Below are 144,179 nucleotides of genomic sequence, written 5' to 3'. Positions count from 1 at the left end.
TCACAAACACCACACCTATCACACCCACCACACCGATTGCACCAACCACACCTATCACACCCACCCCAACTATCACACCCACCACACCTATCACACCCGCCACACTTATCACACGCACTATCACACCCACCAAACCGATCACACCCACCACACCCATCGCACCTGCCACACCAATCACACCCACCACCTATCACACCCACCACACCTATCACACCCGCCACACCTATTACACCAACGACATATAACACCCACCACAACTATCACACCCGCCACACCTATCACACCCGCCACAACTATCACACCCTCCACACCTGTCACACCCGCCACACCTATTACACCCAACACACCTATCACAACCACCACACCTATCACACCCACCACACCTATGACACCCACCACCTATCGCACCCGCCACACCTATCACACCCACCACACCTATCACACCCACCACCTATCACACCCACCACACCTATCACACGCACCACCTATCACACCCACCACACGTTTCACACCCACCACATCTATCACACCCACCACACTTATCACACCCACCACCTATCACACCCACCACACCTATCACACACGCCACACCTATCACACCCACCACACCTATCACTCCCGCCACACCTATCACACCCACCACACCTATCAGACACACAACCTATCACACCCACCAAACCTGTCACACCCACCACACCTATCACACGCACCACCTATCACAACCACCACACCTATTAAAACCACCACCTATCACACCCACCACAACTATCACACACAAAACCTATCACGCCCACCACATATCACACCCAAAACACCTATCACACCCACGACACCTATCACACCCGCCACACCTATCACACCCACCACACCTATCACACCCACCGCACCTATCACACCCATCACCTATCACATCCGCCACACCTATCACACCCACCACACCTATCACACAAACCACCTATCACACCCACCACACCTATCACACGCACCACACCTATCACACCCACCACACCTATCACACCCACCACACCTATCACACCCACCACACCTATCACACCCGCCACACCTATCACACCCGCCACACCTATCACACGCACCATCTATCACACCCACCACACCTATCACACCCACCACACCTATCACACCCGACACAACTATCATACCCAATTCCTATAACACCCACCACAACTATCACACCCGCCACACCTATCACATCCGCCACAACTATCACACCCTCCACACCTGTCACGACCGCCACACCTATTACACCCAACACACCTATCACAACCACCACACCTATCACACCCACCACACCTATGACACCCACCACCTATCGCAGCCTGCAGACCTATCACACACACCACACCTATCACACCCACCACCTATCACAGCCACCACAACTATCATACCCACCACCTATCACACCCACCACAACTATCACAGCCACCACACCTATCACACTCACCACCTATCACACCCACCACGCCTATCACACCCACCACACCTATCACACCCACCACCTATCACACCCACCACCTATCACACCCACCACACCTATCACACCCACCAAATCTATCATAACGACCAGCTATCACATCCACCACAACTAACACACCCACCTCACCTATCACACCCGCCACACCTATAACACCCACCACCTATCACACCCGCCACACCTATCACACCCGCCACACCTATCACACCCACCACCTATCACACCCACCACACCTATCACACCAAAAAGCTATCACAACCTCCACACCTATCACAACCACCACACCTATCAAACCCACCACACCTATCACAGCCACCACACCTATCACAACCACCACACTTATCACACCCACCACCTATCACACCCACCACATCAATCACACCCACCACACCTATCACGCCCACCAAATATCACACCCACCACACCTATCACACCCACCACACCTATCACACCTGCTACACCTATCACACCCGCCACACCAATCACACCCACCACCTATCACACCCACCACACCTATCATGCGCACCACCTATCACACCCACCACACCTATCACACCCACCACACCTATCACACCCACCACCTATCAGACCCACGACACCTATCAGACCCACGACACCTATCACACCCACCACCTATCACACCCACCAAACCTATCACACCCACCACACCTATCACACACACCACCTATCACAACCACCACACCTATTACAAGCACCACCTATCCCACCCACCACAACTATCGCACCCAACAGCTATCATGCCCACCACATATCACACCCACCACTCCTATCACACCCGCCACACCTATCACACCCGCCACACCTATCACACCCGCCACACCTATCACACCCACCACACCTATCACACCCACCACACCTAACACACACACCAGCTATCACATCTGCCACACCTATCACACCCACCACACCTATCACACCCACCACACCTATCACACACACCACACCTATCACACACACCACCTATCACACCCACCACACCGATCGCACCCACCACACCTATCACACCCACCACAACTATCACACCCACCACACCTATCACACCCACCACACCTATCACACCCGCAACACCTATCACACGCACTATCACACCTACCAAACCGATCACACCCACCACACCCATCGCACCTGCCACACCAATCACACCCACCACCTATCACACCCACCACACCTATCACACCCGCCACACCTATTACACCCACGACATATAACACCCACCACAACTATCACACCCGCCACACCTATCACACCCGCCACAACTATCACACCCTCCACACCTGTCACACCCGCCACACCTATTACACCCAACACACCTATCACAACCGCCACACCTATCACACCCACCACACCTATGACACCCACCACCTATCGCACCCGCCAGACCTATCACACCCACCACACCTATCACACCCACCACCTATCACACCCACCACACCTATCACACGCACCACCTATCACACCCACCACACGTTTCACACCCACCACATCTATCACACCCACCACCTATCAGACCCACGACACCTATCACACCCACCACACTTATCACACCCACCACCTATCACACCCACCACACCTATAACACACGCCACACCTATCACACCCACCACACCTATCACTCCCGCCACACCTATCACACCCACCACACCTATCACACCCGCCACACCTATCAGACACACAACCTATCACACCCACCAAACCTGTCACACCCACCACACCTATCACACGCACCACCTATTACAACCACCACACCTATTACAACCACCACCTATCACACCCACCACAACTATCACACACAAAACCTATCACGCCCACCACATATCACACCCAGCACACCTATCACACCCACGACACCTATCACACACGCCACAACTATCACACCCACCACACCTATCACACCCACCGCACCTATCACACCCACCATACCTAACACACACACCAGCTATCACATCCGCCACACCTATCACACCCACCACACCTATCACACAAAAAACCTATCACACCCACCACACCTATCACACCCACCACACCTATCACACCCACCACACCTATCACACCCACCACCTATCACACCCACCACACCGATCACACCCACCACACCTATCACACCCACCACAACTATCACACCCACCACACCTATCACAACCGCCACACCTATCACACCCGCCACACCTATCACACGCACCATCTATCACACCCACCACACCTATCACACCCACCACACCTATCACACCCGACACAACTATCATACCCAAGACCTATAACACCCACCACAACTATCACACCCGCCACACCTATCACACCCGCCACAACTATCACACCCTCCACACCTGTCACAACCGCCACACCTATTACACCCAACACACCTATCACAACCACCACACCTATCACACCCACCACACCTATGACACCCACCACCTATCGCAGCCTCCAGACCTATCACACACACCACACCTATCACACCCACCACCTATCACACCCACCACAACTATCATACCCACCACCTATCACACCCACCACAACTATCACAGCCACCACACCCATCACACTCACCACCTAACACACCCACCACCTATCACACCCGCCACACCTATCACACCCACTACACCTATCATACCCACCACATCTATCACACCCGCCACACCTATCACACCCACCACACCTATCACACCCACCACATCTATCACACCCGCCACAACTATCATAACCACCACACCTATCACACCCGCCGCACCTATCACACCCACCAAACCTATCACACAAACCACCTATCACACACACCACACCAATCATACCCACCACCTATCACACCCACCACACCTATCACACCCGACACAACTATCACACCCAAGACCTATAACACCCACCACAACTATCACACCCGCCACACCTATCACATCCGCCACAACTATCACACCCTCCACACCTGTCACAACCGCCACACCTATTACACCCAACACACCTATCACAACCACCACACCTATCACACCCACCACACCTATGACACCCACCACCTATCGCAGCCGCCAGACCTATCACACACACCACACCTATCACAACCACAACCTATCACACCCACCACAATTATCATACCCACCACCTATCACACCCACCACAACTATCACAGCCACCACACCTATCACACTCACCACCTATCACACCCACCACCTATCACACCCGCCACACCTATCACACCCACCAAACCTATCATACCCACAACACCTATCACACCCACCACACCTATCACACCCACCACACCTATCACAACCACCACATCTATCACACCCGCCACAACTATCATACCCACCACACCTATCACACCCGCCACACCTATCACACCCGCCACACCTATCACACACACCACCTATCACACACACCACACCAATCACACCCACCACACCTATGACACCCAACACACCTATCACACCCACCACACCTATCACACCCGCCACACCTATCACACACACCACCTATCACACACACCACACCAATCACACCCACCACACCTATGACACCCAACACACCTATCACACCCACCACACCTATCACACCCACCACACCTATCACACCCACCACACCTATAACTCCCACCACCTATCACACCCACCACACCTATCACACCCACCACACCTATCATACCCACCACCTATCACACCCAACACCTATCACACCCACCACAACTATCACACCCACCAAACCTATCACACCCACCACACCTATCACACACACCACCTATCACACCCACCACGCCTATCACACCCACCACACCTATCACACCCACCACCTATCACACCCACCACCTATCACACCCACCACAATTATCATTCCCAAAACACCTATCACACCCACCACACCTATCACACCCGCCACACCTATCACACCCACCTCACCTATCACACCCACTAAATCTATCATAACGACCAGCTATCACACCCACCACAACTTACACACCCACCTCACCTATCACACCCGCCACACCTATAACACCCACCACCTATCACACCCGCCACACCTATCACACCCGCCACACCTATCACACCCACCACCGATCACACCCACCACACCTATCACACCCAACAACTATCACACCCACCACACCTATCACACCCACCACACCTATCATACCCACCACATATCACACCCACCACACCTATCACACCCACCTCACCTATCACACCCGCCACACCTTTCACACACACCACGTATCACACCCGCCACACCTATCACACCCGCCACATCTATCACACCCACCACCAATAACACCCGCCACACCTATCACACCCACCAAACCTATCACAACCACCACACCTGTCACACCCAACACACCTATCACACCCACCACCTAACACACCCTCCACACGTATCACACCCACCACACCTATCAGACCCACCACACCTATCAAACCCGCCACACCTATCACACCCACCACAACTATCACACACAAAACCTATCACGCCCACCACATATCACACCCAAAACACCTATCACACCCACGACACCTATCACACCCGCCACACCTATCACACCCACCACACCTATCACACCCACCGCACCTATCACACCCATCACCTATCACATCCGCCACACCTATCACACCCACCACACCTATCACACAAACCACCTATCACACCCACCACACCTATCACACGCACCACACCTATCACACCCACCACACCTATCACACCCACCACACCTATCACACCCACCACACCTATCACACCCGCCACACCTATCACACCCGCCACACCTATCACACGCACCATCTATCACACCCACCACACCTATCACACCCACCACACCTATCACACCCGACACAACTATCATACCCAATTCCTATAACACCCACCACAACTATCACACCCGCCACACCTATCACATCCGCCACAACTATCACACCCTCCACACCTGTCACGACCGCCACACCTATTACACCCAACACACCTATCACAACCACCACACCTATCACACCCACCACACCTATGACACCCACCACCTATCGCAGCCTGCAGACCTATCACACACACCACACCTATCACACCCACCACCTATCACAGCCACCACAACTATCATACCCACCACCTATCACACCCACCACAACTATCACAGCCACCACACCTATCACACTCACCACCTATCACACCCACCACGCCTATCACACCCACCACACCTATCACACCCACCACCTATCACACCCACCACCTATCACACCCACCACACCTATCACACCCACCAAATCTATCATAACGACCAGCTATCACATCCACCACAACTAACACACCCACCTCACCTATCACACCCGCCACACCTATAACACCCACCACCTATCACACCCGCCACACCTATCACACCCGCCACACCTATCACACCCACCACCTATCACACCCACCACACCTATCACACCAAAAAGCTATCACAACCTCCACACCTATCACAACCACCACACCTATCAAACCCACCACACCTATCACAGCCACCACACCTATCACAACCACCACACTTATCACACCCACCACCTATCACACCCACCACATCAATCACACCCACCACACCTATCACGCCCACCAAATATCACACCCACCACACCTATCACACCCACCACACCTATCACACCTGCTACACCTATCACACCCGCCACACCAATCACACCCACCACCTATCACACCCACCACACCTATCACACCCACCACACCTATCACACCCACCACACCTATCACACCCACCACACCTATCACACCCACCACCTATCAGACCCACGACACCTATCAGACCCACGACACCTATCACACCCACCACCTATCACACCCACCAAACCTATCACACCCACCACACCTATCACACACACCACCTATCACAACCACCACACCTATTACAAGCACCACCTATCCCACCCACCACAACTATCGCACCCAACAGCTATCATGCCCACCACATATCACACCCACCACTCCTATCACACCCGCCACACCTATCACACCCGCCACACCTATCACACCCACCACACCTATCACACCCACCACACCTAACACACACACCAGCTATCACATCTGCCACACCTATCACACCCACCACACCTATCACACCCACCACACCTATCACACACACCACACCTATCACACACACCACCTATCACACCCACCACACCGATCGCACCCACCACACCTATCACACCCACCACAACTATCACACCCACCACACCTATCACACCCACCACACCTATCACACCCGCAACACCTATCACACGCACTATCACACCTACCAAACCGATCACACCCACCACACCCATCGCACCTGCCACACCAATCACACCCACCACCTATCACACCCACCACACCTATCACACCCGCCACACCTATTACACCCACGACATATAACACCCACCACAACTATCACACCCGCCACACCTATCACACCCGCCACAACTATCACACCCTCCACACCTGTCACACCCGCCACACCTATTACACCCAACACACCTATCACAACCGCCACACCTATCACACCCACCACACCTATGACACCCACCACCTATCGCACCCGCCAGACCTATCACACCCACCACACCTATCACACCCACCACCTATCACACCCACCACACCTATCACACGCACCACCTATCACACCCACCACACGTTTCACACCCACCACATCTATCACACCCACCACCTATCAGACCCACGACACCTATCACACCCACCACACTTATCACACCCACCACCTATCACACCCACCACACCTATAACACACGCCACACCTATCACACCCACCACACCTATCACTCCCGCCACACCTATCACACCCACCACACCTATCACACCCGCCACACCTATCAGACACACAACCTATCACACCCACCAAACCTGTCACACCCACCACACCTATCACACGCACCACCTATTACAACCACCACACCTATTACAACCACCACCTATCACACCCACCACAACTATCACACACAAAACCTATCACGCCCACCACATATCACACCCAGCACACCTATCACACCCACGACACCTATCACACACGCCACAACTATCACACCCACCACACCTATCACACCCACCGCACCTATCACACCCACCATACCTAACACACACACCAGCTATCACATCCGCCACACCTATCACACCCACCACACCTATCACACAAAAAACCTATCACACCCACCACACCTATCACACCCACCACACCTATCACACCCACCACACCTATCACACCCACCACCTATCACACCCACCACACCGATCACACCCACCACACCTATCACACCCACCACACCTATCACACCCACCACAACTATCACACCCACCACACCTATCACAACCGCCACACCTATCACACCCGCCACACCTATCACACGCACCATCTATCACACCCACCACACCTATCACACCCACCACACCTATCACACCCGACACAACTATCATACCCAAGACCTATAACACCCACCACAACTATCACACCCGCCACACCTATCACACCCGCCACAAAAATCACACCCTCCACACCTGTCACAACCGCCACACCTATTACACCCAACACACCTATCACAACCACCACACCTATCACACCCACCACACCTATGACACCCACCACCTATCGCAGCCTCCAGACCTATCACACACACCACACCTATCACACCCACCACCTATCACACCCACCACAACTATCATACCCACCACCTATCACACCCACCACAACTATCACAGCCACCACACCCATCACACTCACCACCTAACACACCCACCACCTATCACACCCGCCACACCTATCACACCCACTACACCTATCATACCCACCACATCTATCACACCCGCCACACCTATCACACCCACCACACCTATCACACCCACCACATCTATCACACCCGCCACAACTATCATAACCACCACACCTATCACACCCGCCACACCTATCACACCCACCAAACCTATCACACAAACCACCTATCACACACACCACACCAATCATACCCACCACCTATCACACCCACCACACCTATCACACCCGACACAACTATCACACCCAAGACCTATAACACCCACCACAACTATCACACCCGCCACACCTATCACATCCGCCACAACTATCACACCCTCCACACCTGTCACAACCGCCACACCTATTACACCCAACACACCTATCACAACCACCACACCTATCACACCCACCACACCTATGACACCCACCACCTATCGCAGCCGCCAGACCTATCACACACACCACACCTATCACAACCACAACCTATCACACCCACCACAATTATCATACCCACCACCTATCACACCCACCACAACTATCACAGCCACCACACCTATCACACTCACCACCTATCACACCCACCACCTATCACACCCGCCACACCTATCACACCCACCAAACCTATCATACCCACAACACCTATCACACCCACCACACCTATCACACCCACCACACCTATCAAAACCACCACATCTATCACACCACACGCGCCACAACTATCATACCCACCACACCTATCACACCCGCCACACCTATCACACCCGCCACACCTATCACACACACCACCTATCACACACACCACACCAATCACACCCACCACACCTATGACACCCAACACACCTATCACACCCACCACACCTATCACACCCACCACACCTATCACACCCACCACACCTATAACTCCCACCACCTATCACACCCACCACACCTATCACACCCACCACACCTATCATACCCACCACCTATCACACCCAACACCTATCACACCCACCACAACTATCACACCCACCAAACCTATCACACCCACCACACCTATCACACACACCACCTATCACACCCACCACGCCTATCACACCCACCACACCTATCACACCCACCACCTATCACACCCACCACCTATCACACCCACCACAATTATCATTCCCAAAACACCTATCACACCCACCACACCTATCACACCCGCCACACCTATCACACCCACCTCACCTATCACACCCACTAAATCTATCATAACGACCAGCTATCACACCCACCACAACTTACACACCCACCTCACCTATCACACCCGCCACACCTATAACACCCACCACCTATCACACCCGCCACACCTATCACACCCGCCACACCTATCACACCCACCACCGATCACACCCACCACACCTATCACACCCAACAACTATCACACCCACCACACCTATCACACCCACCACACCTATCATACCCACCACATATCACACCCACCACACCTATCACACCCACCTCACCTATCACACCCGCCACACCTTTCACACACACCAAGTATCACACCCGCCACACCTATCACACCCGCCACATCTATCACACCCACCACCAATAACACCCGCCACACCTATCACACCCACCAAACCTATCACAACCACCACACCTGTCACACCCAACACACCTATCACACCCACCACCTAACACACCCTCCACACGTATCACACCCACCACACCTATCAGACCCACCACACCTATCAAACCCGCCACACCTATCACACCCATCATACCTATCACAGCCACCACACCTATCACATCCAGCACACCTATCAAACCCAGCACACCTATCACACCCGCCACACCTATCAAACCCACCACCTATCACACCCACCACACCTATCACACCCACCAACACCTATCACACCCGCCACACCTATCACACCCACCAACTATCACCCCCACCACACCTATCACACACAACACCTATCACACCCACCACCTGTCACAACCAACACTTATCACACCCACCAACTATCACTCCCACTACCTATCACACCCACCACACCTATCACACCCGCCAAACCTATCACACCCACCAGCTAGCACACCCACCACACCTATCACAACCACCACACTTATCTCACCCAACGCCTATCACACCCACCGCACCAATCACACCCACCACACCTATCACGCCCTCCAAATATCACACCCACCACACCTATCACCCCCACCACACCTATCACACCCGCCACACCTATCACACCCGCCACACCTATCACACGCACCATCTATCAGACCCACCACACCTATCACAACCACCACACCTTTCACACCCACCAAACGATCACATCCACCACACCTATCGCACCTGCCACACCAATCATACCCACCACCTATCACACCCACCACACCTATCATACCCGACACAACTATCACACCCAAGACCTATAACACCCACCACAACTATCACACCCGCCACACCTATCACATCCGCCACAACTATCACACCCTCCACACCTGTCACAACCGCCACACCTATTACACCCAACACACCTATCACAACCACCACACCTATCACACCCACCACACCTATGACACCCACCACCTATCGCGGCCGCCAGACCTATCACACACACCACACATATCACACCCACAACCTATCACACCCACCACAACTATCATACCCACCACCTATCACATCCACCACACCTATCACAGCCACCACACCTATCACACTCACCACCTACCACACCCACCACCTATCACACCCGCCACACCTATCACACCCACCACACCTATCATACCCACCACACCTATCACACCCACCACACCTATCACACCCACCACATCTATCACACCCACCACACCTATCACACCCACCACATCTATCTCACCCACCACAACTATCATACCCATCACACCTATCACACCCGCCACACCTATCACACCCACCACACCTATCACACACACCACCTATCACACACACCACACCAATCAGACCCACCACACCTATGACACCCAACACACCTATCACACCCACCACACCTATAACACCCACCACCTATCACACCCACCACACCTATCACACCCACCACACCTATCACACCTAACACCTATCACACCCACCAAACCTATCACACCCACCACACCTATCACACACACCACCTATCACACCCACCATGCCTATCACATCCACCACACCTATCACACCCACCACCTATCACACCCACCACACCTATCACACCCAACAGCTATCACACCCTCCACAACTATCACAACCACCACACCTATCAAACCCACCACACCTATCACACCCACCACACCTATCACACCCACCACATCTATCACACCCGCCACAACTATCATACCCACCAGACCTATCACACCCGCCACACCTATCACACCCACCACACCTATCACACACACCACCTTTCACACACACCACACCAATCACAACCACCACACCTATGACACCCAACACACCTATCACACCCACCACACCTATCACACCCACCACACCTATCACACCCACCACACCTATAACTCCCACCACCTATCACACCCACCACACCTATCACACCCACCACACCTATCACACCCACCACCTATCACACCCAACACCTATCACACCCACCACACCTATCACACCCACCAAACCTATCACACCCACCACACCTATCACACACACCACCTATCACACCCACCATGCCTATCACACACACCACACCTATCACACCCACCACCTATCACACCCACCACCTATCACACCCACCACAATTATCACACCCAAAACACCTATCACACCCACCACACCTATCAAACCCGCCACACCTATCACACCGACCACACCTATCACACCCACCAAATCTATCATAACGACCAGCTATCACACCCACCACAACTAACACACCCACCTAACCTATCACACCCACCACACCTATAACACCAACCACCTATCACACCCGCAACACATATCACACCCGCCATACCTATCACACCCACCACCTATCACACCCACCACACCTATCACACCCAACAGCTATCACACCCTCCACAACTATCACAACCACCACACCTATCAAACCCACCACACCTATCACACCCACCGCACCTATCACAACCACCACCTATAACACCCACCACATATCACACCCACCACACCTATCACACCCACCACACCTATCAAAATCGCCACACCTATCACACCCACCACACCTATCATACCCACCACATATCACACCCACCACACCTATCACACCCACCTCACCTATCACACACGCCACACCTATCACACCCACCACGTATCACACCCGCCACACCTATCACACCCGCCACACCTATCACACCCACAACCAATAACACCTGCCACACCTATCACACCCACCAAACCTATCATAACTACCACACCTAACACACCCTCCACACCTATCACACCCACCACACCTATCACACCCACCAAACCTATCAAACCCGCCACAACTATCACACCCACCATACCTATCACAGCCGCCACACCTATCAAACCCACCACCTATCACACCCACCACACCTATCACACCCACCAACACCTATCACACCCGCCACACCTATCACACCCACCAACTATCACACCCACCACACCTATCACACACAACACCTATCACACCCACCACACCTATCACACCCAACACCTATCACACCCACCACCTATCACACCCCACACAAATCACACCCACCAACTATCACACCCACCACCTATCACACCCACCACACCTATGAAACCCGCCACACCTATCACACCCACCAGCTAGCACACCCACCACACCTATCACACCCACCAAACCTATCACACCCACCACGCCTATCACACACACCACCTATCACACCCACCACGCCTTTCACACCCACCACACCTATCACACCCACCACCTATCACACCCACCACCTATCACACCCACCACAATTATCACACCCAAAACACCTATCACACCCACCACACCTATCAAACCCGCAACACCTATCACACCCACCACACCTATCACACCCACCAAATCTATCATAACGACCAGCTATCACACCCACCACAACTAACACACCCACCTCACCTATCACACCCACCACACATATAACACCCACCACCTATCACACCCGCCACACATATCACAACCGCCACACCTATCACACCCACCACCTATCACACCCACCACACCTATCACACCCAACAGCTATCACACCCTCCACACCTATCACAACCAGCACACATATCAAACCCACCACACCTATCACACCCACCACACCTATCACAACCACCACACCTATCACAACCACCACCTATCACACCCACCACATATCACACCCACCACACCTATCACACAAACCACACCTATCAAAATCGCCACACCTATCACACCCACCACAACTATCACACCCACCACACCTATCACACCCACCACACCTATCATACCCACCACATATCACACCCACCACACCTATCACACCCACCACACCTATCACACCCACCAACACATATCACACCCGCCACACCTATCGCACCCACCAACTATCACACCCACCACACCTATCACACACAACAGCTATCACACCCACCACACCTATCACACCCAACACCTATCACACCAACCACCTGTCACACCCAACACTTATCACACCCACCACACCTATCACACCCGCAACACCTATCACACCCACCAGCTAGCACACCCACCACACCTATCACAACCACCACACCTATCACAACCACCACACCTATCAAACCCACCACACCTATCACACCCACCACACCTATCACACCCACCACCTATCACACCCACCACATATCACACCCACCACACCTATCACACCCACCACACCTATCAAAATCGCCACACCTATCACACCCACCACACCTATCATACCCACCACATATCACACCCACCACACCTATCACACCCACCTCACCTATCACACACGTCACACCTATCACACCCACCACGTATCACACCCGCCACACCTATCACACCCGCCACACCTATCACACCCACAACCAATAACACCCGCCACACCTATCACACCCACCAAACCTATCATAACTACCACACCTAACACACCCTCCACACCTATCACACCCACCACACCTATCACACCCACCAAACCTATCAAACCCGCCACACCTATCACACCCACCATACCTATCACAGCCGCCACACCTATCAAACCCACCACCTATCACACCCACCACACCTATCACACCCGCCACACCTATCACACCCACCAACTATCACTCCCACCACACCTATCACCCCCACCAACACCTATCACACCCGCCACACCTATCACACCCACCAACTCTCACACCCTCCACACCTATCACACACAACACCTATCACACCCACCACACCTATCACACCCAACACCTATCACACCCACCACCTGTCACACCCCACACAAATCACACCCACCAACTATAACACCCACCACCTATCACACCCGCCACACATATCAAAACCGCCACACCTATCACACCCACCACCTATCACACCCACCACACCTATCACACACAACAGCTATCACACCCTCCACACCTATCACAACCACCACACCTATCAAACCCACCACACCTATCACACCCACCACACCTATCACAACCACCACCTATCACACCCACCACATATCACACCCACCACACCTATCACACACACCACACCTATCAAAATCGCCACACCTATCACACCCACCACAACTATCACACCCACCACACCTATCACACCCACCACACCTATCATACCCACCACATATCACACCCACCACACCTATCACACCCACCACACCTATCACACCCACCAACACCTATCACACCCACCACACCTATCAAACACAACACCTATCACACCCACCACACCTATCACACCCAACACCTATCACACCAAACACCTGTCACACCCAACACTTATCACACCCACCAACTATCACACCCACCACCTATCACACCCACCACACCTATCACACCCGCCACACCTATCACACCCACCAGCTAGCACACCCACCACACCTATCACAACCACCACACTTATCTCACCCACCACCTATCACACCCACCACACCAATCACACACACCACACCTATCACACCCACCAACTATCACACCCACCACACCTATCACACACAACACCTATCACACCCACCACACCTATCACACCCAACACCTATCACACCAACCACCTGTCACACCCAACACTTATCACACCCACCAACTATCACACCCACCAACTATCACACCCACCACACCTATCACACCCGCCACACCTATCACACCCGCCACACCTATCACACCCACCAGCTAGCACACCCACCACACCTATCACAACCACCACACTTATCTCACCCACCACCTATCACACCCACCACACCAATCACACCCACCACACCTATCACACCCACCACACCTATCACACACAACAGCTATCACACCCACCACACCTATCACACCCAACACCTATCACACCAACCACCTGTCACACCCAACACTTATCACACCCACCACACCTATCACACCCGCCACACCTATCACACCCACCAGCTAGCACACCCACCACACCTATCACAACCACCACACCTATCAAACCCACCACACCTATCACACCCACCACACCTATCACAACCACCACCTATCACACCCACCACATATCACACCCACCACACCTATCACACCCACCACACCTATCAAAATCGCCACACCTATCACACCCACCACACCTATCATACCCACCACATATCACACCCACCACACCTATCACACCCACCTCACCTATCACACACGTCACACCTATCACACCCACCACGTATCACACCCGCCACACCTATCACACCCGCCACACCTATCACACCCACAACCAATAACACCCGCCACACCTATCACACCCACCAAACCTATCATAACTACCACACCTAACACACCCTCCACACCTATCACACCCACCACACCTATCACACCCACCAAACCTATCAAACCCGCCACACCTATCACACCCACCATACCTATCACAGCCGCCACACCTATCAAACCCACCACCTATCACACCCACCACACCTATCACACCCGCCACACCTATCACACCCACCAACTATCACTCCCACCACACCTATCACCCCCACCAACACCTATCACACCCGCCACACCTATCACACCCACCAACTATCACACCCTCCACACCTATCACACACAACACCTATCACACCCACCACACCTATCACACCCAACACCTATCACACCTACCACCTGTCACACCCCACACAAATCACACCCACCAACTATAACACCCACCACCTATCACACCCGCCACACATATCAAAACCGCCACACCTATCACACCCACCACCTATCACACCCACCACACCTATCACACACAACAGCTATCACACCCTCCACACCTATCACAACCACCACACCTATCAAACCCACCACACCTATCACACCCACCACACCTATCACAACCACCACCTATCACACCCACCACATATCACACCCACCACACCTATCACACACACCACACCTATCAAAATCGCCACACCTATCACACCCACCACAACTATCACACCCACCACACCTATCACACCCACCACACCTATCATACCCACCACATATCACACCCACCACACCTATCACACCCACCACACCTATCACACCCACCAACACCTATCACACCCACCACACCTATCACACACAACACCTATCACACCCACCACACCTATCACACCCAACACCTATCACACCAAACACCTGTCACACCCAACACTTATCACACCCACCAACTATCACACCCACCACCTATCACACCCACCACACCTATCACACCCGCCACACCTATCACACCCACCAGCTAGCACACCCACCACACCTATCACAACCACCACACTTATCTCACCCACCACCTATCACACCCACCACACCAATCACACACACCACACCTATCACACCCACCAACTATCACACCCACCACACCTATCACACACAACACCTATCACACCCACCACACCTATCACACCCAACACCTATCACACCAAACACCTGTCACACCCAACACTTATCACACCCACCAACTATCACACCCACCACCTATCACACCCACCACACCTATCACACCCGCCACACCTATCACACCCACCAGCTAGCACACCCACCACACCTATCACAACCACCACACTTATCTCACCCACCACCTATCACACCCACCACACCAATCACACACACCACACCTATCACACCCACCAACTATCACACCCACCACACCTATCACACACAACACCTATCACACCCACCACACCTATCACACCCAACACCTATCACACCAACCACCTGTCACACCCAACACTTATCACACCCACCAACTATCACACCCACCACACCTATCACACCCGCCACACCTATCACACCCGCCACACCTATCACACCCACCAGCTAGCACACCCACCACACCTATCACAACCACCACACTTATCTCACCCACCACCTATCACACCCACCACACCAATCACACCCACCACACCTATCACACCCACCAACTATCACACCCACCACACCTATCACACACAACACCTATCACACCCACCACACCTATCACACCCAACACCTATCACACCCACCACCTGTCACACCCAACACTTATCACACCCACCAACTATCACACCCACCACCTATCACACCCACCACACCTATCACACCCGCCACACCTATCACACCCACCAGCTAGAACACCCACCACACCTATCACAACCACCACACTTATCTCACCCACCACCTATCACACCCAACACACCAATCACAACCACCACACCTATCACGCCCTCCAAATATCACACCCACCACACCTATCACACCCACCACACCTATCACACCTGCTACACCTATCACACCCACCACACCTATCAAACCAACCACCTATCAGACCCACCGCACCTATCACACCCACCACCTATCACACCCACCACACATATCACACGCATCACCTATCACACCCACCACACCTATCACACCTGCTACACCTATCACAACCGCCACACCTAGCACACCAACCACCTATCACACTCACCGCACCTATCACACCCACCACCTATCACACCCACCACCTATCACACCCACCACACCTATCACACCCACCACACCTATCACACCCACCACACCTATCATACCCACCACAGCTATCACACCCACCACACCTATCACACCCACCACACCTATCACACCCACCGCCTATCACACCCACCACACCTATCACACCCACCACACCTATCACACCCACCACACCTATCACACCCACCACACCTATCATACCCACCACATATCACACCCACCACACCTATCACACCCACCACACCTATCACACCCACCAACACCTATCACACCCGCCACACCTATCACACCCACCAACTATCACACCCACCACACCTATCACACACAACACCTATCACACCCACCACACCTATCACACCCAACACCTATCACACCAACCACCTGTCACACCCAACACTTATCACACCCACCAACTATCACACCCACCACCTATCACACCCACCACACCTATCACACCCGCCACACCTATCACACCCACCAGCTAGCACACCCACCACACCTATCACAACCACCACACCTATCAAACCCACCACACCTATCACACCCACCACACCTATCACAACCACCACCTATCACACCCACCACATATCACACCCACCACACCTATCACACCCACCACACCTATCAAAATCGCCACACCTATCACACCCACCACACCTATCATACCCACCACATATCACACCCACCACACCTATCACACCCACCTCACCTATCACACACGCCACACCTATCACACCCACCACGTATCACACCCGCCACACCTATCACACCCGCCACACCTATCACACCCACAACCAATAACACCCGCCACACCTATCACACCCACCAAACCTATCATAACTACCACACCTAACACACCCTCCGCACCTATCACACCCACCACACCTATCACACCCACCAAACCTATCAAACCCGCCACACCGATCACACCCACCATACCTATCACAGCCGCCACACCTATCAAACCCACCACCTATCACACCCACCACACCTATCACACCCACCAACACCTATCACACCCGCCACACCTATCACACCCACCAACTATCACACCCACCACACCTATCACACACAACACCTATCACACCCACCACACCTATCACACCCAACACCTATCACACCCACCACCTGTCACACCCCACACAAATCACACCCACCAACTATCACACCCACCACCTATCACACCCACCACACCTATGAAACCCGCCACACCTATCACACTCACCAGCTAGCACACCCACCACACCTATCACACCCACCAAACCTATCACACCCACCACGCCTATCACACACACCACCTATCACACCCACCACGCCTTTCACACCCACCACACCTATCACACCCACCACCTATCACACCCACCACCTATCACACCCACCACAATTATCACACCCAAAACACCTATCACACCCACCACACCTATCAAACCCGCAACACCTATCACACCCACCACACCTATCACACCCACCAAATCTATCATAACGACCAGCTATCACACCCACCACAACTAACACACCCACCTCACCTATCACACCCACCACACATATAACACCCACCACCTATCACACCCGCCACACATATCAAAACCGCCACACCTATCACACCCACCACCTATCACACCCACCACACCTATCACACCCAACAGCTATCACACCCTCCACACCTATCACAACCACCACACCTATCAAACCCACCACACCTATCACACCCACCACACCTATCACAACCACCACCTATCACACCCACCACATATCACACCCACCACACCTATCACACACACCACACCTATCAAAATCGCCACACCTATCACACCCACCACAACTATCACACCCACCACACCTATCATACCCACCACATATCACACCCACCACACCTATCACATCCACCACACCTATCACACCCACCAACACCTATCACACCCACCACACCTATCACACACAACACCTATCACACCCACCACACCTATCACACCCAACACCTATCACACCAAACACCTGTCACACCCAACACTTATCACACCCACCAACTATCACACCCACCACCTATCACACCCACCACACCTATCACACCTGCCACACCTATCACACCCACCAGCTAGCACACTCACCACACCTATCACAACCACCACACTTATCTCACCCACCACCTATCACACCCACCACACCAATCACACACACCACACCTATCACACCCACCAACTATCACACCCACCACACCTATCACACACAACACCTATCACACCCACCACACCTATCACACCCAACACCTATCACACCAACCACCTGTCACACCCAACACTTATCACACCCACCAACTATCACACCCACCACACCTATCACACCCGCCACACCTATCACACCCGCCACACCTATCACACCCACCAGCTAGCACACCCACCACACCTATCACAACCACCACACTTATCTCACCCACCACCTATCACACCCACCACACCAATCACACCCACCACACCTATCACACCCACCAAATATCACACCCACCACACCTATCACACACAACACCTATCACACCCACCACACCTATCACACCCACCACACCTATCACACACAACACCTATCACACCCACCACACCTATCACACCCAACACCTATCACACCCACCACCTGTCACACCCAACACTTATCACACCCACCAACTATCACACCCACCACCTATCACACCCACCACACCTATCACACCCACCACACCTATCACACCCACCACACCAATCACACCCACCACACCTATCACGCCCTCCAAATATTACACCCACCACACCTATCACACCCACCACACCTATCACACCTGCTACACCTATCACACCCACCACACCTATCAAACCAACCACCTATCAGACCCACCGCACCTATCACACCCACCACCTATCACACCCACCACACATATCACACGCCTCACCTATCACACCCACCACACCTATCACACCCACCAACACATATCACACCCGCCACACCTATCGCACCCACCAACTATCACACCCACCACACCTATCACACACAACAGCTATCACACCCACCACACCTATCACACCCAACACCTATCACACCAACCACCTGTCACACCCAACACTTATCACACCCACCACACCTATCACACCCGCAACACCTATCACACCCACCAGCTAGCACACCCACCACACCTATCACAACCACCACACCTATCACAACCACCACACCTATCAAACCCACCACACCTATCACACCCACCACACCTATCACAACCACCACCTATCACACCCACCACATATCACACCCACCACACCTATCACACCCACCACACCTATCAAAATCGCCACACCTATCACACCCACCACACCTATCATACCCACCACATATCACACCCACCACACCTATCACACCCACCTCACCTATCACACACTTCACACCTATCACACCCACCACGTATCACACCCGCCACACCTATCACACCCGCCACACCTATCACACCCACAACCAATAACACCCGCCACACCTATCACACCCACCAAACCTATCATAACTACCACACCTAACACACCCTCCACACCTATCACACCCACCACACCTATCACACCCACCAAACCTATCAAACCCGCCACACCTATCACACCCACCATACCTATCACAGCCGCCACACCTATCAAACCCACCACCTATCACACCCACCACACCTATCACACCCGCCACACCTATCACACCCACCAACTATCACTCCCACCACACCTATCACCCCCACCAACACCTATCACACCCGCCACACCTATCACACCCACCAACTCTCACACCCTCCACACCTATCACACACAACACCTATCACACCCACCACACCTATCACACCCAACACCTATCACACCCACCACCTGTCACACCCCACACAAATCACACCCACCAACTATAACACCCACCACCTATCACACCCGCCACACATATCAAAACCGCCACACCTATCACACCCACCACCTATCACACCCACCACACCTATCACACACAACAGCTATCACACCCTCCACACCTATCACAACCACCACACCTATCAAACCCACCACACCTATCACACCCACCACACCTATCACAACCACCACCTATCACACCCACCACATATCACACCCACCACACCTATCACACACACCACACCTATCAAAATCGCCACACCTATCACACCCACCACAACTATCACACCCACCACACCTATCACACCCACCACACCTATCATACCCACCACATATCACACCCACCACACCTATCACACCCACCACACCTATCACACCCACCAACACCTATCACACCCACCACACCTATCAAACACAACACCTATCACACCCACCACACCTATCACACCCAACACCTATCACACCAAACACCTGTCACACCCAACACTTATCACACCCACCAACTATCACACCCACCACCTATCACACCCACCACACCTATCACACCCGCCACACCTATCACACCCACCAGCTAGCACACCCACCACACCTATCACAACCACCACACTTATCTCACCCACCACCTATCACACCCACCACACCAATCACACACACCACACCTATCACACCCACCAACTATCACACCCACCACACCTATCACACACAACACCTATCACACCCACCACACCTATCACACCCAACACCTATCACACCAACCACCTGTCACACCCAACACTTATCACACCCACCAACTATCACACCCACCAACTATCACACCCACCACACCTATCACACCCGCCACACCTATCACACCCGCCACACCTATCACACCCACCAGCTAGCACACCCACCACACCTATCACAACCACCACACTTATCTCACCCACCACCTATCACACCCACCACACCAATCACACCCACCACACCTATCACACCCACCACACCTATCACACACAACAGCTATCACACCCACCACACCTATCACACCCAACACCTATCACACCAACCACCTGTCACACCCAACACTTATCACACCCACCACACCTATCACACCCGCCACACCTATCACACCCACCAGCTAGCACACCCACCACACCTATCACAACCACCACACCTATCAAACCCACCACACCTATCACACCCACCACACCTATCACAACCACCACCTATCACACCCACCACATATCACACCCACCACACCTATCACACCCACCACACCTATCAAAATCGCCACACCTATCACACCCACCACACCTATCATACCCACCACATATCACACCCACCACACCTATCACACCCACCTCACCTATCACACACGTCACACCTATCACACCCACCACGTATCACACCCGCCACACCTATCACACCCGCCACACCTATCACACCCACAACCAATAACACCCGCCACACCTATCACACCCACCAAACCTATCATAACTACCACACCTAACACACCCTCCACACCTATCACACCCACCACACCTATCACACCCACCAAACCTATCAAACCCGCCACACCTATCACACCCACCATACCTATCACAGCCGCCACACCTATCAAACCCACCACCTATCACACCCACCACACCTATCACACCCGCCACACCTATCACACCCACCAACTATCACTCCCACCACACCTATCACCCCCACCAACACCTATCACACCCGCCACACCTATCACACCCACCAACTATCACACCCTCCACACCTATCACACACAACACCTATCACACCCACCACACCTATCACACCCAACACCTATCACACCCACCACCTGTCACACCCCACACAAATCACACCCACCAACTATAACACCCACCACCTATCACACCCGCCACACATATCAAAACCGCCACACCTATCACACCCACCACCTATCACACCCACCACACCTATCACACACAACAGCTATCACACCCTCCACACCTATCACAACCACCACACCTATCAAACCCACCACACCTATCACACCCACCACACCTATCACAACCACCACCTATCACACCCACCACATATCACACCCACCACACCTATCACACACACCACACCTATCAAAATCGCCACACCTATCACACCCACCACAACTATCACACCCACCACACCTATCACACCCACCACACCTATCATACCCACCACATATCACACCCACCACACCTATCACACCCACCACACCTATCACACCCACCAACACCTATCACACCCACCACACCTATCACACACAACACCTATCACACCCACCACACCTATCACACCCAACACCTATCACACCAAACACCTGTCACACCCAACACTTATCACACCCACCAACTATCACACCCACCACCTATCACACCCACCACACCTATCACACCCGCCACACCTATCACACCCACCAGCTAGCACACCCACCACACCTATCACAACCACCACACTTATCTCACCCACCACCTATCACACCCACCACACCAATCACACACACCACACCTATCACACCCACCAACTATCACACCCACCACACCTATCACACACAACACCTATCACACCCACCACACCTATCACACCCAACACCTATCACACCAAACACCTGTCACACCCAACACTTATCACACCCACCAACTATCACACCCACCACCTATCACACCCACCACACCTATCACACCCGCCACACCTATCACACCCACCAGCTAGCACACCCACCACACCTATCACAACCACCACACTTATCTCACCCACCACCTATCACACCCACCACACCAATCACACACACCACACCTATCACACCCACCAACTATCACACCCACCACACCTATCACACACAACACCTATCACACCCACCACACCTATCACACCCAACACCTATCACACCAACCACCTGTCACACCCAACACTTATCACACCCACCAACTATCACACCCACCACACCTATCACACCCGCCACACCTATCACACCCGCCACACCTATCACACCCACCAGCTAGCACACCCACCACACCTATCACAACCACCACACTTATCTCACCCACCACCTATCACACCCACCACACCAATCACACCCACCACACCTATCACACCCACCAACTATCACACCCACCACACCTATCACACACAACACCAATCACACCCACCACACCTATCACACCCAACACCTATCACACCCACCACCTGTCACACCCAACACTTATCACACCCACCAACTATCACACCCACCACCTATCACACCCACCACACCTATCACACCCGCCACACCTATCACACCCACCAGCTAGAACACCCACCACACCTATCACAACCACCACACTTATCTCACCCACCACCTATCACACCCAACACACCAATCACAACCACCACACCTATCACACCTGCTACACCTATCACACCCACCACACCTATCAAACCAACCACCTATCAGACCCACCGCACCTATCACACCCACCACCTATCACACCCACCACACATATCACACGCATCACCTATCACACCCACCACACCTATCACACCTGCTACACCTATCACAACCGCCACACCTAGCACACCAACCACCTATCACACTCACCGCACCTATCACACCCACCACCTATCACACCCACCACCTATCACACCCACCACACCTATCACACCCACCACACCTATCACACCCACCACACCTATCAGACCCACCACAGCTATCACACCCACCACACCTATCACACCCACCACACCTATCACACCCACCGCCTATCACACCCACCACACCTATCACACCCACCACACCTATCACACCCACCACACCTATCACACCCACCACACCTATCATACCCACCACATATCACACCCACCACACCTATCACACCCACCACACCTATCACACCCACCAACACCTATCACACCCGCCACACCTATCACACCCACCAACTATCACACCCACCACACCTATCACACACAACACCTATCACACCCACCACACCTATCACACCCAACACCTATCACACCAACCACCTGTCACACCCAACACTTATCACACCCACCAACTATCACACCCACCACCTATCACACCCACCACACCTATCACACCCGCCACACCTATCACACCCACCAGCTAGCACACCCACCACACCTATCACAACCACCACACCTATCAAACCCACCACACCTATCACACCCACCACACCTATCACAACCACCACCTATCACACCCACCACATATCACACCCACCACACCTATCACACCCACCACACCTATCAAAATCGCCACACCTATCACACCCACCACACCTATCATACCCACCACATATCACACCCACCACACCTATCACACCCACCTCACCTATCACACACGCCACACCTATCACACCCACCACGTATCACACCCGCCACACCTATCACACCCGCCACACCTATCACACCCACAACCAATAACACCCGCCACACCTATCACACCCACCAAACCTATCATAACTACCACACCTAACACACCCTCCGCACCTATCACACCCACCACACCTATCACACCCACCAAACCTATCAAACCCGCCACACCGATCACACCCACCATACCTATCACAGCCGCCACACCTATCAAACCCACCACCTATCACACCCACCACACCTATCACACCCACCAACACCTATCACACCCGCCACACCTATCACACCCACCAACTATCACACCCACCACACCTATCACACACAACACCTATCACACCCACCACACCTATCACACCCAACACCTATCACACCCACCACCTGTCACACCCCACACAAATCACACCCACCAACTATCACACCCACCACCTATCACACCCACCACACCTATGAAACCCGCCACACCTATCACACTCACCAGCTAGCACACCCACCACACCTATCACACCCACCAAACCTATCACACCCACCACGCCTATCACACACACCACCTATCACACCCACCACGCCTTTCACACCCACCACACCTATCACACCCACCACCTATCACACCCACCACCTATCACACCCACCACAATTATCACACCCAAAACACCTATCACACCCACCACACCTATCAAACCCGCAACACCTATCACACCCACCACACCTATCACACCCACCAAATCTATCATAACGACCAGCTATCACACCCACCACAACTAACACACCCACCTCACCTATCACACCCACCACACCTATAACACCCACCACCTATCACACCCGCCACACATATCAAAACCGCCACACCTATCACACCCACCACCTATCACACCCACCACACCTATCACACCCAACAGCTATCACACCCTCCACACCTATCACAACCACCACACCTATCAAACCCACCACACCTATCACACCCACCACACCTATCACAACCACCACACCTATCACACCCACCACACCTATCAAAATCGCCACACCTATCACACCCACCACACCTATCATACCCACCACATATCACACCCACCACACCTATCACACCCACCTCACCTATCACACACGCCACACCTATCACACCCACCACGTATCACACCCGCCACACCTATCACACCCGCCACACCTATCACACCCACAACCAATAACACCCGCCACACCTATCACACCCACCAAACCTATCATAACTACCACACCTAACACACCCTCCGCACCTATCACACCCACCACACCTATCACACCCACCAAACCTATCAAACCCGCCACACCGATCACACCCACCATACCTATCACAGCCGCCACACCTATCAAACCCACCACCTATCACACCCACCACACCTATCACACCCACCAACACCTATCACACCCGCCACACCTATCACACCCACCAACTATCACACCCACCACACCTATCACACACAACACCTATCACACCCACCACACCTATCACACCCAACACCTATCACACCCACCACCTGTCACACCCCACACAAATCACACCCACCAACTATCACACCCACCACCTATCACACCCACCACACCTATGAAACCCGCCACACCTATCACACTCACCAGCTAGCACACCCACCACACCTATCACACCCACCAAACCTATCACACCCACCACGCCTATCACACACACCACCTATCACACCCACCACGCCTTTCACACCCACCACACCTATCACACCCACCACCTATCACACCCACCACCTATCACACCCACCACAATTATCACACCCAAAACACCTATCACACCCACCACACCTATCAAACCCGCAACACCTATCACACCCACCACACCTATCACACCCACCAAATCTATCATAACGACCAGCTATCACACCCACCACAACTAACACACCCACCTCACCTATCACACCCACCACACATATAACACCCACCACCTATCACACCCGCCACACATATCAAAACCGCCACACCTATCACACCCACCACCTATCACACCCACCACACCTATCACACCCAACAGCTATCACACCCTCCACACCTATCACAACCACCACACCTATCAAACCCACCACACCTATCACACCCACCACACCTATCACAACCACCACCTATCACACCCACCACATATCACACCCACCACACCTATCACACACACCACACCTATCAAAATCGCCACACCTATCACACCCACCACAACTATCACACCCACCACACCTATCATACCCACCACATATCACACCCACCACACCTATCACATCCACCACACCTATCACACCCACCAACACCTATCACACCCACCACACCTATCACACACAACACCTATCACACCCACCACACCTATCACACCCAACACCTATCACACCAAACACCTGTCACACCCAACACTTATCACACCCACCAACTATCACACCCACCACCTATCACACCCACCACACCTATCACACCTGCCACACCTATCACACCCACCAGCTAGCACACTCACCACACCTATCACAACCACCACACTTATCTCACCCACCACCTATCACACCCACCACACCAATCACACACACCACACCTATCACACCCACCAACTATCACACCCACCACACCTATCACACACAACACCTATCACACCCACCACACCTATCACACCCAACACCTATCACACCAACCACCTGTCACACCCAACACTTATCACACCCACCAACTATCACACCCACCACACCTATCACACCCGCCACACCTATCACACCCGCCACACCTATCACACCCACCAGCTAGCACACCCACCACACCTATCACAACCACCACACTTATCTCACCCACCACCTATCACACCCACCACACCAATCACACCCACCACACCTATCACACCCACCAAATATCACACCCACCACACCTATCACACACAACACCTATCACACCCACCACACCTATCACACCCACCACACCTATCACACACAACACCTATCACACCCACCACACCTATCACACCCAACACCTATCACACCCACCACCTGTCACACCCAACACTTATCACACCCACCAACTATCACACCCACCACCTATCACACCCACCACACCTATCACACCCGCCACACCTATCACACCCACCACACCAATCACACCCACCACACCTATCACGCCCTCCAAATATTACACCCACCACACCTATCACACCCACCACACCTATCACACCTGCTACACCTATCACACCCACCACACCTATCAAACCAACCACCTATCAGACCCACCGCACCTATCACACCCACCACCTATCACACCCACCACACATATCACACGCCTCACCTATCACACCCACCACACCTATCACACCTGCTACACCTATCACACCCGCCAGACCTAGCACACCAACCACCTATCACACCCACCGCACCTAACACACCCACCACCTATCACACCCACCACCTATCTCTCCCACCACACCTATCACACCCACCACACCTATCACACCCACCACACCTATCACACCCACCACACCTATCACACCCACCACACCTATCACACCCACCGCCTATCACACCCACCACACCTATCACACCCACCACACCTATCACATCCGCCACACCTATCACACCCACCACCTATCACACCCACCACACCTATCACACCCACCACACCTATCATACCCACCACATATCACACCCACCACACCTATCACACCCACCACACCTATCACACCCACCAACACCTATCACACCCGCCACACCTATCACACCCACCAACTATCACACCCACCACACCTATCACACACAACACCTATCACACCCACCACACCTATCACACCCAACACCTATCACACCAACCACCTGTCACACCCAACACTTATCACACCCACCAACTATCACTCCCACCACACCTATCACAACCACCACACCTATCAAACCCACCACACCTATCACACCCACCACACCTATCACAACCACCACCTATCACACCCAACACATATCACACCCACCACACCTATCACACCCACCACACCTATCAAAATCGCCACACCTATCACACCCACCACACCTATCATACCCACCACATATCACACCCACCACACCTATCACACCCACCTCACCTATCACACACGCCACACCTATCACACCCACCACGTATCACACCCACCACACCTATCACACCCGCCACACCTATCACACCCACAACCAATAACACCCACCACACCTATCACACCCACCAAACCTATCATAACTACCACACCTAACACACCCTCCACACCTATCACACCCACCACACCTATCACACCCACCAAACCTATCAAACCCGCCACACCTATCACACCCACCATACCTATCACAGCCGCCACACCTATCAAACCCACCACCTATCACACTCACCACACCTATCACACCCTCCAACACCTATCACACCCGCCACACCTATCACACCCACCAACTATCACACCCACCACACCTATCACACACAACACCTATCACACCCACCACACCTATCACACCCAACACCTATCACACCCACCACCTGTCACACCCCACACAAATCACACCCACACACTATCACACACACCACCTATCACACCCACCACACCTATGAAACCCGCCACACCTATCACACCCACCAGCTAGCACACCCACCACACCTATCACACCCACCACACCTATCACACCCACCAAACCTATCACACCCACCACGCCTATCACACACACCACCTATCACACCCACCACGCCTTTCACACCCACCACAACTATCACACCCAACCTATCACACCCACCACCTATCACACCCACCACAATTATCACACCCAAAACACCTATCACACCCACCACACCTATCAATCCCGCAACACCTATCACACCCACCACACCTATCACACCCACCAAATCTATCATAACGACCAGCTATCACACCCACCACAACTAACACACCCACCTCACCTATCACACCCACCACACATATAACACCCACCACCTATCACACCCGCCACACATATCAAAACCGCCACACCTATCACACCCACCACCTATCACACCCAACAGCTATCACACCCTCCACACCTATCACAACCACCACACCTATCAAACCCACCACACCTATCACACCCACCACACCTATCACAACCACCACCTATCACACCCACCACATATCACACCCACCACACCTATCACACACACCACACCTATCAAAACCGCCACACCTATCACACCCACCACCTATCACACCCAACAGCTATCACACCCTCCACACCTATCACAACCACCACACCTATCAAACCCACCACACCTATCACACCCACCACACCTATCACAACCACCACCTATCACACCCACCACATATCACACCCACCACACCTATCACACACACCACACCTATCAAAATCGCCACACCTATCACACCCACCACAACTATCACACCCACCAAACCTATCACACCCACCACACCTATCATACCCACCAAATATCACACCCACCACACCTATCACACCCACCACACCTATCACACCCACCAACACCTATCACACCCACCACACCTATCACACACAACACCTATCACACCCACCACACCTATCACACCCAACACCTATCACACCAAACAACTGTCACACCCAACACTTATCACACCCACCAACTATCACACCCACCACCTATCACACCCACCACACCTATCACACCCGCCACACCTATCACACCCACCAGCTAGCACACCCACCACACCTATCACAACCACCACACTTATCTCACCCACCACCTATCACAGCCACCACACCAATCACACCCACCACACCTATCACACCCACCAACTATCACACCCACCACACCTATCACACACAACACCTATCACACCCACCACACCTATCACACCCAACACCTATCACACCCACCACCTGTCACACCCAACAATTATCACACCCACCAACTATCACACCCACCACCTATCACACCCACCACACCTATCACACCCGCCACACCTATCACACCCACCAGCTAGCACACCCACCACACCAATCACACCCACCACACCTATCACACCCTCCAAATATCACACCCACCACACCTATCACACCCACCACACATATCACACGCATCACCTATCACACCCACAACACCTATCACACCTGCTACACCTATCACACCCGCCACACCTAGCACACCAACCACCTATCACACCCACCGCACCTATCACACCCACCACCTATCACACCCACCACCTATCACACCCACCACCTATCACACCCACCACCTATCACACCCACCACACCTATCACACCCACCACACCTATCACACCCACCACACCTATCAGACCCACCACACCTATCACACCCACCACACCTATCACACCCACCACACCTATCACACCCACCACCTATCACACCCACCACCTGTCACACCCACCACCTATCACACCCACCACACCTATCACACCCACCGCCTATCACACCCACCACACCTATCACACCCACCACACCTATCACACCCACCACACCTATCACACCCACCACACCTATCACACCCACCACACCTATCACACCCACCACACCTATCACACCCACCGCCTATCACACCCACCACACCTATCACACCCACCACACCTATCACATCCGCCACACCTATCACACCCACCACCTATCACACCCACCAAACCTATCACACCCACCACACCTATCACACCCACCACACCTATCACACCCACCACCTATCACACCCACCACACATATCACACGCATCACCTATCACACCCACCACCTATCACACCCACCACCTATCACACCCACCACACATATCACACGCATCACCTATCACACCCACCACACCTATCACACCCGCCACACCTATCACACCCACCACCTATCACACCCACCACCTATCACACCCACCACCTATCACACCCACCACACCTATCACACCCACCACCTATCACACCCACCGCACCTATCACACCCACCACCTATCACACCCACCACCTATCACACCCACCACACCTATCACACCCACCACACCTATCACACCCACCACACCTATCACACCCACCACACCTATCAGACCCACCACAGCTATCACACCCACCACACCTATCACACCTACCACACCTATCACACCCACCGCCTATCACACCCACCACACCTATCACACCCACCACACCTATCACATCCGCCACACCTATCACACCCACCACCTATCACACCCACCAAACCTATCACACCCACCACACCTATCACACACACCACCTATCACAACCACCACACCTATCACACCCAACACCTATCACGCCCACCACCTATCACACCCACCAAACCTATCACACCCACCACACCTATCACACACACCACCTATCACAACCACCACACCTATTACAACCACCACCTATCACACCCACCACAACTATCACACCCAACACCTATCACGCCCACCACATATCACACCCACCAGACCTATCACTCCCTCCACACCTATCACACCCACCACTTTTCACACACGCCACACCTATCACACACACCACACCTCTCACACCCACCACACCTCTCACACCCACCACACCTATCACACCCACCACAACGATCACACCCACCACAACGATCACACCCACCACCTATCACACCCACCACACCTATCACACCCACCACACCTATCACACCCACCACCTATCACACCCACCACACCTATCATACCCACCATCTATCACACGCAACACACCTATCACACCCACCACATATCACACCCACCACACCGATCACACCCACCACACCGATCACACCCACCACACCTATCACACCCACCACACCGATCACACCCACCACACCGATCACACCCGCCACACCTATCACACCCGCCACACCAATCACACCCAACACCTATCACACCCACCACACCTATCACACCCGCCACACCAATCACACCCACCACCTATCACACCCACCACACCTATCACACCCGCCACACCTATCACACCCACGACCTATAACACCGACCACAACTATCACACCTGCCACACCAATCACACCCACCACCTATCACACCCACCACACCTATCACACCGCCACACCTATCACACCCACCACACCTATCACACCCGCCACACCTATCACGCCAACCACACCTATCACACCCACGACCTATAACACCCACCACAACTATCACACCCGGCACACCTGTCACACCCGCCACATCTACTACACCCAACACACCTATCACACCCACCACCTATCACACCCGACAGACCTATCACACCCAGCACACCTATCACACTCACCACCTATCACACCCACCACACCTATCACACCCACCACCTATCACACCCACCACACCTATCACAGCCACCACCTATCACACCCACCACACCTATCACACCCCCCACCTATCACACCCACCACATCTATCACAGCCACCACACCTATCACTCCCACGACCTATCACACCCACCACCTATCACAACCGGCACAACTATCACACGCGCCACAACTATCACACCCACCACACCTATCATACCCACCACACCTATCAAACCCACCACACCTATCACCCCCACCACACCTATCAAACCCACCACACCTATCACACCCACCACACCTATCACACCCGCCACACCTATCACACCCACCAACTATCACACCCACCACACCTATCACACACAACACCTATCACACCAACCACCTGTCACACCCAACACTTATCACACCCACCAACTATCACACCCACCACACCTATCACACCCGCCACACCTATCACACCCGCCACACCTATCACACCCACCAGCTAGCACACCCACCACACCTATCACAACCACCACACTTATCTCACCCACCACCTATCACACCCACCACACCAATCACACCCACCACACCTATCACACGCACCAACTATCACACCCACCACACCTATCACACACAACACCTATCACACCCACCACACCTATCACACCCAACACCTATCACACCCACCACCTGTCACACCCAACACTTATCACACCCACCAACTATCACACCCACCACCTATCACACACACCACACCTATCACACCCGCCACACCTATCACACCCACCAGCTAGCACACCCACCACACCTATCACAACCACCACACTTATCTCACCCACCACCTATCACACCCACCACACCAATCACACCCACCACACCTATCACGCCCTCCAAATATCACACCCACCACACCTATCACACCCACCACACCTATCACACCTGCTACACCTATTACACCCACCACACCTATCAAACCAACCACCTATCAGACCCACCGCACCTATCACACCCACCACCTATCACACCCACCACACATATCACACGCATCACCTATCACACCCACCACACCTATCACACCTGCTACACCTATCACACCCGCCACACCTATCACACCCACCACCTATCACACCCACCACCTATCACACCCACCACACCTATCACACCCACCACCTATCACACCCACCGCACCTATCACACCCACCGCACCTATCACACCCACCACCTATCACACCCACCACCTATCACACCCACCACACCTATCACACCCACCACACCTATCACACCCACCACACCTATCAGACCCACCACAGCTATCACACCCACCACACCTATCACACCTACCACATCTATCACACCCACCGCCTATCACACCCACCACACCTATCACACCCACCACACCTATCACATCCGCCACACCTATCACACCCACCAAACCTATCACACCCACCACACCTATCACACACACCACCTATCACAACCACCACACCTATTACAACCACCACCTATCACACCCACCACAACTATCACACCCAACACCTATCACGCCCACCACCTATCACACCCACCAAACCTATCACACCCACCACACCTATCACACACACCACCTATCACAACCACCACACCTATTACAACCACCACCTATCACACCCACCACAACTATCACACCCAACACCTATCACGCCCACCACATATCACACCCACCAGACCTATCACTCCCTCCACACCTATCACACCCACCACACCTATCACACCCACCACTTTTCACACACGCCACACCTATCACACACACCACACCTCTCACACCCACCACACCTCTCACACCCACCACAACGATCACACCCACCACCTATCACACCCACCACACCTATCACACCCACCACACCTATCACACCCACCACCTATCACACCCACCACACCTATCATACACACCATCTATCACACGCAACACACCTATCACACCCACCACACCGATCACACCCACCACACCGATCACACCCACCACACCTATCACACCCACCACACCGATCACACCCACCACACCGATCACACCCGCCACACCAATCACACCCAACACCTATCACACCCACCACACCTATCACACCCGCCACACCAATCACACCCACCACCTATCACACCCACCACACCTATCACACCCGCCACACCTATCACACCCACGACCTATAACACCGACCACAACTATCACACCTGCCACACCAATCACACCCACCACCTATCACACCCACCACCTATCACACCCACCACACCTATCACACCGCCACACCTATCACACCCACCACACCTATCACACCCGCCACACCTATCATGCCAACCACACCTATCACACCCACGACCTATAACACCCACCGCAACTATCACACCCGGCACACCTGTCACACCCGCCACATCTACTACACCCAACACACCTATCACACCCACCACCTATCACACCCGACAGACCTATCACACCCAGCACACCTATCACACTCACCACCTATCACACCCACCACACCTATCACACCCACCACCTATCACACCCACCACACCTATCACAGCCACCACCTATCACACCCACCACACCTATCACACCCCCCACCTATCACACCCACCACATCTATCACAGCCACCACACCTATCACTCCCACGACCTATCACACCCACCACCTATCACAACCGGCACAACTATCACACGCGCCACAACTATCACACCCACCACACCTATCATACCCACCACACCTATCAAACCCACCACACCTATCACCCCCACCACACCTATCAAACCCACCACACCTATCACACCCACCACACCTATCACACCCACCACATCTATCACACCCACCACATCTATCACACCCACCACACCTATCACACCCACCACACCTATCACACCCACCACACCTATTGCACCTGCCACACCAATCACACCCGCCACACCTATCACACCCACGACCTATAACACCGACCACAACTATCACACCCGCCACACCTATCACACCCACGACCTATAACACCGACCACAACTATCACACCTGCCACACCAATCACACCCACCACCTATCACACCCACCACACCTATCACACCCGCCACACCTATCACACCCACCACAACTATCACACCCACCACACCTGTCACACCCGCCACACCTATTACACCCAACACACCTATCACAATCGCCACACCTATCACACCCTCCACACCTATCACACCCACCACCTATCGCACCCGCCAGACCTATCACACGCAACACACCTATCACACCCACCACCTATCACACCCACCACACCTATCACACCCACCACACCTATCACACCCACCACCTATCACACCCACCACCTATCACACCCGCCTCAACTATCACACGCGCCACAACTATCACACCCACCACAGCTATCCTACCCACCACACCTATCACACCCACCACACCTATCACACCCACCACATCTATCACACCCACCACATCTATCACACCCGCCACACCTATCACAGCCACCACACCTATCACACCCACCACACCTAAAACACCCACCACCTAACACACCCGCCACACCTATCACACCCACCACACATATCACACCCACCACACTTATTAAACCCGCCACACCTATCAGACCCACCATACCTATCACAGCCGCCACACCTATCACACCCAGCACACGTATCACACCCAGCACACCTATCACACCCGCCACACCTATCACACCCACCACCTATCACACCCACCACACCTATCAACACCCACCAACACCTATCACACCCGCCACACCTATCACACCCACCAACTATCACACCCACCACACCTATCACGCACAACACCTATCACACCCAACACCTATCACACCCACCACACCTATCACACCCGCCACACCTATCACACTGACCACACCTATCACACTGACCACACCTATCACTCCCACCACATCTAACACACCCACCTCACTTATCACACCCACCACCTATCACACCCACCACACCTATCACACCCACCACCTATCACACCCACCACACCTATCACACCTGCTACACCTATCACACCCGCCACACCTTTCACACCAACCACCTATCACACCCACCGCACCTATCACACCCACCACCTATCACACCCATGACACCTATCACACGCACCACCTATCACACCCACCACACCTATCACACCCACCACACCTATCACACCCACCACACCTATCACACCCACCACTTATCAGACCCACGACACCTATCACACCCACCACACCTATCACACCCATCGCCTATCACACCCACCACACCTATCACACCCACCACACCTATCACATCCGCCACACCTATCACACCCACCAAACCTATCACACCCACAACACCTATCACACACACCACCTATCACAACCACCACACCTATTACAACCACCACCTATCACACCAACCACAACTATCACACCCAACACCTATCACGCCCACCACCTATCACACACACCACACCTATCACAACCACCACACCTATCACACCCACCAGACATATCACACCCACCATACCTATCACACCCACCACACCTATCACTCCCACCACCTATCACACACGCCACACCTATCACACACACCACACCTATCACAACCACCACACCTATCACACCCACCACCTATCACACCCACCACACCGATCACACCCACCACACCGATCACACCCACCACAACTATCACACCCACCACCTATCACACCCACCACACCTATCACACGTACCATCTATCACACCCACCACACCAATCACACCCACCACACCTAGCACACCCACCAAACCGATCACACCCACCACACCTATTGCACCTGCCACACCTTTCACACCCACTACCTATAACACCGACCACAACTATCACACCTGCCACACCAATCACACCCACCACACCTATCACACCCGCCACACCTATCACACCCACCACACCTATCACACCCACGAGCTATAACACCCACCACAACTATCACACCCGCCACACCTATTACACCCAACACACCTATCACAATCGCCACACCTATCACACCCACCACACCTATCACACCCACCACCTATCACACCCACCAAACCTATCACACCCACCACACCTATCACACACACCACCTATCACAGCCACCACACCTGTCACACCCACCACACCGATCACACCCGCCACACCTATCACACTTATCACACCCGCCACACCTATCACTCCCGCCACACCTATCACACCCACCACACCTATCACACCCGCCACACCTATCACACCCGCCACACCTATCACACCCGCCACACCTATCACACTTATCACACCCGCCACACCTATCACACCCGCCACACCTATCACACCCACCACACCTATCACACCCGCCACACCTATCACACCCACCACACCTATCACACCCACAACCTATCACACCCACCAAACCTATCACACCCACCACACCTATCACACACACCACCTATCACAACCACCACACCTATCACACCCACCACACCTATCACACCTGCCACACCTATCACACCCACCACACCTATCACACCCACCACACCTATCACACCCGCCACACCTATCACACCCGCCACACCTATCACACCCGCCACACCTATCACACCCGCCACACCTATCACACCCACGACCTATAACACCGACCACAACTATCACTCCTGCCACACCAATCACACCCACCACCTATCACACCGACCACACCTATCACACCCGCCACACCTATCACACCCACGACCTATAACACCCACCACAACTATCACACCCGCCACACCTATCACACCCGCCACAACTATGACACCCTCCACACCTGTCACACCCGCCATACCTATTACACCCAACACACCTATCACAATCGCCACACCTATCACACCCACCACACCTATCACACCCGCCAGACCTATCACACCCAGCACACCTATCACACCCACCACCTATCACACCCACCACACCTATCACACCCACCACACCTATCACACCCACCACCTATCACACCCACCACATCTATCACAGCCACCACACCTATCACACCCACCACCTATCACACCCGCCACACATATCACACGCGCCACGACTATCACACCCACCACACCTATCATACCCACCACACCAATCAAACCCACCACACCTATCACACCCACCACACCCATCACACCCACCACACCTATCACACCCACCACATCTATCACACCCACCACACCTATCACACCCACCACACCTAGCACACCCTCCAAACCGATCACACCCACCACACCTATTGCACCTGCCACACCAATCACACCCACCACCTATCACACCCACCACACCTATCACACCCGTCACACCTATCACACCCACGACCTATAACACCGACCACAACTATCACACCCGCCACACCTATCACAGCCACCAAACCTGTCACACCCACCACACCTATCAAACCCACCACCTAACACACCCGCCACACCTATCACACCCACCACACATATCACACCCACCACACTTTTTAAACCCGCCACACCTATCAGACCCACCATAACTATCACAGCCGCCACACCCATCGCACCCAGCACACCTATCACACCCAGCACACCTATCACACCCGCCACACCTATCACACCCACCACCTATCACACCCACCACACCTATCAACACCCACCAACACCTATCACACCCGCCACACCTATCACACCCACCAACTATCACACCCACCACACCTATCACGCACAACACCTATCACACCCACCACACCTATCACACCCAACACCTATCACACCCACCACACCTATCACACCCACCACCTGTCACACCCACCACTTATCACACCCACCACTTATCACACCCGCCACCTATCACACCCACCACACCTATCACACTGACCACACCTATCACACCCACCACATCTATCACACCCACGACCTATCACACCCACCACACCTATCACACACACCACCTATCACAACCACCACACCTATCACACCCACCACACCTATCACACCTGCCACACCTATCACACCCACCACACCTATCACACCCACCACACCTATCACACCCGCCACACCTATCACACCCGCCACACCTATCACACCCGCCACACCTATCACACCCGCCACACCTATCACACCCACGACCTATAACACCGACCACAACTATCACTCCTGCCACACCAATCACACCCACCACCTATCACACCGACCACACCTATCACACCCGCCACACCTATCACACCCACGACCTATAACACCCACCACAACTATCACACCCGCCACACCTATCACACCCGCCACAACTATGACACCCTCCACACCTGTCACACCCGCCATACCTATTACACCCAACACACCTATCACAATCGCCACACCTATCACACCCACCACACCTATCACACCCGCCAGACCTATCACACCCAGCACACCTATCACACCCACCACCTATCACACCCACCACACCTATCACACCCACCACACCTATCACACCCACCACCTATCACACCCACCACACCTATCACAGCCACCACACCTATCACTCCCACTACCTATCACACCCACCACCTATCACACCCGCCACACATATCACACGCGCCACGACTATCACACCCACCACACCCATCACACCCACCACACCTATCACACCCACCACATCTATCACACCCACCACACCTATCACACCCACCACACCTAGCACACCCTCCAAACCGATCACACCCACCACACCTATTGCATCTGCCACACCAATCACACCCACCACCTATCACACCCACCACACCTATCACACCCGTCACACCTATCACACCCACGACCTATAACACCGACCACAACTATCACACCCGCCACACCTATCACAGCCACCAAACCTGTCACACCCACCACACCTATCAAACCCACCACCTAACACACCCGCCACACCTATCACACCCACCACACATATCACACCCACCACACTTTTTAAACCCGCCACACCTATCAGACCCACCATAACTATCACAGCCGCCACACCCATCGCACCCAGCACACCTATCACACCCAGCACACCTATCACACCCGCCACACCTATCACACCCGCCACACCTATCACACCCACCACACCTATCAACACCCACCAACACCTATCACACCCGCCACACCTATCACACCCACCAACTATCACACCCACCACACCTATCACGCACAACACCTATCACACCCACCACACCTATCACACCCACCACCTGTCACACCCACCACTTATCACACCCACCACTTATCACACCCGCCACCTATCACACCCACCACACCTATCACACTGACCACACCTATCACACCCACCACATCTATCACACCCACGACCTATCACACCCACCGCACCTATCACACCCACCAGCTAGCACACCCACCACACCTATCACAACCACCACACCTATCACACCTGCTACACCTATCACACCCGCCACACCTATCACACCAACCACCTATCACACCCACCGCACCAATCACACCCACCACCTAACACACCCACCACCTATCACACCCACCACACCTATCACACCCACCACACCTATCACACCCACCACACCTATCACACCCACCACAACTATCACACCCACCACACCTATCACACCCACCACACCTATCACACCCACCACACCTATCACACCCACCACACCTATCACATCCGCCACACCTATCACACCCACCACCTATCACACCCACCAAACCTATCACACCCACCACACCTATCACACACACCACCTATCACAACCACCACACCTATTACAACCACCACCTATCACACCCACCACAACTATCACACCCAACACCTATCACGCCCACCACACCTATCACACCCTCCACACCTATCACACCCACCACACCTATCACACCCACCACTTTTCACACACGCCACACCTATCACACACACCACACCGATCACACCCACCACACCTATCACCCCCACCACACCGATCACACCCACCACACCGATCACACCCACCACACCTATCACACACACCACACCTATCACACCCACCACACCTAAACACCCACCAAACCGATCACACCCACCACACCTATTGCACCTGCCACACCAATCACACCCACCACCTATCACACCCACCACACCTATCACACCCGCCACACCTATCACACCCACCACACCTATCACACCCACGACCTATAACACCCACCACAACTATCACACCCGGCACACCTGTCACACCCACCACACCTATCACACGCACCAGCTATCACACCCACCACACCTATCACACCCACGACCTATAACACCGACCACAACTATCACACCTGCCACACCAATCACACCCACCACCTATCACACCCACCACACCTATCACACCCGCCACACCTATCACACCCACCACACCTATCACACCCACGACCTATAACACCCACCACAACTATCACACCCGGCACACCTGTCACACCCGCCACACCTATTACTCCCAACACACCTATCACAATCGCCACACCTATCACACCCACCACACCTATCACACCCACCACCTATCACACCCGCCAGACCTATCACACCCGCCAGACCTATCACACCCAGCACACCTATCACACCCACCACCTATCACACCCACCACACCTATCACACCCACCACCTATCACACCCACCACACCTATCACAGTCACCACCTATCACACCCACCACACCTATCACACCCACCACCTATCACACCCACAACACCTATCACAGCCACCACACCTATCACTCCCACCACCTATCACACCCACCACCTATCACACCCGCCACAACTATCACACGCGCCACAACTATCACACGCGCCACAACTATCACACCCACCACACCTATCATACCCACCACACCTATCAAACCCACCACACCTATCACACCCACCACACCTATCAAACCCACCACACCTATCACACCCACCACACCTATCACACCCACCACATCTATCACACCCACCTCATCTATCACACCCACCAAACCGATCACACCCACCACACCTATTGCACCCGCCACACCAATCACACCCATCACCTATCACACCCACCACACCTATCACACCCGCCACACCAATCACACCCACGACCTATAACACCGACCACAACTATCACACCTGCCACACCAATCACACCCACCACCTATCACACCCGCCACACCTATCACACCCACCACAACTATCACACCCTCCACACCTGTCACACCCGCCACACCTATTACACCCAACACACCTATCACAATCGCCACACCTTTCACACCCACCACACCTATCACACCCACCACACCTATCACACCCACCACCTATCACACCCAGCACACCTATCACACCCACCACCTATCACACCCACCACACCTATCACACCCACCACCTATCACACCCACCACCTATCACACCCGCCTCAACTATCACACGCGCCACAACTATCACACCCACCACAGCTATCATACCCACCACACCTATCACACCCACCACATCTATCACACCCGCCACACCAATCACACCCACGACCTATAACACCGACCACAACTATCACACCTGCCACACCAATCACACCCACCACCTATCACACCCGCCACACCTATCACACCCACCACAACTATCACACCCTCCACACCTGTCACACCCGCCACACCTATTACACCCAACACACCTATCACAATCGCCACACCTTTCACACCCACCACACCTATCACACCCACCACACCTATCACACCCACCACCTATCACACCCAGCACACCTATCACACCCACCACCTATCACACCCACCACACCTATCACACCCACCACCTATCACACCCACCACCTATCACACCCGCCTCAACTATCACACGCGCCACAACTATCACACCCACCACAGCTATCATACCCACCACACCTATCACACCCACCACATCTATCACACCCGCCACACCTATCACAGCCACCACACCTATCACACCCACCACCTAACACACCCGCCACACCTATCACACCCACCACACATATCACACCCACCACACTTATTAAACCCGCCACACCTATCAGACCCACCATACCTATCACAGCTCCCACACCTATCACACCCAGCACACCTATCACACCCAGCACACCTATCACACCCGCCACACCTATCACACCCACCACCTATCACACCCACCACACCTATCAACAACCACCAACACCTATCACACCCGCCACACCTAACACACCCACCAACTATCACACCCACCACACCTATCACGCACAACACCTATCACACCCACCACACCTATCGCACCCAACACCTATCACACCCACCACACCTATCACACCCGCCACAACTATCACACTGACCACACCTATCACACCCACCACATCTATCACACCCACCACATCTATCACACCCACCTCACTTATCACACCCACCACCTATCACACCCACCACACGTATCACACCCACCACACCTATCACACCCACCTCACTTATCACACCCACCACCTATCACACCCACCACACGTATCACACCCACCACACCTATCACACCTGCTACACCTATCACACCCGCCACACCTATCACACCAACCACCTATCACACCCACCGCACCTATCACACCCACCACCTATCACACCCACCACACCTATCACACCCACCACACCTATCACACCCACCACTTATCAGACCCACGACACCTATCACACCCACCACACCTATCACACCCACCGCCTATCACACCCACCACACCTATCACATCCGCCACACCTATCACACCCATCAAACCTATCACACCCACAACACCTATCACACACACCACCTATCACAACCACCACACCTATTACAACCACCACCTATCACACCACAACTATCACACCCAACACCTATCACACCCACCACTTATCACACCCACCAGACATATCACACCCACCACACCTATCACACCCACCACACCTATCACACCCACCACACCTATCACACCCACCACACCTATCACACCCACCACATATCACACCCACCACACCTATCACACCCACTACACCTATCACCCCCACAACACCTTTCACACCCACAACACCTATCACACACACCACCTATCACAACCACCACACCTATCACACCCAACACCTATCACACCCAACACCTATCACACCCAACACCTATCACACCCACCACATATCACACCCACCAGACATATCACACCCACCACACCTATCACACCCACCTCACCTATCACATCCGCCACACCTATCACACCCACCAAACCTATCACACCCACAACACCTATCACACACACCACCTATCACAACCACCACACCTATTACAACCACCACCTATCACACCCACCACAACTATCACACCCAACACCTATCACACCCACCACATATCACACCCACCAGACATATCACACCCACCACACCTATCACACCCACCAAACCTATCACACCCACCACACCTATCACACCCACCACACCTATCACACCCACCACACCTATCACACACACCACACCTATCACACCCACCACACCTATCACACCCACCACACCTATCACACCCGCCACACCTATCACACCCGCCACACCTATCACACTGACCACACCTATCACACCCACCACAGCTATCACACCCACCACACCTATCACACCCGCCACACCTATCACACCCGCCACACCTATCTCACCCGCCACACCTATCACACCCATCACCTATCACACCCGCCACACCTATCACTCCCACCACACCTATCACACCCGCCACACCTATCACACCCACAACACCTATCACACCCATCACCTATCACACCCACCACACCTATCACACCCGCCATGTGCAGGCTCGGAAAATTCCACCCAGAGTTGAAAGGTGACCAAGGCTGGAACCCGAATGCTGAAGGGTTTTTGACATATCAAAATGACAGGAAACTAGGAGAGGCAGCGGTGTAGCGCTGATAATTAAGGATGGTATTAGTTCAGTACTCAGAGATTACTTTAGCTTTAAAATTCAAGGTGTAGAATCAGTTTGGTTAGAGATAAGAAACAGCAAAGGTAAGAGGTTACTTGTGGGAGTTGCTTATTGTCTTCCTTGCAGTAGTTATGCTGCGGGACAGGGTAAAGAGGGAGATATAAAAAGCAGGTCAGAAAGTTACTGCAATAATCATGGGTGACTTTAACTTATAAGTATATTGGGCAAGTCAGATTGACAAAGCTCGCCTGTAACATGAGTTCACACAGCATTTTCAGGACAATTTCTTAGCCAAGTACATTTTAGAGCCAACCAGGGAGCAGGCTATCCTAAATCTGGTAACATGCAATTGTTTTTATTATTCGTTGATGGGAGGTGGGTGTCACTGGCTAGGTCAGCATTTATTACCCATCCCTAATTGCCCTTGGTCAGAGGGTATTTAAGGGTCAACCACATTGCTGTGGGTCTGAAGCCACATGTAGGCCAGACCTGGTAGGGACAGCAGATTTCCTTCCGTAAAGGACATTAGTGAACCAGATGGGATGAGACAGGATTAATTGTTAACCTCATGGTAGAGGTGTCTCTAGGTGACAGTAATCATAACATGGTAGAATTTCACATTCAGTTTGAAATGGAGAAATGTGGGTCCATGCCTAGTGTTTTAAACCTAAATAAAGGTAACGGAGAGTATGAAAGCAGAGCTGGCTAAGGTGAATTGAGAAACTAGTTTGAAAGGTAGCACAACACAGTTGTAGCGCCAGACTTTTAAGGAGATATTTGATAAGATTTATCCCAGTGAGAAAGAAAGAGTCTGAGAAGGATGCATCATCCAGGGCTCAATAAAGAAGTTAAAGATAGTATCAAATTGAAAGAAAGACTGTACAAACCGGCAAAGATTAGAGGTGGGACAGAGAATTGGTCAGATTTTAAGAACCAGCAAAGAATGACTGAAATAAATAGAGTGAAAAAGTTGAACCTGAGAGAAAGTTGGCTAGTAATATAAAAACAGATAGTAAGAGCTTCTACAAACATTGAAATAAGGAAAGAGTAACTAAAGCCAGTGCTGGTCTTCTAGAGAGAGAGTTTGGGGAATTGATAGTAGAAAACAAGGAAATGATAGAGGTGTTGAACAGGTATTTTGTATCTGTCTTCACTGTAGAAGACTTAGAAAACTTCCCAAACAGAGGCGAACGAGAGAGAGAGAGGAATTTAAAACAATCACCATCACGATGGAAAAGGTGCTGGGAAAACTACCAGACCTAAAGGCTGACAAGTCCCCAGGACCAAATGGCCTGCATCCTAGGGCCTGAAAGGAAGTGGCTGCAGAGATAGTAGATGCATAGCTTCTGCATCCGGACATATGAACATGAAGCAGGAGTGGGCCACTCAGCCCCTCGAGTCTGCCCAGCCATTCAATAAGATCATGTCTGATCTGAATGTAACCTCAACCCCACATTCCCACCTACCCCCGATAACCTTACCCCCAATAACCTTTCACTCCCTTTGTTAATCAAGAATCTATCTAGCTCTGCCTTAAAAATATTCAAAGACTCAGCTACCATGCTTTTTGAGGAAGAGAGTTCCAAAGACTCACAATTCTCTGACAGAAAAAATTTCTCCTCCTCTCTGTCTGAAATGAGCGACCCCTTATTTTTAAAAAGTGACCTCTAGTTCTAGATTCTCCCACAAGAGGAAACATCTTCTCCACATCCACCCTGTCAAGACCCCTCAGGATCTTAAAGGTTTCGATCAAGTCATCTCTAACTCTTCTAAACTCCAGTGGATACAAGCCTAACCTGTCCAGCCTTTCCTCATAAGACAACCCACCCATTCCTGGTATTTGTCTAGTAAACCTTCTCTGAACTGCTTCTAATGCATTTACATCTTTCTTTAAATAAGGAGACCAGTACTGTACACAATACTCCAGGTGTGGTCTCACCGGTGCCCTGTACAACTGAAGCATAACCTCCCTACTTTTGTAATCAATTCCCCTCACAATAAACGATAACATTCTATTAGCTTTCCCAATGCTGTACCTGCAGACCAGCCTTTTGTGATTCATGCACTAGGACACCCAGATCCCTCTGAATCTCAGAGCTCTGCAATCTCTCACCATTTAGATAATATGTTTCTCTTTTATTCTTCCTGCCAAAATGGACAATTTCACATTTGCCCACATTATTCTCCATTTGCCAAGCCTAATCTTCCAAACTTCCTTAGATTCTGGAGGGGGCCCGGTGGATTGGATTAAATGTAACACCTTTATTCAAGAAAGGGAGGAGACAAAAAATGGGGAACTGCAGGCCAGTTAGCCTAATATCCACCATAGGGAAAGTGCTAGAATCCAATAGTAGGGAGGTTATAGTGGGATACCTAGATAATCACAATTTGATCATGGCTTTGTGAAAGAGACATTGAGTTTAACTAATCTTTTAATTTTTTGACAAAATGACATTCAAGGGGAATCTGTAGATGTGGTGTACTTGGATTTCCAAAAAAGCATTTGATAAGGTGACACATCAAACATTAGTATATAAGATAAGATTACATGGCGTAGGGGTGACATATTAACATGGACAAAGGGTTGTTTAGCTAACAGGAAGCAGAGAGTAGGAATAAGTGGGTCTTTTTCAGTTTGGTAAACTGTGACAAGTGGACTGCCACAGGGATCTGTGCTGGGGCCTCAACTATTTACAATTTACATCAGTGATTTGGATAAAGGGGCCGAATGTATGGTAGCTAAATTTTCCAAAAACATCAAGATCGGTCGGAAAGTAAGTTATCAAGAGGAGGTAGAGAGTCTGCAAAGGGATAGTGACAGGTTAAGTGAATGGGCAATAATTTGTCAGATGGAGAATACAGTGGGAAAATGTGAACTTATCCAATTTGGCAGGAAGAATAAAAAAGCAGCAAATTATTTAAATGGAGAGAGGTTGCAGAACTTGGTGATACAGAGGGATCTGGGTGTCCTGGTACATGCGTTACATAAAGTTAGTGTGCAGGTACAGCAAGTGATTAGGAAGGCAAGTCGAATGTTGGCAATTATTGAAAGGGGAATGGAATATAAAATTGGGAAGTTTTACTGCAGCTGTACAGGGCCTTGGTGAGACCACATCTGGAATACTGTGTACAGATTTGATCTCCTTATTTGAAAAAAGATATAGTGGCATTAGAAGCAATTCAGAGAAGGTTCACTCGATTCATTCCTGGGATGAAGGGCTTATCTTATAAAGAAAGGTTAAACAGATTTAGCTAAACTTGGAGTTTAGGAGAATGAGAGGTGATCTTATTGAAATATATAAGATCCTGAGGGGAGTTGATAGGGTGGATACTGAGAGGATATTTCCTCTTGTGGGAGAGACTGGAACCAGAGGACACAGTTTAAGGATAAGAGGTCTCCCTTTTAAGACTGAGTTGAGGAGATTTTTTTTCTCTCAGAATTCTCTTGCCCAGAAAGCAGTGGAGGCTGGGTCATTGAGTTTATTTAAGGCTGAGTTAGACAGATTTTTCATAAACAAGGAAGTCAAGGATTTTGGGGGCAGACAGGAAAGTGGAGCTATGACCAGAACCAGGTCAGCCATGATCGTATTGAATGGCAGAGCAGGCTCGAAGGGGCTGAATGGCCTACTCCTGCTTCTACATCTTATGATCCTGTGACTTCTATAAACCACCCTCCAGTCTGAAATACAGTGCTGGAGTGCCATGTGCAGTATAGGTCCCCTTACCTCAGAAAGGATATTATTGCAATAGAGGGAGTGAAACGAAGGTTCACCAGACCTGATCCCGGGATGATGGGACTGTCTTGTGAAGAGAGATTGGGGAAACTGGGCCTGTATTCTCTAGAGTTTCGAAGAATGAGAGATGATCTCATTGAAATCTACAAAATACACAGAATACCTACAGAATAGACAGGGTAGATGCAGGTAGGATGTTTCACCAGGTTGGGGAGTCTAGAACCAGGGGACACAATTTCAAAATAAGGGAGAAGCCACTTAGGACTGAGATGAGGAGAAATTTTTTTACTCAGAGGGTTGTGAATCTTTGGGATTCTCTAGCCCAGAGGATTGTGGAAGTTCAGTCACTGAGTATGTTTAAAGCAGAGGTTCACAGATTTCTAAATCCCAATGACATAATCTGACATGGGGATAGTGTGGGGGTAAAAGGGATTGATGTAGAGGATCAGCCTTGATTGGATAGAATTGCAGGGCAGGGTCAATCAGCTGAATGGCCTTCTCCTGCTCTTATGTTCCTACAACTATTCACCATTACTCTCTGCTCTCTGTCTCTGTGCCCTACTGTCCCTTTAATCTCATGGACTTTACATTTGCTAACAAGTCTATTATGTGGCATTTTATCAAATGCCTTTTGAAATACCATATACGCAACATCATTCAGACCACCCACATCAAAACTCTCCAATACTTCATCAAAGAACTGGATCAAGTTAGTATATACTATTCTGTTCCTCTACCTATCATTCTATGTTACTATATATTCATTGTGTAGTTAATTAACTTATTTGGGTTCTTGGTTCATGAGAAGGAAGTGGACTTAGACAAAGGTAGAGCTGATAGGACCTCTCAAACTGGAAATGTTGGGAGACATTTAGCCTGTCCATGTGATTGGAATGGTTAGTGATATGAATGTATCTGTGGAGGGTGGGGAATTGACATTATGATACACAGAGCTTCTAGTGAAATAAGCATTAAAGCGTCCCCATGGCTCACTAGGTAACACGCTCACCTCTGAGTCATTGCTGTTTGTGGAATCTTGCTGTGCACCAATTGGCTTCTACATTTCCTACAACAGTGATTACACTTTATCAGAGCATCCTGAGGTCATGAAAGGCGCTATATAAATACAGGTTCTTTCTTTCTATCTTCTTAATTCCATGCGACTAACAAGTCATGTACAAGCTGAGCCACCAAGGACTCTGTCCAACTCACTTAACTTACTGAATAGTCACAAGGGCACTGACAAGAGCAACGAGCGGTATCCCTTCAAGATTATCAAGTCCCCAGGATACAAGGGAAACGACTCCAGTCCTCACGGCCCAGACATGGGCATTCCTGCTTCATTCGATGATGTTTTCCAAGGCTTAGTCCATGGGGAGGTTGAACATCTGTTGAGGAGCTTTTTTCTGATAAGTTTCAGTCCGACCAGGGTCTCACATCTTCTTCTGTCCATGCAGATGACGTGTCCATGTCAGGAAGCCCTGCAGGATGGACTCAGCAGGACTATGAGGAGGAGGAATTGTCCAGGGGAAGAGTGAGCTCATCCACAGCGAGTAACAGAGATGAAGCCGGGAGTGACACTGGCTCCCACCCAGGAACCTCACGCAAGAGAAAGAGGCTGATGGTGGAGGAGAGTGCGGGGAGCGAGACTCATCAGCTACCCGAATGTGGACCTGACCATGTGAACCCCCGAGACATATTGAGAGAGCCAGCGGCAGGCTCAGGGGTTGGGGAAGGGTCAGGGATCGGGGCAGGGCCAAGGGTCAGATCAGAGTCAGGGGTCAGTGCTGCTACAGGGTCAGGGGTTGAGTCAAGGGATTGGCCGGAAACAGTGGATCCTGGCGATGTACGGAGGGACATCCAGACTGGCTTTGGCCAGATCCACATTGATCTCACCATTTTACAGCACTTCATGCAGACTGGCTGTGAGCAGCTGATTGAACAGGTCTCCAACCTCATCAACCTGCTGACTAAACTGCTTCAACAACTACCACCCTCTGTCCTCCACTGCTCAAGCACCCCCTGTCAGTCTACCCAGCAAACCTTGGAAAACTGATAGGAGATCACTCCACATCCCACTGGGAGCATTCACTCCAGGCCTGCTGATGGAGAACTCTCGAAGACCTGACCTCTCCATTCAATCACCTTGACCTTGACCACTGGGAGCTCACCTTCACATCAATAAAAGAAATATAGCTTTCGCTATAGAAGTACATTGTTCAATAAATTCTGTCTCTTCACCATCTTGCCCACCTGCTTGCATTTCTTACAGGAGATTCTTCAATCTGTACACCACACACTGTCCCTCTCTCTCTCTCTCTCACACACACACTGTCTGTCTCTGTCTCACACATACTGTCTCTCTCTCTCTCTCACACACACACTGTGCCTCTCTCTCAAACAGTCCCACTCTCCCTCACACACTGCCTCTCTCTCTCTCTCTCACTGTGTGTGTCTCTCTCTCTCACACAGTCCCACTCTCTCTAACACACAGTCTCTCTCTCTCTCTCACACACATGCACTGCCCCACTCTCTCTCTCACTGTCCCACTCTCCCTCACACACTGCCTCTCTCTCTCTCACTGTGTGTGTCTCTCTCTCTCACACAGTCCCACTCTCTCTAACACACAGTCTCTCTCTCTCTCACACACATACACTGCCCCACTCCCATACACACTGTCCCACTCTCACACATTATCCCACTCTCTCTCTCACAATTACACATTCATTCACTCACACAAACGAACACACACACTCACATTCTCACGCACACAGCCTCTCTCTCAGTTACACAGTCATTCTCTCACACACAAACTAACACACACACACATTCTCACACACTCTCTCTCTGTTACACACTCATTCACTCGCGCACACTCATTCTCACACACTCTGTCACTCACAGTTACACACTCTCTCACACAAACTAACACACATTCTCACATCCTCACACAGTTATATGCTCTCATTCACTTGCACAAAAACTAACACACACATTCACATTCTTAAACACACTCTTTGTCTCACAGTTACACACTCACTCGCACACAAACTAACGCACACATGCTCGCATGCTCACACACACACTTTCTCTCTCCCACAGTTACACACTCTGTCACAATCCCTCTTAGGCCTGTCTTCTACATTACCACAGTGACATTTTGAGACATCTGATGTCATGAGAGGTGTTTTATGTTAATGTAAATCTGTCATCATAGACCAAGCTATAGAGCTCAACCCCCAAAACAGGAGGGAAAATCCCAGAATTTAATATTTAATAAAATGGTGTTTGATTTGTTCATTCACCATCTGTTGATAATCACTGTTCAATGTAATTAATCCCAGCCATGTTATAAAATAACTATCAGCTCCAATGGTGCTGCACAGTAACACACTGTGGATTACTTGGAGGAAATTCTAGGGGTAAAACAAGGGGATTCAATGCTAATACAGGGAGGGAGGTACTGGGAGTATCGCTGGAAGCAGCATTAGGGCTAACATTGGGGCTGCATTAAGAGTAACACTGAGACTTACATTTGGGATAATATTTGAGGGTAACACTGGTGGTTACTTTTGGGAAAATATTATCAGAAAGACCAAGAAAATCTTTTCTAAATCTTTCTTGGTTTATGTAAGGGTTTCTGTCCACTGGCATTTCCTGTTGTGAAACACTTAGTTCCTATCACCTTCTTAACACACTTACCTCAACATGGAACAGCAACCAATCAGAACTCTTGAGCTCAGGAATTAGGACTTTGGCTAAAAGACAACTTATACTTAAATCGTGCCTTGAACATAATAAACCATCCCAAGGTGCTTCAGAGGGCCTTTTTAAACAAAATATGACACCGAGCCCTGTAAGGAGATACTGGGGACAGGTGACCCACAGACAACATTTCTTAGTGGAACCATTTGACTTTATTAACAAGCAGCAGCAGCAACTACACATGTGTATCAAACTCCATAAGTAAAGAAGTACTCTCCCTATAGAGGTTCCCCACGCTGCTAACACATTGGTTTATGCAGATCATGTGATCTTACATCACAGGATTATTCTTAAAGCTACGGTCCTACATTTTCCAAAACTAAAATGACTATATTCCTCCCCCTTTAACTTTTCTGTACATTTTATATTTACAAGGATATTTATTTCATAATCTTACAATATTTACAAAGGTCATAAAATTACAAGTTCAGTCTCTCAGGTGGTTTCCTGATCCGTGTGGAAATCACTCCGCGGCTTCCGATTCTTTTGTAGAAACCACATTCTCTAGAACCACATTGACATCAGGTACCTCATTAGGCACACGCAGTTCAGTGTCTTCCACTCCGACAGAGACATCAGGCATGTCTGTCCTTGGTTGAGCATCTTCAGCAGGAAATGCTGGTTCAGTCATGGTTACAGCCGGAACAATATCTTGTTGGGGTATCTCTCTTTTTCTCAAATGATCCACATGCTTATAGGTGATCTGGCCCTCCACTTCCACATGGTACGATAATGGCCCAGTCACTGAACTGACTTTACCCGGAAACCACTTCAGTCCTCCACTGAAATTCCTTACACATACTGCTTCATCCAACAGTAAATTGTCGCTCAGGACTATGCAAATCATGCGTTGCTTTTTGGTTCCCTTGACTTTTCTCTACCGTCCCCTCCAAATTGGGAAGGATTAGGCTTAGTCTTGTCTGAAGACGGCGCCTCATCAGTAATTCTGCAGGTGTTGCTCTGTCGTGTGTGCTGGGGGGAGGGGTTATTCTGTAGTGAAATAGGAAACAATCAAGTTTGGTCTCCACCTGGTCACCTGTTAACGTTTTCGTTCCTGCCTTAAAAGTTTATACTTCCCTTTCCGCCAGTCTGTTTAATGACGGATGGTACAGTGCAGTCTTCATGTGGTTGATACCGTTGAGGCTGATAAATCATTGGAATTCAGCATTCGTAAATGCAGTTCTATTATCTGAGACGATTACCTCCAGCAATCCGTGGATGGTGAAGCTCTGGTGTAGTTTTTCTATAGTCGTGCCCGTTATTTGTGACTTTACCTCATTAGTGTCTAACTTGGAAAGAGCATCTATAATCAGTAGAAACGTGGAAAGGAAAGGAAAGGACCGACATAATCAATGTGCAACCACACCCAGGGTCCACCAGGCCACTCCCAGGGGGGTAGTGGGGCAGCCACTGGCAGATTTTGCAGCTGCTGACCTTGCACACAGTGTTTTACCACATTTTCAATATTGCTGTCCATCCCTGGCCACCATTGGTAACTGTGCACCATTGTCTTCATTCGGGAGATCCCTGGATGGGCATTGTGCAGCTCTCCTAAAAGTGGCTCCCTTCCTTCTGCAGGAACTAATACCCATGCATCCCATAATAGAAAACCATCCTGACTGCTCAGCTCGTGTCTCTGGTTGAAGAATGGCTTCAATCCATCAGAGATTGGTTCCTGAGACCATCCATGTAACACTTGGCCTCTCACTCGAGACAGAACTGGGTCACGCTTCATCCAGTTTCTTATCTGCCTGACACAGGCTGGGAAGGAATCTAGACAATCCATCACTAATATGAGTTCCTATGGAACTGAGACATGTTCGACATTCTCTTGAAAAGGGAGATGACTCAGGGTGTCAGTATTTGTAATATGAATCCTTGGCCTATGTACAAAGATGTATTCATATACCACCAAAATTAGGGCCCATCTTTGTATTCTTGCAGAGGCTATGGAAGGGATAGGCTTTTCCTCACTAGACAGACCCAAAAGTGGTTTGTGGTCTGATACTATTCAGAAATATTGCCCGTACATGTATTGGTGGAATTTTTTTACACCAGAAAACCTTCTCTTGACCATCTATAATCAACCCTTGAGCATCTACCCACCGGCCCAAATAGTTAACTTCATTTCTCCTTCTTCAGGCACACTCCTGCTTCTAAAATTCATTTCAGGACTTCCTCTAGGTTAGTCAAGTGTTCCTTTTCTGAGAATCCAGTTATCAGTACATTGTCCACATAGACCACAACTTGCAGTAAGTTCTCCATTGTTCTCTGAAAAATGGCACAAGCTGAGGAAACACCAAAGGGCAGGTGTGTGGACATTTATGGAGGCGTCATCCAGCTCCAGTTGCTGACACACGTGACTCATGTCAAGCTTTGTATACATTGTCCCTCCTGTTAGTTTGGCATATACGTCTTCAATCTTGGGAATAGGGTACCTGTCCAGTTTGGCTGCCATATTGACCATTAGTTTATAGTCCCCACAGATCCGGACAGTCTGGTCTGGTTTAAGGACAGGGACTACAGGTGCTGCCCACTCTGAGAACTGAGCCGCTTTTACCCCACCCAGCCTCTCTAGCCGGCTCAGCTCAGTGTTAACCTTCTCTCTCAGAGCGTATGGCACCGGTCTTGCTTTTAAGAAACAAGGAGTTGCTTCTGGATCTATGTAAATCTTGGCCTGTAGGCCTTGAATTTTTCCCAGTTCATCCTTGAAAACAGTGTCTTTCTTTTTGGCAGCTCTGGCAGTCCAGCTGCTCGCAACTGGAAGATTTCGGACCAGCTTAATTTAAAATCCTTTAACCAATCTCAGCCTAGAAGGCTTGGCCCTTCACCTTCTACCACCATCACTGGTAGCTGTGCCGAGTGGTGTCTATATTGAACAGTGGTAACTTTTTCCTGGATTTCTTTGCCTGTGTGCATTTTCAACTTGGCAGATGTTTGTTCCAAATTTAATTGTTGATCACCTTTATATAAATATCTGAAAGTGTGTTCCCCTATTAGTGGTGAAAGCTCCCGTGTCTACTTCCATTTTTAATGGTTTACCATCCACTTGCACTGTAACAAATATTGGCTCTGTCTTCCCAACTTGAATGTTGAATAATGAATAAATGTCAGAACTGGTTGTTTCTGGCTCTTCCACACCATATACTTCATTGGACTTTGATTGTTGTGTGGGCCCCTGTTTAAATCTCGCTTTGCACTGTCTCGTTATGTGTCCACTTCTGTGCTATAAATAACATTCTAATTTTTTATATTGCCAATCACTAGAAGAATGATTGTTTCCACGCTCACTGAAAGTTATTTTACGATTTAGTTGCTGAGCTGTTTCCTCCTGTTTTTCGGTTAGCGGGGGGGCTGTTTTTCGCTTCACGGTGGAGCCCTGGCTTTTCACGCCACTTTCGGCTGACTGTTCCCAGCCAATCTGGAGCACGGCCCCGTTTTGTGCCCCTTGAATTGCTTGTGAATCCCTTACAGCGCTTTCCACCGCCAGCACTATTTCTAACACTTTCTTAAAATCAAACTTCACTTCAGCCAGCAATCTTTGCTGGATCGTGTCTTCCTGCTCGCCACATACTAAACAATCATTCAGGGTTTCACTGAAATCACAGTATTCTGTTAGTTGCTTTAATTTCACCACGTGGGGAGCCATTGTCTCCCCCAGGGCTCTATTCCGTGAATTGAACCTGAGCCTCCGTATTGTGACTGAGAGCTTGGGTTGAAAGTGTCCCTTAGCGAGGTTGCCTAATTCACTGAGGGTCTTTGAATCTGGGCCACTGGGGATATCAAGTTTCAAATTAAACTGTAGGTTTTGCTCCCACAAATACGCAAGAGGATCACTCTCCTTTTCTCTTCCCCCATGATTTTGTTCACTTGAAAGAAGAAGGCAACATGTTCTATAATACTGAGACCAGTCGTCTGTGGCTGGCTCAAAGGGATGGATTCTGCCAAACTGTGGCATTTCGGATGAGTTTATTTTCTCTTATTTTTAACCAACTTAGATATTCACAATTGCTGGGTGATTTACCTTTGTCGCCAGTTTGTTGTAGAGTTGATCTTCAGACAACTTTTCTTAGTGGAAACATTTGACTTTATTTACAAGACAGCAGCAGCAATTACACATGTTCATCAAACTCCATAAGTGAAGAAGAATTCTCCCTGTAGGGGTTCCCCGCACTGTTAGCACATTGGTTTATGCAGATCGTGTGACCTTAAAGCACAGGATTATTCTTAAAGCTACAGTCTAACATTTTCCAAAACTATAATTACTACAAAAGACGTGGTGAAAGGAGTAGGTTTTAAGGACTCTTAAGGGAGGAGAGTGAGGTAGAGAGGCACATAGAGAGAGAATTCCAGAGCTTGAGGCACAGGCAGCTAAAGGCATAACCGCCAATGGTGGAGCGATTAAAATCAGGGATGCTCAAAGGGCTCAAATTAGAGGAACACAGATATTCCAGAACGATGTGAGTCTGGAGAAGCTTACAGACATAGGGAAGGGTGAGGCCATAGAGGCATTTTAAAACAAAGGTGAGAGTTTTAAATTTGAGGCAACTGGATCCAGTGCAGCTCAGTGAAGGGTAATGGGTGAATGGGACTTTGTGCAATTTGTGATACAGGCAGCAGAGTTGTGAAAGAACTGAAGTTTAGAAAGGGTAAATGATGGGAGAGCAGCCAGGAGTAATTGGAATAATAGAGGTTGGGGTAACAGAGGTATAGATAAGGGCTTCAGCAGCAGATGAGCTGAGGCGTGGGCGAAATCAAGCGATGTCACAGAGGTCGGAAAAGGCGGTCTTAGTGAGAAAGAGGATATGTGGTCAGAAGTTCTGTAAATAAGAAATTGCCAGACTTATGAAATTAACTAATCCTGAATAAACAAACCATTGAGGAAAAGAAGAAAAAGAATCAATAAAATATTTCACATAATTTTTGAAAACGCTGTTTGCAGCCATTATTTTTGCTGCAACTGAACTATCTATTGGCCAAATTAGCTTAAAAATGACAGTTTATTGAGGAACAGTTACATTTACCCATTCAACTGACTTTCTCCTCTTCTAATACTGTCATTAAGGTTTGACTTCAAGGCCTCCACTGATTTTTTAAAGCTTAGGTTTGAAGCGGGAATTTTTCCATGCAATCTTCCCACGTTTATCAGTAGATATTGCTGATCTGAGGAGGAAGAGTGTCTTTCCTCATTCTGTGCAAATTTCAGAGATGACAAATTGAACAGAAAAGATGAATTGTTTGTTGAGAGTCAACTTCCTTGTTGGAGGTTATCCTCCAAGACAGGAGTCCTGCCAGACACTAGGGACACCCTTCCTAGAAATAGCGCCCTCTTTCCACAGATCCTGTGACAGCACCCCCAAGTATTAATAAATCCTTGGAGATTTGTACATTTGTATCACCAGTACTGACCAATCCAAGGTCTCCATGGCTATATCTTGTGCCAATCCCTGGATCATTAATCCCAGTCCCTGGAATCTGGATCGCTTCTCTAAGAAACCAATTCCATTGTGCCCCTCTTCCTCAGAATCAGCTTCATTCCTTCCAAACATTAAATTCCATCCCATTTCTCCCAAATATGGAATTACATCCCAGCACTGCCAAATCCTGGGACCTCTTCCCAATAACCTCAGGATGGTTCTGTTGAAGAGTCACACGGACTCGAAACGTTAACTGTGTTCCTCTCCGTAGATGCTGTCAGACCTGCTGAGTTTTTCCAGCTATTTTTGGTTTTGTTTTGGATTTCCAGCATCTGCAGTATTTTGCTTTTAACCTCAGCATGGACCTGGATCAGTCCCTGTCACTGGGAATATTTGGGATATAAATGAGTCACTATGGACAGTACCCTGTTTATCAGCTAATGTTAAATAGTCTAGACAATAGTGTGACAGTCTCTGAGATACTCTCCTGTATGTATTACATGGCATTACTAGGTGTGCCCTGAGTGTACTGTGATCATGTATCATCCAGATCTTCAACACTCAGACTGTGTAGATTCAGGTATCCAGCGAGGAGGCTTGGGGGTGATTTGGCCAAGTAGTGCAGATGAACAATACTCAGGCCATGATCTGCTGATTATCCTCTTTCTGTTTATTGCAGGTACCAACCGAATGTTCAATCAATGCCAGACCTGGTCAATCCCCCAACAGGATTGTTATATCAATGTAAGTGTAGAGCAGGGCTGTCCAACATATGGTGTCTAGGCCAGAGACCAGCTGGCCAAAGGTTTCTATCCGGCCCGCCAAAACTTTGAGACTTCATGGTAAGAACATTTCTGATTGCTCCCAGGGGTGGGGTGTTTACACTGCAACCTAGCTTGCCGGCCTTTGTGCAATCATTGGGCAGAGGTTTGTGGCCATTGGGTCAGCACCCAGCTGCGCTGTTTATGATTGGCTACCTGGCCTGTCAGTCACCGGCCTGACACACTTTCCCCTGTCACGTTTGGTTGCGCAGGAGGTGCTGGGTGAACAAAAAGGTGCTAAATGCCTAACACCCGATTACAGATCATTCTCGATCATTTTATTTGTACCAGGCCACTGGGAATGGATTTCACCTCAACTGGGGGAGTGTGCTCTCCCCTGAACAACTGCATTTTTTGTGCAATTTTTTAAAAATTAATTTTATCCTATTTGGTGATCAACAATTGCTGGGAAATATTCAAGTTTCAGTTGGTGCCACTCTTCACAGGCAATTCCATGGTTAAATATAGGATCAGAGATTGGGTTGCAGTCTAACTGTTTGGAATCGAATAGTTTGTTACAGGAGACAGTCCCACCATTGTAGCAGCTGAAAAAATGGGAGTCCATCACTTTTTAATATATCCTGCAGTTAGACAAACTAGTGAGAACCTTTTGTCGCTCCAGTTATCTAAGTGTAGAAAGGATCTTTGTGTTTGAGTGCCACCCAGAGATATCTGAAGTTCATCTTCGTAGATGGCTGATTCTCACTGACAGTGGGACAAACAGAATATTGCAAGTACATTTCTAAACTTGTCAACTTCATCTACAATCTGTATCTTTGGTTCTTGCTGGGGTTCGAGAGGCTTATAGAGTCCCTCCTTTACCGCTTCGCTACATCAGGTATGTGGACAAACATTGATTACTTGTGTAAACAAAAACAATGCCAGATATCTCACTGAATCAGAGCTCAATATAGTGACAAGAAAGGAAATGTGCTCATAAAAATGCACATTTTTGTTGCTTTGAGAAATAGTGAGAGAAACGGCAAGATAAATAAGTATGGCCTGATAGTCATTACAGAGACATGGTTACAGGATGACATAGATTGGGATGTGAATATTGAAGGGTATGTGAAATTTAGGAAGGACAGGAAGTTAGGAGAAGATGGAGGGGTGACTCTGTTAATTAATGATGGCATTAGCACACTAGTGAGGGATAACCTAAATTCAGGATACCAGGATGTAGAAGCGGCTTGGGTTCAGATGAGGAATGACAAAGGCAAAAAGTCACTTGTGGGAGTGGCGTACAGACCCCCCAAGTGTAACTACACAGTAGGACAGAATATAAAAGAAGAGATGATGGGAGCTTGTCAGAAAGGTACTGTGATAATCCTGGGAGATTATAATCTACAGATAGACTAGAAAAATCAGGTGGGCAAAGGTAGCCTAGATGAAGAGTTCATAGGATGTTTTTGGGATAGTTTCTTGGAACAGCAGGTTCTGGAGCCAATCAGAGAGCAGGCTCTACTAGGCCTGGTATTGTGCAAGGAGATAGGATTATCTGATAACCCCATAGTGAAGGCACCCTTAAGATAGCAGCGAATATAATATGATTGAGTTTTACATTCAGTTTGAGGAAGAGAAGAGTAGGTCCACGACTAGTATTTTAAACTTAAATAAGGGCAATTATGAGGGCAGGAAAGCAGAGCTAGCTAAAGTGAGCTGGCAAATGAGGTTAAGGGACATGTCAATGGAGGTTCAGTGACAGACATTTAAAGGGATATTTCAGAATACACAGAATATATACATTCCAATCAGAAAGAAACATTCCAAGGGGAGGACCCAGTATCTGTGATTAACTAAAAAAGTTAACGACAGCATCAAACTTAAAGAAAAAGCATATAATTCTGCAAAGATGGGTGGCAGGTCAGAAGATTGGAAGAATATAAAGAACAGCAAGGAATGACATAAAGATTAATAAGGAGTGGAAAATTAGATTATGAGAGAAGGTTAGCTATAATATAAAGATGGATAGTAATAGTTTCTAAAGATATTTAAATAAGAAAAGAGTTAACAAAGTGAGTGTTGGTCCTATAGAAAGTGATCTCTGGAATTAATAATGGAAAATAAGGAGGTAGCAGGTGAATTGAACAGGTATTTTCCATCAGTCTTCATTATAGAGGATACAAGTAACATCCTGGAAATAGCTGTAAATCAGGAAATGGAAGGGAGGGAGGAACTCAGGAAAATTACAATCTCCAGGGAAGTGGTACTGAGAAAATTATTGGAGCTGACAAATCCCCAGGTCTGGTTGGATTTCATCCTAGAGTCTTAAAGGAAGTGGCTAGTGAGATGGTTGATGCACTGGTTTTAATTTTCCAAAATTCCCTAGATTCAGGGAAGGTTCCATTTGGATGGAAAGATGCAAATGTAACTCCTTTATTCAAAAAGGGAGGGAGACAGAGAGCAGGAAACTACAGATCAGTTAGCTTAACATCTGTCAGAAGGAAAATGCTAGAAGCTATTATTAAAGATGCTATAACAGGGCACTTAGAAAAATTCAAGGTAATCAGGCATGGTTTTGTAAAAGGGGAATCATGTTTAACCAATTTACTGGAATTCTTTGAAGGAGTCACATGTGCTGTGGATGAAGGGGAACCGATGGATGTACTGTACTTAGATTTCAAAAGGCATTTGACAAGGTGCCACATCAAAGGTTATTGCAGAAAATAAAAGCTCATGGTGTAGGGGTTAACATAGTGACATGGATAGAGGATTGGCTGGCTAACAGGAAGCAGAGAGTTGGCATAAATGGGTCTTTTTCTGGTTGGCAGGATCTGATGAGTGGTGTGTCACAAAGATCAGTGCTGGGAACTCAACTGTTTACAATTTATATAAATGAGGGGTGAAGGGACCGAAGGAATGGTGGTTAAATTTGATGATGACACAAAGATAGGTAGGAGAGTGAATTGTGAAGAGGACGTTAGGAGCCTACAAAGTGACATAGATAGGTTAAGTGAGGGGGCAAAGGTCTGGCAAATGGAGTATAATGTGGGCAAATGTGAAATTGTTCATTTTAGCAGGAAGAATAAAAGTGAAACATATTATCTAAATGGTGAGAGATTGCAGAGCTCTGAGATTCAGAGGGATCTGTGTGTCCTAGTGCATGAATCACAAAAGGTTAGTATGCAGTAACAGCAGGTAATTAGGAAAACTAATAGAATGTTAAAAGCAAAAAATAAAAACAAAAAAACTGCGGATGCTGGAAATCCAAAACAAAAACAGAATTACCTGGAAAAACTCAGCAGGTCTGGCAGCATCGGCGGAGAAGAAAAGAGTTGACGTTTCGAGTCCTCATGACCCTTCGACAGAACTTGCGTTCGAGTCCAAGAAAGAGTTGAAATAGAATGTTATTGTTTAGTGTGAGGGGAATTGATTACAAAAGTAGGGAGGTTATGCTTCAGTTGTACAGGGCACTGGTGAGACCACATTTGGAGTATTGTGTCCAGTACTGGTCTCCTTATTTAAAGAAAAGTATAAATGCGTCAGAAGCAGTTTGGAGAAAGTTTACGAGACTAATACCTGGAATGGGTGGGTTGTCTAATGAGGAAAGGTTGGACAGGTTAGGCTTGTATCCGCAGGAGTTTAGAAGAGTAAGATGTGACTTGATCCCGAGGAGCCTTGACAGGGGGGATGTAGAGAGGATGTTTCCTCTTGTGGGAGAGTCTAGAACTAGGGGTCACTGTTTAAAAATAAGGGGTCGCTCATTTAAAACAGAGATGAGGAGAAATTTTTTCTGTCAAGAGGTTTGAGAGTCTTTGGAACTCTCTTCCTCAAAAGGCAGTGGAAGCAGAGTCTTTGGATATTTTTAAGGCAGAGCTGGATAGATTCTTGATTAACAAGGGGGGGCGGGTGGTGGTGAAAGGTTATTGGGGTAGGCAGGAATGTGAGGTTGCTATCAGATCAGCTATGATATTATTGAATGGTGGAGCAGGCTTGAGGGGCTGAACAGCCTACACCTGTTCCTCGTTCGTACGTTCATGCGTCTGTTTGTTTGTAAAGTTCTACTGCCTCATCTTGCTGAATTCACTCAGCAGCTCCATAATTGAGAAAAAAGTTGAAATGCTGAAAGGGTTGCACACCCTTGGTGCGGGCTTTACATGAATTTTTCTGCAAATCAGACGTGATTTACCCTGTGAGACCCCCAGTGGCCGGGGGTGAGGTGCAGTGTTTGGGGTTTACCTGTTATACCCGGGGGGGAGGGGGTGTAGTGTTTGGGATTTATCTGTTGTACCCGGGGGGAGGGGGGGTAGTGTTTGGGATTTATCTGTTATACCCGGGGGGAGGGGGTGTAGTGTTTGGGATTTATCTGTTGTACCCGGGGGGAGGGGGGGTAGTGTTTGGGATTTATCTGTTATACCCGGGGGGAGGGGGTGTAGTGTTTGGGGTTTACCTGTTATACCCGGGGGGAGGGGGGGTTAGTGTTTGGGGTTTATCTGTTATACCCGGGGGGAGGGGGGTAGTGTTTGGGGTTTACCTGTTATACCCCAGGAGGCAGCGTTTGGGGTTTACCTCTTTTACCCCAGGAGGCAGCGTTTGGGGTTTACCTGTTATACCCCAGGAGGCAGCGTTGGGGTTTACCTGTTATACCCCAGGAGGCAGCGTTTGGGGTTTACCTGTTATACCCCAGGAGGCAGCGTTGGGGTTTACCTGTTATACCCCAGGAGGCAGCGTTTGGGGTTTACCTGTTATACCCCAGGAGGCAGCGTTTGGGGTTTACCTCTTTTACCCCAGGAGGCAGCGTTTGGGGTTTACCTGTTATACCCCAGGAGGCAGCGTTGGGGTTTACCTGTTATACCCCAGGAGGCAGCGTTGGGGTTTACCTGTTATACCCCAGGAGGCAGCGTTGGGGTTTACCTGTTATACCCCAGGAGGCAGCGTTTGGGGTTTACCTGTTATACCCCAGGAGGCAGCGTTTGGGGTTTACCTGTTATACCCCAGGAGGCAGCGTTTGGGGTTTACCCGTTATACCCCCAGGGGGGAAGTGTTTGGTGTTTACCTGTACTACCCCCAGGAGGTTGTGTTTGGGGTTTACCTGTTATACCCCCAGGGGGCGGTGATTGCTGTTTACCTGTAATATCCCCAGTGGATCAGTGTTTGGGGTTCACCTGTAAAACCCCCACCACCTGGGGATCAGCGCTTTGTGTTTACCTGTAATACCTCCAGCAGGCAGCGTTTGGGGTTCACCTGTAAAACCCCCACCACCTGGGGATCAGCGCTTTGTGTTTACCTGTTATACCCCCAGGGGGGCAGTGTTCACCCAGAGGGTGGTGGGAACCTGGAACTCACTGCCTGAAGGAGTGGTAGAGACAGAAATCCTCGATATTTAAAGAGTATTTGGATGTGCACTTGCGATGCCATAGTGTACAGGGCTATGGACCTAGTGCTGGAAAATGGGATTCGAATAGTTAGGGGCTTGTTTGACCAGCGCAGACTCGATGGGCCGAAGGGCCTTTTTCTGTGCTGCGGTCCTTTATGGCTGTAGACTATGACCTGCTCAGTATCACCCCCTTCTCTCCCCACCCACCCACCCCCCACCCCCCGCCAGTTTCAGGTTACAACCCTCTGCTCAGTTTAAAATGTTCGTCTCCCACTTGCAGGTCCCAAGGAGCAGGATGCATTTCTGAGTCCGGAGGTGCTGGATGAAGACTCTCCCCGGGTGTGAGCGATGGAGGAGCTGAGCTCCCAGTCTGCATTCTGATACTAACTCCATCACTATATTATAGATTGCTGTAGCCAGAGTCCCTCATTAAAGGAAGCTGCAAAAAAAAACAAACAACCCCAGTCTCAGCTCTTTAATCAGGAGCGTCTGCGGCACAGACAGTGACTGACTGCTTAGTGCCTGGTTAGTGACTGGTGACTGGTTAGTGCCTGGTTAGTGCCTGGTGACTGGTTAGTGCCTGCTTAGTGACTGGTGACTGGTTAGTGCCTGGTTAGTGACTGGTGACTGGTTAGTGCCTGCTTAGTGACTGGTGACTGGTTAGTGCCTGGTTAGTGATTGGTGACTGGTTAGTGCCTGGTTAGTGCCTGGCGGTAGTTACAGGTTTGTATTGTTTCAGGTCAGAGCCCCTCTCAGCTCAGTTTCGATTTCACTTTCGATTTCGCTCAAGCAGCAGCGGAAAGAGAGAGAGAGAGAGAGAGACAGGGGGCAAATCGCTGGAGACAAAAATATAGGGGGAGAGAGACAAGGAGAGAGAGACAAGGAGAGAGAGAACGATACAGGGAGAGAGAGACAGAGAGAGAAGGGGGGAGACGAGGGAGGGAGGGAGGGAGGGAATGAGAGTGGGAGAAGTTCAGGCGTCTCTCAGCAACTAAGAAGTGAAGATCGCAGAGTGAGGGTCAGTGAGTGAGGGTCGGTGGGTGAGGGTCAGTGAGTGAGGGTCGGTGGGTGAGGGTCGGTGGGTGAGGGGCAGGATGGACAGTATGGAGCAGCTGCTCAGTATCCCCTCTCTGACTAACTGCTCGATTTGCCTGGAGAGTTTCCGTTCCCCAGTGACAACAGGATGTGGGCACAGCTTCTGCAGTGACTGTATTAAGAAGTACTGGGACCAGCAGAGCAGTTTCTTTACCTGCCCCGAATGCAGACAAATCTTCTCCAGCAGGCCACAGCTGGCCAAAAACATCTGCCTGAGCCAGATTAGCGAAGTCTTCCGGCAAAAGGGGACCAGTGGCCATCCTGTTCCTGATCCTGATCCTGATCCTGGGTCCAATCCTGATCGCAGTCCCAGACTACCCTGCCAAGCACACCACAAGAAGCTGCAATTCTATTGTTGTACAGAGAGAGTTGCCTTCTGCAACCTGTGCAATGGTGGAGATCACAAAACCCATCACACTGTGATGCTGAAGGAGGAGCTTGCTCGAGCACAGGTAACTGTCACATTGTTAACTAGGTAAGCACCTTTAACTACTGATCAATGCATGTAAAGGGAAAAAGCAAAGACTTGTATTTCCATCTTACCATTTAGGGTCTCAGAAATTTTGCAGGATAGTCACTGAGGAAAAACTTCTAATATCGCCAACTACTAGATCACCAGAACTAATAATTTCTAATATCACCAACTACTAGATCACCAGAACTAATAATTTCTAATATCACCAACTACTAGATCACCAGAACTAATAATTTCTAATATCACCAACTACTAGATCACCAGAACTAATAATTTCTAATATCACCAACTACTAGATCACCAGAACTAATAATTTCTAATATCACCAACTACTAGATCACCAGAACTAATAATTTCTAATATCGCCAACTAGTTAAATCTGTAAAAGGTAGCAATCTACCTGAAACTGCAATCTGTATATTTAATTACTTCCTATATTATTAACTAGCTCCAACATTGGTGACTAATGCTGGAAAAAGTGATGTTGAAGCTTTTAGTCTTGGACTCATCAGGACACAGGAAGCATACCAATATGAGGAAGACTATTTCAACAAAAACACGCCCCCTTAGAGATGGATCCAAATTTGTATCCGTTGGATCTGCTGCTCAACATGATTGGACATCCTTGCTCGAAAGGAAGCTAAAAAAAAACGCTTGCTGGACTTGTGAAAGAGTGATGAGCCATCTGATATATATGACAGGGTTTGTCCTCGTGGCTTGCTGCATCTGTTGTATGTATGGGCTGCCCAAGACACAAAAGTGATGTCCCTTTACACCCTATCTTACCCATGACCAGTTCTGCACAACATGAAATGGCCAAATGGTTGGGTGAGTTGTTATGACTGGTTTTGAGCAGGTTTTCCAGATACATGGTGAAGGATTCCTTCACATTTGCGAACGCCATCCAGAACTTGCATGTCGATAGCAATGCTGTGTCCGTGTGCTCATTTGACATTGCTAGCTTATTCACCAATGTTCCACTTAAGCGAGCCATGGATATTTGTGCTGCAGCACTATATCATGGGGATCTAGACTCGCCACTATCGTGTGAATCAGCATTCATTGAACTTATGAACTCAGCAACTCATGCAGTTGAGTTGAGTTTTAAAGACACCATGTATGCCCAAATAGATGGTGTTGCCACGGGATCCCCTCTAGGCTCAGCTCTCGCAAACATCTTTGATGAGGAACGTGTTTTCGATGGAATGACACTAACCTCTTACCCCACACATATTTCTGATACGTGGATGATATGTTGGCTATATTTAAATCTGCAGCTGCATATAATCATTTGCTTGCATGCCTTAATGGGCTCCATCCTGCGCTCAAATTCACCTTTGAAATGGAGCAGTCAAATTAACTCCCTTTACTTAACTTACTAGTTGAGAAATCTGCTAGGGAGTTCTCGATCATGGTTTACCACAAGCCTACCTTCACTGGTCAATACACGCGTTGGGATTCTTACACTTCGATGTGCTAGAAGATCGGCCTTATTGGCAACCTTGTAAATACAGCTGAGCTATTTGTTCACCATACAAGCTTTATGCTGAAATAGGGTGCATCAGAGACATCCTGTGGGATAATGACCACCCTGATCAGATCATTGCAGGTTGTATATTGCGCAAACTCATCAACGGGTCTTAAGGCCGTCACTTTGGGCCCTGAAAAATGCCCAGTTTACCTCAGATTACCCTAGAAGGGTAATATATCTCAGCAATTTGAGCAACAGGTGTATCTAGCTGTTTCATCCCAAAGACTGGTAGATCGTATCAAACATCATGTCCCAGCTACTGTTCACAGACCCTACCCAACCAGCCTGTGCTGGCAAAACTAAAACACAGTGTCCAACATTAGATGTGATTCCGCAACTGGACAATACTTGCTAAATAATCCTCATTGTGCTAAAAATTATGTTGACAACCAGTTGAAGATTGTCAGTTGGGCTCGCAGTGTGGTGCTTTTGCAGGTACTGGAAGCTACATATATTAATACACGGGGCCCTGTTCTTTGCAGACGGAAAGAACATGTACACACATTGCGTCTGTTTCCGCTAAACAAAATAAGTGACAGCCATTCACTGACACATTCCTCAGGACAATGCCTTGACCAATCAGAGTCAAGCCGCCTGGTTTAAATTTCAAACAATGCTTGGCAGTTAACTGTCATTCACCATCAATGCTGCATTCTCCTTGGCAACGCCTCTACCAATCAGAATCCAGGTTCCAACCAATCAGCACCCCCTTCTCACATAGTATAAATTGTTGTTTTCCCCTCTACTGGTATTCTTGCAAAGTGTCCTGATGAGTGTAAGATGGAAAGCTTTGACATGTCTCTTCTTTCAGCTAGAGTCAAGTTCTGTACTAGCAACAACTTTTGGTGACTAACTTGGAACTTCACTAATGAGCAGTAGCTACATGCAAACAGCTCAAATCCCCAGTATAAATAGAAGCTCTGGTTTTAGACAGTGCATCCCCTATAACCAGAGTGACTCCCTGTCCCAGTACATCCCCTATAATCAGAGTGACTCCCTGTCCCAGTACATCCCCTATAATCAGAGTGACTCCCTGTCCCAGTGCATCCCCTATAACCAGAGTGACTCCCTGTCCCAGTGCATCCACTATAACCAGAGTGACTCCCTGTCCCAGTGCATCCACTATAACCAGAGTGACTCCCTGTCCCAGTGCATCCACTATAACCAGAGTGACTCCCTGTCCCAGTGCATCCACTATAACCAGAGTGACTCCCTGTCCCAGTACATCCCCTATAACCAGAGTGACTCCCTGTCCCAGTGCATCCACTATAACCAGAGTGACTCCCTGTCCCAGTGCATCCACTATAACCAGAGTGACTCCCTGTCCCAGTGCATCCACTATAACCAGAGTGACTCCCTGTCCCAGTGCATCCACTATAACCAGAGTGACTCCCTGTCCCAGTGCATCCACTATAACCAGAGTGACTCGCTCAGGCACATCCAGCCCTGTTAACCCTGCAAAATTTTCACTAATAATTCTCGCAACCTGTGTGGATGAAAGCGAGGTCAGCAAGGTGGACGAGCTGACTGGCCATGGCACTGTGGTACAGGAAGCCGTTCAAGGTGGGGGAGCAAAAAGGAATGTAGTAGTAGCAGGAGACAGTATAGTGAGGGGGATTGACACTGTTCTCTGCAGCAAAGAGCGAGAGTTCAGAAAGCTGTGTTGTCTGCCTGGTGCCAGGGTTCGGGACATCTGCTCAGAGCTGGAGAGGAACTTACAGTGGGAGGGGGAGGATCCAGTTGTCGTGGTCCATGGAGGTACCAATGACATAGGCAAGACTAGGAAAGAGGTTCTGCAAAGTCAGTATCAGGAGATAGATACCAAATTAAGAAGCAGAACCTCAAAGGTAATAATCTCTGGATTATCACCTGAGCCATGTGCAATTTGACAGAGGGCAAATAAGATTAGAGAGATGACTGTGTGGCTCAAAGACTGGTGTGGGAGAAGTGGGCTCCAGTTCGTGGGGCACTGGCATCAGTACTGGGGAAAGTGGGGTCTGTACCGTTGGGCCGGTCTACACCTGAGCCGTGCTGGGACAAGTGCCCTCACAAATGGCATAACTAGGGAAGTAGAGAGGGCTTTAAACTAAACAAGAGGGGTGAGGGATCAAGCTTGGGTAGAAATTCAAGATGTAGAGTTAAGACAAGAGAGCAAAATAGTAATATGAAAAATGAGGGTCAGAGAGTGTCAGGAAGTGATAGAGAGAAAAAAACCTAAGACAATATCAACAGTCAAGACCAGATGTTACAAAGGTAACAAAAACACAAAACCGAAGGCTCTCTATCTGAATGCACATAGCATTCGTAACAAAGTGAATGAATTGATGACCCACATTGAAGTAAATAAATATGATCTCATAACAATTACAGAGACGTAGTTGCAGGATGACAAGGATTGGGTCCTGAATATTGAGGGGTACATGACACTGAAGAAGAATAGGAAGCTCGGTAAAGGTGGAGGGGTAGCACGGTTAGTCAAAGAGGGCAATGTTGCAATAGTTAGAGATGACCTTGATTCAGGAGATCAGGATGTAGAATGGGTTTGAGTGGGGATGAGGAATAGTAGGGGAAAGAAGTCACTAGTGGGAGGGGTCTACAGGCTCCCTAACAGTCACCACAATGTAGGACAAAATATAAAAGAAGAAATGTGTGCTTGTAACCAAAGGAAGGCAATAATCATGGGTGATTTTAATGTACATATAAACTGGAAAAATCAGATTGGCAGTAGTATCCTGAATGAGGAGTTCTTAGAATGCTTTCCAGATAGTTTCATAGAGCAGCATGTTCTGTAACCAACCAGAGAGAAGGTTATATCAGACTTGATATTGGGTAATGTGAGAGGATTAATTAATGACCTCAGAGTAAAGGCAGCGACCACAATATGGTTGAATTTTACATCCAGTTTGAAAGGGAGAAGAGTGGGTCTGAGACTAGTATCTTAAACTTAAATAAGGGCAACTATGTGGGGATGAAAGCTGAGCTAGCTGAAGTGAACTAGGATATTAGACTAGAGGATCAATCAACAGAGAAGCAGAGGCAGACATTTAAGGGGATATTTCAGAGTATTCAGAATAAGCTCATTTCTATTATAAAGAAAAATTCTAAGGGGAGGACCCACCATCCATGATTATCTAAAGAAGTCAAGGAAAGCATTAAACTTAAGGAAAAAGCATATAACTGCACAAAGATGAGTGGCATGATGGAGGATTGGTCAGAATATAAAGAACGGCAGAGAATGACTAAATGGTTAATCAGGAGAAAGAAATTAGAGTATGAGAGGAAGCTAGTTAGAAAGATAAAAACAAATAGTAAGAGTTTCTACAGGTACTTAAAAAGGAAAAGTGTAGGTAAAGTGAGTGTTGGTCCTCTAGTGAGTGACAGTGGGGTGTTAATAATAGATAATAAGGAAATGGCAGAAGAAATGAACAAATATTTTTTGCTTCTGTGTTCACTATAGAGGATACAAAAACATTGCAGTAATAGCTGCAAATCAGGAGGTGGAAGGGAGAGGGGAACTTGGTGAGATTATAATCACTAGTGAAACGGTACAGTGCAAACTGATGGAGCTGTGGGATGACAAATCTCCAGGTCCTGATGGACTTCATCCTAGGGTCTTAAAAACGGTGGCTAATGAGGTAAAAGCAAAATACTGTAGGTGCTGGAAATCTGAAACAAAAACAGAAAATGCTGGATAAACTCAGCAGGTCTGACAGCCTCTGTGGAGAGAGAAACAGAGTTAATTTTTCAAATCCGTATGACTCTTCTTTAGAGCTAAAGAGATGTAGAAATGTGATGAAATTTATACTGTTCAAAGGGATGGAGCAGGTGGAGCTGGATAGAAGTTCAGTGATAGGTGGGAGCAAAGGAGAGATTGACTTCAAGGACTAAAGGACTAAGGGGGTGTTAATAGTGGTGGGTGAGGACTAAAGGACAAAGGGGGTGTTACTGGTGGTGGGTGAGGACTAAAGGACAAAGGGGGTGTTAATGGTGGTGGGTGAGGACTAAAGGACAAAGGGGGTGTTAATGGTGGTGGGTAAGGACTAAAGGACAAAGGGGGTGTTAATGGTGGTGGGTGAGGACTAAAGGAGGTGCTGATAGTGACATTAAGGTCAGAAAGCAGAATGTGATAATAGCAGGATAAGGGTAAGCACTCTGGAAAGATCAACATGAACAAGTGACTGAGGGCCCCTGTGGGGTGGGGGGAGGGGACGGTGGTGGGGATAAAAGATTGAAAATAGGATAAAAGGTGGGAATAAAACAATGAATAAAAATGAAAACAAATAAAAAGTAAGATAAATGGATAAAAAATAAAAATTAAAAAAATTAAAATGAATATTGAAAAAAGGGATTAAAAAAGGGGTGGGGATGGAGGAGAGAGTTCATAATCTAAAGTTGTTGAACTCAATATTCAGTCCGGAAGGCTGTAAAGTGCCTAGTTGGAAGATGAGGTGCTGTTCCTCCAGTTTGTGTTGAGCTTCACTGGAACATTGCAGCAGGCCAAGGACGGACATGTGGGCATGAGAGCAGGGTGGAGTGTTAAAATGGCAAGTGACAGGGAGGTCTGGGTCATGCTTGCGGACAGACTGAAGGTGTTCTACAAAGCGGTCACCCAGTCTGCGTTTAGTCTCTCCAATGTAGAGGAAACCACATTGGGAGCAACGAAAGCAGTAGACTGAATTGAAGGAAGTGCAAGTGAAATGCTGCTTCACTTGAAAGGAGTGTTTGGGCCTTTGGACAGTGAGGAGAGAGGGGGTAAAGGGGCAGGTGTTTAACCTTCTGCGGTTGCATGGGAAGGTGCCGTGGGAGGGGGTTGAGGTGTAGGGGGTGATGGAGGAGTGGACCAGGGTATCCCAGAGGAATGCCGACAGGGGTGTTGAAGGGAAGATGTGTTTGGTGGTGGCATCATGCTGGAGTTGGCGGAAATGGCGGAGGATGATCCTTTGAATGCGGAGGCTGGTGGGGTGATAAGTGAGGACAAGGGGGACCCTATCATGGTTCTGGAAGGGAGAGGAAGGTGTGAGGGCGGATGCGTGGGAGATGGGCCGGATATGACTGAGGGGTCTGGCTAATGAGATAGTAGATGCGCTGGTGTTAATTTTCCAAAGTTCGTTAGATTCTGGAAAGCTTCCACCAGACTGGAAAGCATCAAATATAACCCCTCAATTCAAGAAGAGAGGGAGGCAGAAAACAGGAAACTATCGGCCAGTTAGCTTGATGTCTGTCATGGGGAAGTTGTTAGAATCGATCATTAAGGAGTTATAGCCGGGCACCTAGGCAATTGGGAAGAGTCAGCATGGTTTTGTGAAAGGGAAATTGTGTTTTACCAATTTATTGGAGTTTTTTGAAGGGGTAACATGCACTGTAGATAAAGGGGAACCTGTAGATGTGCTGCACTTGGATTTCCAGAAGGCTTTTGATAAGGTGCCACATCAAAGGTTATTACGGAAGTGTAGTCGGTAACATATTAGCATGGATAGAAGATTAGCTGGCTGGCAGAAAGCAGAGAGTGTGCATAAATGGGTATTTTTCGGATTGGCAGGATGTGACGAGTGGAGTCCCACAGGGCTCTGTACTGGGGCCTCAACCTTTTACGACTTACATCAATGACTTCGATGAGGGGGGGTGAAGGTATGGTAGCTACATTTGCAGATGACACAAAGACAAGTAGGAAAGTATATTGTGGAGAGGACATGAGGAGGTTGGATATAGATAGGTTGAGTGAGTGGACAAAAATCTGGCAGATGGAGTTTAATGTGGGAAAATGTGAAGTTGTTCACTTTGGCAGGAAGTACAAAAAAAGTAGAATATTACTTAAATGGAGAATGGCTGCAAAAAGTTAGCAAGTAATCGAGAAGACTAATGGAATGCTATCCTTTATTAGGAGTGGGATTGAACATAAAAGTAAGAATGTTATGCTTCAGTTATACAGGGCATTGGTGAAACTGTGCCTAGAATACTGTGTACAGTTTTGGTCTCCTTATTTAAAGACAACTGTAAATGCATAGGAGGCAGTTCAGAGGAGGTTTACTAGATTGGTACCTGGAATGAGTGGGTTGTCTTATGAGGAAAGGTTGGACAGACTGGGCTTGTTTCCACTGGAGTTTAGAAGAGTGAGGGGTGATTTGATTGAAGTTTACAAGGTCCTGAACGGCCTTGACAAGGTGGATGTGGAAATGATGTTTCCTTTTGTGGGTGAGTCCAGAACTAGGGGTCACTGTTTTAAAATTAGCCGTCGCCCTTTTAGGACAGAGATGAGGAGAAATATTTTCTCTCAGGGGGTTGTGTGACTTTGGAACTCTTTGCCTCAGAAGGTGGTGGAGGCGGGATCATTGAATATTTTTAAGGCAGAGGTTGATAGATTCTTGTTAGACAGGGGAATCAGAGGTTATCGGGATTAGATGGGAATGTGGAAATTGAAACACAAGAAGATCCTATTGAATGGCAGAGCAGGCTCGAGGGGCCGAATGGTCTACTCGTGCTCCTATTTCTTATGTCATTGTGCCAAAGTTGGGAGAGCTGTCCCACAGACTAGGCAAGCAAGAAAACAACAATAACAGCAACAAAAACAAAATGCTGGAAAAACTCAGCAGGTCTGGCAGCATCTGCTGGGAGAGAAACAGAGTTAATGTTCTGAGTCCTTCTGGATAAGAGTCATACCAACGCAAAACGTTAACTCTGTTTCTCTCTCCACAGATGCTGTTAGACCTGTTGAGTTTTTCCAGCATTTTCTGTTTATGTTTCAGATTTACAGCATCAGCAGTATTTAGCTTTTATCTTAGTCAAGCAATAGTCTGACACAGTGATACTCACAGGATCATACCTTACAGATAATGTCCCAGGCAGCACCATCATCATCCCTGGCTATGTCCTGTCCCACCAGCAGGACAGACCCAGCAGAGGTGGTGGTACAGCGGTACACAGTCACACAATCACACAGTGCAGAAGAGGCCCTTCGGCCCATCGAGTCTGCACCGACACATGAGAAACACCTGACTTACCTACGGGAGGGATTTACGCTTTAAGTTCTCAGCATTGACTCTGGACCCCATGAAGCGGAGAATTCAGTTGAGACTTGAGGCTTATTACTGCCTACTGCCACCCCCACAGCAACCCACCCCACACCCCAACTGATGAATCAGTGCTCCTCCATTTCAAATCCCACTTGGAGGAAACACTGAGGGTGGCAAGGGCGCAGAATATACTCTGGGTGGGGGACTTCAATGTCCATCACCAAGAGTGGCTCGGTAGCACCACTACTGACCGAGCTGGCCGAGTCCTGAAGGACATAACTGCTAGACTGGGTCTGTGTCAGGTGGTGAGGGAACCAACCAGACCTTGTCCTCACCAATCTGCCTTATCCTTACTGGCCCCTTAAGGGAAGCCATATTTCTAGGACAGCCTGTGGGAGACTGACGGGAGTCTCAAGGTGAGTTTGATTGATTTCAGCGAGATGGTGAGTGAGTGAGTGAGTTGGCAAAGAGATGATCATTTTGTGATTCAACAAGAGAAGTTGTGTTTTTGTTGATTCTAACACAATCTCACTCTCATACTTACTAACTCCAACCCCCATTCTCACCATCCCCAACCCCCACACCAGCACCCCACCACCACCCACCCCCCACACCAGCACCCCACCTCCACCCACCCCCCACACCAGCACCCCAACTCCACCCACCTCCCAATCACCAGCACCCCACCTCCACCCACCCCCCACACCAGCACCCCAACTCCACCCACCCCCCAATCACCAGCACCCCAACTCCACCCACCCCCCAATCACCAGCACCCCACCTCCACCCACCTCCCAATCACCAGCACCCCAACTCCACCCACCCCCCAATCACCAGCACCCCAACTCCACCCACCCCCCAATCACCAGCACCCCAACTCCACCCACCTCCCAATCACCAGCGCCCCACCACCACCCACCTCCCAATCACCAGCGCCCCACCACCACCCACCCCCCCACACCAGCACCCCAACTCCACCCACCCCCCACACCAGCATCCCAACTCCACCCACCTCCCAATCACCAGCGCCCCACCACCACCCACCCCCCACACCAGCACCCCACCTCCACCCACCCCCCACACCAGCACCCCAACTCCACCCACCCCCCACACCAGCACCCCACCTCCACCCACCCCCCACACCAGCACCCCAACTCCACCCACCCCCCAATCACCAGCACCCCAACTCCACCCACCTCCCAATCACCAGCACCCCAACTCCACCCACCCCCCACACCAGCACCCCAACTCCACCCACCCCCCACACCAGCACCCCAACTCCACCCACCCCCCACACCAGCACCCCAACTCCACCCACCTCCCAATCACCAGCACCCCACCACCACCCACCTCCCAATCACCAGCGCCCCACCACCACCCACCCCCCACACCAGCACCCCACCTCCACCCACCTCCCAATCACCAGCACCCCAACTCCACCCACCCCCCACACCAGCACCCCACCTCCACCCACCTCCCAATCACCAGCACCCCAACTCCACCCACCCCTCACACCAGCACCCCAACTCCACCCACCCCCCAATCACCAGCACCCCAACTCCACCCACCCCCCACACCAGCACCCCACCACCACCCACCTCCCAATCACCAGCACCCCAACTCCACCCACCTCCCAATCACCAGCGCCCCACCACCACCCCCCTGACCAATTGGTCCCACGCTGGAAGTGCCCTTTATTTTATTTCATAAGAGTTGGTCACCCTGATCTGTAACTTCATGGCCTGGCGTATCCCCCACTCTGCCATTGCCAGCAAGCCAGCTGATCAGCCCAGACCAGCAAAGATGTCTGGCTTCAGCCAATTTGATTCACTCCTCGTGATATCAAGAAACATCTGAAGGCACTGGATACTGTAAAGGCTATGGGCCCTGACAATATTCCGGCAATAGTCCTGAAGACTTGTGCTCCAGTACTGGCCGCACCCCTAGCCAAGCTGTTCCAGTACAGCTACAACACTGGCATCTACCCGGCTATGTGGAAAATTGACCGGGTATGTCCTGTACACAAAAAGTAGGGCAAATCCAACCCGGTCAATTATCGCCCATCAGTCTACTCTCGATCATCAGTAAAGTAATGGAAGGGCCATCAAAGTGCTATCAAGCGGCACTTGCTTAGCAATAACCTGCTGACTGACACCCAGTTTGGGTTCTGCCAGGGCCACTCAGCTCCTGACCTCATTACAGCCTTGGTTCAAACATGGACAAAAGAGCAGAACTCCCGAGGTGAGGTGAGAGTGACTGCCCTTGACATCAAGGCAGCATTTGACCAAATGTGACATCAAGGAGCCCTAGCAAAACTGGAGCCAATGGGAATCAGGGGGAAAACTCTCTGCTGGTTGGAGTCATACCTAGCACAAAGGAAGATGATTGTGGTTGTTGGAGGTCAATCATCTCAGCTCCAGGACATCACTGCAGGAGTTCCTCAGGGTAGTGTCCTCGGCCCAACCATCTTCAGCTGCTTCATCAATGACCTTCCTTCCATCATAAGGTCAGAAGTGGGTATGTTCGCTGATGATTGCACAATGTTCAGCACCATTCACAACTCCTCAGATACTGAAGCATTCCATGTCCAAATGCAGCAAGGCCTGGACAATATCCAGGATTCACGCCACACAAGTGCCAGACAATGATCATTTCCAACAAGGGAGAATTGAACCATTGCCCCTTGACATTCAGTGGCATTACCATCACTGAATCCCCCACTATCAATATCCTGGGGGTTACCATTGACCAGAAACTGAACTGGACTAGCCATATAAATACTGTGGCCACAAGAGCAGGTCAGAGGCTGGGAATCCTGTGGTGAGTAACTCACCTCCTGACTCCCCAAAGCCTGTCCACCATCTACAAGGCACAAGTCAGGAGTGTGATGGAATACTCCCCACTTGCCTGGATGAGTGCAGCTCCTACAATGCTCAAGAAGCTCAACACCATCCAGGACAAAGCAGCCTGCTTGATTGGCACCCCACCCACAAACATTCACTCCCTCCACCACTGACACACAGTAGCAGCAGTGTGTACCATCTACAAGATGCACTGCAGGAATTCACCAAGGCTCCTTCGACAGCAACTTCCAAACCCACGACCACTACCATCTAGAAGGACAAGGGCAGCAGATATGTGAGCTCTCTTCCTAACAGCACTGTAGGTGTACCTACACCACATGGACTGCAGCGGTTCAAGAAGGCAGCTCACCACCACCTTCTCAAGGGCAACTAGTGATGGTTAATAAATGCTGGCCCAGCCAGCGAAGCCCACGTACCGTGAATGAATTTTAAAAATCCCCTATAACCAGGAGCTGAAATGAGGGGTTTCCGAATGATGCTCCATTTTCTGTTTGTGATTTGCCAGGTGGCAATAGAGAGTCATCAGAAGGCGGTGAATTCACAGCTTCAAAAGACATTGGAAGGGATATCAGCTTGGAAAGAAAGGACTGTTTCCCAACAGGTCAGACATTACTGTGTGCCCAGTGCTAATGAACGTGTCTTCACCCTGTCCCTCCTGCTCTCTGTGTGTGTACTCATGGCACGTTCTGTGCTGATTGGGTGTTCCAATGGACCTCATGTGAGGTCCCTGATTCCCACAATCACCTAGGCCCACCTCCCCCTGACTCAACCTCCATGCCTCAAACCCCCACACACTCACTATCTCACAAGCATCACTCATTCCCCCTGCATGTCCCACCACCACTAGCCCTCCCCCACGCACCCTCCCCTCATGCCCCATCCCTCTCCCCCTCCTTTACCCACCTTCTCCCTGTCTCCCAAAGCCCTACCCACCCTCCCCCATGTCTCACTGCCCCTCCCCCCATTCACCCTCCAATCCCCACTCACCCTGCCCCCAGCTTGCACTCCTCACATCCCCCCATGCTGTATCTCCACTCACCTCTCCCCCTACACTCTCCCCTGCTCACCCTCCCACCATTCTTCACCGGGCCCCACTTTGCCCCCTCCCCCTGCCCCCATGTCTTACCTCTGCTGACTGGACACCTGCAGGAAGCTTCTGAATTCCCTCATTCACCCCCACCGCTCCACCGATGAGGAAACATACTGGGGGGGGGGGGGGTGAGAATGAGTGGGGGAGTGGGGAGGCCATGGGGACATGGTGCAGGGCTGGAGTGGGGCTGGGAGGTGGAGTTGGGATGGGAGGTGGAGTTGGGATGGGAGGTGGGGGCTGGGAGGTGGAGTGGGGATGGGAGGTGGAGTTGGGATGGGAGGTGGCGTTGGGATGGGAGGTGGAGTTGGGATGGGAGGTGGGGGCTGGGAGCTGGAGTTGGGATGGGAGGTGGGGGCTGGGAGGTGGAGTTGGGATGGGAGGTGGAGTTGGGATGGGAGGTGGGGGCTGCGAGGTGGAGTTGGGATGGGAGGTGGAGTTGGGATGGGAGGTGCAGTTGGGATGGGAGGTGGGGGCTGCGAGGTGGAGTTGGGATGGGAGGTGGAGTTGGGATGGGAGGTGGGGGCTGGGAGCTGGAGTTGGGATGGGCGGTGGAGTTGGGATGGGAGGTGGAGTTGGGATGGGAGGTGGGGGCTGGGAGGTGGAGTTGGGATGGGAGGTGGAGTTGGGATGGGAGGTGGAGTTGGGATGGGCGGTGGAGTTGGGATGGGAGGTGGAGTTGGGATGGGAGGTGGGGGCTGGGAGGTGGAGTTGGGATGGGCGGTGGAGTTGGGATAGGAGGTGGGGGCTGGGAGGTGGAGTTGGGATGGGAGGTGGAGTTGGGATGGGCGGTGGGGGCTGGGAGCTGGAGTTGGGATGGGAGGTGGGGGCTGGGAGGTGGAGTTGGGATGGGAGGTGGAGTTGGGATGGGAGGTGGGGGCTGCGAGGTGGAGTTGGGATGGGAGGTGGAGTTGGGATGGGAGGTGGAGTTGGGATGGGAGGTGCAGTTGGGATGGGAGGTGGGGGCTGCGAGGTGGAGTTGGGATGGGAGGTGGAGTTGGGATGGGAGGTGGGGGCTGGGAGCTGGAGTTGGGATGGGAGGTGGAGTTGGGATGGGCGGTGGAGTTGGGATGGGAGGTGGAGTTGGGATGGGCGGTGGAGTTGGGATGGGAGGTGGAGTTGGGATGGGAGGTGGGGGCTGGGAGGTGGAGTTGGGATGGGAGGTGGAGTTGGGATGGGAGGTGGAGTTGGGATGGGCGGTGGAGTTGGGATGGGAGGTGGAGTTGGGATGGGAGGTGGGGGCTGGGAGGTGGAGTTGGGATGGGCGGTGGAGTTGGGATAGGAGGTGGGGGCTGGGAGGTGGAGTTGGGATGGGTGGTGGAGTTGGGATGGGAGGTGGAGTTGGGATGGGCGGTGGAGTTGGGATGGGAGGTGGAGTTGGGATGGGCGGTGGAGTTGGGATGGGAGGTGGAGTTGGGATGGGAGGTGGGGGCTGGGAGGTGGAGTTGGGATGGGTGGTGGAGTTGGGATGGGAGGTGGAGTTGGGATGGGCGGTGGAGTTGGGATGGGAGGTGGAGTTGGGATGGGAGGTGGGGGCTGGGAGGTGGAGTTGGGATGGGAGCTGGAGATGGGCTGGGAGGTGGAGTTGGGATGAGAGGTGGAGTTGGGATGGGAGGTGGAGTTGGGATGGGAGCTGGAGTTGGGATGGGAGGTGGAGTTGGGATGGGAGCTGGAGTTGGGATGGGAGGTGGGGGCTGGGAGGTGCAGTTGGGATGGGAGGTGGAGTTGGGATGGGAGGTGGAGTTGGGATGGGAGCTGGAGTTGGGATGGGAGGTGGGGGCTGGGAGGTGGGGCTGGGAGGTGGAGTTGGGATGGGAGGTGGAGTTGGGATGGGAGCTGGAGTTGGGATGGGAGGTGGGGGCTGGAGGTGGATTTGGGATGGGAGGTGGAGTTGGGATGGGAGGTGGAGTTGGGAAGGGAGCTGGAGTTGGGATGGGAGGTGGGGGCTGGGAGGTGGAGTTGGGATGGGAGGTGGAGTTGGGATGGGAGGTGGGGGCTGGGAGCTGGAGTTGGGATGGGAGGTGGAGTTGGGATGGGAGGTGGGGGCTGGGAGCTGGAGTTGGGATGGGAGGTGGAGTTGGGATGGGAGGTGGGGGCTGGGAGCTGGAGTTGGGATGGGAGGTGGAGTTGGGATGGGAGGTGGGGGCTGGGAGGTGGAGTTGGGATGGGAGGTGGAGTTGGGATGGGAGGTGGAGTTGGGATGGGAGGTGGAGTTGGGATGGGAGGTGGAGTTGGGATGGGAGGTGGGGTCTGGGAGGTGGAGTTGGGATGGGAGGTGCAGTTGGGATGGGAGGTGGGGGCTGGGAGGTGGAGTTGGGCTGGGAGGTGGAGTTGGGATGGGAGGTGGGGGCTGGGAGGTGGAGTTGGGATGGGCGGTGGAGTTGGGATGGGAGGTGGAGTTGGGATGGGAGGTGGGGGCTGGGAGGTGGAGTTGGGATGGGTGGTGGAGTTGGGATGGGAGGTGGAGTTGGGATGGGAGGTGGGGGCTGGGAGGTGGAGTTGGGATGGGAGGTGGAGTTGGGATGGGAGGTGGAGTTGGGATGGGAGGTGGAGTTGGGATGGGAGGTGGGGGCTGGGAGCTGGAGTTGGGATGGGAGGTGGGGGCTGGGAGGTGGAGTTGGGATGGGAGGTGGAGTTGGGATGGGAGGTGGGGGCTGGGAGGTGGAGTTGGGATGGGAGGTGGAGTTGGGATGGGAGGTGGAGTTGGGATGGGAGGTGGGGGCTGGGAGGTGGAGTTGGGATGGGAGGTGGAGTTGGGATGGGAGGTGGGGGCTGGGAGCTGGAGTTGGGATGGGAGGTGGGGGCTGGGAGGTGGAGTTGGGATGGGAGGTGGGGGCTGGGAGGTGGAGTTGGGATGGGAGGTGGAGTTGGGATGGGAGGTGGGGGCTGGGAGCTGGAGTTGGGATGGGAGGTGGAGTTGGGATGGGAGGTGGAGTTGGGATGGGAGGTGGAGTTGGGATGGGAGGTGGAGTTGGGATGGGAGGTTGGGGCGGGGAGGTGGAGTTGGGATGGGAGGTGGAGTTGGGATGGGAGGTGGGGGCTGGGAGGTGGAGTTGGGATGGGAGGTGGAGTTGGGATGGGAGGTGGAGTTGGGATGGGAGGTGGGGGCTGGGAGGTGGAGTTGGGATGGGAGGTGGGGGCTGGGAGGTGGAGTTGGGATGGGCGGTGGAGTTGGGATGGGAGGTGGAGTTGGGATGGGAGGTGGAGTTGGGATGGGCGGTGCAGTTGGGATGGGAGGTGGGGGCTGGGAGCTGGAGTTGGGATGGGAGCTGGAGTTGGGATGGGAGCTGGAGTTGGGATGGGAGGTGGAGTTGGGATGGGAGCTGGAGTTGGGATGGGAGGTGGAGTTGGGATGGGCGGTGGAGTTGGGATGGGCGGTGGAGTTGGGATGGGAGCTGGAGTTGGGATGGGAGGTGGGGGCTGGGAGCTGGAGTTGGGATGGGAGGTGGAGTTGGGATGGGAGGTGGAGTTGGGATGAGAGCTGGAGTTGGGATGGGAGGTGGAGTTGGGATGGGAGGTGGAGTTGGGGGCTGGGAGGTGGAGTTGGGCTGGGAGGTGGAGTTGGGATGGGAGGTGGGGGCTGGGAGGTGGGGGCTGGGAGCTGGAGTTGGGCTGGGAGGTGGAGTTGGGATGGGAGGTGGAGTTGGGATGGGAGGTGGGGGCTGGGAGGTGGAGTTGGGATGGGAGGTGGAGTTGGGATGGGAGGTGGAGTTGGGATGGGAGTTGGGGGCTGGGAGCTGGAGTTGGGATGGGAGGTGGAGTTGGGATGGGCGGTGGATTGGGATGGGAGGTGGAGTTGGGATGGGAGGTGGGGGCTGGGAGGTGGAGTTGGGATGGGAGGTGGAGTTGGGATGGGCGGTGGAGTTGGGATGGGAGGTGGAGTTTGGATGGGAGGTGGGGGCTGGGAGGTGGAGTTGGGATGGGCGGTGGAGTTGGGATGGGAGGTGGGGGCTGGAGGTGGAGTTGGGATGGGAGGTGGAGTTGGGATGGGAGGTGGGGGCTGGGAGGTGGAGTTGGGATGGGAGGTGGAGTTGGGATGGGAGGTGGAGTTGGGATGGGAGGTGGGGGCTGGGAGGTGGAGTTGGGATGGGAGCTGGAGTTGGGATGGGAGGTGGAGTGGGGATGGGAGGTGGAGTGGGGATGGGAGGTGGAGTGGGGATGGGAGGTGGAGTTGGGATGGGCGGTGGAGTTGGGATGGGAGGTGGGGGCTGGGAGGTGGAGTTGGGATGGGAGGTGGGGGCTGGGAGGTGGTGTTGGGATGGGAGGTGGGGGCTGGGAGGTGGAGTTGGGATGGGAGGTGGAGTTGGGATGGGAGGTGGGGGCTGGGAGGTGGAGTTGGGATGGGAGGTGGAGTTGGGATGGGAGGTGGGGGCTGGGAGCTGGAGTTGGGATGGGAGCTGGAGTTGGGATGGGAGGTGGGGGCTGGGAGGTGGAGTTGAGATGGGCGGTGGAGTTGGGATGGGAGGTGGAGTTGGGATGGGTGGTGGAGTTGGGATGGGAGGTGGGGGCTGGGAGGTGGAGTTGGGAATGGAGGTGGGGGCTGGGAGGTGGAGTTGGGATGGGAGGTGGAGTTGGGATGGGAGGTGGGGGCTAGGAGGTGGAGTTGGGATGGGAGGTGGTGTTGGGATGGGAGGTGGGGGCTGGGAGGTGGAGTTGGGATGGGAGGTGGAGTTGGGATGGGAGGTGGGGGCTGCGAGGTGGAGTTGGGATGGGCGGTGCAGTTGGGATGGGAGGTGGGGGCTGGGAGGTGGAGTTGGGATGGGAGGTGGGGGCTGGGAGGTGGAGTTGGGATGGGAGCTGGAGTTGGGATGGGAGCTGGAGTTGGGATGGGAGGTGGAGTTGGGATGGGAGCTGGAGTTGGGATGGGAGGTGGAGTTGGGATGGGAGGTGGAGTTGGGATGGGAGCTGGAGTTGGGATGGGAGGTGGAGTTGGGATGGGCGGTGGAGTTGGGATGGGCGGTGGAGTTGGGATGGGAGCTGGAGTTGGGATGGGAGGTGGGGGCTGGGAGCTGGAGTTGGGATGGGAGGTGGAGTTGGGATGGGAGGTGGAGTTGGGGGCTGGGAGCTGGAGTTGGGCTGGGAGGTGGAGTTGGGATGGGAGGTGGGGGCTTGGAGGTGGAGTTGGGATGGGAGGTGGAGTTGGGATGGGAGGTGGAGTTGGGATGGGAGGTGGATTTGGGATGGGAGGTGGAGTTGGGGGCTGGGAGGTGGAGTTGGGCTGGGAGGTGGAGCTGGGATGGGAGGTGGGGGCTGGGAGGTGGGGGCTGGGAGCTGGAGTTGGGCTGGGAGGTGGAGTTGGGATGGGAGGTGGAGTTGGGATGGGAGGTGGGGGCTGGGAGGTGGAGTTGGGATGGGAGGTGGAGTTGGGATGGGAGGTGGAGTTGGGATGGGAGTTGGGGGCTGGGAGCTGGAGTTGGGATGGGAGGTGGAGTTGGGATGGGCGGTGGATTGGGATGGGAGGTGGAGTTGGGATGGGAGGTGGGGGCTGGGAGCTGGAGTTGGGATGGGAGGTGGAGTTGGGATGGGCGGTGGAGTTGGGATGGGAGGTGGAGTTTGGATGGGAGGTGGGGGCTGGGAGGTGGAGTTGGGATGGGCGGTGGAGTTGGGATGGGAGGTGGGGGCTGGAGGTGGAGTTGGGATGGGAGGTGGAGTTGGGATGGGAGGTGGGGGCTGGGAGGTGGAGTTGGGATGGGAGGTGGAGTTGGGATGGGAGGTGGAGTTGGGATGGGAGGTGGGGGCTGGGAGGTGGAGTTGGGATGGGAGCTGGAGTTGGGATGGGAGGTGGAGTTGGGATGGGAGGTGGAGTTGGGATGGGAGGTGGAGTGGGGATGGGAGGTGGAGTGGGGATGGGAGGTGGAGTTGGGATGGGCGGTGGAGTTGGGATGGGAGGTGGGGGCTGGGAGTTGGAGTTGGGATGGGAGGTGGGGGCTGGGAGGTGGTGTTGGGATGGGAGGTGGGGGCTGGGAGGTGGAGTTGGGATGGGAGGTGGAGTTGGGATGGGAGGTGGGGGCTGGGAGGTGGAGTTGGGATGGGAGGTGGAGTTGGGATGGGAGGTGGGGGCTGGGAGCTGGAGTTGGGATGGGAGCTGGAGTTGGGATGGGAGGTGGGGGCTGGGAGGTGGAGTTGAGATGGGCGGTGGAGTTGGGATGGGAGGTGGAGTTGGGATGGGTGGTGGAGTTGGGATGGGAGGTGGGGGCTGGGAGGTGGAGTTGGGAATGGAGGTGGGGGCTGGGAGGTGGAGTTGGGATGGGAGGTGGAGTTGGGATGGGAGGTGGGGGCTAGGAGGTGGAGTTGGGATGGGAGGTGGTGTTGGGATGGGAGGTGGAGTTGGGATGGGAGGTGGGGGCTGGGAGGTGGAGTTGGGATGGGAGGTGGAGTTGGGATGGGAGGTGGAGTTGGGATGGGCGGTGCAGTTGGGATGGGAGGTGGGGGCTGGGAGGTGGAGTTGGGATGGGAGGTGGAGTTGGGATGGGAGCTGGAGTTGGGATGGGAGGTGGAGTTGGGATGGGAGCTGGAGTTGGGATGGGAGGTGGAGTTGGGATGGGAGGTGGAGTTGGGATGGGAGGTGGAGTTGGGGGCTGGGAGGTGGAGTTGGGCTGGGAGGTGAAGTTGGGATGGGAGGTGGGGGCTGGGAGGTGGGGGCTGGGAGCTGGAGTTGGGCTGGGAGGTGGAGTTGGGATGGGAGGTGGAGTTGGGATGGGAGGTGGGGGCTGGGAGGTGGAGTTGGGATGGGAGGTGGAGTTGGGATGGGAGGTGGAGTTGGGATGGGAGTTGGGGGCTGGGAGCTGGAGTTGGGATGGGAGGTGGAGTTGGGATGGGCGGTGGATTGGGATGGGAGGTGGAGTTGGGATGGGAGGTGGGGGCTGGGAGCTGGAGTTGGGATGGGAGGTGGAGTTGGGATGGGCGGTGGAGTTGGTATGGGAGGTGGAGTTTGGATGGGAGGTGGGGGCTGGGAGGTGGAGTTGGGATGGGCGGTGGAGTTGGGATGGGAGGTGGGGGCTGGAGGTGGAGTTGGGATGGGAGGTGGAGTTGGGATGGGAGGTGGGGGCTGGGAGGTGGAGTTGGGATGGGAGGTGGAGTTGGGATGGGAGGTGGAGTTGGGATGGGAGGTGGGGGCTGGGAGGTGGAGTTGGGATGGGAGCTGGAGTTGGGATGAGAGGTGGAGTGGGGATGGGAGGTGGAGTGGGGATGGGAGGTGGAGTGGGGATGGGAGGTGGAGTTGGGATGGGCGGTGGAGTTGGGATGGGAGGTGGGGGCTGGGAGGTGGAGTTGGGATGGGAGGTGGGGGCTGGGAGGTGGTGTTGGGATGGGAGGTGGGGGCTGGGAGGTGGAGTTGGGATGGGAGGTGGAGTTGGGATGGGAGGTGGGGGCTGGGAGGTGGAGTTGGGATGGGAGGTGTGGGGCTGGGAGCTGGAGTTGGGATGGGAGCTGGAGTTGGGATGGGAGGTGGGGGCTGGGAGGTGGAGTTGAGATGGGCGGTGGAGTTGGGATGGGAGGTGGAGTTGGGATGGGTGGTGGAGTTGGGATGGGAGGTGGGGGCTGGGAGGTGGAGTTGGGAATGGAGGTGGGGGCTGGGAGGTGGAGTTGGGATGGGAGGTGGAGTTGGGATGGGAGGTGGGGGCTAGGAGGTGGAGTTGGGATGGGAGGTGGTGTTGGAATGGGAGGTGGAGTTGGGATGGGAGGTGGGGGCTGGGAGGTGGAGTTGGGATGGGAGGTGGAGTTGGGATGGGAGGTGGGGGCTGGGAGGTGGAGTTGGGATGGGAGGTGGAGTTGGGATGGGAGGTGGAGTTGGGATGGGCGGTGCAGTTGGGATGGGAGGTGGGGGCTGGGAGGTGGAGTTGGGATGGGAGGTGGAGTTGGGATGGGAGCTGGAGTTGGGATGGGAGGTGGAGTTGGGATGGGAGCTGGAGTTGGGATGGGAGCTGGAGTTGGGATGGGAGGTGGAGGTGGGATGGGCGGTGGAGTTGGGATGGGCGGTGGAGTTGGGATGGGAGCTGGAGTTGGGATGGGAGGTGGAGTTGGGATGGGAGGTGGAGTTGGGGGCTGGGAGCTGGAGTTGGGCTGGGAGGTGGAGTTGGGATGGGAGGTGGGGGCTTGGAGGTGGAGTTGGGATGGGAGGTGGAGTTGGGATGGGAGGTGGAGTTGGGATGGGAGGTGGAGTTGGGATGGGAGGTGGATTTGGGATGGGAGGTGGAGTTGGGGGCTGGGAGGTGGAGTTGGGCTGGGAGGTGGAGTTGGGATGGGAGGTGGGGGCTGGGAGGTGGGGGCTGGGAGCTGGAGTTGGGCTGGGAGGTGGAGTTGGGATGGGAGGTGGAGTTGGGATGGGAGGTGGGGGCTGGGAGGTGGAGTTGGGATGGGAGGTGGAGTTGGGATGGGAGGTGGAGTTGGGATGGGAGTTGGGGGCTGGGAGCTGGAGCTGGGATGGGAGGTGGAGTTGGGATGGGCGGTGGATTGGGATGGGAGGTGGAGTTGGGATGGGAGGTGGGGGCTGGGAGCTGGAGTTGGGATGGGAGGTGGAGTTGGGATGGGCGGTGGAGTTGGGATGGGAGGTGGAGTTTGGATGGGAGGTGGGGGCTGGGAGGTGGAGTTGGGATGGGCGGTGGAGTTGGGATGGGAGGTGGGGGCTGGAGGTGGAGTTGGGATGGGAGGTGGAGTTGGGATGGGAGGTGGGGGCTGGGAGGTGGAGTTGGGATGGGAGGTGGAGTTGGGATGGGAGGTGGAGTTGGGATGGGAGGTGGGGGCTGGGAGGTGGAGTTGGGATGGGAGCTGGAGTTGGGATGGGAGGTGGAGTTGGGATGGGAGGTGGAGTTGGGATGGGAGGTGGAGTGGGGATGGGAGGTGGAGTGGGGATGGGAGGTGGAGTTGGGATGGGCGGTGGAGTTGGGATGGGAGGTGGGGGCTGGGAGGTGGAGTTGGGATGGGAGGTGGGAGCTGGGAGGTGGTGTTGGGATGGGAGGTGGGGGCTGGGAGGTGGAGTTGGGATGGGAGGTGGAGTTGGGATGGGAGGTGGGGGCTGGGAGGTGGAGTTGGGATGGGAGGTGGAGTTGGGATGGGAGGTGGGGGCTGGGAGCTGGAGTTGGGATGGGAGCTGGAGTTGGGATGGGAGGTGGGGGCAGGGAGGTGGAGTTGAGATGGGCGGTGGAGTTGGGATGGGAGGTGGAGTTGGGATGGGTGGTGGAGTTGGGATGGGAGGTGGGGGCTGGGAGGTGGAGTTGGGAATGGAGGTGGGGGCTGGGAGGTGGAGTTGGGATGGGAGGTGGAGTTGGGATGGGAGCTGGAGTTTGGATGGGAGGTGGGGGCTAGGAGGTGGAGTTGGGATGGGAGGTGGTGTTGGGATGGGAGGTGGAGTTGGGATGGGAGGTGGGGGCTGGGAGGTGGAGTTGGGATGGGAGGTGGAGTTGGGATGGGAGGTGGAGTTGGGATGGGCGGTGCAGTTGGGATGGGAGGTGGGGGCTGGGAGGTGGAGTTGGGATGGGAGGTGGAGTTGGGATGGGAGCTGGAGTTGGGATGGGAGGTGGAGTTGGGATGGGAGCTGGAGTTGGGATGGGAGGTGGAGTTGGGATGGGCGGTGGAGTTGGGATGGGCGGTGGAGTTGGGATGGGAGCTGGAGTTGGGATGGGAGGTGGGGGCTGGGAGCTGGAGTTGGGATGGGAGGTGGGGGCTGGGAGCTGGAGTTGGGCTGGGAGGTGGAGTTGGGATGGGAGGTGGGGGCTTGGAGGTGGAGTTGGGATGGGAGGTGGAGTTGGGATGGGAGGTGGAGTTGGGATGGGAGGTGGAGTTGGGATGGGAGTTGGGGGCTGGGAGCTGGAGTTGGGATGGGAGGTGGAGTTGGGATGGGCGGTGGATTGGGATGGGAGGTGGAGTTGGGATGGGAGGTGGGGGCTGGGAGCTGGAGTTGGGATGGGAGGTGGAGTTGGGATGGGCGGTGGAGTTGGGATGGGAGGTGGAGTTTGGATGGGAGGTGGGGGCTGGGAGGTGGAGTTGGGATGGGCGGTGGAGTTGGGATGGGAGGTGGGGGCTGGAGGTGGAGTTGGGATGGGAGGTGGAGTTGGGATGGGAGGTGGGGGCTGGGAGGTGGAGTTGGGATGGGAGGTGGAGTTGGGATGGGAGCTGGAGTTGGGATGGGAGGTGGAGTTGGGATGGGAGGTGGATTGGGGATGGGAGGTGGAGTGGGGATGGGAGGTGGAGTTGGGATGGGCGGTGGAGTTGGGATGGGAGGTGGGGGCTGGGAGGTGGAGTTGGGATGGGAGGTGGGGGCTGGGAGGTGGAGCTGGGATGGGAGGTGGCGGCTGGGAGGTGGAGTTGGGATGGGAGGTGGAGTTGGGATGGGAGGTGGGGGCTGGGAGGTGGAGTTGGGATGGGAGGTGGAGTTGGGATGGGAGGTGGAGTTGGGATGGGAGGTGGGGGCTGGGAGGTGGAGTTGGGATGGGAGGTGGAGTTGGGATGGGAGGTGGGGGCTGGGAGCTGGAGTTGGGATGGGAGCTGGAGTTGGGATGGGAGGTGGGGGCTGGGAGGTGGAGTTGGGATGGGAGGTGGAGTTGGGATGGGAGGTGGAGTTGGGATGGGTGGTGGAGTTGGGATGGGAGGTGGGGGCTGGGAGGTGGAGTTGGGATGGGAGCTGGAGTTGGGATGGGAGGTGGAGTTGGGATGGGAGGTGGAGTTGGGATGGGAGCTGGAGTTGGGATGGGAGGTGGGGGCTGGGAGGTGGAGTTGGGATGGGCGGTGGAGTTGGGATGGGCGGTGGAGTTGGGATGGGAGCTGGAGTTGGGATGGGAGGTGGGGGCTGGGAGCTGGAGTTGGGATGGGAGGTGGAGTTGGGATGGGAGGTGGAGTTGGGATGGGAGGTGGAGTTGGGGGCTGGGAGCTGGAGTTGGGCTGGGAGGTGGAGTTGGGATGGGAGGTGGGGGCTGGGAGGTGGAGTTGGGATGGGAGGTGGAGTTGGGATGGGAGGTGGAGTTGGGATGGGAGGTGGAGTTGGGATGGGAGTTGGGGGCTGGGAGCTGGAGTTGGGATGGGAGGTGGAGTTGGGATGGGCGGTGGATTGGGATGGGAGGTGGAGTTGGGATGGGAGGTGGGGGCTGGGAGCTGGAGTTGGGATGGGAGGTGGAGTTGGGATGGGCGGTGGGGGCTGGGAGCTGGAGTTGGGATGGGAGGTGGAGTTGGGATGGGAGGTGGAGTTGGGATGGGAGCTGGAGTTGGGATGGGAGGTGGAGTTGGGCTGGGAGGTGCAGTTGGGATGGGAGGTGGAGTTGGGATGGGAGGTGGAGTTGGGATGGGAGGTGGGGGCTGGGAGGTGGAGTTGGGATGGGAGGTGGAGTTGGGATGGGAGGTGGGGGCTGGGAGCTGGAGTTGGGATGGGAGCTGGAGTTGGGATGGGAGGTGGGGGCTGGGAGGTGGAGTTGGGATGGGAGGTGGAGTTGGGATGGGAGGTGGGGGCTGGGAGGTGGAGTTGGGATGGGAGGTGGAGTTGGGATGGGAGGTGGAGTTGGGATGGGAGGTGGGGTTGGGATGGGAGGTGGAGTTGGGATGGGAGGTGGGGGCTGGGAGGTGGAGTTGGGATGGGCGGTGCAGTTGGGATGGGAGGTGGGGGCTGGGAGGTGGAGTTGGGATGGGAGGTGGAGTTGGGATGGGAGCTGGAGTTGGGATGGGAGGTGGGGGCTGGGAGGTGGAGTTGGGATGGGAGCTGGAGTTGGGATGGGAGGTGGAGTTGGGATGGGAGGTGGAGTGGGGATGGGAGGTGGAGTTGGGATGGGCGGTGGAGTTGGGATGGGAGGTGGGGGCTGGGAGGTGGAGTTGAGATGGGCGGTGGAGTTGGGATGGGAGGTGGGGGCTGGGAGGTGGAGTTGGGATGGGAGGTGGGGGCTGGGAGGTGGTGTTGGGATGGGAGGTGGGGGCTGGGAGGTGGAGTTGGGATGGGAGGTGGAGTTGGGATGGGAGGTGGGGGCTGGGAGGTGGAGTTGGGATGGGAGGTGGAGTTGGGATGGGAGGTGGGGGCTGGGAGCTGGAGTTGGGATGGGAGCTGGAGTTGGGTTGGGTGGTGGGGGCTGGGAGGTGGAGTTGAGATGGGCGGTGGAGTTGGGATGGGAGGTGGAGTTGGGATGGGTGGTGGAGTTGGGATGGGAGGTGGGGGCTGGGAGGTGGAGTTGGGAATGGAGGTGGGGGCTGGGAGGTGGAGTTGGGATGGGAGGTGGAGTTGGGATGGGAGGTGGGGGCTAGGAGGTGGAGTTGGGATGGGAGGTGGTGTTGGGATGGGAGGTGGAGTTGGGATGGGAGGTGGGGGCTGGGAGGTGGAGTTGGGATGGGAGGTGGAGTTGGGATGGGAGGTGGAGTTGGGATGGGAGGTGGAGTTGGGATGGGAGGTGGAGTTGGGATGGGAGGTGGGGTTGGGATGGGCGGTGCAGTTGGGATGGGAGGTGGGGGCTGGGAGGTGGAGTTGGGATGGGAGGTGGAGTTGGGATGGGAGCTGGAGTTGGGATGGGAGGTGGAGTTGGGATGGGAGCTGGAGTTGGGATGGGAGCTGGAGTTGGGATGGGAGGTGGAGTTGGGATGGGCGGTGGAGTTGGGATGGGAGCTGGAGTTGGGATGGGAGGTGGGGGCTGGGAGCTGGAGTTGGGCTGGGAGGTGGAGTTGGGATGGGAGGTGGGGGCTTGGAGGTGGAGTTGGGATGGGAGGTGGAGTTGGGATGGGAGGTGGAGTTGGGATGGGAGGTGGAGTTGGGATGGGAGTTGGGGGCTGGGAGCTGGAGTTGGGATGGGAGGTGGAGTTGGGATGGGCGGTGGATTGGGATGGGAGGTGGAGTTGGGATGGGAGGTGGGGGCTGGGAGCTGGAGTTGGGATGGGAGGTGGAGTTGGGATGGGCGGTGGAGTTGGGATGGGAGGTGGAGTTGGGATGGGAGGTGGGGGCTGGGAGGTGGAGTTTGGATGGGAGGTGGGGGCTGGGAGGTGGAGTTGGGATGGGCGGTGGAGTTGGGATGGGAGGTGGGGGCTGGAGGTGGAGTTGGGATGGGAGGTGGAGTTGGGATGGGAGGTGGGGGCTGGGAGGTGGAGTTGGGATGGGAGGTGGAGTTGGGATGGGAGGTGGGGGCTGGGAGGTGGAGTTGGGATGGGAGCTGGAGTTGGGATGGGAGGTGGAGTTGGGATGGGAGGTGGAGTTGGGATGGGAGGTGGAGTGGGGATGGGAGGTGGAGTTGGGATGGGAGGTGGAGTTGGGATGGGAGGTGGAGTGGGGATGGGAGGTGGAGTTGGGATGGGAGGTGGAGTTGGGATGGGAGGTGGAGTGGGGATGGGAGGTGGAGTTGGGATGGGCGGTGGAGTTGGGATGGGAGGTGGGGGCTGGGAGGTGGAGTTGGGATGGGAGGTGGGGGCTGGGAGGTGGAGCTGGGATGGGAGGTGGCGGCTGGGAGGTGGAGTTGGGATGGGAGGTGGAGTTGGGATGGGAGGTGGGGGCTGGGAGGTGGTGTTGGGATGGGAGGTGGAGTTGGGATGGGAGGTGGAGTTGGGATGGGAGGTGGGGGCTGGGAGGTGGAGTTGGGATGGGAGGTGGAGTTGGGATGGGAGGTGGGGGCTGGGAGCTGGAGTTGGGATGGGAGCTGGAGTTGGGATGGGAGGTGGGGGCTGGGAGGTGGAGTTGAGATGGGCGGTGGAGTTGGGATGGGAGGTGGAGTTGGGATGGGTGGTGGAGTTGGGATGGGAGGTGGGGGCTGGGAGGTGGAGTTGGGATGGGAGCTGGAGTTGGGATGGGAGGTGGAGTTGGGATGGGAGGTGGAGTTGGGATGGGAGCTGGAGTTGGGATGGGAGGTGGAGTTGGGATGGGCGGTGGAGTTGGGATGGGCGGTGGAGTTGGGATGGGAGCTGGAGTTGGGATGGGAGGTGGGGGCTGGGAGCTGGAGTTGGGATGGGAGGTGGAGTTGGGATGGGAGGTGGAGTTGGGATGGGAGGTGGAGTTGGGGGCTGGGAGCTGGAGTTGGGCTGGGAGGTGGAGTTGGGATGGGAGGTGGGGGCTGGGAGGTGGAGTTGGGATGGGAGGTGGAGTTGGGATGGGAGGTGGAGTTGGGATGGGAGGTGGAGTTGGGATGGGAGTTGGGGGCTGGGAGCTGGAGTTGGGATGGGAGGTGGAGTTGGGATGGGCGGTGGATTGGGATGGGAGGTGGAGTTGGGATGGGAGTTGGGGGCTGGGAGCTGGAGTTGGGATGGGAGGTGGAGTTGGGATGGGCGGTGGAGTTGGGATGGGAGGTGGAGTTGGGATGGGAGGTGGAGTTGGGATGGGAGCTGGAGTTGGGATGGGAGGTGGGGGCTGGGAGGTGCAGTTGGGATGGGAGGTGGAGTTGGGATGGGAGGTGGAGTTGGGATGGGAGGTGGGGGCTGGGAGGTGGAGTTGGGATGGGAGGTGGAGTTGGGATGGGAGGTGGGGGCTGGGAGCTGGAGTTGGGATGGGAGCTGGAGTTGGGATGGGAGGTGGGGGCTGGGAGGTGGAGTTGGGATGGGAGGTGGAGTTGGGATGGGAGGTGGGGGCTGGGAGGTGGAGTTGGGATGGGAGGTGGTGTTGGGATGGGAGGTGGGGGCTGGGAGCTGGAGTTGGGATGGGAGCTGGAGTTGGGATGGGAGGTGGGGGCTTGGAGGTGGAGTTGAGATGGGCGGTGGAGTTGGGATGGGAGGTGGAGTTGGGATGGGTGGTGGAGTTGGGATGGGAGGTGGGGGCTGGGAGGTGGAGTTGGGAATGGAGGTGGGGGCTGGGAGGTGGAGTTGGGATGGGAGGTGGAGTTGGGATGGGAGGTGGGGGCTAGGAGGTGGAGTTGGGATGGGAGGTGGTGTTGGGATGGGAGGTGGAGTTGGGATGGGAGGTGGGGGCTGGGAGCTGGAGTTGGGATGGGAGGTGGAGTTGGGATGGGAGGTGGAGTTTGGATGGGCGGTGCAGTTGGGATGGGAGGTGGGGGCTGGGAGGTGGAGTTGGGATGGGAGGTGGAGTTGGGATGGGAGCTGGAGTTGGGATGGGAGGTGGAGTTGGGATGGGAGCTGGAGTTGGGATGGGAGCTGGAGTTGGGATGGGAGGTGGAGTTGGGATGGGCGGTGGAGTTGGGATGGGCGGTGGAGTTGGGATGGGAGCTGGAGTTGGGATGGGAGGTGGGGGCTGGGAGCTGGAGTTGGGCTGGGAGGTGGAGTTGGGATGGGAGGTGGGGGCTTGGAGGTGGAGTTGGGATGGGAGGTGGAGTTGGGATGGGAGGTGGAGTTGGGATGGGAGGTGGAGTTGGGATGGGAGTTGGGGGCTGGGAGCTGGAGTTGGGATGGGAGGTGGAGTTGGGATGGGCGGTGGATTGGGATGGGAGGTGGAGTTGGGATGGGAGGTGGGGGCTGGGAGCTGGAGTTGGGATGGGAGGTGGAGTTGGGATGGGCGGTGGAGTTGGGATGGGAGGTGGAGTTGGGATGGGAGGTGGGGGCTGGGAGGTGGAGTTTGGATGGGAGGTGGGGGCTGGGAGGTGGAGTTGGGATGGGCGGTGGAGTTGGGATGGGAGGTGGGGGCTGGAGGTGGAGTTGGGATGGGAGGTGGAGTTGGGATGGGAGGTGGGGGCTGGGAGGTGGAGTTGGGATGGGAGGTGGAGTTGGGATGGGAGGTGGGGGCTGGGAGGTGGAGTTGGGATGGGAGCTGGAGTTGGGATGGGAGGTGGAGTTGGGATGGGAGGTGGAGTGGGGATGGGAGGTGGAGTTGGGATGGGCGGTGGAGTTGGGATGGGAGGTGGAGTTGGGATGGGAGGTGGAGTTGGGGGCTGGGAGCTGGAGTTGGGCTGGGAGGTGGAGTTGGGATGGGAGGTGGGGGCTGGGAGGTGGAGTTGGGATGGGAGGTGGAGTTGGGATGGGAGGTGGAGTTGGGATGGGAGGTGGAGTTGGGATGGGAGTTGGGGGCTGGGAGCTGGAGTTGGGATGGGAGGTGGAGTTGGGATGGGCGGTGGATTGGGATGGGAGGTGGAGTTGGGATGGGAGTTGGGGGCTGGGAGCTGGAGTTGGGATGGGAGGTGGAGTTGGGATGGGCGGTGGAGTTGGGATGGGAGGTGGAGTTGGGATGGGAGGTGGAGTTGGGATGGGAGCTGGAGTTGGGATGGGAGGTGGGGGCTGGGAGGTGCAGTTGGGATGGGAGGTGGAGTTGGGATGGGAGGTGGAGTTGGGATGGGAGGTGGGGGCTGGGAGGTGGAGTTGGGATGGGAGGTGGAGTTGGGATGGGAGGTGGGGGCTGGGAGCTGGAGTTGGGATGGGAGCTGGAGTTGGGATGGGAGGTGGGGGCTGGGAGGTGGAGTTGGGATGGGAGGTGGAGTTGGGATGGGAGGTGGGGGCTGGGAGGTGGAGTTGGGATGGGAGGTGGTGTTGGGATGGGAGGTGGGGGCTGGGAGCTGGAGTTGGGATGGGAGCTGGAGTTGGGATGGGAGGTGGGGGCTTGGAGGTGGAGTTGAGATGGGCGGTGGAGTTGGGATGGGAGGTGGAGTTGGGATGGGTGGTGGAGTTGGGATGGGAGGTGGGGGCTGGGAGGTGGAGTTGGGAATGGAGGTGGGGGCTGGGAGGTGGAGTTGGGATGGGAGGTGGAGTTGGGATGGGAGGTGGGGGCTAGGAGGTGGAGTTGGGATGGGAGGTGGTGTTGGGATGGGAGGTGGAGTTGGGATGGGAGGTGGGGGCTGGGAGCTGGAGTTGGGATGGGAGGTGGAGTTGGGATGGGAGGTGGAGTTTGGATGGGCGGTGCAGTTGGGATGGGAGGTGGGGGCTGGGAGGTGGAGTTGGGATGGGAGGTGGAGTTGGGATGGGAGCTGGAGTTGGGATGGGAGGTGGAGTTGGGATGGGAGCTGGAGTTGGGATGGGAGCTGGAGTTGGGATGGGAGGTGGAGTTGGGATGGGCGGTGGAGTTGGGATGGGCGGTGGAGTTGGGATGGGAGCTGGAGTTGGGATGGGAGGTGGGGGCTGGGAGCTGGAGTTGGGCTGGGAGGTGGAGTTGGGATGGGAGGTGGGGGCTTGGAGGTGGAGTTGGGATGGGAGGTGGAGTTGGGATGGGAGGTGGAGTTGGGATGGGAGGTGGAGTTGGGATGGGAGTTGGGGGCTGGGAGCTGGAGTTGGGATGGGAGGTGGAGTTGGGATGGGCGGTGGATTGGGATGGGAGGTGGAGTTGGGATGGGAGGTGGGGGCTGGGAGCTGGAGTTGGGATGGGAGGTGGAGTTGGGATGGGCGGTGGAGTTGGGATGGGAGGTGGAGTTGGGATGGGAGGTGGGGGCTGGGAGGTGGAGTTTGGATGGGAGGTGGGGGCTGGGAGGTGGAGTTGGGATGGGCGGTGGAGTTGGGATGGGAGGTGGGGGCTGGAGGTGGAGTTGGGATGGGAGGTGGAGTTGGGATGGGAGGTGGGGGCTGGGAGGTGGAGTTGGGATGGGAGGTGGAGTTGGGATGGGAGGTGGGGGCTGGGAGGTGGAGTTGGGATGGGAGCTGGAGTTGGGATGGGAGGTGGAGTTGGGATGGGAGGTGGAGTGGGGATGGGAGGTGGAGTTGGGATGGGCGGTGGAGTTGGGATGGGAGGTGGGGGCTGGGAGGTGGAGTTGGGATGGGAGGTGGGGGCTGGGAGGTGGAGCTGGGATGGGAGGTGGCGGCTGGGAGGTGGAGTTGGGATGGGAGGTGGAGTTGGGATGGGAGGTGGGGGCTGGGAGGTGGAGTTGGGATGGGAGGTGGAGTTGGGATGGGAGGTGGAGTTGGGATGGGAGGTGGGGGCTGGGAGGTGGAGTTGGGATGGGAGGTGGAGTTGGGATGGGAGGTGGGGGCTGGGAGCTGGAGTTGGGATGGGAGCTGGAGTTGGGATGGGAGGTGGGGGCTGGGAGGTGGAGTTGAGATGGGCGGTGGAGTTGGGATGGGAGGTGGAGTTGGGATGGGTGGTGGAGTTGGGATGGGAGGTGGGGGCTGGGAGGTGGAGTTGGGATGGGAGCTGGAGTTGGGATGGGAGGTGGAGTTGGGATGGGAGGTGGAGTTGGGATGGGAGCTGGAGTTGGGATGGGAGGTGGAGTTGGGATGGGCGGTGGAGTTGGGATGGGCGGTGGAGTTGGGATGGGAGCTGGAGTTGGGATGGGAGGTGGGGGCTGGGAGCTGGAGTTGGGATGGGAGGTGGAGTTGGGATGGGAGGTGGAGTTGGGATGGGAGGTGGAGTTGGGGGCTGGGAGCTGGAGTTGGGCTGGGAGGTGGAGTTGGGATGGGAGGTGGGGGCTGGGAGGTGGAGTTGGGATGGGAGGTGGAGTTGGGATGGGAGGTGGAGTTGGGATGGGAGGTGGAGTTGGGATGGGAGTTGGGGGCTGGGAGCTGGAGTTGGGATGGGAGGTGGAGTTGGGATGGTCGGTGGATTGGGATGGGAGGTGGAGTTGGGATGGGAGGTGGGGGCTGGGAGCTGGAGTTGGGATGGGAGGTGGAGTTGGGATGGGCGGTGGAGTTGGGATGGGAGGTGGAGTTGGGATGGGAGCTGGAGTTGGGATGGGAGGTGGGGGCTGGGAGGTGCAGTTGGGATGGGAGGTGGAGTTGGGATGGGAGGTGGAGTTGGGATGGGAGGTGGGGGCTGGGAGGTGGAGTTGGGATGGGAGGTGGAGTTGGGATGGGAGGTGGGGGCTGGGAGCTGGAGTTGGGATGGGAGCTGGAGTTGGGATGGGAGGTGGGGGCTGGGAGGTGGAGTTGGGATGGGAGGTGGAGTTGGGATGGGAGGTGGGGGCTGGGAGGTGGAGTTGGGATGGGAGGTGGAGTTGGGATGGGAGGTGGAGTTGGGATGGGAGGTGGAGTTGGGATGGGAGGTGGAGTTGGGATGGGCGGTGGAGTTGGGATGGGAGCTGGAGTTGGGATGGGAGGTGGAGTTGGGATGGGAGGTGGAGTTGGGATGGGCGGTGGAGTTGGGATGGGCGGTGGAGTTGGGCTGGGAGCTGGAGTTGGGATGGGAGGTGGGGGCTGGGAGCTGGAGTTGGGCTGGGAGGTGGGGGCTGGGAGGTGGAGTTGGGATGGGAGGTGGAGTTGGGATGGGAGGTGGGGGCTGGGAGGTGGAGTTGGGATGGGAGGTGGAGTTGGGATGGGAGGTGGAGTTGGGATGGGAGGTGGGGGCTGGGAGGTGGAGTTGGGATGGGAGGTGGAGTTGGGATGGGAGGTGGAGTTGGGATGGGAGCTGGAGTTGGGATGGGAGGTGGAGTTGGGATGGGAGCTGGAGTTGGGATGGGAGCTGGAGTTGGGATGGGAGGTGGAGTTGGGATGGGAGCTGGAGTTGGGATGGGAGGTGGAGTTGGGATGGGCGGTGGAGTTGGGATGGGAGGTGGAGTTGGGATGCGAGGTGGGGGCTGGGATGTGGAGTTGGGATGGGAGGTGGAGTTGGGATGGGAGGTGGGGGCTGGGAGGTGGAGTTGGGATGGGAGGTGGAGTTGGGATGGGAGGTGGGGGCTGGGAGGTGGAGTTGGGATGGGAGGTGGAGTTGGGATGGGAGGTGGAGTTGGGATGGGCGGTGGAGTTGGGATGGGAGGTGGAGTTGGGATGGGAGGTGGGGGCTGGGAGGTGGAGTTGGGATGGGAGGTGGAGTTGGGATGGGAGCTGGAGTTGGGATGGGAGCTGGAGTTGGGATGGGAGGTGGAGTTGGGATGGGCGGTGGAGTTGGGATGGGCGGTGGAGTTGGGATGGGAGCTGGAGTTGGGATGGGAGGTGGAGTTGGGATGGGAGGTGGAGTTGGGGGCTGGGAGCTGGAGTTGGGCTGGGAGGTGGAGTTGGGATGGGAGGTGGGGGCTGGGAGGTGGAGTTGGGATGGGAGGTGGAGTTGGGATGGGAGGTGGAGTTGGGATGGGAGGTGGAGTTGGGATGGGAGGTGGGGGCTGGGAGGTGGAGTTGGGATGGGAGGTGGAGTTGGGATGGGAGGTGGGGGCTGGGAGGTGGAGTTGGGATGGGAGGTGGAGTTGGGATGGGAGGTGGAGTTGGGATGGGCGGTGGAGTTGGGATGGGAGGTGGAGTTGGGATGGGAGGTGGGGGCTGGGAGGTGGAGTTGGGATGGGAGGTGGAGTTGGGATGGGAGCTGGAGTTGGGATGGGAGCTGGAGTTGGGATGGGAGGTGGAGTTGGGATGGGCGGTGGAGTTGGGATGGGAGGTGGAGTTGGGATGGGAGGTGGAGTTGGGATGGGAGGTGGGGGCTGGGAGGTGGAGTTGGGATGGGAGGTGGAGTTGGGATGGGCGGTGGATTGGGTTGGGAGGTGGAGTTGGGATGGGAGGTGGGGGCTGGGAGCTGGAGTTGGGATGGGAGGTGGAGTTGGGATGGGCGGTGGAGTTGGGATGGGAGGTGGAGTTGGGATGGGAGGTGGGGGCTGGGAGGTGGAGTTGGGAAGGGCGGTGGAGTTGGGATGGGAGGTGGGGGCTGGAGGTGGAGTTGGGATGGGAGGTGGAGTTGGGATGGGAGGTGGAGTTGGGATGGGAGGTGGGGGCTGGGAGGTGGATTTGGGATGGGAGGTGGGGGCTGGGAGGTGGAGTTGGGATGGGAGGTGGGGGCTGGGAGGTGGAGTTGGGATGGGAGGTGGAGTTGGGATGGGAGGTGGAGTTGGGATGGGAGGTGGAGTTGGGATGGGAGGTGGAGTTGGGATGGGAGGTGGAGTTGGGATGGGAGTTGGGGGCTGGGAGCTGGAGTTGGGATGGGAGGTGGAGTTGGGATGGGCGGTGGATTGGGATGGGAGGTGGAGTTGGGATGGGAGGTGGGGGCTGGGAGCTGGAGTTGGGATGGGAGGTGGAGTTGGGATGGGCGGTGGAGTTGGGATGGGAGGTGGAGTTGGGATGGGAGGTGGGGGCTGGGAGGTGGAGTTTGGATGGGAGGTGGGGGCTGGGAGGTGGAGTTGGGATGGGCGGTGGAGTTGGGATGGGAGGTGGGGGCTGGAGGTGGAGTTGGGATGGGAGGTGGAGTTGGGATTGGAGCTGGAGTTGGGATGGGAGGTGGAGTTGGGATGGGAGGTGGAGTGGGGATGGGAGGTGGAGTTGGGATGGGCGGTGGAGTTGGGATGGGAGGTGGGGGCTGGGAGGTGGAGCTGGGATGGGAGGTGGCGGCTGGGAGGTGGAGTTGGGATGGGAGGTGGAGTTGGGATGGGAGGTGGGGGCTGGGAGGTGGAGTTGGGATGGGAGGTGGAGTTGGGATGGGAGGTGGAGTTGGGATGGGAGGTGGGGGCTGGGAGGTGGAGTTGGGATGGGAGGTGGAGTTGGGATGGGAGGTGGGGGCTGGGAGCTGGAGTTGGGATGGGAGCTGGAGTTGGGATGGGAGGTGGGGGCTGGGAGGTGGAGTTGAGATGGGCGGTGGAGTTGGGATGGGAGGTGGAGTTGGGATGGGTGGTGGAGTTGGGATGGGAGGTGGGGGCTGGGAGGTGGAGTTGGGATGGGAGCTGGAGTTGGGATGGGAGGTGGAGTTGGGATGGGAGGTGGAGTTGGGATGGGAGCTGGAGTTGGGATGGGAGGTGGAGTTGGGATGGGCGGTGGAGTTGGGATGGGCGGTGGAGTTGGGATGGGAGCTGGAGTTGGGATGGGAGGTGGGGGCTGGGAGGTGGAGTTGGGATGGGAGGTGGAGTTGGGATGGGAGGTGGAGTTGGGATGGGAGGTGGAGTTGGGGGCTGGGAGCTGGAGTTGGGCTGGGAGGTGGAGTTGGGATGGGAGGTGGGGGCTGGGAGGTGGAGTTGGGATGGGAGGTGGAGTTGGGATGGGAGGTGGAGTTGGGATGGGAGGTGGAGTTGGGATGGGAGTTGGGGGCTGGGAGCTGGAGTTGGGATGGGAGGTGGAGTTGGGATGGGCGGTGGATTGGGATGGGAGGTGGAGTTGGGATGGGAGGTGGGGGCTGGGAGCTGGAGTTGGGATGGGAGGTGGAGTTGGGATGGGCGGTGGAGTTGGGATGGGAGGTGGAGTTGGGATGGGAGGTGGAGTTGGGATGGGAGCTGGAGTTGGGATGGGAGGTGGGGGCTGGGAGGTGCAGTTGGGATGGGAGGTGGAGTTGGGATGGGAGGTGGAGTTGGGATGGGAGGTGGGGGCTGGGAGGTGGAGTTGGGATGGGAGGTGGAGTTGGGATGGGAGGTGGGGGCTGGGAGCTGGAGTTGGGATGGGAGCTGGAGTTGGGATGGGAGGTGGGGGCTGGGAGGTGGAGTTGGGATGGGAGGTGGAGTTGGGATGGGAGGTGGGGGCTGGGAGGTGGAGTTGGGATGGGAGGTGGAGTTGGGATGGGAGGTGGAGTTGGGATGGGAGGTGGAGTTGGGATGGGAGGTGGAGTTGGGATGGGCGGTGGAGTTGGGATGGGCGGTGGAGTTGGGCTGGGAGCTGGAGTTGGGATGGGAGGTGGGGGCTGGGAGCTGGAGTTGGGCTGGGAGGTGGGGGCTGGGAGGTGGAGTTGGGATGGGAGGTGGAGTTGGGATGGGAGGTGGGGGCTGGGAGGTGGAGTTGGGATGGGAGGTGGAGTTGGGATGGGAGGTGGGGGCTGGGAGGTGGAGTTGGGATGGGAGGTGGAGTTGGGATGGGAGGTGGGGGCTGGGAGGTGGAGTTGGGATGGGAGGTGGAGTTGGGATGGGAGGTGGGGGCTGGGAGGTGGAGTTGGGATGGGAGCTGGAGTTGGGATGGGAGGTGGAGTTGGGATGGGAGGTGGAGTTGGGATGGGAGCTGGAGTTGGGATGGGAGGTGGAGTTGGGATGGGAGCTGGAGTTGGGATGGGAGCTGGAGTTGGGATGGGAGGTGGAGTTGGGATGGGAGCTGGAGTTGGGATGGGAGGTGGAGTTGGGATGGGCGGTGGAGTTGGGATGGGAGGTGGAGTTGGGATGGGAGGTGGGGGCTGGGATGTGGAGTTGGGATGGGAGGTGGAGTTGGGATGGGAGGTGGGGGCTGGGAGGTGGAGTTGGGATGGGAGGTGGAGTTGGGATGGGAGGTGGAGTTGGGATGGGCGGTGGAGTTGGGATGGGAGGTGGAGTTGGGATGGGAGGTGGGGGCTGGGAGGTGGAGTTGGGATGGGAGGTGGAGTTGGGATGGGAGCTGGAGTTGGGATGGGAGCTGGAGTTGGGATGGGAGGTGGAGTTGGGATGGGCGGTGGAGTTGGGATGGGCGGTGGAGTTGGGATGGGAGCTGGAGTTGGGATGGGAGGTGGAGTTGGGATGGGAGGTGGAGTTGGGGCCTGGGAGCTGGAGTTGGGCTGGGAGGTGGAGTTGGGATGGGAGGTGGGGGCTGGGAGGTGGAGTTGGGATGGGAGGTGGATTTGGGATGGGAGGTGGAGTTGGGATGGGAGGTGGGGGCTGGGAGGTGGAGTTGGGATGGGAGGTGGAGTTGGGATGGGAGGTGGGGGCTGGGAGGTGGAGTTGGGATGGGAGGTGGAGTTGGGATGGGAGGTGGAGTTGGGATGGGCGGTGGAGTTGGGATGGGAGGTGGAGTTGGGATGGGAGGTGGGGGCTGGGAGGTGGAGTTGGGATGGGAGGTGGAGTTGGGATGGGAGGTGGAGTTGGGATGGGCGGTGGAGTTGGGATGGGAGGTGGAGTTGGGATGGGAGGTGGAGTTGGGATGGGAGGTGGGGGCTGGGAGGTGGAGTTGGGATGGGAGGTGGAGTTGGGATGGGCGGTGGATTGGGATGGGAGGTGGAGTTGGGATGGGAGGTGGGGGCTGGGAGCTGGAGTTGGGATGGGAGGTGGGGGCTGGGAGCTGGAGTTGGGATGGGAGGTGGAGTTGGGATGGGCGGTGGAGTTGGGATGGGAGGTGGAGTTGGGATGGGAGGTGGGGGCTGGGAGGTGGAGTTGGGAAGGGCGGTGGAGTTGGGATGGGAGGTGGGGGCTGGAGGTGGAGTTGGGATGGGAGGTGGAGTTGGGATGGGAGGTGGAGTTGGGATGGGAGGTGGGGGCTGGGAGGTGGATTTGGGATGGGAGGTGGGGGCTGGGAGGTGGAGTTGGGATGGGAGGTGGGGGCTGGGAGGTGGAGTTGGGATGGGAGGTGGAGTTGGGATGGGAGGTGGGGGCTGGGAGGTGGAGTTGGGATGGGAGGTGGAGTTGGGATGGGAGGTGGAGTTGGGATGGGAGGTGGAGTTGGGATGGGAGTTGGGGGCTGGGAGCTTGAGTTGGGATGGGAGGTGGAGTTGGGATGGGCGGTGGATTGGGATGGGAGGTGGAGTTGGGATGGGAGGTGGGGGCTGGGAGCTGGAGTTGGGATGGGAGGTGGAGTTGGGATGGGCGGTGGAGTTGGGATGGGAGGTGGAGTTGGGATGGGAGGTGGGGGCTGGGAGGTGGAGTTTGGATGGGAGGTGGGGGCTGGGAGGTGGAGTTGGGATGGGCGGTGGAGTTGGGATGGGAGGTGGGGGCTGGAGGTGGAGTTGGGATGGGAGGTGGAGTTGGGATGGGAGGTGGGGGCTGGGAGGTGGAGTTGGGATGGGAGGTGGAGTTGGGATGGGAGGTGGGGGCTGGGAGGTGGAGTTGGGATTGGAGCTGGAGTTGGGATGGGAGGTGGAGTTGGGATGGGAGGTGGAGTGGGGATGGGAGGTGGAGTTGGGATGGGCGGTGGAGTTGGGATGGGAGGTGGGGGCTGGGAGGTGGAGCTGGGATGGGAGGTGGCGGCTGGGAGGTGGAGTGGGGATGGGAGGTGGAGTTGGGATGGGCGGTGGAGTTGGGATGGGCGGTGGAGTTGGGATGGGAGGTGGGGGCTGGGAGGTGGAGTTGGGATTGGAGCTGGAGTTGGGATGGGAGGTGGAGTTGGGCTGGGAGGTGGAGTTGGGATGGGAGGTGGAGTTGGGATGGGAGGTGGGGGCTGGGAGGTGGAGTGGGGATGGGAGGTGGAGTTGGGATGGGCGGTGGAGTTGGGATGGGAGGTGGGGGCTGGGAGGTGGAGTTGGGATTGGAGCTGGAGTTGGGATGGGAGGTGGAGTTGGGCTGGGAGGTGGAGTTGGGATGGGAGGTGGAGTTGGGATGGGAGGTGGGGGCTGGGAGGTGGAGTTGGGATGGGAGGTGGAGTTGGGATGGGAGGTGGGGGCTGGGAGGTGGAGTTGGGATGGGAGGTGGAGTTGGGATGGGAGGTGGGGGCTGGGAGGTGGAGTTGGGATGGGAGGTGGAGTTGGGATGGGAGGTGGGGGCTGGGAGCTGGAGTTGGGATGGGAGCTGGAGTTGGGATGGGGGGTGGGGGCTGGGAGGTGGAGTTGAGATGGGCGGTGGAGTTGGGATGGGAGGTGGAGTTGGGATGGGTGGTGGAGTTGGGATGGGAGGTGGGGGCTGGGAGGTGGAGTTGGGATGGGAGCTGGAGTTGGGATGGGAGGTGGAGTTGGGATGGGAGGTGGAGTTGGGATGGGAGCTGGAGTTGGGATGGGAGGTGGAGTTGGGATGGGCGGTGGAGTTGGGATGGGAGCTGGAGTTGGGATGGGAGGTGGGGGCTGGGAGGTGGAGTTGGGATGGGAGGTGGTGTTGGGATGGGAGGTGGAGTTGGGATGGGAGGTGGAGTTGGGGGCTGGGAGCTGGAGTTGGGCTGGGAGGTGGAGTTGGGATGGGAGGTGGGGGCTGGGAGGTGGAGTTGGGATGGGAGGTGGAGTTGGGATGGGAGGTGGAGTTGGGATGGGAGGTGGAGTTGGGATGGGAGTTGGGGGCTGGGAGCTGGAGTTGGGATGGGAGGTGGAGTTGGGATGGGCGGTGGATTGGGATGGGAGGTGGAGTTGGGATGGGAGGTGGGGGCTGGGAGCTGGAGTTGGGATGGGAGGTGGAGTTGGGATGGGCGGTGGAGTTGGGATGGGAGGTGGAGTTGGGATGGGAGGTGGAGTTGGGATGGGAGGTGGAGTTGGGATGGGAGGTGGAGTTGGGATGGGAGGTGGAGTTGGGATGGGAGGTGGAGTTGGGATGGGAGGTGGAGTTGGGATGGGAGGTGGGGGCTGGGAGGTGGAGTTGGGATGGGAGGTGGAGTTGGGATGGGAGGTGGGGGCTGGGAGCTGGAGTTGGGATGGGAGCTGGAGTTGGGATGGGAGGTGGGGGCTGGGAGGTGGAGTTGGGATGGGAGGTGGAGTTGGGATGGGAGGTGGGGGCTGGGAGGTGGAGTTGGGATGGGAGGTGGAGTTGGGATGGGAGGTGGAGTTGGGATGGGAGGTGGTGTTGGGATGGGAGGTGGAGTTGGGATGGGAGGTGGAGTTGGGATGGGAGGTGGAGTTGGGATGGGCGGTGGAGTTGGGCTGGGAGCTGGAGTTGGGATGGGAGGTGGGGGCTGGGAGCTGGAGTTGGGCTGGGAGGTGGGGGCTGGGAGGTGGAGTTGGGATGGGAGGTGGAGTTGGGATGGGAGGTGGGGGCTGGGAGGTGGAGTTGGGATGGGAGGTGGAGTTGGGATGGGAGGTGGAGTTGGGATGGGAGGTGGGGGCTGGGAGGTGGAGTTGGGATGGGAGGTGGAGTTGGGATGGGAGGTGGAGTTGGGATGGGAGCTGGAGTTGGGATGGGAGGTGGAGTTGGGATGGGAGCTGGAGTTGGGATGGGAGCTGGAGTTGGGATGGGAGGTGGAGTTGGGATGGGAGCTGGAGTTGGGATGGGAGGTGGAGTTGGGATGGGCGGTGGAGTTGGGATGGGAGGTGGAGTTGGGATGGGAGGTGGGGGCTGGGATGTGGAGTTGGGATGGGAGGTGGAGTTGGGATGGGAGGTGGGGGCTGGGAGGTGGAGTTGGGATGGGAGGTGGAGTTGGGATGGGAGGTGGAGTTGGGATGGGCGGTGGAGTTGGGATGGGAGGTGGAGTTGGGATGGGAGGTGGGGGCTGGGAGGTGGAGTTGGGATGGGAGGTGGAGTTGGGATGGGAGCTGGAGTTGGGATGGGAGCTGGAGTTGGGATGGGAGGTGGAGTTGGGATGGGCGGTGGAGTTGGGATGGGCGGTGGAGTTGGGATGGGAGCTGGAGTTGGGATGGGAGGTGGAGTTGGGATGGGAGGTGGAGTTGGGGGCTGGGAGCTGGAGTTGGGCTGGGAGGTGGAGTTGGGATGGGAGGTGGGGGCTGGGAGGTGGAGTTGGGATGGGAGGTGGAGTTGGGATGGGAGGTGGAGTTGGGATGGGAGGTGGGGGCTGGGAGGTGGAGTTGGGATGGGAGGTGGAGTTGGGATGGGAGGTGGGGGCTGGGAGGTGGAGTTGGGATGGGAGGTGGAGTTGGGATGGGAGGTGGAGTTGGGATGGGCGGTGGAGTTGGGATGGGAGGTGGAGTTGGGATGGGAGGTGGGGGCTGGGAGGTGGAGTTGGGATGGGAGCTGGAGTTGGGATGGGAGCTGGAGTTGGGATGGGAGGTGGAGTTGGGATGGGCGGTGGAGTTGGGATGGGAGGTGGAGTTGGGATGGGAGGTGGAGTTGGGATGGGAGGTGGGGGCTGGGAGGTGGAGTTGGGATGGGAGGTGGAGTTGGGATGGGCGGTGGATTGGGATGGGAGGTGGAGTTGGGATGGGAGGTGGGGGCTGGGAGCTGGAGTTGGGATGGGAGGTGGAGTTGGGATGGGCGGTGGAGTTGGGATGGGAGGTGGAGTTGGGATGGGAGGTGGGGGCTGGGAGGTGGAGTTGGGAAGGGCGGTGGAGTTGGGATGGGAGGTGGGGGCTGGAGGTGGAGTTGGGATGGGAGGTGGAGTTGGGATGGGAGGTGGAGTTGGGATGGGAGGTGGGGGCTGGGAGGTGGATTTGGGATGGGAGGTGGGGGCTGGGAGGTGGAGTTGGGATGGGAGGTGGGGGCTGGGAGGTGGAGTTGGGATGGGAGGTGGAGTTGGGATGGGAGGTGGGGGCTGGGAGGTGGAGTTGGGATGGGAGGTGGAGTTGGGATGGGAGGTGGAGTTGGGATGGGAGGTGGAGTTGGGATGGGAGTTGGGGGCTGGGAGCTGGAGTTGGGATGGGAGGTGGAGTTGGGATGGGCGGTGGATTGGGATGGGAGGTGGAGTTGGGATGGGAGGTGGGGGCTGGGAGCTGGAGTTGGGATGGGAGGTGGAGTTGGGATGGGCGGTGGAGTTGGGATGGGAGGTGGAGTTGGGATGGGCGGTGGAGTTGGGATGGGAGGTGGAGTTGGGATGGGAGGTGGGGGCTGGGAGGTGGAGTTTGGATGGGAGGTGGGGGCTGGGAGGTGGAGTTGGGATGGGCGGTGGAGTTGGGATGGGAGGTGGGGGCTGGAGGTGGAGTTGGGATGGGAGGTGGAGTTGGGATGGGAGGTGGGGGCTGGGAGGTGGAGTTGGGATGGGAGGTGGAGTTGGGATGGGAGGTGGGGGCTGGGAGGTGGAGTTGGGATGGGAGCTGGAGTTGGGATGGGAGGTGGAGTTGGGATGGGAGGTGGAGTGGGGATGGGAGGTGGAGTTGGGATGGGCGGTGGAGTTGGGATGGGAGGTGGGGGCTGGGAGGTGGAGTTGGGATGGGAGGTGGGGGCTGGGAGGTGGAGCTGGGATGGGAGGTGGCGGCTGGGAGGTGGAGTTGGGATGGGAGGTGGAGTTGGGATGGGAGGTGGGGGCTGGGAGTTGGAGTTGGGATGGGAGGTGGAGTTGGGATGGGAGGTGGAGTTGGGATGGGAGGTGGGGGCTGGGAGGTGGAGTTGGGATGGGAGGTGGAGTTGGGATGGGAGGTGGGGGCTGGGAGCTGGAGTTGGGATGGGAGCTGGAGTTGGGATGGGAGGTGGGGGCTGGGAGGTGGAGTTGAGATGGGCGGTGGAGTTGGGATGGGAGGTGGAGTTGGGATGGGAGGTGGGGGCTGGGAGGTGGAGCTGGGATGGGAGGTGGCGGCTGGGAGGTGGAGTTGGGATGGGAGGTGGAGTTGGGATGGGAGGTGGAGTTGGGATGGGAGGTGGGGGCTGGGAGGTGGAGCTGGGATGGGAGGTGGCGGCTGGGAGGTGGAGTTGGGATGGGAGGTGGAGTTGGGATGGGAGGTGGGGGCTGGGAGGTGGAGTTGGGATGGGCGGTGGAGTTGGGATGGGAGGTGGAGTTGGGATGGGAGGTGGGGGCTGGGAGCTGGAGTTGGGATGGGCGGTGGAGTTGGGATGGGAGGTGGAGTTGGGATGGGAGCTGGAGTTGGGATGGGAGGTGGAGTTGGGATGGGCGGTGGAGTTGGGATGGGCGGTGGAGTTGGGATGGGAGCTGGAGTTGGGATGGGAGGTGGGGGCTGGGAGCTGGAGTTGGGATGGGAGGTGGAGTTGGGATGGGAGGTGGAGTTGGGATGGGAGGTGGAGTTGGGGGCTGGGAGCTGGAGTTGGGCTGGGAGGTGGAGTTGGGATGGGAGGTGGAGTTGGGATGGGAGGTGGGGGCTGGGAGGTGGAGTTGGGATGGGAGGTGGAGTTGGGATGGGAGGTGGGGGCTGGGAGCTGGAGTTGGGATGGGAGCTGGAGTTGGGATGGGAGGTGGGGGCTGGGAGCTGGAGTTGGGATGGGCGGTGGAGTTGGGATGGGAGGTGGAGTTGGGATGGGTGGTGGAGTTGGGATGGGAGGTGGGGGCTGGGAGCTGGAGTTGAGATGGGCGGTGGAGTTGGGATGGGAGGTGGAGTTGGGATGGGTGGTGGAGTTGGGATGGGAGGTGGGGGCTGGGAGGTGGAGTTGGGATGGGAGCTGGAGTTGGGATGGGAGGTGGAGTTGGGATGGGAGGTGGAGTTGGGATGGGAGCTGGAGTTGGGATGGGAGGTGGAGTTGGGATGGGCGGTGGAGTTGGGATGGGCGGTGGAGTTGGGATGGGAGCTGGAGTTGGGATGGGAGGTGGGGGCTGGGAGCTGGAGTTGGGATGGGAGGTGGAGTTGGGATGGGAGGTGGAGTTGGGATGGGAGGTGGAGTTGGGGGCTGGGAGCTGGAGTTGGGCTGGGAGGTGGAGTTGGGATGGGAGGTGGGGGCTGGGAGGTGGAGTTGGGATGGGAGGTGGAGTTGGGATGGGAGGTGGAGTTGGGATGGGAGGTGGAGTTGGGATGGGAGTTGGGGGCTGGGAGCTGGAGTTGGGATGGGAGGTGGAGTTGGGATGGGCGGTGGATTGGGATGGGAGGTGGAGTTGGGATGGGAGGTGGGGGCTGGGAGCTGGAGTTGGGATGGGAGGTGGAGTTGGGATGGGCGGTGGAGTTGGGATGGGAGGTGGAGTTGGGATGGGAGGTGGAGTTGGGATGGGAGCTGGAGTTGGGATGGGAGGTGGGGGCTGGGAGGTGCAGTTGGGATGGGAGGTGGAGTTGGGATGGGAGGTGGAGTTGGGATGGGAGGTGGGGGCTGGGAGGTGGAGTTGGGATGGGAGGTGGGGGCTGGGAGCTGGAGTTGGGATGGGAGGTGGGGGCTGGGAGGTGGAGTTGGGATGGGAGGTGGAGTTGGGATGGGAGGTGGGGGCTGGGAGCTGGAGTTGGGATGGGAGCTGGAGTTGGGATGGGAGGTGGGGGCTGGGAGGTGGAGTTGGGATGGGAGGTGGAGTTGGGATGGGAGGTGGGGGCTGGGAGGTGGAGTTGGGATGGGAGGTGGAGTTGGGATGGGAGGTGGAGTTGGGATGGGAGGTGGGGTTGGGATGGGAGGTGGAGTTGGGATGGGAGGTGGAGTTGGGATGGGCGGTGGAGTTGGGATGGGCGGTGGAGTTGGGCTGGGAGCTGGAGTTGGGATGGGAGGTGGGGGCTGGGAGCTGGAGTTGGGCTGGGAGGTGGGGGCTGGGAGGTGGAGTTGGGATGGGAGGTGGAGTTGGGATGGGAGGTGGGGGCTGGGAGGTGGAGTTGGGATGGGAGGTGGAGTTGGGATGGGAGGTGGGGGCTGGGAGCTGGAGTTGGGATGGGAGCTGGAGTTGGGATGGGAGGTGGGGGCTGGGAGGTGGAGTTGGGATGGGAGGTGGAGTTGGGATGGGAGGTGGGGGCTGGGAGGTGGAGTTGGGATGGGAGGTGGAGTTGGGATGGGAGGTGGAGTTGGGATGGGAGGTGGGGTTGGGATGGGAGGTGGAGTTGGGATGGGAGGTGGGGGCTGGGAGGTGGAGTTGGGATGGGAGGTGGAGTTGGGATGGGAGGTGGAGTTGGGATGGGCGGTGCAGTTGGGATGGGAGGTGGGGGCTGGGAGGTGGAGTTGGGATGGGAGGTGGAGTTGGGATGGGAGGTGGAGTTGGGATGGGAGGTGGGGTTGGGATGGGAGGTGGAGTTGGGATGGGAGGTGGGGGCTGGGCGGTGGAGTTGGGATGGGAGGTGGAGTGGGGATGGGAGGTGGAGTTGGGATGGGAGGTGGAGTTGGGATGGGCGGTGCAGTTGGGATGGGAGGTGGGGGCTGGGAGGTGGAGTTGGGATGGGAGGTGGAGTTGGGATGGGAGCTGGAGTTGGGATGGGAGGTGGGGGCTGGGAGGTGGAGTTGGGATGGGAGGTGGAGTTGGGATGGGAGGTGGAGTTGGGATGGGCGGTGGAGTTGGGATGGGCGGTGGAGTTGGGCTGGGAGGTGGAGTTGGGATGGGAGGTGGGGGCTGGGAGCTGGAGTTGGGCTGGGAGGTGGGGGCTGGGAGGTGGAGTTGGGATGGGAGGTGGAGTTGGGATGGGAGGTGGGGGCTGGGATGTGGAGTTGGGATGGGAGGTGGAGTTGGGATGGGAGGTGGGGGCTGGGAGGTGGAGTTGGGATGGGAGGTGGAGTTGGGATGGGAGGTGGGGGCTGGGAGGTGGAGTTGGGATGGGAGGTGGAGTTGGGATGGGAGGTGGAGTTGGGATGGGAGGTGGGGGCTGGGAGGTGGAGTTGGGATGGGAGGTGGAGTTGGGATGGGAGGTGGAGTTGGGATGGGAGCTGGAGTTGGGATGGGAGGTGGAGTTGGGATGGGAGGTGGAGTTGGGATGAGAGCTGGAGTTGGGATGGGAGCTGGAGTTGGGATGGGAGGTGGAGTTGGGATGGGAGCTGGAGTTGGGATGGGAGCTGGAGTTGGGATGGGAGGTGGAGTTGGGATGGGAGCTGGAGTTGGGATGGGAGGTGGAGTTGGGATGGGCGGTGGAGTTGGGATGGGAGGTGGAGTTGGGATGGGAGGTGGGGGCTGGGATGTGGAGTTGGGATGGGAGGTGGAGTTGGGATGGGAGGTGGGGGCTGGGAGGTGGAGTTGGGATGGGAGGTGGAGTTGGGATGGGAGGTGGGGGCTGGGAGGTGGAGTTGGGATGGGAGGTGGAGTTGGGATGGGAGGTGGAGTTGGGATGGGCGGTGGAGTTGGGATGGGAGGTGGAGTTGGGATGGGAGGTGGGGGCTGGGAGGTGGAGTTGGGATGGGAGGTGGAGTTGGGATGGGAGCTGGAGTTGGGATGGGAGGTGGAGTTGGGATGGGCGGTGGAGTTGGGATGGGCGGTGGAGTTGGGATGGGAGCTGGAGTTGGGATGGGAGGTGGAGTTGGGATGGGAGCTGGAGTTGGGATGGGAGGTGGAGTTGGGATGGGAGGTGGAGTTGGGGGCTGGGAGCTGGAGTTGGGCTGGGAGGTGGAGTTGGGATGGAGGTGGGGGCTGGGAGGTGGAGTTGGGATGGGAGGTGGAGTTGGGATGGGAGGTGGAGTTGGGATGGGAGGTGGAGTTGGGATGGGAGGTGGGGGCTGGGAGGTGGAGTTGGGATGGGAGGTGGAGTTGGGATGGGAGGTGGGGGCTGGGAGGTGGAGTTGGGATGGGAGGTGGAGTTGGGATGGGAGGTGGAGTTGGGATGGGCGGTGGAGTTGGGATGGGAGGTGGAGTTGGGATGGGAGGTGGGGGCTGGAGGTGGAGTTGGGATGGGAGGTGGAGTTGGGATGGGAGGTGGGGGCTGGGAGGTGGAGTTGGGAAGGGCGGTGGAGTTGGGATGGGAGGTGGGGGCTGGAGGTGGAGTTGGGATGGGAGGTGGAGTTGGGATGGGAGGTGGAGTTGGGATGGGAGGTGGGGGCTGGGAGGTGGATTTGGGATGGGAGGTGGGGGCTGGGAGGTGGAGTTGGGATGGGAGGTGGGGGCTGGGAGGTGGAGTTGGGATGGGAGGTGGAGTTGGGATGGGAGGTGGGGGCTGGGAGGTGGAGTTGGGATGGGAGGTGGAGTTGGGATGGGAGGTGGGGGCTGGGAGCTGGAGTTGGGATGGGAGCTGGAGTTGGGATGGGAGCTGGAGTTGGGATGGGAGGTGGGGGCTGGGAGGTGGAGTTGGGATGGGAGGTGGTGTTGGGATGGGAGGTGGAGTTGGGATGGGAGGTGGGGGCTGGGAGGTGGAGTTGAGATGGGCGGTGGAGTTGGGATGGGAGGTGGGGGCTGGGAGGTGGAGTTGGGATGGGAGGTGGGGGCTGGGAGGTGGAGTTGGGATGGGAGGTGGAGTTGGGATGGGAGGTGGGGGCTGGGAGGTGGAGTTGGGATGGGAGGTGGTGTTGGGATGGGAGGTGGAGTTGGGATGGGAGGTGGGGGCTGGGAGGTGGAGTTGGGATGGGAGGTGGAGTTGGGATGGGAGGTGGGGACTGGGAGGTGGAGTTGGGATGGGAGGTGGAGTTGGGATGGGAGGTGGAGTTGGGATGGGAGGTGGGGGCTGGGAGGGGAGGTGGAGTTGGGATGGGAGGTGGGGGCTGGGAGGTGGAGTTGGGATGGGAGGTGGAGTTGGGATGGGAGGTGGAGTTGGGATGGGAGGTGGAGTTGGGATGAGAGCTGGAGTTGGGATGGGAGGTGGAGTTGGGATGTGAGGTGGAGTTGGGATGGGAGGTGGGGGCTGGGAGGTGGAGTTGGGATGGGAGGTGGGGGCTGGGAGGTGGAGTTGGGATGGGAGGTGGGGGCTGGGAGGTGGAGTTGGGATGGGAGGTGGGGGCTGGGAGGTGGAGTTGGGATGGGAGGTGGAGTTGAGATGGGAGGTGGAGTGGGATGGGAGGTGGGGGCTGGGAGGTGGAGTTGGGATGGGAGGTGGGGTCTGGGAGGTGGAGTTGGGATGGGAGGTGGAGTTGGGATGGGAGGTGGGGACTGGGAGGTGGAGTTGGGATGGGAGGTGGAGTTGGGATGGGAGGTGGGGGCTGGGATGGGAGCTGGAGTTGGGATGGGAGGTGGGGGCTGGGAGGTGGAGTTGGGATGGGAGGTGGAGTTGGGATGAGAGCTGGAGTTGGGATGGGAGGTGGAGTTGGGATGGGAGGTGGAGTTGGGATGGGAGGTGGAGTTGGGATGGGAGGTGGAGTGGGGATGGGACGTGGGTGTGAGGGGTAAAGTGTCCAGGGGGGTAGGGGAGGTGAGTGCTGGAGCAAGAGGGTGGAGGGGGAAGCCAGGGTCCATTTGACACTTGTCAGGGATCTGCTAATGAGGCGCAGTGTCTGAGGGTGGGGTGTGTGAGGTATCTCTTGTTGGACAGGCCCTCTATCAAAGAACAAAGAACAAAGAAAAGTACAGCACAGCAACAGGCCCTTCAGCCCTCCAAGCCTGCGCCGGTCATATTGCCCATCAAACTAAAACATTTTGCTCTTCCGGGGTCCGTATCCCTCTATTCCCATCCTATTCATGTATTTGTCAAGCTGCCTCTTAAACACCACTATCGTACCTGCTTCCACCGCCTCCTCTGGCAGTGAATTCCAGACACTCACTACCCTCTGTGTAAAAAACTTGCCCCGCACATCTCCTCTATAGTTTTCTCCTCTCACCTTAAATCTATGTCCCCTAGTAATTGACTCTTCCACCCTGGGAAAAAGCTTCTGACTATCTACTCTGTCCATGCCACTCATCATTTTGTAAACTTCTATCAAGTCGCCCCTCAATCTCCGTCACTCTAGTGAGAACAATCCGAGTTTCTCCAACCTCTCCTCATAGCTAATAACCTCCAGACCAGGCAGCATCCTGGTAAACCACCTCTGCACCCTCTCCAACGCCTCCATATCCTTCTGGTAATGTGGCGACCAGAATTGCACGCAATATTCCAAATGTAGCCTAACCAAGGTTCTATACAGCTGCAGCATGACTTCCCAGCTTTTATACTCAATACCCCTGCCAATGAAGGCAAGCATGTCATATGCCTTCCTGACTACCTTATCCACCTGCGTTGCCACTTTCAATGACCTGTGGACCTGTACACACAGATCCCTCTGCCTGCCGATGCACTTAAGGGTTCTGCCATTTACTGTATAATCCCTGTCTGTATTAGACCTTCCAAAATGCATTACCTCGCATTTGTCCGGATTAACCTCCATCTGCCATTTCTCCGCCCAAGTCTCCAACTGATCTATACCCCGTTGTATCCTTTGACAATCCTCTTCACTATCTGCAACTCCTCCAACCTTAGTGTCGTCTGCAAACTTACTAATTAGCCCAGTTACATTTTCCTCCAAATCATTTATGTATACTACAAACAGCAAAGGTCCCAGCACTGATCCCTGCGGAACACCATTCCATTCAGAAAAGCACCCTTCCACTGCCACCCTCTGTCTTCTATGACCAAGCCAATTCTGTATCCATCCTGCCAGCTCATCTCTGATCCCGTGTGACTTTACCTTCTGCTCCCATTCCTTCAATCATAACCCCCCACCCTCCGAGATTCAAAACCAGGCCTGTGGGGCTTGCAGGACAATCTTATCTTGCTGACTGATTTGCCCCATGTCACATGCTCGTGTACCCCTTCGAGAAAATTCCTTCTTCATCTTCCGACAGGCGTCTTTACATCGACTCAGAGGGGAAGTGGAGGAGGAATTTGCTCAGCTGTTGGTACAGGTGGAAAGAGCAGGATGTAAGGTCAGCGATTTCCTGCACAGAGCAGAGGGAGAGCTTCTCAATCAGTCTGAATCGACACTGAGGCAACTCGACGAGGACAGGCTGCAGCTGAGCCAGGAACAGCTGGAGCTGCAAACGTTACTCGATCATCAAAATCATCTGCTCTTGTTGGAGGTAAACGCAGGACAGGACGCGGTGTCTCCACCACCCACCCCCATCCTCTCTCTTCCCTCTCCCCTTATCTCCCTTTCCTCCCAGTTTACCTGGCCACTTTCTCATTCACTTCCCCCCCCCTCCCTCCCTCTCTCTCCCCTTCCCCCCATCTCCCTCCCCTCCACCTCTCCCCCCGCATCACCCTTGTCTCTCTCACTGCTCCCCTTCCCCCTCTCTCTCGGCCCTCCCTGCCCCACTCCCCCTTCCCCCAACCCCCCCTTGCCCCATCCTCCCTCCCTCACATTTCTCCCCCTCCTCTACTCCCACTCACCTTCTCCCTATCCCATCTCCCCCGCCCCCCCCCCCCCCCCCCCCCGGGGGTGAGGGGTTGTTTAATGAAATTTGCCGTTTGGAAACTCTTAAGGGTAAGGAAGGTTATTATTGCTGCAACTTTCACAGCTCCAGGACGTACCAGATCTCTTCATGGCCAGCAAAGGACTTGTGAAGTTTAGTTGTTGTCCTGGGAGGCATTTTGTACACAGTAAGATCCCACAAAGAGCTGAGTGACCATGAGCAATAACCTGTTTTTATGTCACTGATTTAGGAATAAATATAAGGCTAGGACACCAGAGAGAATCCTGCTGTACTTCAAATAGCATCATGGGATCTTTAAATCCACATGAGAGGGCTGGTCGGGCTATGGTTTAATGTCTCATCATGGCTACCACCTCTGACAGTGCAGCACTCCCTCATTACTGACCCTCTGACAGTGCAGCACTCCCTCAGTACTGAGCCTCTGACAGTGCAGCACTCCCTCAGTACTGACCCTCTGACAGTGCAGCACTCCCTCAGTACTGACCCTCTGACAGTGCAGCACTCCCTCAGTACTGACCCTCTGACAGTGCAGCACTCCCTCAGTACTGACACTCTGACAGTGCAGCAATCCCTCAGTACTGACCCTCTGACAATGCCGCACTCCCTCAGTACTGACCCTCTGACAGTGCAGCACCCTCTCAGTACTGACCCTCTGACAGTGCAGCACTCCCTCAGTACTGACCCTCCGACAATGCCGCACTCCCTCAGTACTGACCCTCTGAAATTGCTGCACTCCCTCAGTACTGACCCTCTGACAGTGCAGCACTCCCTCAGCACTGATCCTCTGACAGTGCAGCACTCCCTCAGTACCGACCCTCTGACAGTGCAGCACTCCCTTGGTACTGACCCTCTGACAGTGCAGCACTCCCTCAGTACTGACCCTCTGACAGTGCAGCACTCCTTCAGTACTGACCCTCTGACAGTGCTGCACTCCCTCAGTACTGACCCTCTGACAGTGCAGCACTCCCTCAGTACTGACCCTCTGACAGTGCTTTACTACCTCATTACTGACCCTCTGACAGTGCAGTGCTCCCTCCACACTGACCCTCTGACAGTGCAGTGCTCCCTCAGTACTGAATCTCTGATGGTGCAGCACTCCCTCAGTACTGACCCTCTGACAGTGCAGCACTCCCTTGGTACTGACCCTCCGACAGTGCAGCACTCCCTCAGTACTGACTCTATGACAGTGCAGCACTCCCTCAGTACTGACCCTCTGACAGTGCAGCACTCCCTCAGTATTGACCCTCTGACAGTGCAGCACTCCCTCAATACTGACCCTCTGACAGCACAGCACTCCCTCAGTATTGACCCTCTGACAGTGCAGCACTCCCTCAGTATTGACCCTCTGACAGTGCAGCACTCCCTCAATACTGACCCTCTGACAGCGCAGCACTCCCTCAGTATTGACCCTCTGACAGTGCAGCACTCCCTCAGTACTGACCCTCTGACAGTGCAGCACTCCCTCAGTACTGACCCTCTGACAGTGCAGCACTCCCTCAGTACTGACCCTCTGACAGTGCAGCACTCCCTCAGTACTGACCCTCTGACAGTGCAGCACTCCCTCAGTACTGACCCTCTGACAGTGCAGCACTCCCTCAGCACTGATCCTCTGACAGTGCAGCACTCCCTCAGTACCGACCCTCTGACAGTGCAGCACTCCCTTGGTACTGACCCTCTGACAGTGCAGCACTCCCTCAGTACTGACCCTCTGACAGTGCAGCACTCCTTCAGTACTGACCCTCTGACAGTGCTGCACTCCCTCAGTACTGACCCTCTGACAGTGCAGCACTCCCTCAGTACTGACCCTCTGACAGTGCTTTACTACCTCATTACTGACCCTCTGACAGTGCAGTGCTCCCTCCACACTGACCCTCTGACAGTGCAGTGCTCCCTCAGTACTGAATCTCTGATGTTGCAGCACTCCCTCAGTACTGACCCTCTGACAGTGCAGCACTCCCTTGGTACTGACCCTCTGACAGTGCAGCACTCCCTCAGTACTGACCCTCTGACAGTGCAGCACTCCCTCAGTACTGACCCTCTGACAGTGCAGCACTCCCTCAGTATTGACCCTCTGACAGTGCAGCACTCCCTCAATACTGACCCTCTGACAGAACAGCACTCCCTCAGTATTGACCCTCTGACAGTGCAGCACTCCCTCAGTATTGACCCTCTGACAGTGCAGCACTCCCTCAATACTGACCCTCTGACAGCGCAGCACTCCCTCAGTATTGACCCTCTGACAGTGCAGCACTCCCTCAGTACTGACCCTCTGACAGTGCAGCACTCCCTCAGTACTGACCCTCTGACAGTGCAGCACTCCCTCAGTACTGACCCTCTGACAGTGCAGCACTCCCTCAGTACTGACCCTCTGACAGTGCAGCACTCCCTCAGTACTGATCCTCTGACAGTGCAGCACTCCCTCAGTACTGACCCTCTGACAGCACAGCACTCCCTCAGTATTGACCCTCTGACAGTGCAGCACTCCCTCAGTATTGACCCTCTGACAGCGCAGCACTCCCTCAGTACTGACCCTCTGACAGCGCAGCACTCCCTCAGTATTGACCCTCTGACAGTGCAGCACTCCCTCAGTACTGACCCTCTGACAGTGCAGCACTCCCTCAGTACTGACCCTCTGACAGTGCAGCACTCCCTCAGTACTGACCCTCTGACAGTGCAGCACTCCCTCAGTACTGACCCTCTGACAGTGCAGCACTCCCTCAGTACTGATCCTCTGACAGTGCAGCACTCCCTCAGTACCTTGGCAGCCTATATTCTGCACTCAAATCTCTGAAGAGGATTTGAACCTAAGAACTTTGGACTTAGAAGTGAATGAGCGAGCTACCCACAGAGCTCGAGCTGCAGGAAAGAAGGGTATGACCAATAGGAGCTGATATCTCCTCATCAGCACAACCAGTAGGAGCTGATATCTCCTCATCATTATGACCAATCGGAACTGATATCTCCTCATCAGCACGACAAATAGGAGCTGATATCTCTTCTTCATCACGACCAATAGGAGCTGATATCTCCTCATCATTATGACCAATAGGAGCTGATATCTCCTCATCAGCTTGACCAATAAGAGTTGATATCTTGTCATCATCACGGCCAGTAGGACCTGACAGTCTTCATCAAGTTTCTTTTCATGTGGGACCATTGACTGCACATAGCAGATGTTGTCTACAAGTCTCAATTCTGTCTTGTTTAGAATCTTAGACTCATTTACAGCATAGGAGGTGGCCATTCAGCCCCTTGAATCCATGTTGTCTCCCCACAGAGCAACCCAGTCAGAGCTGCTCCCCCGAGGCCCTGTGAATGGGTTTGCTGTTTTTATTTGGTTGTAATGAATGTTGCTTGAGGCTGACCCCCATGAGTCATTGTCACTGTCTATTCCGGGTTGACCACGAGCCAAGAGCTCTCTGCAGCAGCTGAGAAAGTGTTTAGACCTACAGGCCTTCACCTGACTGAACTATAAAAACTGTAGCCTGAACTAATAGGCATTCACAATCAGGACTCCTTCTCTGAAATCTTTATCCCAAAAAGCAGACGCAAAGAGGTCAGAGAAGATGTTACAAACTGTGTTGTTATAAAAATATAACCCTGCGTTAATCCCTCTATCCTTTCGAAAAGTCAGATGTTCATTCCATTGGTGATGGTTCTTCATTTCCACTCTTGCGCTCAGTGACTAATTACACAAACACCTTGTGTGTTCTCTCCTTCCATCTCCTCAGAGATCACAGACATTGAAGATGACCCCTGACAGCTGTTTGTGTCCAGCCAACCAGTCAGAGGTCCCAGAGCACCTGAACAAACTGAGTACAGCAACAAAAGCATTATCAGACCTGCTGAAACACCACCTAGATGTTTTCATCCAGCTTAACTTGCCCAGCGGTGCCACCACAGATCAGTACCAGTCAGTGCGTCCAATGGTTAGTGCCTTCCAGCCAAGTGTCATCCAGCTCAGTACCCTCACAGGTAAGTACACTCATCAGTCAGTGCCAATGCCACTCAGTGTGCCCTCAGTGGCTCAGTGCCATGGCAGATTGGTACAATCGCAGATCAGTTTTTAAAAATTCAATCATGGGATGTGAGCTTCACTGGCTGGGCCAGCATTTATTACCCATCCCTAGTTGCCCTTGAGAAGATGGTGGTGAGCTGCCTTCTTGAGCCGCTGCAGTCCATGTGGTGTAGGTACACCCACAGTGCTGTTAGGGAGGGAGTTCCAGGATTTTGACCCAGCGACAGTGAAGGAACGGCCGATATATTTCCAAGTCAGGATGGTGAGTGACTTGGAGGGGAACTTCCAGGTGCTGATGTTCTCATGTATCTGCTGCCCTTGTCTTTCTGGATGGTAGTGGTCATGTGTTTAGAAAGTGCTGTCTAAGGAGCCTTGGTGAGTGCCAATTAATCAGGCCCCAATCCTAAAGGACCACATTTTGCCTCTCTCCGGGGTGTCTGGAATTCCTAGCTCCCTGTGTATAAGTAAGCAAGCACAAAGGCAGCAGCTCATCACTGAGTGCAGCTTGTCACCGTGTGTGAATTGGGAATTTGGAACAATGCAGCAAGCATTGTCCTTGGCTTGCTGCATTGTTCCAGTGAAGCCCAACGCAAACTGGAGGAACAGCACCTCATCTTCCGACTAGGGACTTTACAGCCTTCCGGACTGAATATTGAATTCAACAACTTTAGGTCGTCAGCTCACTCCCCCATCCCCACCCCCTTTCTGTTTCCCCCTTCCCCTTTTTTTTCCAATAATTTATAAAGATTTTCCTTTTCCCACCTATTTCCATTATATAAAAAAAAACCCACTAGAGCTATACCTTGAGTGCCCTACCATCCATTCTTAATTAGCACATTCGTTTAGATAATATCACCAACTTTAATTTTAACACCTATGTGTTCTGTTGTACTATTGTCGTTGACATCTTTTGATGATCTGCTTCTATCACTGCTTGTTTGTCCCTACAACCACAACCCCCCCTCCACCTCTCTGTCTCTCTATCTCTCCGCCCCCCACACACACACCTTAAACCAGCTTATATTTCAACTCTTTCTTGGACTCGAACGCAAGTTCTGTCGAAGGGTCATGAGGACTCGAAACGTCAACTCTTTTCTTCTCCGCCGATGCTGCCGGACCTGCTGAGTTTTTCCAGGTAATTCTGTTTTTGTTTTGGATTTCCAGCATCCGCAGTTTTCTTGTTTTTAAGAAAATAATTATTCATTAAAACACAATAAAGATGGCAGTACAGGTGATGTGTTGAGACTGCAGAATGTGGTAGTTCCTGACACCAACATGATCCCTGGCAAACATGTCCGCAGTAAGTGTCAGCAGCTTGAGGGTCTTCGGCTCAGAGCCATTGAGCAGGAGGCTGAGCTGCAGACACTGTGATGCATTATGGAGGGGGAAAGTTACCTGGGCACTTCATTCTTGAAAGTGGTCACACCCCTTAGGTTAGGGTCTCTTGATTTGGTCAGTGACCAGGCTTAAGAGTGTGCAACTGCAAGTGAGGCAGGTAAGGGGATCGAAGTGGAGGAGCCTTCACCTTGGCAATTGTCCAAATAGGCTTGAGGTCTTGCATCTTGTGGGGATGGAAGCAGGGGCCCAGCAAACTGACCATGGCACTGTGGTACAGGAAATCACTGAAGCAGGAGGAGTTAATGGGAATGTAGTAGCTGACAGTATAGCGAGCAGAGCTGACACAGTTCCCTGCAGTCACAAGCCTGGATCCAGATGTCTATGTTGCCTGCCTGGTGCCAGGGTTCAGGACAAGAGAGGAACTTGCAGTTGGAGGGGAGGATCCAGTTGCTGTGGTCCATGTAGGTACCAACAATATAGGTAGGATTAAGGAAGACATTCTGCACTGGGAGTATGAACAGTTCGGGGCTAAATTAAAAAGCAGAACCACAAAGGTAATAATCTCGGGATTATTACTTGAGTCACCAGCAAACTGGTGTAGGGTAAATCGGGTTAGGGAGTTAAATGATTGGTGTGGGAGAAACGGGTTTTGATTCCTGGGACACTGGCACCAGTACTAGAGAAAGTAGAGGCTGTACCGTTGGGACAGGTTTCACCAGAACTGTGCTGGGACTGGTGTTCAGGTGAGTCATATAATAAGGGCAGTAGCGAGGTCTTAAAACTAAATATTGGTGGGGAAGGGATTGTGTGAAAGGATATTTAGCAAATCAAAGGGTAACAACGAGGTGATAGAGCAGGGTAGTGATTTGAGTAATGATAACCAGAGTGTGGCAGGAAGGGACAGAGTGTCAAACTTAAGAGTGTGCCAACAGATAAGGCCAGAGATTGCAAAAATGGTATAAAAAAAAGCAGAGTTAAAGGGTCTGTATCTGGATGCACACATTATTCATAACAAGATGGATGAATTGTTAGCACAGATAGAAATAAATATGTATGATTTCATAGCCATTACAGAGACATGGTTGCAGGGTGACCAAGACTGGCACCTAAATATTCAAGGGTATTTGACATTTTGAAAAGATAGGAAGAATGGTAAAGGTGGTGGGGTAGCTCTGTTAATTAAGAACGTCATTAGTACTGTAGTGAAAGATGACTTTATCTCAAAAGAGCAAGATGTAGAATCAATTTGGGTAGAGATAAGAAATAGGAAAGGTAAGAGGTCACTTGTGGGAGTCATTTAAAGGTCCCTAAGAGTAGCTATACTGAAAGACAGGGTATACAGGAAGAAATAAATAGGGCATGTCAGAAAGGTACCACAATTATCATGGGTGACTTAACCTACATATAGATTGGGAAAATCAGATTGGTAAAGGTAGCCTGGAACATGAGTTCACGGAGTGGTATTCGGGACAATTTCTTAGCGCAGTATGTCCTAGAGCCAACTAGGGGGCAGACTATTCTAGACCTGGTAATGAGCAATGAGGCAGGATTAATCAATAACCTCATGGTAACAACAATCATAACATGATAGAATTTCATATTCAGTTTGAAGGGGTGAAGTGTGGGTCTAGTGTTTTAAACCGGAATAAAGATAATAATAAGGGTACAAAAGCAGAGCTGGTTAAAGTGAACTGGGGAACTAGGTTAAAAGGTAGGACAGTAGAGATATTGGCTTGAGAACTGGTGCAGAAGGGAAGGATTCAGATTTCTGAGGCATTAGGACTGGTTCTGGGGCAGGTGAGACCTGTACAGCATGGACAGGTTGCACCTTAGCAGGACTGGAACTAACATCACAGGGATATCTGCTGGTGCTGTTGGGGAGGGTTTAAACTAGATTGGCACCGGGATGGGAACCTGAGAGGGAGCTCAGATTGGAAGGAGGCAAAACTAGTAAAAAGAAGTATAAAAATAGAAAACAAAAATAGAAGACAGACAAAGCACCGGTGAGCATCAGAATAGAGAATAATGTTAAGAAAACCAGATTTAAAGGCACTCTATCTGGATGTATGTTGATGATTTGAATGCAAAAATTGAGGTAAATGATTTAATTGCCATAACGGAGACGTAGCTACTTGGATTTCAGTAAGGAACACCACCAATAGGCAAGTAAAGTTCAATCAAGTCAAAGTGAAATAAAGTAAATCAAAGTAAGATAAAATTAACATAAGTGTAGTAAAGTTAAGTTATTAGTAATTTATTCTGCTCATTCTACTTACTGTAATAAATAGTTTTTGGATTTCCAGGATGCAGGTCAGCTCGGCCAAGTGGAGTGTACATCCTGTGGTTTGTGTGAAGTCGTGGACACACCATGTGCCCAACAGACATCTGTAGGAAGTGTCACCAGCTGCACGACCTCGAGTTCCGGGTTTCGGAACTTGAGCGGCAGCTGGAGTCCCTGTTGTGCATCTGCGAGGTAGAGGACCACGTGGATAGCACATTTAGAGAGGTGGTCACACTGCAGGTCAGAGGCGTACAGCCAGAGAGGGAATGGGTGACCACCAGGCAGTCTAAGAGAACCAGGCAGGCAGTGCAGGAGTCCCCAGAGTCTATCCTCTTTGCTAATTGGTTTTCCATTTTGGCGATGGTTCCTCAGGGTGTGCAGCCAAGCCCATTGCACCGTGGGCAGCTGAGCTGTACAGTCGGTGGTGGTGGGGGAAGAAGAATGGAAAGGCAATAGTGAAAGGGGATTCCATAGTCAGGGGATCAGACAGGTGTTTCTGCAGCAGTAAACGTGACTCCAGGATGGTGTGTTGCCTCCCCGGTGCCAGGGTCAAGGATGTCATGGAGCGGCCTTTAGGGGGAGGGGGAATCAGCCAGAAGTCATGTTCCACATTGTTACCAGTGACATAAGCAGGAAGAGGGATGAGGTCCTGAAAGCAGGTTTCAGGGAGTTAGGAAGGAAATTAAAAAGCAGGACCTCAAGAGCAGTAACCTCAGGATTACTCCCAGTGCCACGTGCTAGTGAGCAAAGGAATGGGAGGATTGATCGATTATACATGGCTGGAGAACTGGTGTAGGAGGGAGGGCCTTAGAATTCTCAGGCATTGGGATCAGTTCTGGAGCAGGTGGGGCCTGTACAAGCTGGACAGGTTACACTTTAACAGGACTGGGACTGATATACTCACTGGGAGATTTGCTGATGCTGTTGGGGTGGGTTTTAACTAACTTGTCATGTGGGTGGGAATCTGAGGGGTGACCCAGATTGGAAGAAATTAAAGTCAGGAACAGGAAGTAGTAGTGAGACTAGAAGGTAGGAGAAACAAAGCAGAGCATTGAGTATGCTTCGAATGTGGAATGATGTCAAAAAGACAAAGTTAAGGACACTCTCTACCTGAATGTGCGCAGCATTCACAATAAGGTAGATGATCTAAAGGCACAAATAGAGGTAAAAGGGTTTGAGATAATTACTATTACAGAAACATGGCTGCATGGTGAGCAAGACTGGGAACTGAATATTCAAGGATATTCAGGATATTCAAGGATATTTAGGAAGGACAGACAAGAAGGGAAAGGAGGTGGAGTTGTGCTGATAATAAGGGATGGGATCAGTGCATTAGTAAGGGAGGATCTCATATCGGAAGAACAATGTGTGGAATCTGTTTGGGTGGAGCTAAGAAACAGCAAAGGGCAGCAGACATTGATTCCACTCTCCTCTAGCTAGTATCTTCTGTGTCTCCGCTCTTCTCATGCTCTTTTATCCTTTAAGCTAATTAAGTAAGTAATTAAATTAAGTTAACTAAATAACAAAACTAACAATGGAAGGACAGGTGTTATGTTGCAGCTGGGGAATGTGGGTGCTTTTGGATGCCAAGGTGATCTAGGACAAACAGGTCTGTAGGAAGTATAAGCAGCTTGAGGAATTCCGGATCGGGATTATTGATCTGGAGGCTGAACTGCAGACACTGCACAACATAAGGGAGGGGGAGAAATACCTGGACGCTTTATTCCAGAAGACAGTCATACCTCTCAGAATAGGGTCATCTGTTTTGGTCAGCAGTGAGGGACAGGAGGATGTGATCGAGAGTGATGCAGGTAATGGGACCGAGCAGACAGTCGTGGAGGAGCCTCAGACTTTGCAGTTGTCAAAACAGATTTGAGGTGCTCACAACCTGTGTGAACGAAATGGAGGTCTGCAAGGTGGATGACACCAGACTGACCATGACACCATGGTATAGGAAACCATTCAAGCCAGGGGAGCAAACAGAAATATACCGGTGGTAGGGGACAGCATAGCGAGGAGGGTTGACACTGTTTTCTGCAGCAAAGAGCGAGAGTTCAGAAAGCTGTGTTGCCTGCCCAGTGCCAGGGTTCAGGACATCTGCTCAGGGCTGGAGAGAAACTTGCAGTGGGAGGGGGAGGGTCCAGTTGTCGTGGTCCATGTAGGTACCAATGACATAGGTAGCACTAGGAAGTTCTGCAAAGTCAGTATGAGGAACTAGGTACTAAATTAAGAAGCAGAACCTCAAAGGTAATAATCTCTGCACGTAGCATTCAAAACAAAGTAAATGGATTGATTTAGTGCACATTAAAGTAAATAAATCTGATCTGATAGCCAGTACCGAGACCTGGCTGCAGGTTGGAGTCACACTTAGCACAACCACAACCATCTTCCTTTGTGCTAGGTATGACTCCAACCAGCGAAGAGTTTTCCCCCTGATTCCCATTGACTCCAGTTTTGCTAGGGTTCCTTGATGCCACACTCGGTCAAATGCTGCCTTGATGTCAAGGGCAGTCACTCTCACCTCACCTCAGGAGTTCAGTTCTTTTGTCCATGTATGATTGTTGGAGGTCTCCAGGACATCACTGCAGGAGTTCCTCAGGGTAGTGTCCTCGGCCCAACCGTCTTCAGCTGCTTCATCAATGACCTTCATAAGGTCAGAAGTGGGGATGTTCGCTGATGATTGCACAATGTTCAGCACCATTCACAACTCCTCAGATACTGAAGCATTCCATGTCCAAATGCAGCAAGACCTGGACAATATCCAGGCTTGGGCTGACAATTGGCAAGTAACATTCATACCACACAAATGCCAGGCAAAGACCATCTCCAATGAAAGAGAATCTAACCATCACCCCTTGACGTTCAATGGCACTATCATCACTGAATCCCCCACTATCACCATCCTTGGGGTTACCATTGACCCGAAACTGAACTGGACCAGCCATATAAACACTATGGCTACAAGAGCAGGTGAGAGGCTAGGAATCCTGCGCTGAGTAACTCACCTCCTGACTCTCCTAAGCCTGTCCACCATCTACAAGGCACAAGTGAGGAGTTAAATGAAATACTCCCCACTTGCCTGGATGAGTGCAGCTCCCACAACATTCAAGAAGCTCAACACCATCCAGGACAAAGCAGCCCCACTTGATTGGCATCCCATCCACAAATGTTCACTCCCTCCACCATTCTCACACAGTAGCAGCAGTGTGTGTACCATCTACAAGATATACTGCAGGAACTCACCAAGCCTCCTTAGATAGCATATTCCAAAACCACGACCACTACCATCTAGAAGGACAAGGGCAGCAGATAGATGGGAACACCACCACTTGGAAGATCCCCTCCAAGTCACTCACCATCCTGACTTGGAAATATATCGCCGTTCCTTCACTGTCACTGGGTCAAAATCCTGGAACTCCCTCCCTAACAGCACTGTGGGTGTACCTACACCACATGGACTGCAGTGGTTCAAGAAGGCAGCTCACCACCACCTTCTCAAGGGTAACTAAATACTGGCCCAGCCAGCGATGCAGACATCCCCAAATGAATAAAAAAAAAGGACAAGGATTGGGTGCTGAATATTGAGGGGGTATATGACATTCAGGAAGAATAGGAAGCTCGGTAAAGGTGGAGGGGTAGCACGGTTAATCAAAGAGGGCATTGTTGCAATAGTTAGAGATGACCTTGATTCAGGAGATCAGGATGTAGAATTGGTTTGAGTGGGGATGAGGAATAGTAGGGGAAAGAAGTCACTAGTGGGAGGGGTCTACAGGCTCCCTAACAGTCACCACAATGTAGGACAAAATATAAAAGAAGAAATGTGTGCTTGTAACCAAAGGACGGCAATAATCATGGGTGATTTTAATCTACATATAAACTGGAAAAATCAGATTGGCAGTAGTATCCTGAATGAGGAGTTCTTAAAATGCTTTCCAGATAGTTTCGTAGAGCAGCATGTTCTGTAACCAACCAGAGAGAAGGTTCTGTTAGACTTAGTATTATATAATGTGGCAAGATTAATTAACAACCTCAGAGTGTAGCCACCCCTCAGTAGCAGCGAACACAATATGATTGAAAGGGAGAAGGGTGGGTCTGAGGCTGGTATTTTAAACTTAAATAAGAACAACTATGTGGGGATGAAAGCTGAGCTAGCTGAAGTGAACTGGGAAACTAAGGCTAGAGGATAGATCAATAGAGAAGCAGTGGCAGACATTTAAGGGAATATTTCAGAATATTCAGAATGAGTACATTCCTACTATAAAGAAAAAGTCTAAGGGGAGGATCCACCATCCATGGTTAACTAAAGAAGTTAAGGAAAGCATCAAACTTAAGGAAAAAGCATATAACTGCGCAAAGATGAGTTACAGGTCAGATAATTGGTCAGAATATAAAGAATGGCAGAGAATGACTAAAAGGTTAATCAGGAGAAAGAAATGAGAGTATGAGAGGAAGCTAGCTAGAAATGTAAAAACAGATAGTAAGAGGATCAGTTTTTACTTGGTTTTAGGCCTGTTCATGAGCGTGTGTGACATACAGCAAGAACTGATGTGATCAGGGTAGTCATGATCCTGCAGGATGTCTCTGATGTGCCTTATTTCAGCATGCAAGCTTTTAAAAATCTCTGAAGGTCTTGGTGGACTTATTAATTCTGAATTCAATGCACACATCTTGACATAAATACAAGTTGTAAAACTGTTGTGATAACCTGACCAAGTTTCCCTCGTGGATCTGATCTGCCTGGCACACATCACCTGCTGTGGCATTACAAGCCCCTTGCAGTACCTGCCTGCCACTTTGTACATGAGCTGTTTAGTCGTTTGGCAGAACTTGAGCATCACTGAAAAGGAGAGGCATTTTTTGTAGAAGCTTTTCACCTTGCACTCATCAGGACAATTCGCAAGAAAATACCAATGTCAGGGGGAAACAACATAGTTACGCTGTATGAGAAGAGTGCGCTGATTGATTGTAATGTGAATTCTGATTGGTAGAGACATTGCCATGGAGAATGCAGCAGTTGATTGGGACTGACAGTTAACTATCAAGCATTGCTTGAAGTTTAAATAAGGCAGCTTGACTCTAATTGGTAGAAAGGGCTGGTTGGGTAGGGTCTGTACCCTGCCCGTTGTGAACAGCGGCTGGGACATGATGTTTGATACGATCCACCAGTCTTTGAGACATACGGCCCACATACCCAGCATCACACTGACGCTGAAATCCATATACCACATCACTCATTTGTGTGATGTCTTTTTGGCTTGACAGCAGCATCCTGTTAGTGGTGAATACACTCGTGTTGCTACTGCAAAGTAGCAGAGTGAAACAGCTAGCTTCACCTGTTACTCAATGTTTTTGAGATACCTTTAAAAGCTAAATTAAAATATTTATTAACAAAAGAAAAGATGTCAAATACATACATAAGATTCCAGTTACTTAATACTATAGTAAATACTAAAATTCCTACCTAACCTGACTCCCAAATACTCCCCCTTGTAAGGCAACAGTCAAAAAATAGATTTTACAGTTAGAAAACCTGACCAGCACAATTTATCACCTCAAAGGACTGGATGCAGCAAACTCATGCAGACATGTTGGGGGCATTTCTGAGGTAGTTTCGCAAAGTTAGACAGATTTTTGATTGACAGGGGATTCGAGGGTTATGGGGGACAGATAGGAAAGTGGATTTGAGACCACAACCAGATCAGCCATGATATTACTGAATGGCAGAGCAGGCTCGATGGGCTGAATAGCCTACTCCTGTTCCTAAGCCCTACATTCCTAAATTCCCTCTTTCTCTGGCACTGGCTGGAGTTCCAGTCTCCTTTCTTCAGGGCTGTCTGGAGTTTGTGACCCCCCACCCCCACCCAGACTGTCTGGAGGTCTTCTCTCCCTCCCCCGGAAATGTCTCTAATTCCTATCTCCTCTCCCCCTGGTGAATTGAAGACTGAGCTGAGTGGTGCCACGAGTCTAAACTAATTGATGGACCTCACTCTGTTGTTAAATACACTACTCAGTGTGGTACTGAGCACCCCCACAGAGCAGGAGGAGTTCAGTTTCCTTCTGCAGCATGTGCTGAGTTAGATGACCTGATCTGATTATAAACTTGTGCCTTATAATAAATGTTAATAACGTGACATATCCTGAAGTAGATGGAATGGTAAGTTTCTGTCCATTGGGAGAATTCAGAGGGGGCCACATTGTTCCAATATCTAACTGATGATAAAGGTACAACAAAAACAAAAACAAAAATAGCTGGAAAAACTCAGCAGGTCTGGCAGCATCTGCAGAGAGGAACACATTCAAGTCCGAATGACCTTTCAGCAGAATTTTTTTGCTTTTATGAAGGTAAAGGTGTTTGCTACTTCTCAGACGCAAACACATTGACAACAGGTTCTGATCAGGCACAGAGCGACCTGCCTGATTAATGAGAGTGTGCGGTGGAACATGTACAGACATTCATGGTTACCATTTGAGGTCGGTGGGCAGATACTGCAGACGAACAAACTCTGCTTTCTTTTTGCAGTTCAGAAGGATGGACAGTCCCAGCCTCTGGAAAGCCAGCCAACCACACACAATTTCTCCACACCGGACAGCACAGCTCTGTCTCCCTTCTCACAGGGTGAGTGCAGTTTTGGGAGGGTGTGCGAGGACGAGGGTGCAAACAGCATTTCCATTTGGCTGCCTGTTCCAGAAATCAGCCAGTCACCATCGCCAGTGGATTTGTTGTTTACTCCCCTTTCTCGGAGTTAACAAGATCCAGTTATTACCTCCTGATACGGTCTGCTCCGAGTTATTGTTCAAGTTAGTTTCCTGGTCCATGCACAGAGTTAACACTCAGCAATGGAAGTCTGGTAAAAGTTCATGCAATAAAATGTCTTCATTTGTATAACTTGAACTAAAGAGTCCAACAGTTCAGCTCTCCCTCACTACTGTCCCCTCTGACCTCTGACAGTGCAGCACTCCCTCAATACTGTCCCCTCTGACAGTGCAGCACTCCCTCAATACTGCCCCCTCTGACAGTGCAGTGCTCCTTCAATACTGCCCTCTCTGACAGTGCAGCGCTCCCTCAATATTGTCCCCTCTGACAGTGCAGCATTCCCTCAATACTGTCACCTCTGACAGTGCAGCACTCCCTCAATACTGTCCCCTCTGACAGAGCAGCACTCCCTCAATACTGCCCCCTCTGACAGTGCAGCGCTCCCTCACTACTGCCCCCTCTGACAGTGCAGCATTCCATCAATACTGCCCCCTCTGATAGTGCAGCACTTCCTCACTACTGCCCCCTCTGACAGTGCAGCGCTCCCTCACTACTGCCCCCGCTGACAGTGCAGCGCTCCCTCACTACTGCCCCCTCCGACAGTGCAGCACTCCCTCAATACTGCCTCCACTGCCAATGCAGCACTCGCTCAATACTGCCCCCTCTGACAGTGCAGCACTCCCTCAATACTGCCTGCACTGCCAATGCAGCACTCGCTCAATACTGCCCCCTCTGACAGTGCAGCACTCCCTCAATACTGCCTCCACTGTCAATGCAGCACTCCCTCTCTACTGCCGACACTGCCAATGCAGCACTCCCTCACTACTGCCCCCTCTGACAGTGCAGCACTCCCTCAGTGCTAACCCCTCTGACAGTGCAGCATTCCCTCATTACTGCCCCCTCTGACAGTGGGGCACTCCCTCAGTACTGACCATCCAACAGTACAGTACCTCCTCAGTACTGACCCTCCAACAGTGCTGCATTACCTCAGTGCTAACCCCTCCAACAGTGCAGCACTCCTTCAGTACTGACCCTCTGACAGTGCAGCACTCCCTCAGTACTGACCCTCTGACAGTGCAGCACTCCCTCAGTACTGACCCTCTGACAGTGCAGCACTCCCTCAGTACTGACCCTCTGAAAGTGCAGCACTCCCTCAGTACTGACCCTCTGACAGTGCAGCACTCCCTCAGTACTGACCCTCTGACAGTGCAGCACTCCCTCAGTACTGACCCTCTGACAGTGCAGCACTCCCTCAGTACTGACCCTCTGACAGTGCAGCACTCCCTCAGTACTGACCCTCTGACAGTGCAGCACTCCCTCAGTACTGACCCTCCGACAGTGCAGTACTCCCTCAGTACTGACTCTCTGACAGTGCAGCACTCCCTCAGTGCTAACCCCTCTGACAGTGCAGCACGCCCTCAGTGCTAACCCTCTGACAGTGCGGCACTCCATCAGTACTGACCCTCTGACAGTGCAGCACTCCCTCAGTACTGACATTCTGACAGTGTAGCACTCCCTCAGTACTGACCTTCTGACAGTGTAGCACTCCCTCAGTACTGACCTTCTGACAGTGCAGCACTCCCTCAGTATTGACCCTCTGACAGTGCAGCACTCCCTCAGTACTGACCCTCTGACAGTGCGGCACTCCATCAGTACTGACCTTCTGACAGTGTAGCACTCCCTCAGTACTGATCTTCTGACAGTGTAGCACTCCCTCAGTACTGACCTTCTGACAGTGCAGCACTCCCTCAGTATTGACCCTCTGACAGTGCAGCACTCCCTCAGTACTGACCCTCTGACAGTGCGGCACTCCATCAGTACTGACCTTCTGACAGTGTAGCACTCCCTCAGTACTGATCTTCTGACAGTGTAGCACTCCCTCAGTACTGACCTTCTGACAGTGCAGCACTCCCTCAGTATTGACCCTCTGACAGTGCAGCACTCCCTCAGTACTGACCCTCGGACAGTGCAGCACTCCCTCAGTACTGACCCTCCGACAGTGCGGCACTCCCACAGTACTGACCCTCTGACAGTGCAGCACTCCCTCAGTACTGACCTCCGACAGAGCAGCACTCCCTCAGTACTGACCCTCTGACTGTGCAGCATTCCCCCAGTACTGACCCTCTGTAATCCCTGAAACATCCACACCAATCGGGTGTTACAATAACAATAAGACAAAGGGGCAGAAACAAATCCACAGCTTTCTCTAGTTTAAGGTGGAAATGTTGCAACACAAAATACTAATTCTTTCCCTTTACTTCTCTCTGTATAGATGATGAAAGACTCACTCTCTCTGTACCCAGAACCCTCCAGGAGACTCCTCCAGAACCACAGACCCGGCAACAACTCATGCAATGTGAGTATCAGCAAGGGAGCTGCATCTAACCCCGTGCTGTACCTGTCCTGGGAGTGTTTGATGGGGACGGTGTTGAGGGAGCTTTACTCTGTATCTAACCCGATGCTGTACCTGTCCTGGGAGTGTTTGATGGGGACGGTGTAGAGGGAGATTTACTCTGTATCTAACCCCGTGCTGTACCTGTCCTGGGAGTGTTTGATGGGGACAGTGTAGAGGGAGCTTTATTCTGTATCTAACCCCGTGTTGCCAGTCAGCGTGATATCACTCCATGATGTATGGTTCTCTCTCTGTCTCTTGATGCAGATTTAACGGAGATAACCTTTGACCCGAACACAGCCTCTGACTCACTGCATCTGTCGGATTCCAGACGACGTGTGGTCAACACACACCCTGAGCTGCAGAATTATCCAGCCCACGCAGAGAGATTCACTCGGATCTGTCAGGTCCTGGGCGAACAGGAGTTCCCTGATGGCCGCTATTACTGGGAGATGTCAATCACTGGGGCCCCGGTGATGGTTGGCCTTGCTTATCGCCAAATCAACCGCAGCAGCCGTGGTGCTGCCTCCTTCCTGGGGCGCAACCAGGTTTCATGGTGTCTGGAGCTGGCCGAAGGCAGTGGGATTGCCTGGCACTCTAACAAACCAAGTGACCCAGTTCCTGCCCCGTACCAGTGCCTTGGCCTCTACCTGAGCATTCCTGGCCAGACCTTGACCTTCTATGGTATCACTGACATCGCTGTCCCTCTGCATCACTTCCAGGCCACCTTCACCCAGCCCCTGCTCCCCGCCTTCCAAATCAACAGAGGGTCCAGCATCCAGATCAAGCATTAGCACCTGAACCCCAAGATCCAGATCCAGAACTGGAGCCTGAACCCTCAGATCCAGATGCAGAACTGGAGCCTGAACCCCAAGATCCAGATCCAGAACTGGAGCCTGAACCCTCAGATCCAGATGCAGAACTGGAGCCTGAACCCCAAGATCCAGATCCAGAACTGGAGCCTGAACCCTCAGATCCAGATGCAGAACTGGAGCCTGAACCCCAAGATTCAGATCCAGAACTGGAGCCTGAACCCCAAGATCCAGATCCAGAACTGGAGCCTGAACCCCAAGATCCAGATCCAGAACTGGAGCCTGAACCCTCAGATCCAGATGCAGAACTGGAGCCTGAACCCCAAGATCCAGATCCAGAACTGGAGCCTGAACCCCAAGATCCAAATCCAGAACTGGAGCCTAAACCCCAAGATCCAAATCCAGAGCTGGAGCCTGAATCCCAATATCCGAATCCAGAACTGGAGCCTGAACCCCAAGATCCGAATCCAGAACTGGAGCCTAAACCCCAAGATCCAAATCCAGAGCTGGAGCCTGAACCCCAAGATCCAGATCCAGAACTGGAGCCTGAACCCCAAGATCCAGATCCAGAGCTGGAGCCTGAACCCCAAGATCCAGATCCAGAGCTGGAGCCTGAACCCCAAGATCCAGATCCAGAACTGGAGCCTGAACCCCAAGATCCAGATCCAGAGCTGGAGCCTGAACCCCAAGATCCAGATCCAGAGCTGGAGCCTGAACCCCAAGATCCAGATCCAGAACTGGAGCCTGAACCCCAATATCCGAATCCAGAACTGGAGCCTGAATCCCAATATCCGAATCCAGAACTGGAGCCTGAATCCCAATATCCGAATCCAGAACTGGAGCCTGAATCCCAATATCCGAATCCAGAACTGGAGCCTGAATCCCAATATCCGAATCCAGAACTGGAGCCTGAATCCCAATATCCGAATCCAGAACTGGAGCCTGAATCCCAATATCCGAATCCAGAACTGGAGCCTGAATCCCAATATCCGAATCCAGAACTGGAGCCTGAACCCCAATATCCGAATCCAGAACTGGAGCCTGAACCCCAAGATCCAGATCCAGAACTGGAGCCTGAACCCCAAGATCCAGATCCAGAGCTGGAGCCTGAACCCCAAGGTCCAGATCCAGAACTGGAGCCTGAATCCCAATATCCGAATCCAGAACTGGAGCCTGAACCCCAAGATCCAGATCCAGAACTGGAGCCTGAACCCCAAGATCCAGATCCAGAACTGGAGCCTGAACCCCAAGATCCAGATCCAGAACTGGAGCCTGAACCCTCAGATCCAGATGCAGAACTGGAGCCTGAACCCCAAGATCCAGATGCAGAACTGGAGCCTGAACCCCAAGATCCAGATGCAGAACTGGAGCCTGAACCCTCAGATCCAGATGCAGAACTGGAGCCTGAACCCCAAGATCCAGATCCAGAACTGGAGCCTGAACCCCAAGATCCAGATCCAGAACTGGAGCCTGAACCCCAAGATCCAGATCCAGAACTGGAGCCTGAACCCTCAGATCCAGATGCAGAACTGGAGCCTGAACCCCAAGATCCAGATCCAGAACTGGAGCCTGAACCCCAAGATCCAAATCCAGAGCTGGAGCCTGAATCCCAATATCCGAATCCAGAACTGGAGCCTGAACCCCAAGATCCGAATCCAGAACTGGAGCCTAAACCCCAAGATCCAAATCCAGAGCTGGAGTGTGAACCCCAAGATCCAGATCCAGAATTGGAGCCTGAACCCCAAGATCCAGATCCAGAGCTGGAGCCTGAACCCCAAGATCCAGATCCAGAGCTGGAGCCTGAACCCCAAGATCCAGATCCAGAACTGGAGCCTGAACCCCAAGATCCAGATCCAGAGCTGGAGCCTGAACCCCAAGATCCAGATCCAGAGCTGGAGCCTGAACCCCAAGATCCAGATCCAGAACTGGAGCCTGAACCCCAATATCCGAATCCAGAACTGGAGCCTGAATCCCAATATCCGAATCCAGAACTGGAGCCTGAATCCCAATATCCGAATCCAGAACTGGAGCCTGAATCCCAATATCCGAATCCAGAACTGGAGCCTGAATCCCAATATCCGAATCCAGAACTGGAGCCTGAATCCCAATATCCGAATCCAGAACTGGAGCCTGAATCCCAATATCCGAATCCAGAACTGGAGCCTGAATCCCAATATCCGAATCCAGAACTGGAGCCTGAATCCCAATATCCGAATCCAGAACTGGAGCCTGAACCCCAATATCCGAATCCAGAACTGGAGCCTGAACCTCAAGATCCAGATCCAGAACTGGAGCCTGAACCCCAAGATCCAGATCCAGAGCTGGAGCCTGAACCCCAAGGTCCAGATCCAGAACTGGAGCCTGAATCCCAATATCCGAATCCAGAACTGGAGCCTGAACCCCAAGATCCAGATCCAGAACTGGAGCCTGAACCCCAAGATCCAGATCCAGAACTGGAGCCTGAACCCCAAGATCCAGATCCAGAACTGGAGCCTGAACTCCAAGATCCAGATCCAGAACTGGAGCCTGAACCCCAAGATCCAGATCCAGAACTGGAGCCTGAACCCCAAGATCCAGATCCAGAACTGGAGCCTGAACCCCAAGATCCAGATCCAGAACTGGAGCCTGAACCCCAAGATCCAGATCCAGAACTGGAGCCTGAACTCCAAGATCCAGATCTGGAGCCTGAACTCCAAGATCCAGATCCAGAGCTGGAGCCTGAACTCCAAGATCCAGATCCAGAGCTGGAGCATGAACCCCAAGATCCAGATCCAGAACTGGAGCCTGAACCCCAAGATCCAGATCCAGAACTGGAGCCTGAACCTCACAATTATCAACAGGGACATTAGATTGATCAGGGTGGCACCTGACTGAGTCCAGAGAGGGAGATGGAAGGGAATGGGGAGGGAAGGAGGGGATATCAGGGAGAGGGAATTTGGGATACAGGGAGAGGGAAGTAGTGTGTGTGAGGGAGGAGGAGTGGGGTTGAAGGGTGAGGGAGGATGGGTGGGCGAAGGGTGAGGGAGGAGGGTGGGGGAGAAAGGTTGGGGACGAGGGGTTATGGGGAGGAGGAGGGTGGGGGTGGAGGGTGGGGGGAGAGTAAGGGAGGAGGTGTGGGGGGAGGATGGGGGAAGAGGGGTGAGGGAGGATGGGTTGGGGAGGAAGGTGGTGGAGGAGGGTGAGGGAGAAGGGGTTGGGGGGGAGGAGGCTGGGGGGAGGGAGGAGGGTGAGGGAGAAGGGGTTGGGGAGGAGGAGGCTGGGGGGAGGGAGGAGGATGAGGGAGGAGGGGTTGGGGGGGATGGAGGGTGAGGGAGGTCCTTTATCTCTCTGAAGTTTCCTGGGTTACAAACGTGGGGCAGGAAATTTGCAGAACAGGTTAAGTGTCCTGAGATGCTGGCAGCATCTGCTCTGTGTGTCTGTAGGAAAATAACCAAAAGGAGAACTGGGCTAAACCACAGGGAGTGAGTGGGACATGTCACATCCTTAAAATAAACCACAAACCACTAACCGGCAAGGTGGGTCCGAGCAGATTGAGTAGCCTTGCTGTAACATGGGGCTGCTCTGGTCCTGTAATGATGTTGTCCAGCTGGGTGGGACTGCACTCACCTGGTTCCATTTTTATCTATTTAATCACAGCCTGTGAATCACTTGCAATGGCTTCTCTTCTTCCTCACCCATTGTTACCTTTGGTGTCCCACAGGGACCTATCCTCGGTCTCCTCCTCTACCTGCTGCCCCTCGGCAACATTATCTGAAAGCACAGTGTATAATTTTCACATGTATGTTGGCAACACCCAGCTCTCCCTCACCACCAGCTCTCTCGACTTCCCCACTGCCGCTAAACGATCAGGCTGTTTATCCTACATCCAGTACTGGATGGGCAGAAATTTCCTCCAGTTAAACATTGGGAAGACTGAAGCCATTGTTTTCAGTCCCCATTCCACACTCCGTTCCCCAGCTACCGTCTCCATCCCTCTCTCTGGCAACAGTCTGAGATTAAGCCAGATTAGTCACAACTTTGCTGTCACATTTGATCCCAAGATGAGTTTTTGACCTTATACTCACACCATTACTAAGTCCGTCTGTTTGCAGATCCATAACATTGGCCGACTTCTCCCCGTATCAGCTCGTCCGCTGCTGCAACCCTCACTCATACCCTCTGTTACTTCCAAACTCAACTATTCCATGTCCTCCTGGTTGGTCTTCCACATTCAACCCTCCAAAACTCTGCAAAATCTCTGAACTTGCAGCAGATATCGTTCCCCTGTCACCCTTGTGCTCACTGACCTACATCGGCTCCCAGTCAAGCAATGTCTTGACTTTAAAATTCTCATCCTTGTTGTCAAATCTTCACCTCTCCACATCTCTGTAACTTCTACCAAAAGAACAATCCTGTGATGTACCTGTACTCCTCCAATTCTGACCTCTTGTCCATCCAGGGTTTTAAACACTCCACCATTGGTGGCCATGCCTTCAGCTGCCTGGACCCCAAGCTCTGGAATTGCCTGTTTACACCTTCCCGCGTCTCTACCTCACTTTCCTCCTTTAAGAAGCTTCTTTAAACCTCTCTCATTGGCCAAGCTTTTGGTCACCTGACCCAATATCTCATAACGTGGCACAGGGTCACAGTTTGTTTTATAATGTTCCTGCGAATCACCCTGGGAAGTTTCATTACATTAAAGGTAGGCACTATATAAATATGTTATTGTTCTAGTTCAAGTTGCTAATGAACAATACTGATTATCTAGAACCATAGAACACTACAGCACAGAAAAACAGGCCATTCGGCCCTTCTAGTCTGTGCCAAAATATTATTCCACTAGTCCCATTGACCTGCACCCAGTCCATAACCCTCCAGACCTCTCCCATCCATGTATCTATCTAATTTGTTATTAAAACTTAAGAGTGAGCCCGCATTTACGTCAGATGGTAGCTTGTTCCACACTCTCACCACTCTCTGAGTGAAGAAGTTCCCCCTAATGTTCCCCCTAAACCTTTCCCCTTTCACCCTAAAGCCATGTCCTCTCGTGTTTATCTCTCCTAATCTAAGTGGAAAGAGCCTACTCGCATTTACTCTGTCTATACCCCTCATAATTTTGTAAACTTCTATCAAATCTCCCCTCATTCTTCTACGCTCCAAGGAATAAAGTCCTAACCTGTTTAATCTTTCCCTGTAACTCAACTCCTGAAGACCCAGCAACATCCTAGTAAATCTTCTCTGCACTCTCTCAATCTTACTGCTAGTCCAGCAGAACGTGCATGCTGTGTTTGCTCACATTCTTTGCAAAAGGAAAGTTACCGTCATTTCAACTCTAAGAATAATGTAGCACAGGAAGAGGCCATTCAGCCCGTGGTCTCTATGATGGCTCTTGGAGACATCCGGTTAATCCCAATCCTCTGCTCTTTCCCTTCAGGCTGATAAACTTTCCTCTTTCAATTCCCAGTTACCCAATTCCCTTTTGAAGGTTCCTATTGAGCCTGCTTCCACCACTCTTTCAGGCAGCACCTTCCAGATCACAACAACTTGCTGTGCTTAAAACATAAATTCTCCTCATCTCCCCCTCTGGTTCTTTAGCCAATTATCTCCAGTTTCGCCTTATTTACTTGATTAAAATGCTCTGTGATTTGGAACAGATTAATTAAATCTCCCCAACCTTCTCCACTTTTAACCATCCTTATCAGATCTGAGCCTGTGTAAGTCTCCAATCCCATTGACTTTTAACTACCCTCTGGAGTGAGTGAGCAAAACCCTCAAATTGTATTAAATAGCTCGTAGCAGTTCCAGAGCACGGTACAAACATCACTGCCTCCAGGTAACCAGGATGGTCAGTGAGGCTGGATCCAGAGAATGAGAAACTCCAGGAAGATGGATAGTTGGTATCCCATTAGCACAGCTTTCCTTGTGCTCTCTCTCTCTCTCTAATCCAACAGTAGATTTCAAACAGCAGAATCTACAAAGGAAACAGAGACTGAAGATTTGATCAAATCAGTTTAATGCTGTCTAAAATTTCAAGATGATGACATGGCAGCATGAAGCCAGTACTCAGAGTCACAGGGATGTCACAGGTCAGCTCTCAACTGGGAGAAGAGAGAATCTATAGGGTTACAGACAATTGACAAATAAATGAGAATTTGGGATTAAGTGGGATGGAAGGGGGGATTGGGGAGGGTGGGAAATGCTGATGTGCAATGGTCTCCTGCCCTTCAGTCAGGGGGTGGGGGTGGGGGTGGAGACGCTGTGTTGGAAGAAGCGGTAATATTTTTGGCTGACTTAGTTTGTGGTGGAGATTTGTGGAAGCTATTCAACCCCAGTGGGGAGCAGCATCACAGATAAACAGAGGCATTGGTGTGTCACATGGTTAGCACAAGAGGCAGAAGTAAAAAAATGAGTCACAATCAATAAACAGAGAATTTAAAGCAATGTTTCACTTTGATGTCAAGCCAGAGCTCTGGAGAAGCTTTATGTACACAAGAACATGGAGCTCTGGTGCCTGAAAAGACAAAGATAATGTAATTTTATGACTGAACATGTTTATAAAAATACTCAGTCAACTGGTCAAAATGGCCTAAAGACTTTGAAAGCTGCGAGGGTGACACAAACAGAGAGGTTGACTGTTCACTGAGCGATCGTACAACATTCCTTGTAACACATTTGTGTCTAACAGGTGTGTGGTTAATGGGGGTATTGTAATGGGGGTATTGTTCAAACCCAGTAAATACATTGATAAAAACAAAAAAACTGCGGATGCTGGAAATCCAAAACAAAAACAGAATTACCTGGAAAAACTCAGCAGGTCTGGCAGCATCGGCGGAGAAGAAAAGAGTTGACGTTTCGAGTCAACTCTGTCGAAGGGTCATGAGGACTCGAAACGTCAACTCTTTTCTTCTCCGCCGATGCTGCCAGACCTGCTGAGTTTTTCCAGGTAATTCTGTTTTTGTTCCAGTAAATACATTTGTGTTCAATGTGAGTTTTAAGAGTTTTCTCATTAATTTTCATAATTCTCCTGGTCCAAACATTTGAGTAACCTGTCAGGGGTAGAACGTGACATCACACAGAGGGCAGGGTAGAGAGGCAGGGTGGACGCTGCTCTCTCTCTGATGAATCTTAAGCTCAGTTATTAGGCTGCAAATCACACGGTAGGCCCAATATTCTAACACAGCCAGAAATAACTCTGCAGGTGTCAATGCAGACTCAGGTGATGCTGCTCCCTGGAGATCGATACCCATTCACCTTTGCTTCAAACAACTCCTTTCAAACCTGCTGAAAAACAGTTTCATTATTTTAGAGTTTACTGGGGCAAGAAAGAGCCAATTAGAATCTATTTCTTAATCACAAATTAAATCATATTCCCCAATCCCACCGACACAGCCTCTCCCCATATCAGTCCTATCTTCTTCCCGTGTCCCTCAATCCCCCCTCTCCCCATATCCCTCAATCCCCCCTCTCCCCGTGTCCCTCAATCCCCCCTCTCCCCGTGTCCCTCAATCCCCCCTCTCCGTGTCCCTCAATCCTCCCTCTCCCTGTGTCCCTCAATCCCCCCTCTCCCCGTGTCCCTCAATCCTCCCTCTCCCCGTGTCCCTCAATCCCCCCTCTCCCCGTGTCCCTCAATCCCATCCTCTCCCTGTGTCCCTCAATCCCCCCTCTCCCCGTGTCCCTCAATCCTCCCTCTCCCCGTGTCCCTCAATCCCCCCTCTCCCCGTGTCCCTCAATCCCCCTCTCCCCGTGTCCCTCAATCCCCCTCTCCCCGTGTCCCTCAATCCCCCCTTTTCCCGTGTCCCTCAATCCCCCCTCTCCCCGTGTCCCTCAATCCCATCCTCTCCCCGTGTCCCTCAATCCCCCCTCTCCCCGTGTCCCTCAATCCCCCCTTTTCCCGTGTCCCTCAATCCCCCCTTTTCCCATGTCCCTCAATCCCCCCTTTTCCCGTGTCCCTCAATCCCCCCTTTTCCCGTGTCCCTCAATCCCCCCTCTCCCCGTGTCCCTCAATCCCCCCTCTCCCCGTGTCCCTCAATCCCCCCTCTCCCCGTGTCCCTCAATCCCCCCTCTCCCCGTGTCCCTCAATCCCCCCTCTCCCCGTGTCCCTCAATCCCCCCTCTCCCCGTGTCCCTCAATCCCCCTCTCCCCGTGTCCCTCAATCCCCCTCTCCCCATGTCCCTCAATCCCATCCTCTCCCCGTGTCCCTCTATCCCATCCTCTCCGTGTGTCCCTCAATTCCCCCTCTCCCCGTGTCCCTCAATCCCCCCTCTCCCCGTGTCCCTCAATCCCCCCTCTCCCCGTGTCCCTCAATCCCCCCTCTCCCCGTGTCCCTCAATCCCCCCTCTCCCCGTGTCCCTCAATCCCCCCTCTCCCCGTGTCCCTCAATCCCCCCTCTCCCCATGTCCCTCAATCCCCCCTCTCCCCATGTCCCTCAATCCCCCCTCTCCCCATGTCCCTCAATCCCCCTCTCCCCATGTCCCTCAATCCTATCCTCTCCCCGTGTCCCTCAATCCCCCCTCTCCCCGTGTCCCTCAATCCCCCCTCTCCCCGTGTCCCTCAATCCCCCCTCTCCCCGTGTCCCTCAATCCCCCCTCTCCCCGTGTCCCTCAATCCCCCTCTCCCCATGTCCCTCAATCCCCCTCTCCCCATGTCCCTCAATCCTATCCTCTCCCCGTGTCCCTCAATCCCCCCTCTCCCCGTGTCCCTCAATCCCCCCTCTCCCCGTGTCCCTCAATCCCCCTCTCCCCATGTCCCTCAATCCCCCCTCTCCCCATGTCCCTCAATCCCCCCTCTCCCCGTGT

General features: G+C 53.6%; 3 protein-coding genes across 8 annotated transcripts in view; 2 read left to right on the top strand and 1 right to left on the bottom strand.

Moving 5' to 3' along the window:
- Positions 1-68,778: 68,778 nt before the first annotated feature.
- LOC121272039 (E3 ubiquitin/ISG15 ligase TRIM25-like) lies at positions 68,779-135,387 on the top strand. Of its 3 annotated transcripts, XM_041178424.1 has the most exons (7): positions 68,779-69,241; positions 81,175-81,270; positions 117,223-117,456; positions 121,542-121,785; positions 131,968-132,063; positions 134,474-134,557; positions 134,861-135,387. In XM_041178424.1, exons 1-7 carry the CDS (start codon positions 68,789-68,791, stop codon positions 135,385-135,387), a joined length of 1,734 nt encoding a protein of 577 aa, XP_041034358.1. In that variant the 5' UTR covers positions 68,779-68,788. The 3 variants fall into 3 exon arrangements, with proteins under 3 accessions (XP_041034358.1, XP_041034367.1, XP_041034377.1); XM_041178433.1 differs by lacking the exon at positions 81,175-81,270; XM_041178443.1 differs by lacking the exon at positions 117,223-117,456.
- Positions 135,333-138,321, top strand: LOC121272029. 2 transcript variants are annotated; one of them, XM_041178405.1, is made up of 2 exons: positions 135,333-135,402; positions 135,469-138,321. In XM_041178405.1, exon 2 carries the CDS (start codon positions 135,508-135,510, stop codon positions 138,277-138,279), a length of 2,772 nt encoding a protein of 923 aa, XP_041034339.1. In that variant the 5' UTR covers positions 135,333-135,402; positions 135,469-135,507; the 3' UTR covers positions 138,280-138,321. The 2 variants fall into 2 exon arrangements, with proteins under 2 accessions (XP_041034339.1, XP_041034347.1); XM_041178413.1 differs by lacking the exon at positions 135,333-135,402 and having other exon boundaries at positions 135,442-138,075; positions 138,169-138,311.
- Positions 138,322-142,296: 3,975 nt separating this feature from the next.
- Positions 142,297-144,179, bottom strand: part of LOC121286762 — an 11,604-nt gene continuing 9,721 nt past the window's right edge. The window contains exon 3 of one of the 3 annotated variants that reach the window (XM_041203815.1): positions 142,297-142,665. The gene's annotated coding sequence lies outside the window, so the exon portion shown is untranslated. The remainder of the gene's footprint in view (positions 142,666-144,179) is intronic. The other 2 variants (XM_041203808.1, XM_041203799.1) reach the window with 2 other exon arrangements.

This window comes from Carcharodon carcharias, chromosome 2, assembly GCF_017639515.1.
Source record: "Carcharodon carcharias isolate sCarCar2 chromosome 2, sCarCar2.pri, whole genome shotgun sequence".
In the NCBI taxonomy this organism is placed as follows: domain Eukaryota; kingdom Metazoa; phylum Chordata; class Chondrichthyes; order Lamniformes; family Lamnidae; genus Carcharodon; species Carcharodon carcharias.
The sequence above is the reverse complement of the archived record's forward strand: the minus strand, read 5'-3'. Positions and strand labels throughout refer to the sequence as shown.

What these genes read in the sequence shown, in the direction of transcription:
- LOC121272029 (XM_041178405.1), top strand. Translation starts at nt 135,508, where the DNA reads ATGCAGAACTGGAGCCTGAACCCCAAGATCCAGATCCAGAACTGGAGC.
- LOC121272039 (XM_041178424.1), top strand. Translation starts at nt 68,789, where the DNA reads ATGGACAGTATGGAGCAGCTGCTCAGTATCCCCTCTCTGACTAACTGC. An exon ending in ATCATCTGCTCTTGTTGGAG is followed by an intron (nt 117,457 to 121,541) that starts GTAAACGCAGGA and finishes CCATCTCCTCAG; the next exon opens with AGATCACAGACATTGAAGAT. An exon ending in TCTGTCTCCCTTCTCACAGG is followed by an intron (nt 132,064 to 134,473) that starts GTGAGTGCAGTT and finishes CTCTCTGTATAG; the next exon opens with ATGATGAAAGACTCACTCTC.